The 121,896-nt window shown below is 43.7% G+C and overlaps 8 protein-coding genes across 11 annotated transcripts; 4 read left to right on the top strand and 4 right to left on the bottom strand.

The window, feature by feature from the left end:
- Nucleotides 1-499: 499 nt before the first annotated feature.
- Nucleotides 500-31,936, bottom strand: adcy9 (adenylate cyclase 9). 4 transcript variants are annotated; one of them, XM_070982565.1, is made up of 11 exons: nucleotides 27,845-31,936; nucleotides 9,616-9,794; nucleotides 9,279-9,386; nucleotides 8,836-9,110; nucleotides 7,975-8,077; nucleotides 6,908-7,125; nucleotides 5,715-5,874; nucleotides 3,942-4,090; nucleotides 3,263-3,292; nucleotides 1,843-2,128; nucleotides 500-1,564 (listed from the first exon to the last, which is right to left on the bottom strand). In XM_070982565.1, the coding sequence occupies exons 1-11, from the start codon at nucleotides 29,736-29,738 to the stop codon at nucleotides 500-502; spliced, it is 4,467 nt and encodes a 1,488-aa protein (XP_070838666.1). In that variant the 5' UTR covers nucleotides 29,739-31,936. The 4 variants fall into 4 exon arrangements, with proteins under 4 accessions (XP_070838666.1, XP_070838675.1, XP_070838684.1 ...); XM_070982574.1 differs by having other exon boundaries at nucleotides 3,948-4,090; XM_070982583.1 differs by lacking the exon at nucleotides 3,263-3,292.
- Nucleotides 31,937-36,388: 4,452 nt separating this feature from the next.
- Nucleotides 36,389-53,602, bottom strand: LOC139346310 (uncharacterized). Its single transcript, XM_070985334.1, has 8 exons — nucleotides 53,518-53,602; nucleotides 43,558-44,811; nucleotides 41,341-41,442; nucleotides 40,435-40,530; nucleotides 39,334-39,450; nucleotides 38,278-38,511; nucleotides 37,693-38,042; nucleotides 36,389-37,512 (listed from the first exon to the last, which is right to left on the bottom strand). Exons 1-8 carry the CDS (start codon nucleotides 53,600-53,602, stop codon nucleotides 37,012-37,014), a joined length of 2,739 nt encoding a protein of 912 aa, XP_070841435.1. The 3' UTR covers nucleotides 36,389-37,011.
- Nucleotides 53,603-54,092: 490 nt separating this feature from the next.
- Nucleotides 54,093-62,307, bottom strand: LOC139348051 (transcription factor AP-4-like). The gene is made up of 7 exons (XM_070988005.1): nucleotides 61,949-62,307; nucleotides 59,860-60,025; nucleotides 59,525-59,623; nucleotides 58,866-59,036; nucleotides 58,140-58,286; nucleotides 57,333-57,503; nucleotides 54,093-57,089 (listed from the first exon to the last, which is right to left on the bottom strand). Exons 1-7 carry the CDS (start codon nucleotides 62,035-62,037, stop codon nucleotides 56,934-56,936), a joined length of 999 nt encoding a protein of 332 aa, XP_070844106.1. The 5' UTR covers nucleotides 62,038-62,307; the 3' UTR covers nucleotides 54,093-56,933.
- Nucleotides 62,308-65,638: 3,331 nt separating this feature from the next.
- Nucleotides 65,639-70,831, bottom strand: mvb12a (multivesicular body subunit 12A). Its single transcript, XM_070984022.1, has 10 exons — nucleotides 70,694-70,831; nucleotides 69,231-69,320; nucleotides 67,589-67,672; nucleotides 67,363-67,462; nucleotides 67,029-67,158; nucleotides 66,732-66,872; nucleotides 66,346-66,455; nucleotides 66,206-66,252; nucleotides 66,012-66,077; nucleotides 65,639-65,915 (listed from the first exon to the last, which is right to left on the bottom strand). Exons 1-10 carry the CDS (start codon nucleotides 70,829-70,831, stop codon nucleotides 65,829-65,831), a joined length of 993 nt encoding a protein of 330 aa, XP_070840123.1. The 3' UTR covers nucleotides 65,639-65,828.
- Nucleotides 70,832-74,914: 4,083 nt separating this feature from the next.
- Nucleotides 74,915-84,436, top strand: LOC139347431 (pre-B-cell leukemia transcription factor 1-like). Its single transcript, XM_070987044.1, has 8 exons — nucleotides 74,915-76,000; nucleotides 77,432-77,505; nucleotides 80,918-81,153; nucleotides 81,240-81,430; nucleotides 81,515-81,650; nucleotides 81,767-81,914; nucleotides 82,426-82,490; nucleotides 83,621-84,436. Exons 1-7 carry the CDS (start codon nucleotides 75,816-75,818, stop codon nucleotides 82,464-82,466), a joined length of 1,011 nt encoding a protein of 336 aa, XP_070843145.1. The 5' UTR covers nucleotides 74,915-75,815; the 3' UTR covers nucleotides 82,467-82,490; nucleotides 83,621-84,436.
- A 1,852-nt stretch (nucleotides 84,437-86,288) lies between these two features.
- Nucleotides 86,289-89,109, top strand: LOC139346589 (basement membrane-specific heparan sulfate proteoglycan core protein-like). Its single transcript, XM_070985745.1, has 7 exons — nucleotides 86,289-86,735; nucleotides 86,824-86,958; nucleotides 87,590-87,762; nucleotides 87,845-88,031; nucleotides 88,125-88,304; nucleotides 88,400-88,666; nucleotides 88,766-89,109. Exons 1-7 carry the CDS (start codon nucleotides 86,513-86,515, stop codon nucleotides 88,768-88,770), a joined length of 1,170 nt encoding a protein of 389 aa, XP_070841846.1. The 5' UTR covers nucleotides 86,289-86,512; the 3' UTR covers nucleotides 88,771-89,109.
- Nucleotides 89,110-98,512: 9,403 nt separating this feature from the next.
- On the top strand, nucleotides 98,513-114,126 carry LOC139344432 (adhesion G protein-coupled receptor E5). Its single transcript, XM_070982605.1, has 17 exons — nucleotides 98,513-98,828; nucleotides 103,066-103,140; nucleotides 103,595-103,744; nucleotides 104,371-104,502; nucleotides 105,866-106,009; nucleotides 106,254-106,297; nucleotides 106,538-106,648; nucleotides 107,033-107,186; nucleotides 107,341-107,460; nucleotides 107,557-107,756; nucleotides 107,888-108,055; nucleotides 108,759-108,953; nucleotides 109,826-110,043; nucleotides 110,183-110,341; nucleotides 111,412-111,580; nucleotides 111,754-111,855; nucleotides 112,216-114,126. Exons 1-17 carry the CDS (start codon nucleotides 98,798-98,800, stop codon nucleotides 112,255-112,257), a joined length of 2,214 nt encoding a protein of 737 aa, XP_070838706.1. The 5' UTR covers nucleotides 98,513-98,797; the 3' UTR covers nucleotides 112,258-114,126.
- Nucleotides 114,127-115,093: 967 nt separating this feature from the next.
- LOC139344080 (long-chain fatty acid transport protein 1-like) lies at nucleotides 115,094-119,832 on the top strand. Its single transcript, XM_070982012.1, has 13 exons — nucleotides 115,094-115,218; nucleotides 115,348-115,486; nucleotides 115,579-115,834; nucleotides 115,945-116,112; nucleotides 116,699-116,768; nucleotides 117,152-117,243; nucleotides 117,530-117,639; nucleotides 117,764-117,973; nucleotides 118,051-118,177; nucleotides 118,345-118,482; nucleotides 119,100-119,264; nucleotides 119,356-119,502; nucleotides 119,587-119,832. Exons 1-13 carry the CDS (start codon nucleotides 115,094-115,096, stop codon nucleotides 119,742-119,744), a joined length of 1,905 nt encoding a protein of 634 aa, XP_070838113.1. The 3' UTR covers nucleotides 119,745-119,832.
- The last annotated feature ends 2,064 nt before the right edge of the window (nucleotides 119,833-121,896 follow it).

Here is a 121,896-nt window from a genome sequence, read left to right as displayed (position 1 = left end):
ATGGCACAACAATAACGATTTTAAAAAGAAATACTTGCATTGAGAATAAAAGCATGGAGTAAGAAACCACAGCATGTTCCGTAGTCTAAAATTGTTAAAACTTTGTTCAGTATTCATATTTGTTTGTTCACTGTTCTAGTCCTGAAGGCACTTGATAACAAAAACGAATAGGAAAAACATCAAGAACAACACCGACAACACTTCCTTCCCTCTGAGTCCCTTTCAGCGTTCTCCCCTACACACTGCTGTGCTCAACACAGGCCTAACCCTCCCCACCACTCAGGCAGCGTTCCCATGAAAGACGTCAGTAACTGCTTCTCTAGCCACTGAAGCCACTGTTTGTGTTGGAGTGACAAACCCCCTCTTCTTCATCTATGCCGAAGACACTTCACCGATGCCTAAAGGAAGGGACATCCTGCCCACACCTGCAATCAGTCCTGGAGTGGCAGAAGCTGAAGGCAGCAGGGGGACAGACGAAAGGGGGAAAGGAGAGGAGGGATCAGAGACGAGCATAAAACTCCTCGTTGAGTTTTGATAGCTCGTTGGCCTCCTCCTCTTCATTCTCCTCTTCTTGAAGTGCGAGAGGAGCAGGCTGCACCTGGGAGGGCAGTTGTCCAGCGCTAGGCTCTGGGCCTAGTTTAGAGTGGGGAGGGGGGTGAAGGTCTGTGGCAGGGGGCTGTCCAGGGAGGTGTGCAGCGTCCCTATATCCTTCCTCCCTCACCTCTGTGGACTTAGCTTGGACAGGCTCAGGCCCTGCTCTTGAAGGCCTTACAGCGCTTTGTGGTTGAGGAGGGAGTGTGGAAAGAGAGGAGGAGGAAGGAGGAGGAGTAAAGGAAGAGGAGGGAGGAAGAGCTGCTGCCTGGGCAACAGATCCTGTAGTCTTATTGGCTGTTGATGCCACGGACGAGGGTCCGATGCTGGCATCAAGCTCCGTTCGATCTTGATATATAGTTTCCCCACTTCTGGGATAGAGAAAGGTCCTCATTTGACCTTTGCCCTTAACATTCACTGTACCTCTGTAGTCAAACTCTAAGCCCATGGCACTGAGCACAGCGTGGCTCTCCTCGCTCACCTGCACCCGACACTCCACACCGGTGGAGTCCATGCGGCTGGCAATGTTGACCGTATCTCCCCAGATGTCATAGAGCAGCTTAGTGGTGCCGATCACCCCCGCCGTCAGCGGCCCATGGTTAAATCCAATACGGAGCTTGAAACCAAAACCCAGCATGTTCTTGTTGAAGTCATCCAGGACGCCCATCATCTCAAGGGCAAAGTTGAAAAGTGCCCTCAGGTGAGCATGAGGAGAGTCCTCATCATTCTCTGCCAGTTGCCGGACATTCAGTCCGGACGCTGCCATGTAGGTGGCGCCGATTGTCTTGATTTTTTCCACGCTTTTGAATTCGTGTTTGCGAAGGAGCTCGTCAAAGTCTCCAATTAGCTCGTTGAGGACGCGGTAGCACTCTTTGCCCCCCTCGTAGCTCTCTTCATAGAACTCGCTGAAGTTTACGATACTGGCAAAGATCACGCCCACGCTGTCGTGGTTCTTGGAGTAGCTCTGGGTCACCTGAGGAAAAAATGTGCCAAAGATGACGAAACGAACTACAATCAGCATATTAAGAGAGAAATGTGTTCAAATATTCTGAACACTGATATATATATACTCACGATGATACAATGATTAAGATTCCAATGTTTCGTCTCTTTGATTCAAGAATAAAAAATACTAAGAAGAACGTATTTTGGAATTTCCTTAAAAATTGTGCTGAATTACAAAACAAGATCTAAGCTTTGTTCTAATAGCCTTCACAATTAAGATATTTTTGTTACAACAAGTAAAAAAACCTTGAGCTGGTCAGCAACATGGATGGGGATGATGTTGCCCAGTAACCACTCAGCCTGGTCTCGCATTGTTTGGATCTTGGAGCGGTGTTTGTCTGCCTCCACGTTGCCATGGTAATGGAGGCGGTAGCTGACCTCGAACTCACGGTTGAGGAACCAGACCAGGAGAAGAAGCAGGAAGAAGGCCAGGACGACCTCTGGGACCAGAAGGTCAAGAGGCCGCGGAGGAGGGTCAGTGCCAGGAGTGACTAATGCTGAACCACCGTCACCGGATGTGGAGACGTTCAGTCTGAGCGAGAAAATGTGGAGAGTGGAAGAAGAGTGAGAGCGGCTCGAGCTGAACACGGGGAAACCGAACAAAGAGCAGCGTAACAGGAAAAACGATTGACAGGAATAAGAAGAGAGAGGGAAGGGAGGCTGAAGAATCCACAAAATAAACTCTGACACAAAAACAGCTTCTGGTTTTGTTTCATCTCCCGGTGATGCATGCTACATGTAGATAACATATCATGGTGACATGTTTCCCGTGCAGCCTCAATTATGATAATCCTGATAACAGGATTTTTTGGAGTCAGTCCTTCAAAATCAATGAACTAGAGTGTAATTCTAGACTAATCATTTTATACCAGCGTTCAAATTCACCCAAGAGGAGGCAGAAGTACTTGTTTTTCCACTGGCCTGATGAGGGATGATGATTTTATCCCTCATTCCAGATGAGGGATAAAATCATCCTATTCCACCCAGACAAAAAATCTTGGAATGCAGACTACAAATTCAGTGTTAAATCATTTAAACACACTCCACAGATAAACAGGTTCACTGGTAGTATCATGACTGGGTATGAAAGAGGCGTCCTGGAAAGGCTCAGTCATTCACAAGCAAGGGCACTTAATGTATGTCCTTAAAAAACCCATCACAGAAACCTCGTCTTCCCTGCTCGTTGAGACACTAATAAAAGCTGATAAATATTGGAAGGACCTCTGACTGAAACCCTGGCTTATAAAACAACTCCGTTAGAAGTAAATATGATTCAAGCTGATTTTGTGTCCCGTGTGTCTTGAGAAGTGGCTGCCAATCAAAATTCTAACCGATAAAGCAGGAGAGTCCTTTCCAGCCTTCTCTCCCCCTCAGTGGTGTAGTTCATTAACTCGTGGCTCTTATACAAAATTCAAGCCAGCACAGGCTGCATGAGTCATTTCCACCACGAGTGACATTTAGCAGCCATTACTGGTGGTGCATGGCGGTAGAGAGAGAGAGGGACAGAGAAAGAGAGGGATAGGAGAATAAAGAGCAGGAAAGCATGAGAATGAGTAAAAGCCAGACAGATGTAGTTATGAAAAATATAAAAGAGAGCCATCGCTCCTGTTGACCCTTCAAATGTCACTCATTCATCAAACCCCTCTGTTTCCACGGAGACACTCACCCATGAACTGGCAAGCTGTTATTACCGGAGCTGAAAGACGACGGGAGTGGTGTCAGTCAGGAGAAGAAAAGGGTCACACGCATGCATTACACAGGCACACACAATACACACACATGAGGTAACATATATAATACAAGTCAGACTAAATCCTCTGTACTGGCTGAAGAACAGGTAGACAGCGGTATGTAGTACCAAACCAACTGGATAAGTTAGAAATGTATGAGAATAACGAATGAATGAATGTATTGATGAATTAATATTTGGAGACTGAAGACAGAGGTGGATGACGACTGTACATAGTAAACTATATGTGTAAAATCTGCATGCCGAGCACAAAGCTGTAAGGTTATGTTTTCACATCGTGTTCTTGATTCCAACATGCTGCTTATAAATGAATACTCCAACCTACAGTCATTTCTTAGATACTTGAGGATTTTGGTGTACTGCAGGATGATCAGTGGTTGCATATTTTACTTGATGAATTTACTAGAGGTCACATCAGGTTACAGGTCTTTTCATCGAATGAAATATGAGCTACTGCACTCAATGCATACTGTGGATAGTATAACTGCTGTATGCACGGGTGTGTATATACACACAAGCACATGTACTCCTTCATTCTTAAGAGTGCGCCTTATTTTTGCATTTGGTATTTGTGTGCAGAATATGAAGTGCTCACCTGTACCTGTGCAAGGGGCTGTACAGCAACAGCAGCAGGGCGACCCCGGTAGCAGTGGCCAGGACTGAGCGCATCCAAAAACTGAGCTGACAAAAGTTACAGTACTGGATGATGGCTAGGATGGTGGCACAGCACAAGAACATGGTCACCTGGAGAAAAGAGGCTCGCCATCAGTGACTTATGAGAACAACTGAGGACTTTACTGTATGAGCACAACAAACGTAATGCAGTGGAGTTGTGTGTTGAGCTTTTTTACACACACAGTAACTACTATGAACTGCACCGCACAAGACTCGAGGGCAGGGTGGTACTGTGTGACCATGTCAAAACTAACGCATGTAAAAGTCAGATAATGAGAAGACTCTCATTTGAATGTCATTGTGCAATATGGTTTTAACCAATCGTTGGCTTCATGATCATCTCCATTAAGGATGATAATAATGGTTACAGGTAAGATAAAAAGCTCCATTAGCTCTCTCTCGACCAGTGGAATATCACTTTTCCACTGTCATGTAATTTAACTAGTAAAAATCAAATGCAACATAAACTACACCAGAACATACTGCATTGCAAAAATGATCTTAATAAATCAAATTCTAGGAAAGATTTTTCAAGGTGAGAAACATCTTAAACACACTGATTTGAGCTCTCAGAAACATACATTATCTATTCAACACATAAGTAGACAGCAGTAGTAATTTGGGGACATTCACAGGTTGTTACTGATTATGTTGACAGGATAACATCTTTTTCCCTCTCATCCCTACACATGTCCTCCTTCCCTCCCGGTCAAACCCCACCAGCACTGTTATTGAGTTATATATCTTCAAAGGCACTAGAGTCCAGAAAACGGCAAGTCTAATTAAGAACCCGCTTTGATCTGCAAGCCCCGAAGAGATGAAGAGAGTGGAGGGGAAAGACAGAGCAGGGCGGGAGAGAAATGGGTAGAGAAATGGGGTGTTGAAAATGCTCGAAAAACAAGATCTCAAAAACACCAGACATCTTGCAAGCAGCCGTTGGCTCCAAGCTGGAAGAGAGTTCAACTTATACGGAGCTGGATATCGCCTTGACTCAAAACAGCCCAAAAACGCAGCAAAGTATGGCTGCTCTCGATCTTCTCACATGAAGGACTTGCAGAGGAAGAAATGTCAACATTTCTGGTGCCAAGGTCCACAGGCGAAGCCTCCTGAAGCCTCCTAGCTGTTTTCCTTCTACAGTTCCTATCAGGGCTAATGCCAGCTAACGGCTCTGCTGGTCTCCAAGGATCTCTGGCTTCAGACCACCATGGGCAAGGTTTCAAACCGCCCGACTCCTCTCTGCTTGCTTTGGCTTAGAGGTATCAGTGAGGGCAAACCGTTTGAGCTTGGAACTCACATATAGTACCACTAGTACAATTAGCAGTAGCCCCTATAACAGCAGAGGCAGCGTAGTTGCACCGCGAGTAGGAGCAGTAAATCAGTTGCAGTGCTAGTGCTAATGGTGGTGGCAGACTTAGTAGTAGCGGCAGCTGTAGCTGCAACATTGTTAAATAGCATTTGTTAGTTCTCTTAACTGACTAATCTGACTAATTGTTTGACTACTCAAGACACCAAACCAGCCACCAAACAAGCTGCAGAGCAGAATTTCTAGTGTGTTGGACCCACTAGACATACATGGTCCGTCACAATGATCGTCCTGTGACTGCGCTCTAAGTGGACTCTCTTCCCTTTTACTCATTCCCCCATGCAGTCTTTTCCAGTTTTCATTCCACCACCCACCAAGAGATATGCTTACCTGGAGGGGCAAGTGGACGCTGCATGTGAGGTGCGACAAGACAGAGATGGCAGGGAGGGAGACTAACACAGCCCCAATCACGTGACGGGGGACCCACCCAGAGACCACGAGGAGCAGAGAGCGGGTACAGTTCATCACCTCCTCCAGATAGAAGGCCATACTGCAGGAGAGGAGAGGAGAGGAGAGGAGAGGAGAGGAGAGGAGAGGAGAGGAGAGGAGAGGAGGACAAAATGTTAGGAAAAGACAACAGATGATGAGTTAAAAGGAACATCAGTTCATTCTTTCACTTGTCTGAATGAGATCATAATTGCAATCAACAAAAACTGGACAGAAAGCCATAAAAGAAAAAAACAGAATCTCCACCTCCAATCCTCTCCCTGCTCAACCAGGGAAAAACTGCAGCAGACTCTCATCAGTCCTTAATTAAGACATGTTATAAAAACACAACTATGCTGTCCCAGTCCCAGCCAGGAGATGAAGATTTATTGCCCATTTTCGCGTAGCAATAAGTGAAAATTAATTGATTTTCAAGTGCTCTCCACTGAGATGCATACCACACTCATAAAACGCACCACAGAATAAATAAAACACATCTTTAGCACCTTGAATACTGGAAACTCCAAATAGGAAGATAGAAAGGTTTTTTTTTTGTTTGTTTATTTGTTTGTTTTCTGGGTTTGGAACTCTACCTAGTACCACAATGTCATTTTGCCAGTTTCTGAGCCAAGGCGTATCTGACAAGGGAAGTTGATCCATCGTGGCGTTGAAGCCAACCACCACATGAAATAATTTGTTTTGGTTTCAGTGGAGAACTATAGTGCTACGCAGTGGTCTATCAGTGGTTTTCAATCCTGTGCTACTGAGGCCCAAGAGATACAAGCTTTTATATGAACAAAGCTCTACAACAGTCAATTTGGAAATACTGGAAACACTTAAGTATTCTTGGGGCCTGATGGCACAGCGCTGAGAACGACAGCCTAAATTATATTTCAGAGGCTTTTCCATCCTGTCAGGACAAAATAAAATCTGGAGAAACAGTTTGGTTCACAAAAATGGTTAAAGAGTCAATTTCACAAATCTCAATCAGCCTGAAAAAACACGTATTGGCCGAGCCCTGTTTGATATAAAACACGCCTGCACACAAACGTACACCCACAAGAACACACAGTCCATCTAGACGTCATCTGCCTCACCGTATGGACAGCACCAGGGAGGCTAGCTCCAACAGGCCAGCGAGGGGAGCCAGGGCGAGGGCAGCAGGAGCTGGAGGGCCCACAGTGTTCGGGCTCACCAGAGGTGGAAGGAAGCAGGCCAGTGTCAGGGCCAGGAAGACGAAGCAGCTGAGGAGAACATCCAGGAAGGAGCTGAAGGTGGAGCTCGCAAATGTCTGCACCTGAACCTGGTTCTTCACCTGGAGGAGAAGAGGGATGTGAGACTGAGGAGAGGCCGTGGTTCAGTTTCCCCAAAAATCATGTCTGCACCTTGGACTGCACACACTGTTCAAGCTATCTTCATCTGAACTTCAATAATAAATAAAAAGTCAAAAATATATTAAATAGAAACAGAAATTCAAGTCACACAAAGTTAGGCTCAATATCAGGAGTTTCCACTTCACAACCAGAAAGTCACCATCAAACACTAAGACTGACAATCATTGAGTATCACTGCATGATATGAACTCAGAGGTTGAATATGTGAGGTTGAATATGTGAGGAGTTTTTTTTTTTTTTTTGCTCTGCAGTAACACTGATGTAACAGCAGGGGGCTGCAAGGCTGTGGGGGTCACTACACGCCAACTGGAACTGATCCCGGGAGTGTGAGATAGTGTGTTGCACTTAGGTGGGATAAAATTTGGGAAACACGGGACACAAGGAAAACGTTGCAACAATCCCTTCCTTCTTCACTGACAAACACGTGCACACAGACAAAGCACACGATCCGAAAGCCCTCGACGTTTGTCTGATGTCTATGTTTGTCTTAGTTTCCTGAGGATATTTTTTTATGAGTCATATCTGTTCGTGTTCGTGCTTTTTTTCCCATCCATTCACTTGACAAATATTCTCACAAGAACGGGAAAATATCAATTTAACTCGTGCTCTCTTTCACCAGAACTATTTCGAAGTCAGTGCTGAGTACAGCAGTGGTGAGGTTTATAATTACAATGACAGGTAATGGAAAAAGTCATTATAAACATCTTACAGGCAGGAGATAGGAGTGAGTGTGTGTCTATGTGTGCGTGTGTGCGTGCGTGCACGCATACCTCCTCCTTGTAGCTGCTACGATAGGCCTTTTCCAGCGGTCTCTCTAGGAAATTGAGGCTGATCTTGTTGATGGGAGGCTTGAAAAAGTAGTCCTTCATCAGACTGCGAATCACAGAGAAACAAAAAAAAAGGCAATATAGGACTTTTTTTCACTAATAAAATGCAGCAAAACAGCCAACGTCTTTCTTAGAATCTACACTGCCTTGAGTAGATGTTAACATTTTCCAGTCTGTTTCCTCTACCAGAGGACCTTTTCCTTCTTATGATCTTAGTTTTTAGGGCATTTTTAACCGGCCACTTAGTCGTACTCTGGTTTGCTTCCCCACTTTGGTGCAATTTGTTTGACCAGATCTGAACACAGCAATCCTTCTCAGGTGCTGACCTGTCTGTGGTAAACAGGTGCATTTTGCATACTGGGATGTAGCAGCCAGACGTAGAATGAATTGAAGTCTGACCTGGATTAGCAACGAAGTACGTTGCAGGGATTGTTTGGATTTTCTTCTTTGTGAAAAGAAACCGAACCAAAGGCAAAACATAAGAAGTTTAGCAGCTCGTCCACTGATTTAGACCAGAGCAAACAAGTTATACAGGAGTTTTGAAAGTGCTTTTAATTTCTAATTTCTACTGCCTCTGCATCCGCTGTGGTTGGATACACACTCTCAAAAGGTGAAAATTATGTTAAAAGGATTATATCATTCATAAAATTGATGCTCACTGGTTTAGAAAGTTACAAAAACATGGGATGTTATTAATGACCAAATGGATCCTTTCAGAACTATTCAGTCAATCACTCTAATCATACATAATCACTCGAGTGGTATTATTGGTTCATAAATTGTACGTTTGAAGCTTCTGCTCACCTGTCCTCCCTGATAACATCAACAAAGTGGACGTCGCTCTTCTCTCTGAAGTTTTTGGCACGCAGTTGGATCAGGGCGGAGTGGTCCATTCCTGTGCCCGCTGCCGCTGTGCCACCAGCCATGCCTAGACTGGTGCCAGTCCCCGTGCTTGTGCTAGTCTTCTTTTCTTTCTCTTGGAGCATGTCGCACAGGGAGCTCTGGCTAGCTCGCACCGGGTCCTCCAGCGGGGGACTCAGGAGACCGTTGGCTGCCCTGGGGTTGTGGGCTGACATGAACTGGATGGTGAGGAGAAAGTGAAGAAGACAGAAGACGGATGAGGAGAAGAAGCAGGGCTGCCTGACAAATGCACTGCTGCTGCCACTGTTCATGCATGTGTGTGTGTGTGTGTGTGTGTGTGTGTGTGTGTGTGTGTGTGTGTGTGTGTGTGTGTGTGTGTGCTGTACCTTGGCACCGGGGGTCTTGTGCTCCTCCTGGCAGCCGTTCAGCACAGCTACATCATCACCCTGTTCTGCCCCCGAAGACAAGACTACACTACGGGATGCACAGGGAGGCTAGAGAGAGGGGAAAGGCCAGTGGAAAAAGAGAGTTGACAAATCAAGACATATCACACAGAAGCAGTTTGAGGTATAACAAAATCACTACTTTGAGCGATATAGATGTGTTTTTAGCCTTATATAAAGTCAAATAATGCAATAGTCTTTACCAGAAACATGACAGAATGAACAGCAGAGGCAAACATCTCTATGTTCCACCCTCAGCTTTTAGTCTGTCCTGACTTACCCCAATCCTGTCTGGTGGTTGGTGGGGCAGCAGGGGGTCAGCAGCCTGAGCTCCCCCAGGGATGAGGTCTGGTGTGTGGGGCTGAGGACAGGAGGAGAGGCCTGAGAGTCCCACCTGAGAACAGCCACACTGCACATCATGTTCCAACTTCCTTCCTGAGATCAGGTAGGTTTTCAGCCCTGAGGAAGAGCACAAACACAAAACCAAGACTTCATACTCACGACTTTCAGAAGTTTCTTGGTTTGGCTTAAATGTGACAGGAAAAGAACTGCAGCACCACAGGAGAGACATCATTTTCACATCATTAACATCATTGTGAACACTGTTTTTTTGGATGTTGACCAGACAAAATTTGACTTTAAATCTCACAAAAAAAACCTGGAACCTTGTAACTTCTAAGTGATGGACGTTCATCATTTTTTTGACCAGCCAATCACTCAATCTTTGTTGATGCACACACACTGACAAGCAGGTGGTAATGCAACACTGGGAGTTTCACCAACTATGTTGGTACATCATCCCAGAGCGCTGGCCATGTTCACACTGTGTCGTGCCAACAAGGAAATATACAAACAGTGGATTAGAGTGGTGGCGCAGAGCCAGCCTGCTATCAGCCTGTCCAAACACACAGTAACCTGGCTTGCTGGCCTCTTTGTTCAAACAGCTAAAGGTGCTAACCTTGTTAGAATGGTGATGACTGGAGACAGCAACTGTAGGCCATGCAGGAGTCCAGGAGCCGTTATGGACCCCCTACCTCAAACTGATTGCTGTTGTAACATTTTATTAGTATGTGCACTATTTACTACTCCTTACTGTGACTTGTGTGTGTTTTCAGCAACCCCACTGCAGCCCATTCCTGCACCAGTGAGCATTAAGTACTGTATGTGAGATAAGAGCTTCCAGGACATATATAATGTATTAATGCATGCCGAGCTCAGCTATGTCCAAGATTATTATCACTGCAGATCACTTCTGCCTAAGTCTAAGTCTCAAATATAAAAGTATTTGATGTTTTCTATTTCAGCTTCACTTTAGTTGTTTTGCAAATGAAATGTTTTGAATCGCAACACAAACTCTAACGGTGTAAAATGCTGCTTTTGCTCCATTTTAATTTAGGAACTACAGTTTGCTTGCACATTGCCATATTTTCTATTTAGTTTGGAAATTATCTGTTAAGTGAATGAGCCCAGGAGCTGGGTAAAACAGAAGTATTGAATGTTCCCTAAATGAGAAAACGTCCATTCAGTGAGACTTATGACTTAACTACATGTCAGGTAAACACTACTGGTTGCTAAACTTTTGTAAAAATTCATCAGAAAAAGGGAAAATATGTGATGAGTTTGTCTGAGTGTGACCGATGAGTATCCGCCCATTGAGCGTGTGCGTCAGTCTGATGCTGAGTGGGTGTGTTCATAAGTTGGTTTATGTACTACAGTATACTTACAACATTTTTAGGATATCTAACAACCACACAATCACACACACTCACACACACACACACGCACAGCCCTTTGAACACCTGTCTCTCCTCTCACTGGATGCATCTACAGTTTTCATTTCTCATCCTCCCTCTCTGTGCAGGTCCCTCCTTTACTCTGACTCTCTACATTCACTCATTCACTGGTGAGTGTCAGTGTAATAAAGATCGAATGCAACAATAGAGTGACTACTTCGATAAAACAACAACAAATAGCCCATTTCGTACTGCCACTGGGTTTCACTTTCAGTACGTGCCTTGTCAAACTGATCACGGCGGTGGTAGAACTAAATTCCATTTCTATGATTCGCTGTATGATTGTTTGACTGATACAGGGTTAGTCAGACATAAGCGCCAAATATAGAAAGATACCACAGAGGTTGCCACTGTGGAACTAATGGGTATGACTGAATTTCACCACAGCCTTTTGTCCTGCTTCCCTAGTCTGCATAAATAAAATTAGTTATGGACTTGGAAGTAACAACAAACTTATCTTCTGGAAGCACTGTGTCTCTTGCTCTGGACCTCAGGACAGTCTAGACTTGGCAGGCGTCCTCAGCCTTTGGGCCAACAACAGCCCAAACTCTGAGTCGTTCGCCAAGCAGGCGTCAAAGGCCATTTATGAGACCTCAACCCACACAAACACATACATACACCCACACACATTCTCTGCCATCCTGTAGCTCTTAGGCAAGAGCTGCGTGCACAAACACATTGTTAAGGGATGTTAACAAGGGCCTTCTGTCCAAGAGGAGCATATAGCTGTGAATTGCCTTATAATGCATTGTGTGCCTCTTTTTTTGTTCTTGATCTGTCACACGCACACACACCTGCCATCACTTTTTGAATACAGTTCACTGCATTTGCCATCTGTGAAGAAACAGAAAGATGTACAAAGACACAAACATGCAGCAGTGTTAAATGGCGTTTTCTTCCTTTCCTGTCCCACGAAAAGCCTGAATCCAGTTATGTACCAGCCACAGTCAGAAACTGCTATCTGCTCGTTACAGTCATACAGATGATAATTTCTACCCCTCTCTAATCTTCCAGTGATTACCATTGAAGCAAAGCAGCCACCACCACACCTTAACGCTGAAGCCGATGCAGAAGTGACTTAAAATGGACCCTCTCTCAGCTTCTCTAGATGTCGGTTCCAAGAAAACTCATACCATATTGAAGCTTATTTGCTTATTTTGCTTCTTTTAAGGCTTGTCCTAGCTACTCCAGGCCTCTTTCACGACTTGTCCGAGTAGGAGAAGCACAGCTGTTAATCACAACATCAACAAGGGCTCGGTTCTGTTCAAGTGTCCCAGTAAGTTGTGACGGTGGGCCAACATGCACAATACCAGGACCCTGACACTGAAGCAGCTACATGGAATTCATCCATCTTTCATTTTATTATGTCCATCTGTGCTTTTCCTGCTGTGACCTGTGAAAAATGTTGTCTGTGAGAGAGGCTCATTGGGAGGATATTAAAAGCTTACACAAAAGAAAAACTTCTCACAGAAGCAAAGGCTCAAAACTTATCAACAGCCATCACCTTCTACTGACTATTGATTGATTGACCCTCATCCCCAAGTATAACAGACAAACCTGCATGTAAATATCATCCATACAGTGACTTCTTACTTCCAGTTTGCAGTGACAGTGACAGAGGAACCTCATATGATTGAACGTCTTAAATTTAAAAAAAAAAGTTTTTTAACGTTCATGTCACTTAAGGCGGGTAATCTTCCCTCTTACTCCAGCTCGCATCCTGCATGAGGGGCAAAACGCTGACGAGTCAGAGACACAGAGGAGACAGCGAAAGCAGAGTGGCAAACGGCGAAGAGATGGCGAGAGGGAGGAAGAGCCCGAGAGTACTTTGAAGGTCACTGAGTTTTGCATGCCTCACATAACCCACATTCCTCGTCTACTTCCATTTCAGCTTTCTAACTTTATCAACAGTCCGCTCTAAACTCTAAAACAGGCCTTGAATTGTGAGGGCGTTTAAAAGTTTGACATTACAGACACTGAAAAACTGTAGTTTTCCGACCGTCAAAGTGTGCAGTAGGGTAACGTGTGTGTGCTTGAGAGTCAACTGTTTTTTAGATATGCAATAAAGTGCCACATGTGCTAGAACTTCTGCATGTTTATCTGAGCTCTAAGGCATAACAAAGCTAATCCTTTACTACTGAGTTTGTACAGCCAAAGTCATTGAAGCACACTGTGGCGCTTTCAGTGTGTGTGCGCCGGTGAGTGTGTGTGCGCCTGTGAGTGTGTGTCTGTGTGTGTGTGTGTGTGTGTGTGTGTGTGTGTGTGTGTGTGTGTGTGTGTGTGTGTGTGTGTGTGTGTGTGTGTGTGTGTGTGTGTGTTTGTGTATTGATCTTCTCCAGGCTCTGTAAATGCAGCACTCTGGGAAAGAAACTGACACCAGCACTCTAAAGTCTGAATGCAGCTCAATGCTTTTTATTGATTTATTCAGACCAGCTGGCTGGAGAAGGGAGGGTTCAGCTGAGGACAGCTACTACCACTACAACACACACACACACACACACACACACACACACACACACACACACACACACACACACACACACACACACATCAAGACAGGAGCGTCCACACTGTGAGTACATTCACCTAGACATATAGACATAAACCAGGTCCTTTCAAGTCTTTAGAGCGTGTTGGACCTCAGGTATAGTTGTTTTCAAGCTTGCGATATCCTCACCTGCACATGAACTGAAACACAGAGACACCTGTAGGTGTACAAGCACACACAAATCCTTCCATAGTAGCCTTACCAGAATACACATTCAACCCAATCTTGACCACCTTCACATGAGACTGCTGTCCCAGGTAAAAAACGAGATCAAATGAAAAATGTCTTTTTAACCCTTTTAGATCACAAAATGGTTATGTTGTGCGCTTATCTAACAATATATTTTTAAAAAGTTTCTTTGTATTCTGATATCAAAATCCAATCATGTTTTCTTCCTGTAAAACGAAACACGGTGCATGCTTACTTGACCTCGAACCAACCAGTTTCAACCAATAATATCATGACATCCTCCCGTCAACCAGTCCTCAACTATCAGTGGCACAGAGCTAAGATTAACTAGTTAGCTAGCAACAGCACGCTACGTCTTTGGGCGTTCACCTGCTCAAACCTTGTTTCTGTTCCCCCAAAATACCGTGGCTATGGGCCCGCTGGCTGGACTTTATTCACCTTGAGGAAAGCTCCAGATTATGCACAAGGCATTTTACAGTGGATTGCTTCAGCAGCTACACACAATGACCTTCATCTCGCTCTCCCTGACTGATACTGCCACAGCATCGGAGCAGGAGTCCCTACGCATGTCTGCCTGCTCCGGTAACACGGGTAATGAAGGTGTTGAAGGAGACGAGTAGTCCTCTACGACTGAATGGAGACCAGCATCTAACGCTGAAAAGAGAATAAAGGAGTGACCACACACACACAAACCCCACAACAGAGCATAAAGGTCACAGCATCTGCCTGTCTGAGACATACAGAATGGATGATATATCTTGACAAACACACACACACACACACACACACACACACACACACACACACACACACACACACACACACACACACACACACGCACACGCACACACACACACAAACTTGGCATTTCCTGCATGTGACTCATCCAAAGTGGTGCACTGCAGTGTGATCGCCTCTCGTATCCTCATTTATCAGAAACCGCACACATCCACACCACGTGCACAGTCACTTTCACCAGACCAAATGTCAATGGTGTATACACATATGAAAGAATGAATGGATGAGTGAATGAACAGACGGGTGAGTGGAGAGGAAGCGTAGCTGAGTCGCCACATTCCACATGTAGACCCGAAGACCATACACACCATAGACACACACATCAGACAAGGACTCTCCTACGAAACACACTTCTAAACCCTCCGGCTCGGCCGTGCATACTCATACAAACATAGTAGTGCTGAAACAACTCAATTAATCAACCAACAGCAATTATCCTTAAACTCTCAATAATTAAATACCATACACATTGAAGCCATTTCTCCAGCAATCTTGATGAGAGTTTCTTGCTACTTCCTGACATGATATTGAATAATTGCTGAGTTAATTAACCGGCAAAAAAACAAACAAATTACTTGATAATGAAAATCATTGTTAGTTGCAGCCACACACACACACAAGTTCAGATGAATGATTGCACATCTTTGCATGCCTCGACACACATGCGCACACTTTCACTATTTCTCCAAAAGGCTTGTGTGAAAACGTACTCATGAATTAACACACATACCCACTCAGAAATGTGTAGGAGCGCGTATACGCATGCACACCCAGGCCCTGCTCAGCAGTCCTCTCGTGAGGGTCTGGGTGAACCTTTCAGATTAAAGCTGATATTTCAGACAATCCTCAGAGGACTGTCCCAATCCGGACTCTGCACTTCCTGACAAATGACCTTTGACCTTATGGCAGCTTCCAACCCCATGATCAAAACCACCCCCAGTGACCCAAAGGTCACTCCTCTCTGGTCCCACACACAGAAAAGCGAACATGTGTGTGAACATAAAAGACAGACGGGGACAAAGAGAGACACTGAACACACAACATTTACTCAGCCCAATTAAGAAACTGAAGTCAACCTCAAAACTGAAGCAGAAGAAGACAAATGACGGCAGGCCGTGACTTAACTTCGCCTCCTCTCTTTGAGCTCCATCTAACCTTTTCTCTCATTCTTCACTTTCATCTTGCTACTTGGAGCAGTCAGAAAATAAACAACCCCAAGCTCGAGAAACAGACTCCAACTTGTTTTCCCTTTTGACAGGCTTGGTCTTCCAACTGTCCAACTTCTGCTCAACTATCACTTTAAACTCCACCTTCATCTTTTCTTTCTTTTCTCTTGCCAACCTTTACATCTCCGGCCGCTTCTCGCTACCTATCTTTACATCTAGCCACTCTGTCTTGTCTCTACTGTCTCGTCTCATTTTTCAGTCATACTCCTTTCACTTAAACTTTCTCCCACCAGTCTTTCTTTTTTTTTCTACCCCCTCCCTTCCCTTCCCTCCAGTTTTCTCCCTGGTCAGTGGCGGGTCTTGAGAACAGGCCTCGTGCAATAGCAGATGCCTCCATATTTGGACACGCTGATGGAACCAAGGGATGAGGCTCCCACACGGTCCTCCTTCAAATACCCTCCCATCCATCCATCCCTCCTCCCTTCCCTCTTTTGTGCCATGATTTCAGTCTGTGGAGTTCCTCACTCGTTCCATCTCCTTCCCCCCTAACTTTTTCTCTCCTCCTCCTTTATCACTTTCCTAAATCCGGCCAGGACTTCTTAGCTTTGGGTCAAACACAAGACCTTCAGCACATCATCCCTAGAGTAGAGTAGGGTACTGAGAACTGGTTCTAACTGAAACCAGTTCCAAATGACTAAAGGTCTGGAACACAATGACAAGTGATGCTGCTTACAGATTTAAGGTTTTACACTCAAATAACATGACATAAACTGGAACAAGGATTGAAAAATAACAGCTTGATGAACATAATTCAAATCTAAATGATACCCCAACCCCGGTCATCCCGCTCTCCAATCCTGTTGTTTTCCACTAACGTTATATCTGTCTAATTAAGGCAAAATGGTTCAAGAGTACATCTGTCCATTTTCTTCTGTTTCTCAATGCCTCTTCCCTCTGAAGGTCCTACAAGTGCGTGTGTGACATGTAGTGCAGTGGGTTGCCGGGAACAGTGACGCACTCGAACTGTCACTGCGTCACTCTCATAAACACACACGCACGCACACACGCACATACAGAGCTGTTAAAAGACATTTTAGTGTCTCACTTCACAGAGGCTCTGGGTTTCGCTCGGGGAGGCTGTCGCTCAGTGGCAGAGGACAGTCCCTGAGCAAGAAATGACCAACCCTGGTCCCGCTGCGAAGGGGACACCAATGACAACTGACATGTCACTTCATTTCATGCATGTGCACACACTTGGCCAAATATTAACTCTAAGCACGCAGGTGGGCTCACTGTGTGCGACATTAAAATGCGGCAGGGCGACAGATGTTGATCATCCTTATAAGGTCTTCTCTGCAGATAATATATTTTTAAATGTGCAGCACAAATGCACTTGAGCTGCATGGTTCCCATTTGACTCATTTAGTCGTTCCATGTGGTGATTCATTCTGCTGTATGCCATGGATTCACAATGCCCCTCATCACACACACACACACACACACACACACACACACACACACACACACACACACACACACACACACACACACACACACACACACACACACACATCCCCCACTGCCCTAAACTAGGCTGTGGGAAATCCTTGGGAAAGGGTCATGACCAGAAAATATGCTCCTTCTTCTGCCTTCTTCTTCTCTCTCTCCCTCTCTCTCTTCTGTTCTTCCTTCTAATGTCACACAACTCTCTCTCTCTAACCACAGACCACCAGGGAACAGTGCTTTACATGCTGTTTATGACTCCACTGTTACAGGTCTTTGAAGGACCGCCACTCCAAGTTTCAGACAGACATCTCTGCATCCGTACGTATATGAGCATTTTCATGCTAATATGCCATTTTCTTGTTTAATGGTATATTTATTGTAAATAATGTTTTTAAAAACAACAAAGCACCACGCATTAAGGAATTCAGGTCTTGAAAATGGGAATTTTCTATTCTCATGACTTTACATCAAAATGTAGCACTCACTCAGGGAGAAAGAAAAGAAAAAAATGCCGATTTCTCCACTAAAAGTAGTGACAATGGAAGTTCTGTGTACAAGTCACACTTCTAAATTGGAGAAACTAACCCTCTTACCCTTAATATTCCCCTGCCGTCATTCCTCACCAACAAATACTGAACAACATCATGTCGCTACTTTGAGACCAAAGGGTATACTGGGAAACAGAGGAAATTATTGACAGAAGCAGGTAGGTTCAGGTCAAGCTGGCACACCTTGTCTAAGAGAAAGGGGGGGGGGGATTTTTAATATTCATTCATTCATTCATTCATTCATTCATTCATTCATCTTCTATACCGACTATCCCTTTCGGGGTTGCGGAGCCTATCCCAGCTGTCAACGGGCAAGAGGCGGGGCACACCCTGAACCGGTCGCCAGTCGATTGCAGGGCAACATATACAGACAGACAAACATTCACGCTCACACTCACACCTATGAACAATTCAGAGTCACCAGTGAACCTAATGAGGAACCTGTGGGAGGAAGCCGGACCCACGCATGCAGAGGAAGAACATGCAAACTTCACACAGAAAGGCCCGACCCGGGGATCGAACCGGCGACCTTCTTGCTGTGAGGCACACGCACTACCTGCTGCACCACCGTGCTACACGGATTTTTAATAATTAAACAAATATACTGTAAACTATGAAAAATTTCACTGTTGACTGTTGCAGCTGCAATTTTATACAATATCTCACCAAAACTTACACCTCAACCTGCCTTATAATGTCTTATAAAGCCAGTCAAAGATTCAAGCAAAGTAATTCATCTGAAGTTATCAGTGTCTCACTTGACTCGCTTAGGCCCTGACATATTGGGAATGTGACAACCCAAATCTCATCCTTATTTCCCCACACAGACTGTAAACTCTCTTTTCCTCTCTTATGATCACTTCAGCTCCATAGAGAAGTGCAAAGGAAGCTCATGGATTTTTTAACAGGCTTGAGGCCACGCTCTGTATCCATTATTCAGAACAGCCGTTTAACACAGCACCACTCCAGAGTACTGTAGTTGGCACACACACACACACACACACACACACACACACACACAAACACAGCAGTACAGTAGAGACGACCAGCTGCTGTTGCCACACTGGCACAAACAGCTGTGGCAAAAGTGGAATTTTTAACAGTCGTCATATTACATACAAAACACAGAGTAAGCAGCAGATGAACGGGATAAACAGTATTAATGTGCTGCAGAAACACACCATGGATGCAAACTAATATATAAGTACACAGAATGCTATAAGCCTTGACACACACATTTGATTCGTAACCTCCGACTACTCAACACTGATATATTCTGTATGAGCTGGTCAATTAGTAACAGTATTACGGGTGTGTCAGACAGGTCTTGAGTCCACACAGGACGGGAATTATCAGGACAATCCATTGACGACCAGCAGACAAGGCAGAGTTCAACGTCCCACTCTGATAGAGCATTGAATTTTCATTGTATTTGCACATGACTTGAGCTTTATCAGTATCCACTTCATGCTGAAATATTTGCTGGGTTAATACACATTTGCACACACACACACACACACACACACCCAAACATGAGCATGTGCAGTCATTGGACTCCATCTCAAACACACACGTGAACACACACACACAGGGAGGACTGGTCAGACCTGTCAAAAAATTAATAACAATACGAGCGGGTGACTCATGTGTTTGGGATTTATTTAATTACACACGTCAACTCAGACCTGTACCAAAAATAGAAAGGTTTATTACACGCACAGCTAACTGCCAAGAAAGACTAGTCAAAGATCAGGTGTATGTGTTTGCGTGCATGTGTGCACACTGAACACGCAGTCAGGCTAAGACAGGGTTGGGCACGCTTATCACCACAAAACACACACACACTCACACACACTCACACACACACACACACATACACACACACACACACACACACACACACACACACACACACACACACAAACATTTGACTCAACACATTCTTGAGCAATAGGAATGACAAACTTCTGCTGAAGTATGTGGGGTGGATGAATAAAATAAATTTGATTAGACAACCGTGTGCAAGAGAGAATGAGTGAGTGACCACCACCTACAGATCCACTGAGAGAGAGAAAGAGAGAGACAGAGAGAGAAAGAAAGAGGGACAGAGGGAGAAAGGTGATGCAGAGGATGACAGAAAGGGTCATTATATGTCTATTAGGACAGAATGTGAGAGATGTAGAAGATTAAGAGAGAGAAGACTATCTGTGGAGAGCTCCTGCTATCAGTGCTTCTGGCCTCTCCTTATACTCTGCTGCTTCATTAGCTGCTGCCTGTCACTGTTAAATTATGATTCAGTGTCAGATCCACACTGTCCTTTCCCTCTCTGGAACACACTCATTAATGATAATGGAATAAGGATGTACCTAACATAATAGTGCAGAAGTGCACGTTAGTAATTGCAGGCAGTGTGTGTGTGTGTGTGTGTGTGTGTGTGTGTGTGTGTGTGTGTGTGCGTGCGTGCGTGCGTGCGTGCGTGCGTGCGTGCACGCAATTGTTGTTGACGAGGGGCATTGTGAATCCATGGCATACAGCAGAATGAATCACCCTATGCAATGACTATATGAGTCAAAAGAAACACTGGACAGCATTTTTCTTTTCATTCTGTTATCATACACAACAACAATCAGAAGCAGACAGAGGCACACAGACACACTTACAAGACCACCTAGTCAAGTGATTACAGCTGGCCTTTGAACCTTGTAATGACAGCGCTGTTGAAAAGCACCGAGATGCGAGTAGTGGAGATGAAACAACGCTATGTTGGGTCACAGGCCTCTGGGCAAACGGCTCATCTGAACTTTATACAGAGCATAGCTCTCACACAAACACTCAGACAGATGGGGTGAGAAATGTACTGTATGCACATGAAGAAACAGAGGATGTACTGAAGGTGGTGTGTGTTATGGTGCCGGAGGAGAGTATTGCACAAGCAGTGGGAGAAAGAGAAAAAAAGACAGAAATAACAAACATTAAAAGGCCATAGATTCTAGCGCCTGTGCTCACCTGTCAGTGATAAATCTCTGTAGATTTACATGGGTGTATCTAAGGCACAAAGTCATTGATGAGCAATTTTGTTTAATGTCCTGGATGTCTTATCTTTGTTATAAAACATGCACACACTATGTTTGACCAGCCAACACAGCGCTGCAGCTCCCATTGAAACTTATAGATGTGAGGGAGAGAGGCAATTATAATGCAGCAGAGAGAACAAACATACTGCTGTCTGTCTGCCTGTCTGTCTGTGCTGTAACTCTGCACCTCTTCTTCTTCCCAGGCTCTGCAATAATATCTGAATCTGCTGAAAACAGTTGCGAAACTTTGGCTGCAGTAAGCAAACATGAAATATTCTTCTCTTTCTCTACCATCAAGGTGCTCTCGTGCAAAGGGCTGGTACTTCAACTCATCAGCTAATCTCGTGGTTCTACACACTAAAAAAAACACTGGGTTATAAGACCCAGTGTGCGGCCAATACACGACACAATACAAGGTTAATTCAGCACAGTCCCAATGGATAGAAAATCACCCAGCTAAGGTCGTTTTGATGCAGTAATCCAACAGTAATATAAAAAAAAACAACACTGGGTCAAAACCTCCCACAAAGTTAACCCAGCATGGCCTCAGTGCAATACTGACCCCACACTGGGTCAAATTTTCACCCAGTTTAAGTGGGTGGAGTGCTACTCAAGTGTCCCAGTAAGTACACAGTGAGCCAGCAAACACAACACCAGGACCCTGAAACTGAAGCAGCGAAATGGAATTCAGCCATAATCACCAGCGCTTTTCCTGCTGTGACTTGTCAAAATGACTCCTGCTTATATTGCCTTATGTTTCTTTTATATCTTGTCTTAATACCATTATGTCTTATGTAAAGCGCTTTGACTTTCCTTATTGTGCTAGCCTTCAGTGAAAAAGGCCTGCTATGAACAGCATAAAGCGGGGCTGTGCTGGTGAAAAAGCACACGGCAAACCTTCCCACAGGCTGATTAAAAATGGCAAAGATTACATGACATCGATGAGGCAGGAAAACCATCACAAAAGCTGCTGTGTGTCTTCAACTATTAGTTTGAAGGTCCCGGTCTCAGCAGAATTTCACACAAACTCATGAATGTATTTCCATGGAATTAGATTGGCCTTAGGTCAATTATCTACTGATGGTGTATTATGGCGATCTAGATGTGGAATTTCCTTGACTCCATGAGAGAAAACAAGATGAAAGAGGGGATTTTCACTGATCTCAATCTGCAGAGAAGGAACTGCCAATCAAGACAACAACTGTCCACAATAAATCATATGGTGACTTGTAACTGTAAGAAACATTTTTGCACAGCAAATATTCAATGAAGAGCAACAGATGTGTTGACAGAGGTGGTCAAACATTACCTTTTCCAGAAAACAGTGCATGAAGCCAAATATGTGAGTGTAGAATAGCAAAGCCCATGACCCACTGGGTTTGGCCTGGTTATGGCTAAGGAGCTGCCATTTGCCAGTGCATATTTAGGTGACATGTTTGATTTAGCACAGACCAACCAGCCTGAAGGCATGGACTTTGCACTGCAAAACACTGCACTGGAAGATGGGCACCTAACTGCACACACAGACAGTGCCTCAAGACTCGCACAGACTGAAACTGACAAGGTGCCAGTGCCATCCTATGATACAGTTGGAACAGTTCAAGGTCCAAACCTTGAGTGTACAGATATTAGACACGCTGCTTTCTGCACTGCAGACTAAAAATCTAGAAAGTGTAAAGCGCGAGCACGTATACGCACACAGACACACACACGCCTGAAAACTCCATGACCTAATTTCCCCTAATGCTACAACACTCAACAAGGGGAGCCTAAAAAGGCATTAACGCAGCAGATACAGGAAGGATATAAAGGCCAGCTAAACAAAAACCCAGGGCAGAAAACTGCAGTTCTCACCACTCGCAGTGAAATCCTAGTGTGTTAGAAACAGAAAGAGACATGGCAGGACCGGATAGGAAAGGACAGAGGAGACACGAGCATTCGAGCAGGGGCACTGGGAGCTACTGACTGTCCGACGGGCAAACACTAACTGTTGAAATGCATGTGAAACAGTTTTGACGTGCCTCATTGATCGCCGAAGACGATGTGCATTTGGTGACTTTTAAGAGCCCTTCAGTGACTTATTTTTCAAAGGGACAAATCTGGTGACCCAGTGGGACACATCTCTAAACCAGCATACTGACAGAATTTTTAAAAATGACTCTAGAGACAAATGCAGCAACCTGCTCACTGTGGCTGCAGCTAAGCTTCCACAGTGAGAGCAGCACATTCAGCCACACTCAAAACCTCCAGCATCCAAAGTGTGCAAACAGCACGATGCACTTATTCTCATCATTTACTGTGTCCAACCAGTGGTCTGTGAAAATAAGGCTGCATCACATTAGAAACGTTAAAAGACGCTACAACACTCAATATAATCAGTAGTAACTAGTTCTAAAAATGTGTTGTGAATGTGTGAAGGCACACACGATGACCAAACTGTGCCATGCTTGTTTGCGTACAGCCTAATGAGTTCAGTTTCATTGTTTTCCAGACATCCCACCGTATGTTTCCATTTTTGTTTTCCTTTTTTTTAACAACCTTTTAATTTCATGAAATAGACTCACACTATTAAAGCTGATAGGATATACTACAGCAGCGTACTTCACAGCTGAACCTTTAACTACCCTAAACTTCTCATCTTCCTTTGAAGTAATGTGAAGCTTTTTATTTTGCCTAGTATTTAAATCCCTCACTCCCACCCCTCAATTTGTCAAAAGAGGTAGGACTCGTCCCTGTATCTTCCAAGAAACACATAAAACAGATGCGTGATGATTGGCAGATAAATCTTGACTAAATCTACATCACATGCATTGCGTTGTGATGGGAGATTGCATGTCCATAAATCAGACAAAGTGCATTTCTTACCAACTGGCTGCATTCATAGTGAAATAAAGCTTGGTTTGCTAAGTTGTTCTTGTTTAAAGCAGAGAGAGGTAATGGGTATTTAGCAACTAACAGAGAGAGAATGGTGGAACGCACGCTATCATTTGGCCTGCTGAGGGACCTGTAGCAAAGCCTTGACTTAAGACAGACAGACAGACAGACGGTACTAAAGCAGTGTTACACAACAGAACACATGCACAGGCCTGGGTGACAGGTGAGAGACTGAAGCAATGAATGTGATAACACAACCAGGATGAGGAAAAGCAGAGGGAGAGATGTGGAAGGGAAAAGGAGACAGAGAAAGAGAAGCAGAGGACAGACAGACAGACAGACAGACAGACAGACAGACAGACAGACAGACAGACAGACAGACAGACAGACAGAAGTGCTGACAGACAGAGAGAGGTGCAGAGTTTAAGAAACACAGCAACTTATTCAGTTTATCACTCGTGATAATACTTCAGCATGAAAGAAGCTGTAAAGAATGAAAAATGTAGAAAGATACTGAAGGTGTCAGACAAGGGAAAGAGACACTGGGATTTCTAACACTTACATTTTCAAAAGTCTGTTATTAAATGAACTGGGGATTAATAACTACTTTATGACTTTATGATGAGTATTAACTGTTGTGAATTTTGAATGAAATAGTTGAAAGCAATAGAGCAAAGGGACAGCTCAATTTGCATTTGACAGTATAGGTCTATAAGTATTGTAAAAGAACATAATAGACCGTTAGAAGTGACAGTGAGTCCAGAGATGAGGATGAGTGGAGCCAACATCCTCAGAATGGCTGCAACTACACTATAAACGGAGAAAACTGGTAACTCTCAATGACGATTAACAAATTACAAAGAGAACTGATTTTGTCTTTAGAGTGAAAAATATCTTAGAAAATTAGCATTTTGCTGGTGTAACAAATCTCTGGCAAATATAAGATGAGCAAACTAAGATTGTGAACACCTACAAAAACTTATAAAGCTATAGTTACATCACTAAGCAATTCCAACTCACTGAGAAATGGCATGTTGATGTCTCTCAAAATAAAACTAGTTTATGTCCATTTCTCTCCATAAAAAAAAAAAAAAACATGTCCAACCCCTCTTTCTCTCTCCTAAAGAAGTAACCTGTTAAGGTCATCTCGTTCTCTGAGCAGGAAACTGTGAGCGAAAAGAAGATGCCGTTCTCCCCTTTTCTCTCCCTCGACAAAAGCTGCGTGTCAACATCTCACTCTGTCACTGTTCACCAGTCTGGAACAGAGAGTGATGGCACCATTTAGAGCCAAATGTGAATACACTCTGACATGAGGCCTGACAATAGAACAGACAGTCTCTGTTTGCAAGAGTCCTAAGATTAGACGGCCCAAGAGGAATTCCCTGCAGGAGAGATTAGTTCCATTGATGCTGCTTTCCACACAATATTGAGTCAGACTGTCTGTGTGTGTTGTGCACATTGTGGGGACATAAATTGGCTTACACAATCACATTATGGAGTAATGCCTTCCTTATGGGGACAAAATGGAAAATCATTCATTTTAGTTTGACGCGCTGGTGTGCAGTTAAGTTTAGGTTCAGATTAGGGTAGGGTAAGGGATAAGGGTTAGGGTATCCAAGTAGCCAAGAAATGAATGCCAATGTAATGTCCCCAAAGGTGATGGAAACAGAACTCTGTGTGAACTGTGTGTGTGTGTGTGTGTGTGTGTGTGTGTGTGTGTGTGTGTGTGTGTGTGTGTGTGTGTGTGTGTGTGTGTGTGTGTGTGTGTGTGTGTGTGTGTGTAGATTCAATATGAGCAGTTGATGTTGGACAAGCTGCAGATAGCCAAGTCAAACTTCTTTCCTCATTTTTAACCTCTGCCTGGTGTCTGTTTGGTCCCATCCTATAATGGTGGGCACAATATGAAGAACACCTGTTTAATCCAATGAAATACATCCCTACATAGCTGCCAAAAAAACCCCCAAAAAAAGCCAATCAGCCCCCCTCCTATTAACTTTATTCTTCAGATCAAACGTTCCGGCTGACCACAACAAGCCACAAACAGAGTCAGAGATATGAACCAAACCTTGTACTGATGGTTAGCTATACTGTAGGAAAAACAACGCTTAGAGGTTGGACACTTTGATCTGTACTAAACTGATTTTTGCATGGTTCAAAACTGTATTTAAACCAATTCGGTATCATGTTCTGCAACAACATGTATCTTACAGTACTGTCATTATCCTGATAAAAGTTTCAGCATGTTAAAAATAATGTGCTTTACTGTGGCATGCAGGTAGAGGGCTATTCATAGAGCAGGAGTTACATTGAATAACTATATAACTAATAACTATATCTTTGAATTTGGTGTTTGCACATTCCGCGGCTAATGTGGCTGGAAGCATCTATTGTAGACCCACACACTGGAGAGAGTATTTGAAGGCAATTAAATAACCCGAGCAGTAGCTTTAATGTGGGAAATGTGTTTTTTCACTGTGTCATCAGACACAGTCAGGCCAAACGTTATCTCGACACGTCACACTGCAACACGAGCTCAGCTGGTTTTGTTACAAGAAAGCCTCCTCTGCTACGTGCTGCATCAGTATGTGTGTGTCTGTTGCTGCCGTATGTAAATGTGCTTGATAGATATGCCCCGTGGTACACTGATTGTTACTATTTCTATAATATGCTTTGGGTTTTCTCCAAAGCAAGTACTGCTGAGGTGCCTAATTGTACATTTAGTTGCCCAATTCTGAGAATGAATTACATCACATTACATTTACTAATTAACCTACATTATGAGGCAGGTTATTCCTTCCATGTGGCTGTAGGCCTGTACCTCATTTATTTTCATTTCTGTTTGGAGCCAACAAAAACATTTGTTTTTCTTAGAAACATTTTTTCTTTCTTAGGATGTGTTGCCCGACATTGTCAATAAAGTGAAAAGAGGTAGAATAATGTGTAGAGTGGAGTATCTCTTTCATTCTTGTAATACTGGTATAAGTGATATAATGTGATATAAGATTGATATAAATTTGAAGTCATATTGCCCACCTCTACTTATGTTAGTCACAGTCACATATCTCGTCTGCTGTATATGCCAAATGTATGCTTGTCCTGTCATCCTTGTGCCGGACGTATCCGTTAATAGTGTCACTATGCCAGTTGTCAACATTTGTCTGTAGCAAGGATTTCAAATCCATTTGTTTTATTTGGAGATTAAATGTTCTAATCTCAATGACACAAGCCTCTGTCATGCAAATATGGAGCTCCAAAATAAATCTGCAGAGCGCTGCTCCAAAATAACAAATTTATCATTTATACAAATTTGTTCAATGCCATTGATAGCAGAAGGCAATCGTGGTAATCAATGACATTTTAATATAGGTCCTTGAGCAGCAAAATGAAATTAAATAAATGGAATGAATGCTCTTCAGTACACAGATTTTTAATGACATTGCTTGAGTGAAAACAATTCTACAGGTACTGACTGAAGCATTTGGTATCACTTAACTGATACTGAATTTTGAATGATACCCAGCTGATTTAAATCAAAACATGTCTCTCGTCCTGGTGCTCTAATCTCTTAATCTTGTAGCCTGATCTCCTGCTTCTGTCAGTAGACCTTTTCAACAGGACTAACTGGTCAGATAACATCTTTCAGAGCTGTCTAGGCATGTGGTGACCCCACTCAACCCCCATGACCATGTGCTAACGTGCACATGTTCAAACAATGTAGGCTTTCAACCTTTATCCTCTACATGACTGACTTCATTCAAATGCATGCCCTCCTCCTCTTGTTATCATGTTTTAGCCTTTGCTGCATTGTCCATCTTTTTATCACAAGCTCAATGGATTTGAAAATAAACATGTTTTGTTTTAGATGGTTTTTTTGTACATTTTAAATTAAGAACCATTAATCAGTAGAGCCACGACAGCCAAGATCAGTGAGTCTCTCTGACTTAATTTCTGTACACTGACCTTCAGTTAAGCTGGAGAAGTCATGAGGAAGTCAGACATGAGAAGCCACTTACCCTTCAGTTTCTCCACCACACTCTGTCCGGCTCTCTCCGCCACCCGCCCATCCTCCCTCTGGTAATGGTCATCCAGGAAACGTGCAGTAGCTTCTGACAGGTGGACCTTGCCCGCCACACCAAGCTGTTCCATCAAGTTAGCCAGATTGACGTCATTTGACCATACATCAAACTTAAAGCGTTTCATTCCCAAAATCCCACACAAGACGGTTCCGGTATGGACACCGACTCGCATGCTGACGGTCTCACATGTCTCCTGGCAGAACTGTTCAATGGCCTGGATCATGCCCAAGCCCATCTCTACACAGCAGTAGGCGTGGTCCGGCCTGGGCTCAGGGCAGCCAGCTACACAGTAATAGCAATCTCCTAGAGTGCTGATCTTCTCGCAACATGTTAGTTCACAGAGTCGGTCAAAACGCCCAAACAGATCATTGAGAAGGCCAACCAAGGCTGGTGCTGACTTATTGGCAGACATTTTGGTAAAACCCACAATGTCCGCAAAGAGGATGCTGACAGGCTCCATGCGTTTCATGTTGAAGGGGCGGAAGATTATCTGTCCACGGGGGATGGAGGTCTTCTTACGTTTGTGATTGTTGTGAGGGTAATTCTTGACATTTGTACAACTTTGGGCTTGTGAAGCTCCGCAGCTTCCTCCGCCACCCACTGAGACAGCTGATGCAGAGCAGGCACCAGAGGAATAACGCTTACCAGAGCTCTCACCACCACCCTCATCATCACCTTGCTTCATCAGCTCATCTGCAACTCGCCGCGGCATGACCGAGTGGATCATACGCTCCTTCAAGGCCTTCTCCACCTCTAAGTCTTTGCCATGCATGATAGCCTGGCCCACTTTGAGGAAGGTGCTGCGGGAACGCACCTCCGACATGATGAAAAGGTGAATGCCAATGACGTGGGCACACAAGTGAAGCAGAGCTTTGGCCGGGCCCAGCCAGCGGAGGGTGTCTCCTTCCCAATCAGAACCTGAACTCACTAACCCTGTGCCCCACCCAGTAGTGTCATAATTCCTTTGAAGCAATGGTAGCCATTCTAATGCCTCGAATAATATAGAATACAGGAGCCCCAGCATCACCGAGGCATACAGACGGACGTGGAGGACACTGTATAACAGCAACAAAACCTCCATGCACAGGGAAAAGGTGCCTACAGGGGAGATGCAAGGGGTTGGAGGTGGTGCTACTGTGTCTGGTGAGAGATATGAGGCATTCCCACTGCCAGCCCCTTCTAGATCAGTGTAGCCAGCAGTCTGTGTCTGTGGGGCTAAGGTGATGGCAAAGGTGACCGCAATCAGGAGCAAGGAAGTTTGGTTGTATAGCCATGTGTAAGGTTGGGTTAAGGTGAACAAAAAGAGGAGCACTAGGACGACTAAAAAGGAGGCTGTAGGGGCTAAGAAGGTCATGGGGTTGCAGCGGTCACTATTGACCCCAAAGTACACGCCCCAGAGTACAGCTGCCACGGCCAGGTAGAACAGGACATAACGGAAGCGCCGCTGTGTCTGTGGAAAGCACCTCTCTTGGCATGCCTCTTCCAGGATGGGAGAGTCAAATTTAGGGTCCCAACACTGAGCTGCAGAGCGTTCAAACAGTGGCGGCGCCTTCCTATGCACCCTTGAAGTTGAGGTGGCAGCTGGCCTGGAGTCTGCTGAGCTGCAGCTGGAGGAGATACTGTATTTGTGGAGGTTAGGGTTCGTCTTACTCACAGCCCCATAGCCTCCAGCTCCTCCTGCACCACTGCTGGCAGCCCTCAGCGGCTCATGTTGATGCACGTGTGGCGCGCTGTTGGTAATCCGCACGGTCACGGCGCCATCCCCGCTGGAGTCGCAGCTCACTTCCGTGCCCTGCATGACAAGCTGCCGGTGATGTTGCAGAGTGGCCATATTGACTGGTGTGACGAGGGAACGGAGGGGGCGCGGGAAAGGTGTTAAATACGGATAATATCCTCTGATGGCGCTCAGGCAATTACACGCGGTGCGTGGGCGCCGTGTGTGCACATGTGGCACGGAGAGGAGGGAGGCGGCGGCGGGCAGGCAGGAGAGAAAGAGCAAAGGTGTTTGTTGGAGTATTCACACTGCATGAATGGTGAGCACGGCACAGACGTCTCTGCTACGCACACAGCAGCCTGCACACTCACTCACACAAGACGCGCCGTTCCAGCCTCTCGAGCAGTTCATTATCCGACCCCGGGTTTGCGTCAGTACTCACATTACATGTAGACTGTCCTCCTCCAAAGAGGCTCTGGGTCTGAGCCCGTCTTTCTCTCCAGCTGCGGTAAAAACACTGTCATCACTCTTTCTGCCTCCTGAATTGAACATCCTTCTCGGAAAGGACTGGTTTAGTGATGCAACGTTTTCTTTACGCCTCCATCAAGTCAGTCCTGACGTTACATGACTGGAAATGACCTCCTCTGGATGTGCGCAATATTTCGATACTGCTGACATTACAAAGTCAGACCGCGGCAGGAAAAATGCCCAGATTTTTCTTCATTCCGAAGTAACGCTGTTTGCGTAGAAACCCCGTGCTCGGGTCGGGGGCTTCATCGTATGAGCGGATCCAGAGAGAGGCTGTCAACAGTTGGCGTTGTGCACAGCAAGTGGCTCCAAAAGTTACACTGTCCCTCTTATCTGCACAACATGCGCGACAAATGCCCCGTTTACACTTCCTTTCCTCTCTTAAAAACACCCCCCAAAATGTCGTTATGAATAGCTAGTAGTGCTGGAATAAAAACGTGTTGACATGACAAATCCCGTCATCACAAAGCACCAAAACTACGAGGAAAATTACTAAAAAAAATAAAATAATATTTGATCAGTCCTTTCTTGAAATTCACGTTTTACATAAAAAAAGTTTCCATAATATTCGGTATTTTTACGTAAAAATTGGTGCCTATCTGAAATGTGGGAAAATTCTTCACTCCTTTAATTAAAAAAAAAAAAAAAAAAGTAGGCAGAGTGTAATTAAGGTGGCTTTACCTTCCTCTACATCCCCTCTCGCGCATAGCTCAGCGTGCTAAGGATTCGCTTTTCTTATTCCCAAACATTCTCCTTCCATCTTTACTCCAGGGGGCCCTTGAAAGTATTCCAGACTGAGTTGCTTTGGAGCTCTGTCCAGTCCAGGCTCCAGATCATAAGAGGCCTGACAGGCAGGCCTATTCCCACGGATCCAGCCCCGTCCTTTCCTGAACTCCCACTCCGGATCTCCACCGTTTATTCCCCCTCTGCCTTCCAAAGAGGGGGTCGGGGAAGGGTATGCGCTATTCAAAGAAGCGTTATCCGAAAAAAGAAGGGCAGAATATACCATCCGCTGGCCCAAATTAGTGTCGGTTTGCCTCTGCTGGGAGTGTCTGCAACTTGTTGCGCGCAGTTGGCAAAATACACAGCGAGGAACAGCCTCGGTCGGGGCAGGCTGGTCTATAAATAGTGATGATCAAAACTCTTGCAGTAACAGCACCAACGGCGTGTAACATTTAGATGCTTCTCGCCCACTTATCCTGAAATAACAAGAGCGCTTAATACAAAAAAGCGTAGTACTAAAAAAAAAACACGTCGTAAAACGCGTGCAAAACGTCAGCGATAGCCCCCCCTCTCGTTCCCAAAAGCTCCCAAACTTTTTTTTCCCAGGCCGTATTTCCTGCGTTTGGAGAGAATACCCAGTTAGGAGTCTCTGGCTATTTGGAGCAGAGGCTGGATTTCCTCCCCTCGCATTCCCCCCCTGAGCAAAGAAGTAGAAAATCCACAGAGCAATAAAGGAAAACCCTCGGATATCTCTTCGGTGGGATCATCAAAACCCGGCCCCACAAACGACACTCTCTCCTTATCTCAGCCGATTCCTTCGCTCTGGATAGCGCTAGTTTTCGCTGGCATGCATGTGTCCAACAAACACAACACTGTGCGCTCTGGCTGTGGTGCGTCCTCTTCCGTCCGCCGCTGGTTGCCTCCCTTTCCCCCCGATATGGCTCTCTGCTGGAGTTGGGGGCTAAATAAAAACAGACCTACAGCGATAGTTTCGCGGCTGCTTTTCCGTCTTATCCGGGCGAACGTAATATCTCCACTCCCGTAGCTGCCACCATCTTCGCTGTGACTGGGTCGGAAATCCTCCCCCAGCTGTTGCGGCGGTGCGGGTTGGTGGGACCAGCCTGTCAAGCAAACCACAGTACACACACACACACACACACACACACACACACACACACACACACACACACACACACACACACACACACACACACACACACACACACACACACACACACAAGAAAAAAAAAAAAAAAAAAAACTCGGTTTCCGCTGTTGCCTTTCAAGAAGACCAGAAAGAAAGTTAAATGTTTACGTGTGATGAAACAAACTCGCTCACATTAGCTTGTGGTGGTCCCGAAAAAAAGCAACCGGGTACAGAAAAGCTTTGAGAAAGAGTATTTTGTTGGTTAAAGAAGCTTCATCCAAAGGTGGGCAAAAAGCATGAGCTTCGGTTTTTTAAACCCCCCAATAAAAGCGAAATAGTAAGTCAGGTGTCCACCCAGAGGATTTTTAACGTTAGCTAGCTTCTTAAAAGGCTAACGTTAGCAAGACGTCAACGTCTATGTAATTACGCAACGTTACTAACACGATACGTAGCAACAATTCTTTTACAAAATTACGTCAAACCAGACTCTAAAAGTTCACTATTTATCAAACTAGTAACAAAGTAAAACAGCAAACAATTTAGCGCCTTTAATTTGAAGGCTGATACACTTCCGGTACCTCCCTGCTTGTCTCTGTCTTGACTCGACAGTTGGTGGGTGGGTGTCGAGACTGGAGTTCTGTTACGTTCACGTCACACGTGAATATCTGCCTTGACAGTCTCTAGTTGTAAAAAGCGTCACCACGGAAAGCTTTCTGTTGATTTTCGTCGCTGCCGTGGATTCTTGTCACCTCTTTCACACCCAATTTGTGCCACTGAGTCACCCAATTGTGCTCAGAAACATTTTAAATCAACCACAGGCTAGAAATAGAGGTGTCCTGCCATGACAGTTACATTGTCTTTATCAGCATGGTTTGTTTTGTATGAAATATCAGTCCTTGGACCTGAAGCTATTTCAATCCCAAGAGCTCAATTATCAAGTAGCCTACTTCTTCATATTTGAGATTAATGGTATTTCTAAACTATTATTTCATAGATTCCAGTCCTTCCTATTAACTGTTAAACAACATTACATTATGTTGTTATTTCTTGTTTCATGTGTACAGTCATTTGACTTATTTTCTGATTTCTGTTTTTGGCTGATGTTGCTTATTTGTCTTATTGATGCTGTGATTTTTGGGTTGCTGTCTGTTGTTTTTCTGTAGAGGCTTGGAAGACTACCAACCACTATTTGGAAGCTTTTGGGGATCCAACGAAAGACGTCAACGAACTAGACTTTTAGGCAATTTGGATCCGTTACTTTGATATAACTGCCTCTTATAAACATACCTTTTGTCGGAAAGCAGTGAACTAGCTCATAATGGCATCACATTATACTATTAATAAGTAGCCTATTGAGACTCGTATGAAATAAGAATCCGAAATTTGACTTGACTTAGTCAAAAAAGCGAAATAAATATCAGGGAGAGCAGTAATCCATCACTCTACTCTCTATTTTCAATTTTATTAGTTGCCAATAAATGTATTTGCAGTGGGGTCACACCTGGTGGAAAATCGGTTACGTCTTTATCTCACAATAAAAGACAGGTGGAATAACCACTTCCAAACAGGAACAAATGTCAAGCAGCAATCATGCTTTGTGCAAAAGGCTTTCTGGGAAATGTGGTCTTTCATATTGAAAAAAAAAAAAAAACTGGAGGGAGATGAAACACGAACATCCTTGACCATCCTTTATTCTTTCATTCATTATTTTATTTTGTTGTTGTATCAGAATTTACAAAGAAATAACATTACTAGTGGAATAATTTTGGACATTTCCACTATCCAAACCAGGCACAGAATGTAGAAAATAAGGAGACGTTAATGGAATTTATCAGTTTGACAAAGGTTTAATCTGCAAGGCCAAGTGTATTGAAGAAGGAAATACCATGAGGAAGAAAGGAGGATGGTTTACTGCACAGTGACCTATTACACAATAAGAGTTATGGAGGGCTGTCATGCAGAGGAAACAGTATTGTTATTTATGTCTAAAGTATGTGGGTTAAATATCGAATATCAAGGATCGAAGGCAGTGTGTGCTTCTGTTGCACGGATGGACGTTATGCTGGTGTTTCTATGGGCCACAGTGTATTTGCAGCTCCAGCAGGTGAATAACGAGAAGATAAACAAGGCAACATGGAGTTATAATGCTGATTCAGTACACAGCGTTTGTGTGAGTGTGTGCGTGCTTATGTTTGACAGCTTACAGGAGAGGCCTGTTTGTTTGAGTTGATAAAGCTGCACTGATAAGTCTGTGGTAACATTGTGCCTAAAAACCTCTGAGCACTGCCTGCCAGCTCAACAAACACAGATTATACACAGAACGTGAGCTCAAATACATATTTACATGCGTAGCACGTGTTGCGTACGCACACGTGTGTTCATGCTGTGGCGTGTTTGTGTTGTCCTGCTGTGGCTGATGTGATATTTTAAAGTCCCACTGTGGAGAAATTAACTTCTGGCCTTTAAAGCTCAGGGTCAGCTGCAGGGCAGGAGGGAAGCTCTCTTACCCTGACAGATATCTCAACATCTACGCTACGAATTGGAACAAAACCTGGTACGGGCAGTCATGGTTCCCAGATGATGTATCCTAGTGATTTTGGTGATCCCCTGACGTTTCCTCTAGCGCCATTATGTGGTTGACATTTCTGGTTTTGAGTGACTTGTAATAACTTTGGTGATCCCCCGACTGTGATTCAAGCACCACCATCATATTTGTCCGTTACTTTGACCAGTGACCTGCAAAGCTAGAGAGAGCTTTTTAGTGCAAATTAGCAACTATTAGCTGACATGCACAGTAAAAATGACAGACTGTCCTGTTTACTATCTAATCCACAGACTGCCAGCATTCTGCGGCCTCCAGTGCCCGACCAGATGTCCCGCTCTAAACTACAAGGTAAAAAGACCATCCATTATTTAGACCCACTAAGGGAAAATGAATGTAAAGAGACAGCATGTAAATATATATGAGCTTCTTAGTTTTCACAAACTGCTGCATGCAACTATGACTTTAGGCAATATTCTTTACACTCATAAAAGTGTCATTTTGTTTTATTGAATATTGTGAAACTTCTCAGTGCAAGCTGATGCTTTATAGCTGACCTGAGTGAGTCTGTGTCACAGCTGAATTGGCTCTGCCACATTGTTGGGTATCTGATCACTGTGGGAGTGTTTATGTTAGCAATACCAAACTAACTTCAGACAGACCACTGCTGTCAAATACTCCTGGGGTTCACGCTCATACACACGTACGGTATTCCTGGACAGCAGAGGGGAATTTGCTCTGCTCTGAATTAAATAGTACAGAGATTATAACAAGGTTTAATCCTGACAAGCTATCATCAGTGAAAAGTTGAAGGGTACTCATGCTACGCAATATGCAATAAGCCATGCTTGTTGCCATGCACTCTGCTATGAAGCCAGTCTAACACATTGAATGGAGGCGCCTCCTGGTGGCTGTTTGTAGTCACTGCAGGGGATAATAAACCAATAGCTATCAAAAACACCCCAGCCCTTCTAATTTATTGTTAATATGGTTTTGTGTGGGTTTTTTTATGCTTGCTTAGGTGTTACACATTTAATTGTGTTTCTAATTGATAATTCATGCTGTTATGAGTCTGCAGTATTTCATTCTGAAGGTGCAGTTTCTCCAATCCAGAGCGAGAGACTGTGTTGTGAGGGTGAGAGCCGGCGCTTTTGACTTCTGTTTGGCCCACATTTCCATGCATTTTGCAGCTAAACAACCAAATGATATTAATTATGTATTGTTTCAGTGGGAGAGATTTCATCTGTAATGTCTTTGTAGCCTTACAAAGAAAACCAAGCCTGCAGATTTTTTTGTTTGTTTGTTTACTCAAAAGAAATCACTCAAAAGAATGACAATTACAAACAGACCTAATAGAACAAGGAAAAGATTACATTTTAAAGGAAATGCCCATGTGGTATGCAGCCGTGCTGACGTAAAACAGTTCGGAGGGCTGAAAAGGCCTCAATGGCATTAAATACAAGTTTACACAAACAGAAAGCTATGAGTAAGTGACTGAGTTCTGAGGACACCATGACTGTATTGAGTCAATTCAGTCTCAGTGCAGAACTGAGAAAACATGTTTCTATAAGGATCATAGTATAACACAATATAGAGAAAAAATGACAGTACAGTATACAGTAGTGCAGTACAGTACAGTGACTAAACATGGTTGAATCACTGCTAAATAAAACACTATGAGAGCACCCTTCTTTCTATTTGCTTGTGCCACCATTGAAAATATGACATGATGATGAGCTAAAGTTGGTTGAACCGTAAAAACACAGCACAGCAGTTTGAATATTCAGACTTTGCAAACAACACGGAAAAGAAAAGAGTGGCAGCATTTACCAAATCACTGGTCGAGAACAATCACTTCCAGCATCTTTCTCTGAACAAAAAATAATGTACAAACTTGAAAACAGTGAGAAATAAGGAGACAATCATTCTCGGACTTCATTAAATGAAGGGTTATATGGACGCCTTTGTTACGGAAGTTTGTTTCCTCTGCAGGCCTTCATCACATTTTGCAGACAGCGATGGCTTCAGATGGGACCACAAACCTGTTTTTCTGCCTTTCCTTTTCTACCGAACCATAGTCAGAAACGTTCACTTTTCATTGTTTGTTTTGACCTACTTAAATGCCAGAAGAGTTGCTCTACAGCCCCAGAAAAGAATATGAAACTTATTTGGGTTACTTTTCTGTCATCTACAGCTGATCTGAACCGTCCCAATGGAATAAAAGCCATCCATTTGGAGCTCCGTGTAGGTAAAAACAAGCATTAAGAAGTATTCTGCTTCAGGCCTGCTTCGTACATCTCTGCACATTTCCTGCTCTTGCGTTCAGTCTCCCCACAGCCAGTCCTGAAAATCACAGCCGTGGGGATTAGTTCAAGAAACCCGCTGGCTGCTGCTGCTGTCGCCATCTGCCTCCCTCCTCTGTTCCTCCTCCTTCACCCCTCTCCTCCATCTCACTGCCTCCTCCAGCGATTCTTGGGTTTCTCTTCACACTCAGGACCCTCACAGGTGCCAGGCAGCGGAGGCGGAGGTGCCGGTGCAGCCTTCGCTGATGCAGGCGTGTCTGCGGCCTTGCTGACGCTGCTGAGCAGAGCTGGGAGCTCGTGCGAGATAGCCCTCTCGATCTTCTCCAGCAGACAGCCGCCGGTCCAGCTGCAGTGATAGGAGAGCTGCTTGAAGCTGGAAACCGGGTTCACCCCGAAGAAATCCTGGTAGGCTTCCCTGTTGGGCAGGTCGAACTTGCTGATGTTGGTCTTGGCCAGAATGGATTTGAAGATGTAGTACTTGTCCGGATCGTTGACAATGTCTCGGAACACCTCATAAGGGTCGCTAAACCAGCCCAGTTTGTCGTAGTAGGTTTGGAGGTAGCGGTCCACCAGCAGGGCGTGGATGCGCACACGGATGCCATGCTGGCGGATGAAAGCAATCTTGTTCTCTATCTGATTCTCAATCACCTGCAGGGAAGAAGAGAAACAGAAAAAGATAAAGAGAAAATGAGTGTTTCCGTTGCATTGAAAATAACACTTATGAGGACTTGAGTGTCATCAAGTACTCCTCACACAAAGATGTATCACATGTATTGCAAATGGTCAAGAAATCACGAGTCATGAAAAAAATGAGTCAAGAAGTCTCACCTGGTTGAGGTCCTCCAGGAGAGAGGTCTCCTCCTTCATGAAGAGCTCTCTGCTGGTGTCCACAGCGTAGTCCTGAGGCCAGAAGGAGCTGACGTACACGCGCGGTGGTTCTGTGACGTTGATCAGGGGCGCCATGCTCCAGAACAGGGCTCCGTATACCCTCATCAGGTCCTGGGTGGTAAGACTGTCCGCCTTGTTGAGGATGAGGCGAATCTGGGACTCGCGGCCCTTCATCTGCCTGAAGAGCATCTCCAGCTCCCCACCCACGTCCAGCTTGGTGGGGTCGAACACCAGGAAGATGAGATCAGCGCGGTCAATGAACCACTGGCACACCTCACTGTAGGGGTAACCTGAGGAAGAGGAGGGAGGAGGTACAGGATAAGATAAATGCTTTAGTTATTTCAATATTTCACATATGAGAAGCTTTGAGTATTTTTTGTTCACAGAAACAGGTCAAACTCATGTTGATGGGATTTCTGGTTCAGGAAATCAAAGATCCCTCAAGCCCAAGACCATGATACAAACAACAAATAATGAGTACTGGCTATCTGAAGCTTTGATTTTGTTCTTTTCAGTAATGATCACCTCTCTCCTGCTGCTTGCGGTTTTCGATGATACCGGGTGTGTCGACTAAGGTGACCCTCTCTAGAAGCTTGTGGGGCATCTCGATGCCCACCAGCCGCTCCAGGAAGCCTTGGCCGAACTTCTCCAGGGGTGAGAAAGATCGAGAGCTGTCTGCTGCCATGACGATGCCCTCTATGGTCCGAAACTTCTCCCCGTGCGTTATGACCGTGTACTCTGAGGTGGTGGGCTCAGCACCTGATGGGCAGAGGAAGAGGGGCTGATTTTAGACAATGTCTATGTGTGGCTGATGAAGCTCACCTGGGTCCTTTGGCTTTAAAAGCTGACCCACATGGTCACTCCACACTACTTTAGTGGAGTTTGTTTTTTGTGGATGTTTGAAGGGAGCAGCATTTTTCCCCAATTTAGTCCACAAACACATTTGTTAATTTAAAGAATCAGTGTGTAGGATTAACGGGGATCAGTGGGCAGAGAGGAATATAATACTCAGAGTGATGTTTTCACAGGAGTGTAATCACCTGAAGGGATGTCTGGGATTGGATCTGGTCAGGGTGATGGTGGTAGGTGGAGGGTTATGTCACTGGTCATGTGGGAGTATGTACGATAGCCATTCCAGTGTAATGGGGATGCTTGGTTAAGTTATTCTTTACATACAAGTTTATTGTTTTAGACTTTTTTTTGATGTACTACTGTATCTACTTTGTATTTTTTTCATTGTTTAGGGGGCGTGATTCCCAACCTGACTGACCTGAACCCCCAACATCTCTACCTTTGTCATGGCCTCCTTTCTGTTGACTGTAGCTGTAACTCCAGCTCCAGGTTGGACACTTTCATCGAGCACTCGTTCATCTGGTCTTAATCAAGTAAAGTCAGGACTTTTACTTGTAACCGTATTTCTATGCTGCGGTAATGCTGCTTTTACTTGAGTAAAAGTTCTGAATTCTTTTCCACCACTGATGAAAAGTGACATAGTCAGTAACCGCTGATATAATTAGGAATCTTCATCACTACTCTGGTGATTTACATGATTATGTCAAATCAGGTTTTATCATTATGAACCTGTGTAGAGTCCCTGTGAGGTGCCGTGAAGACCCAGCAGGTAGTTGATCATGGAGGACTTGCCGACACTCCAAGGTCCCAGGAACAAAACCATGGGCTTAGAGGTGACCTCGCCATCTGCACAGTTTGTGACAAAGACAAAGAAAAAGAAGGTTTGAGAAAGAACCAACAGAGAAAATATGCTTGAGAAAAAAGTGCTGTATCATTAAGCTATTTCTCAAATTGCCATGTTGAGCTTCAATATTACCTTCTTTTGCTGTACTGTTTGAGGATGTGAGTCAAATACTGACCACAATGCTAATATTCATGATCCTCAAAAGGGGGGGGGGGGGTCCACTATTACACAGGAAATAACTAAATCAGATGGAGATAAAATGTACATTTCTGAACACTTTGGTGCTCTCCATGCACACTGACATCCTGACTGTGCACATGTCTTTCCATCCTGCACCACGAGGGGTCCCAGAGTCACATGGCACAGTCTGAAGTCTCCATCCAGCTCCTTGCACATTATATAAATAATACTCCCTGCCCTCTAGCGCGATGGAACAAAGTTGTAGGGAGTCTGGCCCACACAACGTTCCCTTTAATTTTCAGCAGACAGAGTCCTTATTGTGCTTCTCGGAGTGCCTGGTTTGAATAATGTCAAGTCCTGGCTCTATTTCTTCTTGATTATGACTCTGTTTGTACTTCGCTGTTTCTGTGCAACTCCAGTTTATTAAGCCATGTACTGGCTGCGCTGTACGGTGTGGTGAACTCATAAAGGTGCTGTGCTTGTGACGTGTTAATTGCTGGAAAATGAAAATGACACATAAAATATCAGCTTACTTATTTACTATTATGAGACTGATAAGTTGTGTCTGACTAACACTCACGGCAAAATGTCTCTAAAGGATTCGAGATAGAAGTTATCATACTGTTGTTTTGATTTCCAGTTTTATGTTATGAGGTCTGACCTGGACCACAGTTAAAGTCATGAAAAGACACAAAACCGTTGCTGATGTGGGCCTCTAAAGCCTGATATTTGCCTGTTAACTACCGTTAACGCCTCTGTACATGCAGTTGTATCCAGGTGTAATCTGCAACAGGAAGCTGATTTACCTGTGACCTCGTGCTGCCTGAGCTCGTTGTACTTGAAGGCTTGCTCCATCGGCTTGATGGCCGTGTGGTATATATTCAACAGCTTCTTCATAGCAGCTGGAGAGAGAGAGACAGAGTAATATTTGGGATGTAACAGTGAGAAGATATTTTGGGAAAGAGTATTATTAATGTTCTCGCTACCATCACTGATTACAACAATTGCTTTGGCAGTACATGATGAATCGCCCTCATAAAGTTTATTGAAACGAGCCGAGGTGATTAAGAGACTGGCTCCGCTGCAGCACTTTGGGCTCTCTGACATGAACCAATCTGGTTTAAGAGAACAGAGGTGCTTTCATGCTGAGGACAGAGTTATACTTTTGCACTGATTAATCACCTACTTCAAGGCATGTCTGCACGCTTGCACACATACACACATGCACACGTGCAAGCATACAGTACACACACTCACACATAACAGCCGCAGGACCTAGACATCAGGAAGCAATTTTCAGAATAGTTTCAGCAGAAAAGCTCCCCAAAATTGTCTGAAACTTCCTTTCATTCACATGCAAACACATCTGTTTTAATTTTCCATTGACAAAGTAGCTATAAACATTCTGCTGCAATTTCATCTCAATACAGAACTTCAGGCATTTCTGCAGCAATGGTCTGAAAGACATCTGAAACGGTGGGAGGCACAATGTTATCACTGAACATCCAATTTTTGATCAGAAGGACGTCGGTATATATATATATACGTATACTGTGTATACATATACACATATGTATATATATGTTTGTGCTGGTGGGAATGAGGCTAGTCTTTCAGATGCCTTATGACCTTTCATTGCATTTCAAAGAGAGAAATTACAAAACAAATATTGTCTTATGTCAGTAACTCTGAGGGGTCTTGCTGTTCCTCACCTGAGAACTCCGCTGAGGGTTCAGCAGAAGCCAGTCGTAGCGTGTCCTCTATGTGGGAGCGGTCCCTCAGTGCTGGGCCTGCTGACACATCTTCCTCACGATCTGATTAAAGGATCAAACTGTCAGTCAACTTTTAAGGTCAAAAGCCCTGACATGCATGTACCTGTGACGGTAAGAAAGTCGCAGCGTGTAGATTTACTCAAGCACGCACTTGAGTACTAATTGGAGGTACTTGTACTTTACTTGAGTATTTCCATTTTAAGCTTTGTAATACTTCTTCTCCACTACAGCTCAGAGGCTAATATTGCACCTTTTACTCCACTGCATTTCTCTGACAATTTTAGTTACTTGTTACTTCCCAGATTAGTGAAGTTTTCATACTCTTCCTGTCCAGTGTAAACCATGTATCTCCAAATCGGGTGATTTTGAATTTCAATATTTTGATACACTGAAGGATTAAATATGAAGGGAAAATTATCCAACTTCCAAAATGAAACTATGATAAACCTTCTCAGATTAGCTGGAAAATGGGAGCTGTTTTTCTGAGCCCATGAAAAGCTGACTCTTTAGAGATACGTGGTTCTCACAGGACAGCGATGCTCCAGGCACACAATGATCTTGCAGAATATGATGATTCGCTGCTGATTAAACTACCCAACAGTATATAAAGTGGTTAAAATGAGCTCAATCTTAAACATCTACTTCAGCAAAATGCAGCATGAATGCAGCAGTAATATTTATCTAAAAAACATCACATGATAGTAAAACACTGACAGGAACCATGTTACTGCACAATGACTACTTTTACTTCTCATACTTATGTACATTTTGGTGAAAATACTTATATACTTTTTACTAATGTAAAGCTTTGAATGAAGGACTATTTTCAGTGTGCGATATCAATATTTTCACTTACGTAAAGGATCTGAGTATTTCTTCTACTACTGGAAAACAGTAATGATCAGTCTGGCAAAGAAGGCCTGGAAAATAATTCAGCAGCGAAATCTGAAATGAACCACGTCCTCTTCTCCACTAAAGCTGTCAAAGGCAATTACTAAAAGCTCAAGTGAATGATTTCCTTGACTGTGAGTGACTAGACCATCTGAGCCGAGTACAGGCCCAACTGTTATATCATGCCGTTGTCCATCCATCTGTCTATTCCTTTCCTCCGCTATTTTGGTTTGTTTATTTCTGTACCAGAGGTTGTTGCTAATTCCCCTTTAACTACACACAGTGTCATATTCAGGGGGTTCGGCATTCCTGAGAGAGAAAGAGAAGAAGAGAGGAAGATAGAGACTCTTTGCTGTCATTTCATGACCTGACAAAATTAGAGTGAAACAGGACTCACATTTTATATGGAGCTTTATACAAAGTTAGAAAATGATGTTTGAACAATTTGTAGGTCAGCAATCAGCCATTTGTGAGAACGGCTTGTGTGTTGACGGGCTGTGAAAAATCCCTTTGGCTGGTGTTTATCCTCCTCTGAATGAGTTATTAATGAATTCATTTTGCCCCGCAGCTCATTTCCTCACGTTAAGTGGTCAAATGGCTCATTAGAGGGGTCTTCAAAGTGAATTAAAGCACAAACTTAAAAGACAAAGCGAGTTATGATAGATGAGGATAAACACCATCAACCCCAAACCTGCCCTTATTAATGGCCCTTTAAAACATTTAGGAGTGATTTGATCAAGTCATTAATTACAACTTAGAGAGAACTAATAAGAGATAAGATAAGATGAGACTTTCTTAATCTCCTGTAGGAGAAATTATAGAAATAAATAATAATAATAAAGTATTAGTGAGACAAATACAAATCCTTGAACAACAGTTATGCTGGTTTAAAGTTTTCATGTTTTGATTTTTTTCCTCTCTCTTTCTCTCATTTTTGTGCTCTGCTGTTTCTGTCCTTCCATTCTCACTTTTTAAGAGAAAATGACTGAGGATACCCTGTGGATAACCACCAAGGACTCTCAGACTGTAGTGTCATGAATGAATTGTGAAGTGGGATCAGAGGAAGAGATGGGAAACCCTTTTAAGGCTCAGCCATCATCATCAACAGGACCCCTCCTGCTCTACTTGTCTGACAGAATGAAGGCGAGACATCAGCCTCTGTGTTATCTAAAGTTATCTTCTGCCGCAGCTTTACTTCTGAGAAGACGGGAGATTAAATGAAATGCTTCATAAAAGTTAAACCCACACAGTGTTCTCTTTTTGTACCTTTGGTTTGAGACTGTGCAGGCACCTCTGCAGTCACCTCCTCCACTGTCACGTCCTCGACATCAACAGGAGCCTCTTCCACCACAGGAGCCTCTTCCTCTGTGGTTTCCACTGGTTCCTCTTCCATGGCCACGTTCGCTACAAATTCTGGGGTGACCTCCTCTGTAACAGGCTCAGGGATGACTTCTGGTTCTGGTTCAGGCTCTGGAATCACCTCCAGCTCTGATACAACTTCAGGCTCTGGTTCTGCAGTCACCTCTGGTTCTGGTTCAGGCTCTGGTTCTGCAGTCACCTCTGGTTCTGATTCAGGCTCTGGTTCTGCAGTCACCTCTGGTTCTGGTTCAGGCTCTGGTTCTGCAGTCACCTCTGGTTCTGATTCAGGCTCTGGTTCTGCAGTCACCTCTGGTTCTGGTTCTGGTTCAGGCTCTGGTTCTGTTGTCACCTCTGGTTCTGATTCAGAGTGTGTTTGAGGAAGCTCAACTGGTTCTGCTTCTGGTTCAGATTCAGCCACTCCAACGTCCTCCTCAGCAGGAATAGCTTCCTCCTCTTCGGCCTCATGGATGAAAGTGTCCATACTTTCCTCCTCAGCTGCTGCCTCCCGATCCTCCTGTGTATCTTCATCCTGTGCTCCCTCAACTGTTTCTTCAGCTTCAGCAGTCGGTTCCTCCTCTTCTTCAACTTCTTCCTGAGGTTCAATCACTTCCTCTTCCTCGTAAGATAACTCCTCCTCTGCTTCCTCCTCTGTTTCCTCAGTTTTCTCCTCCTCTTCCTCAACTTCAGCCACCTCATCCTCCTCTTCAGATGACGCAGCCTCCTCAGCTACTTCCTCGTCCTCCACACTTTGACTCTCCTCTGACTCAGCCTCCTCTACAGGCTCTGCTTCAGTCTCCTCCTCAGATGTCACTTCCTCTTCTTCTACTTCTTCCTGGGAAGCTTCCTCCTCTTGCGCTTCTTCTCCATCACTTGTTACCTCAACAGTGGAAGTGTCCTCCTCCACAGGGGCTGCTTCCTCCTCCTCTTCCTCCTCATGCTCTGAAGTGGAAGCTGGCTCTTCTTCAGCCTCTAAAGCTGATTCAGGCTTGGTGCAGGGCTGACACATGGCCCTCTCCGGGGCTGGGGTGTCATTGGAGGAGCTCTGGCTGGTGTGCTCCTCCGTGGTGTCACATCTGCAGGAGAAGAGGTCTCCCTCTGGCTGCTGGAGCTGCAGATGCACCAGAGGCTCCTCATCATGGATGGAGGACCCTGCCAGGAGCTCTAAATGGAGGAAAAATGTGATTAGACAAGATAACTTTCTGTGCTGGTGTCTCACTTCAAAAACATTTTGAAGGCAAGGGAGTCTTTGATCAGCACTGCTTTACAACAAAACCAAAATGATCTTCAAGTAAAAAATGTAGAATTCCTCCCTGATTAGAACAAGAAACATTAACTTTTTAAAGGAAGTCACTCATTCATTTATTGACAAAACACATGCACAGCAATAGAGGCCTGTTATATTCCACCTATTAACTAATGAAGTCAGGGAGAAGCTTAAGAACTGTGTGCGAACCAAAAATGCTCAATGCATTTCATTATATGTCATATATGAGAGTTTATTCCTGAACGGTAACACGACTGATCAGTGGCACCTTTGAGGGTTTTGGTGAACGTGCCAACAACTCTGAGCTCATAAGAGCCTCAAAGCTAATAAAGACAAAAACTTAAATAGTAGGTGGGTAGACTGTGGCCTGCTGGGACTGATAGAGCAAAAGTACAGCAGTGATTTGGCCAAGTATGAGACCACACTTATAGTGACTGGAAGTTTGTCTCAGCAGACATCCAGGCTGAAAAATATGAGACAAAGCAAACGCATTGAAATGCAGCTCTGACCAATCAGGCTGCACGGTGTAAACTAGCAGGACATCTGCTGACCAGTCATCTTCGTTTGTTATGTCAGTGCTTGACTAGTGCTCAGTCACAGTGTGAGAACAGAGCAGATCAGATGTTCTCCACCCTCGAAATACGACTCAGATTTCAGCTCCTTGAATGGTGACAGTAGAGCATGGACTATTTGAGGCCAACGTGCAGCAGACAGTTGTGAAGAGGATCCAAAAGAAAACAGCTGAGTGGACAGGATGACTTGGAATGGAAGGATGTATTCATTATCATTGTAAAGAGTTATCATTTTAAGGTTTTAAAAAACTTAATAGGAATTTTCCATTAAGAATATGTCAGCAAAAAAGAGTCATTTTTGCATTCTTACTGCATAAAATCAGGTCATATTACTGCTTTTTTACTGTACAAAAAACCCCAATACCCTGGTTAATGAATGCTTTCCCAAAATAGGGAAAACTGAACGTTTGTTGCTGCACCTCTTATCCATCTATTAATATCTGTGCAGTGATATTTTCCTAAATTCAAGGAAGGTGATTATATCATGTTCACAGACACGGAGTTCCCTCAAAAGCAAACCCAGAGATGATTTCAAGGCATTTACGAGCTGCTCATGCACACGGTCCAGATCAGACATCACTGTCCCTCTGGATCATATAGAGAGATTACAGTTACTATGGCTTCAAACAATCACAGCGAAAGCAGGGGACCCCCTCTCTATTAAACAGAATCAGATATCCTTTATTAATCCCCGAGGGGAAATTGTTTTAGTTGCCACATGCATATGCACAGTAGATACTCTTCACAATCGCAGTGTACGGAGAGCACGAGGCCACAACCTCTATTTAATTATAACTGTCTGTGAGATCCTAAGACTGAGGAACGCACAGTGGTACACTGTGTGACATGAGGCAGCTAAACGCATGTCTGCAGTTCATGTTACAAGATGGGATCAGCGTGTAGGATGAAGAGTAATAGCTGTAGGCAGCTGTCACGGGATTTGCACGTTCATAAGACTTCTGGCTCAACGCTCGTCGTGAGCAAGCAGGCTAATGCTAAGGAAGAAGCCAACACGCGACAACAGTTTTAGATATTCTTCAACTGTTAAACCTCAATTGTGTGGGAAACTTGGGGGGCAGCTGGAACAAGTGGTGCACAATAATGACAAATCACCACCTGTTAACTTTTTTGTGTCTTGTCTCTGGGCCACCTGACGAATGCTCTCTCTTTTAGCTCTGTTTTTGGTCTCCACCACTTCCTGCGGAAAACATCTCTCTCTCTTTAGCTGCTAAATGCTCCACTCTGTTCACCAGCTATATGCTAACTGTGTTTGTCAGCTGTCTGGTGCTGAGCAGACAGTGTACAGTGTTTTTTAAAGCTTTTTCATGGACAACAGCCACCTGCTGCAGCTGAAAACGACGCCATGAGACGGCGAGAGTGAACCAAAACAGTAAAGTTGCTAAACAAACGCAACGTCACAATGAAGGTCACAATAAAGTCGCGTAAAATCGAGGTGATAATTTCTCTGTAGATTCGTCTTAACAAGTGAATGGTTTCATATTGTCACATTATTTTCACGTTGTCATTTGAAACATATAATCATTGTGTTAATGTGACAGCGATTTCATCTTTCCTAGAATAATGGCTGACACCGCTAAGAAGAAGGCTGAACAGGAAACACAATCGATTGACTTGCATTGCTAAATAATTAATATTTACCCATTTTCAGTAAATATATTTTTATATGATTAAACTGAGAATAGTTATGAATAATCACATCTAACCAGAAGTTCAGCGTCTCAGGCTACGTTTACACATAGCAGGGTATTTTGGAAAACGGATATTTTGGCCCCTCTGTTTTCAAAAATAACATTGTGCACAAAATGTTGTCGTTTACATGAACCCGGATAAATACGCCGTCGAGCACCATCGTAACTATGCCAAACCTATGGGCACAAGTGTAAACATAGGTCAGTGACATGACGTTAAGTATTTTCAGTTGCAGGTTGTAACGTTTCAGAACCTAAAACGCCGTTTAACCCAGTTTACACAGAGTTTTTAAAAATGATCGTTTTCCGTGAAAAAAACTCTGTTTGTGTGTAAATGAGAGGCTGCATGAAAACATATGCGTTTTCCCTAAGTGTAAACGCAGCCTCATTAAGTCCACAGTCCTGAAACTCACCCAGGTGTTCTCAGTTACTTTGACTAATTAGTCTGTCAAGTCCAGTCCTGAGGTCTAGTCAGGTACCATGAGTGAAAGCACCTGTGGATGTGTGTGTTGGGGCTGTAATTAATTGGGCCAATGAAATTAAGTGAGTGAGTCAGCGAGACAAAAGAAGTAGCAGGCATTTGTCTTGCTGTAGAAAGGAAAAGCTTCTAAACTTCTAAGTTCATAAAGTAAACAGCGGCTCTTTTCCATTTAGGTGTTCCGGTTCCAGCGTCCTAGGATTGTGCATGCTGCCTCACTGGCATGGCATACTGAGCTATACATAAATAGAACAGAGCCCTCATTAGTGTCATTAGCTACACCTGTGCTTTTCCTGCTGTGACATTTCAAATGGCCTCTACAGTAACAGTAATTCTTTCTAATCACCAGACTGGTATCACAGCAGGTGTAGAAGGGAACCTTTCCTCCTAAGCTTTAAAGTCTGAAACTTTTTGCCAATAAAGGCCATCGCTTCTGTTCTGATAATATGCTTACGTTACATGATGTGTCACATCACCACTGCACCAGCAGTAGTATGGCTCCTGCTATTTTAAATGTGCATATTAAAGTCCACCAAACCAAGAGCAGCTGCTTCATGTATACTTTAGGCTATGGAAGGCTTAGTGCTCATCTAATCATCCTAAATGATGCTAGCAGGACTCCATGTCCTCTCCTCTTCCTGCACTGTCCTCCATGACGGCTTCTTTGCCTTATTTTAAGGCCCTGAATCACACATCAAACAATTTTGTTCTCGTGATGCTGCTTGTCACCTCTTGTATCTGGAAGCTGTGTTAGCTTATCGCCTCCTGAGGGGATTGTCAGCGTTAGTGAACAGAGAACGTCAAGCTGTCAGTCCCAAAGCACCCACATTGTGTGCAAACTGTGCAGATGAAGACATTTTGCTCCATATGGTTTTTCTGTATTGTGATAATAGCTTTGCTCTTGGCTTTAACCAAAAGTGACAGTTGTCTAGAATTGTTTGAGCCTAAGCAAAGGCCAAGGTAAGATCTGGTCATGGCAGCTTATTGCAATATGTGAACCCAGTCAAACCCTTCAGTGAAACCAATGAACTTCAAGTGCTTGGCCAGGCCATCGCTGATCACAATGATAATGAATTCTAACTGGCTAAACAAGTCCAATCGAATGAAGAGATAAAGAATAAAATCCAGCACACAGATAACCTCTACAGAAAATTGGGGGGTAAAGGTCTGCTGATCTTTATCAGGCCAGATTTGCTCTTTTAAGTGTTACTTTGATATAATTTATAGTATTAAGAGAATGTTAATCATGTACTCCTTCGCTGTCGCTCGGCCTGGCCGTGACTGTCTGGCATTCATGAGGAGGGAGCTCAGTAATGCTGTCGTGATTGAGCCATGAGGGAGGTTTGGATGTTGGCCAAAGGCACAGCACTATAGCATCGTCTGTGTTGTAACATGAGCAGCAGCAGCAGCCAAGATCCTCAAGAGCATCAGTGAAGATGCATGGGTTGCCAAAGTGAAGTGACTTTACATAACAAGGTCAATCCCTATTGACCATTTACTTGTTTGTTTATGTCATATTACAGAAGGTAAATGAGCTGAAGGTTGTGTGATGCAGCCGCCTGGTTTATGTAGGAAGCAGATATTTGTGCACATGATGTGATGATTTGGGATAAACCCAATGCTCCAGTAAGTGTTGAAAGAACATACGACATAAGAAAGATGAATAATGGAACCACAAGGGGCCGGCAATCATACAAGCTGAATTTAGTGTCCTGGCTTTTCTCCACACTGACTGCCTCGAGATAGTTGTGAAGATAAAGTGGAGAGATCACTTTCTGCTGGGGTAGTGGCCAGTGATGGCTAGGTCGAATTAAAGTTAATATCATTAGGAAGATGAGGAAGATGCGACAGGCGGGGTGGGGTGTGGGGTGGGGGGGCAGGGTACACCCTGGACCGGTCACCAGTCGATCGCAGGGCAACACACAAGACAAACAACCATTCACACTTACACTCACACCTAGGGGCAATTTTAGAGTCACCAATTAACCTAATGAGCATGTTTTTGGTCTGTGGGAGGAAGCCGGAGTGCCCGGAAAGAGTCCACACATGCACGGGAAGAACATGCAAACTTCACACAGAAAGGCCCTGCCCGGGGCACGCGCACTACCTGCTGTGCCACCATGCCGCCCCCTTAACTTTTCATCAGGTCAAATATTTCACTTACATACTTTGGTTTAGAACCAAATAGCTGCTAAATGAATGATATTCCCATCAGCCTTAGCTTTGTGTTAGATGCTAATTATCATGTGTTAGCATGCACAGATGCTAAACTAAGGTGGTGAACATGGTAAACCTGCTAAACATCACCACGTTAGCGTTGTCATTTTTAGCATATTTGCATGTTGATGCTTGTATCACAGAGTTGCTAGACTCTTAGTCTTGTTAGCTTACATGTAAATGTTTTGGGTTTTTTTTCCGTGATCCTGCATACTACTCAAACCATGATCCTGTTACTCATGACATCAGATGGGATGGTCACGATCTGCCTGGGAACCCTGATGGAACAGCTATATACTCATGGACGCACATTCGTTGTAGTGTCAGGCTACTGTGAGCAATACGGATAATGATTTAATGAGCATAATTGCAGAGAAATTATATGGATTTGATAAATATAGATAGATACCTGCGATTTTTTATCTACACATAACTACACTGCTGTTTGGTGCTGGACAGATAGCGTACAGTTCGCTGCCTGCTGCGACTGGAAAGCAGGGTGATGAGAGCGGTGAGAGCGAACCAAAACAATAAAGTTCCAGGCTGTGAAACCGAAACAATGAGCCAGAAAACAATAAAATGCATGGTAGGGCTGAGGAAAACTGCAGAGTTGGGTGATAATTTTCTGTGGGTTTGTCATTATGAATGTGCTCTTTCACAATATAAAAGGCCATTTAATCCACTGATGATGTAAAAATATTGCTTCGTGCAGCTTTAAAATGGGATTGTTGATGGTATTTTCTTCGCTAATTTGCAATGCCTCTAAATGCCTTTAAAGGGCCGCTGTGCAGGATTTAGTGGCATATAGTGGAGAGGTTGCAGATTCTCAGCTACTGTAGAAACATGGTGGTCTGTAAATACAAAGAGCTCATTCTAAGGTAATGAAAACACAGCAATTCTTATTTTCAGGTGATTAAACAATAATGAAAACATACTTATGAAGATGATATTCCTTTTCTGCCATATTCTTCCATAGATCCACATAAATCCTACACGCTGAACCTTTAAGATGCCTAAAGCATCAGTATGAAATGTGCTACACGTTTTCTAAATACAAAAAGTATGTTGTAGAATTATTTCTTATGATCATTACATTGTGGGGGTATCAATGTATGCCGTCCAAATGAGTGTGTCTGAAAAACAACACTGTTTATCTGGAGTTATTAGTGTAGTTTCTGCTTCTACCACCGTCAAAGTTTCGTGTAACGTGCCTCTGTGGTGGTTCCTCACCCTGCTTGTTGCTGCAGTGAAGCCTGGCCAGAGCACTGTGTCGTGGGGATAGAATGGGACAGGTGCCTGTGTGCTGGATGGTACAGACAGAAATAGTCCCACAATGAGTCAGAGGGTGCAAAGAAGGAGGGATAATTCCATTCCTATTTTCAGGAAGCGTGGCGCTCCTCTGCTCCCTGTGATTGTCATGAGGCTGGCCTGCAACTCTGCGGCACTATTGCTCACATCCCCTGCAACGGCTGTGCGTGACGCAGTGCCTCTTTAAAGAGCAGGAACAATAAATGCGTCAGCACTCGTACGTACTGATGACAGGCACCCTGCTCACTGTGTAAGTTGGCCATGATAGCCTAGATGACTGATGAGTTCTTCTTCTTTTTAGACATCAGTGCCTAAAACAAAAGTGCACAGGTACACAAACATGCAGCCAGCAGTGGGGTGCATTTCTGGCTCATTAAAAAGAAATCAGCATCCATACGAATTCATTAAGGCTATTTAGCCCGAGGTAAGTGTTGTGCTTTTTGATTTATTTATCTGCACAGCTCCACATATCGCTGCCACAGCTGCAACAACGCATTTTGCAGACATACACACACACATTCCTTTTTTATCACTTGCATGGACATTACACAGAGGACATTACTAACTCTGATCTTGACCTAAACCTAACCTTCACCCAAGTCTTCATCCTAAAATGTAAGGATTTATGTTGTGGGGTCCAGCATTTTGGTCCCCACAAAGTTGTCGGACTGTGAGTGGGCTCCTGTTTTTGGGATCCCTGCAAATAGAATTACAAGGCAACACATAAACACACACATTCTCACTTCCTAATAAACATGTAGCACTCAGCTATTTATCTCATCATTGTTTGCTATTTCTGTCAGATCTCATACTTTCTCTCACACATCTAAATGGGATGTGTGGAGGGGAGGATCTTACCACTTCAGCTCTGTCACTACTTCTACTGTTTTTTTCCACTGACCTCGAATTTTAATAGTGTTTGATTGTCTTCTTATGTAACTTCAAACAGTCCAGCTGCTTGGCTACTGAACTGTGGTCCTGTATGCCCTCCGCTGTGCTCTCTCATGCCTGTTTTAGCTGGGACATCCCCTTGACGTAGACCCTGCTGACTGAAATGACAGATTAGCGGCTCTACAGACAGAGCAGAGCTGAACTGATGAGGCTTCTTTTGACACATTTAATGCTACACTGATTTTAGCTGTAGACTTAATTGTACTCATGTATGACTTTATGGTTGTCTTGTCATTTCACGCATGTGTAAGTCTGCGTGTCTGTGTACGCTATAGAGATGTGTGTGCATTCCTGAGAGCCTTAAAGAGATTTGTATCAGTGCATGGCACTGGTGACCACAGTATCTGGTGACTTTGTCTGAATGACGCCTGACACCTGACTACGACAACTTGTAGAGGCCAAAATGAATCAGTGCAAGGACAGACAAGGATGTTCTCTGCCTCCACTTTAACAAAACATGACAACAGCCTGGAAACAAACAAACAACGACTGTGATGTACAAATCTCTACAGTTTAACTCTATTTTAGTGTGTCGGTGCTGAAATTTCTGATTTACTCAGCATAAAAATGCATTAATTCTATTGACACTGAATTAAAGGTAAGCCTGTGAATTATCAAGTGCCAAAAATCTCACTGCATGCAAATAGCTGTGAAAAGACAGTCAACCCAAAAATAGATCCAGAGGGAAAACAAATAATTTCAGCCAGCTTTTTTTTGCTTTGGCTGCAGCAGTGAATATGACTCTTTGTAGTGAGTCCAAGTTACTCTGTCAGTGCTGTCACTGCGGCGCTGTCCAGGGCAGAGAGAACAAGCAGCAGACAGGACAGTTTCCATCAGCTGGTGTCACACCTCAGCCATGACTCTGTTGTACAACCGCAAGGCTGGGCGCTGCACCCACGACAACAGACGGTACACTCTTCCTGCCCAGTCAGCTGAGTTCAGGCATGCAGTGGTGCGTGAAGATGTCAAAATTTGAAATATATTTCAAACCGACTCTGGCTACATTAGGCCAGAAAAGAGGCAATGGAGGGTGTATGAAACTCAGACTGGCAGGAAGCTAAATCAATCCATAGGTAATAAATGGAACTCATTCAGTTGCATATTTATAGTCACTGACTCAAACGACTGAGCGGAAAAGATGTTTAACCTTTCCTTCGTTAATGACCTGTTCAATCTTTGGCCACAGTCTCAGCCGGACACACAACGCTGCATATGCTGAAAGACACAGACCAAATAGATCTGCAGCTATCCGACTGCTCTGAAACAGCATTTCACTCACCGCACCTGCTCCAGTAAGTCCCTGAATTACATCCAACAGCACTGAAACCCTGAAATATTTCACCCAAACCCCATTGCCCTCCACCTTACCTGCAGCAGACAGGGCCAGCAGAGACAGCAAGCAGCACACAGACGGCAGAGACTTCATTTTGGCTGCCAGGGGCCTTCCCCTCATCTCCCTCGGCTATATATACTGCTCCGGCTGAAGGTCAGAGGGCACACCAGTTGAGGTGGCGGTCCGTGACTGTACCCATATCAGCCATTGTGTGTCAGAGCAGCTGCCTGGGCCAATCAGAAATGTTAAAGAGCAGAGAAGCAGGAAGAAACCACCTGACCATGTTGTAGTCTTGAGTTTTAATCACCAATTGTATAGACGTCCCTAATTTTAAGAGATTTTAACATACTCATGGAACTCCAGTATTGCTTTTCTGACTTTTCTGACCAATGTTCAGATGTTAAGAAGTTTTTTTTTTCAGTGTAACAAGCACATTTCAGAGAACTGTTAAAATGAGGCCTGTGTGCCACTTGTGTTCATCAGAAATGTGATATCCAGGCAGCAGAGCAACTTCTCTTCTGCTGCTGCCAAGGAGTTGCTCAATGTCGCCGCCTGGTGGACAAAAAGCGCCACACAGCCCATAAATGAAATAAACCAGGAGGCAGAGGGGTGTAATAAAAAAAGTACAAATTTTATTTCTTTTTTTTTTTCATCTTTACAAAGGCCTGTTTACCCAAGTTTTTATAAACAAAATATAACAGCTTCTCATCGACCTGGACTGATGGGGAAAAAAATTATCACAAAAATATAAAAAAAATGCTTGTCACCAAAAATGGAAAACAGGACAAGAAAGACAGATGAAAGGACAGGAGAGCAGAACGTAATGAGAGTTTACAAAAAATAAATGGCAAAAAAATATCTTCCTCATCACTGATTCAGGCAGTACAGAACAGCAAGTGCTTCATATCAAATATCTCAAATTCCACCAAAAGACAGCAGTGCTGCAACACAATGTACAGAAATGTGGGGACAAGTGTTAAGATGAGCAAGAACAAACCTCAGAAATTCAGGCTGAGATTTACCATTTGTCAGCAAAACACCGAACCCTTTAACAAAGTTTCACAAACAAAATATGAGAATCCCCCCACCCTCCCCCACAATGTATGGCATGAAAAGTACTAGTCTAACCAGATATAAAATTGATGCCAGTGAGTGAAGAGTGTCCACACGTCTCACACAAGACAGTTAATACTGAACCGCTCAGTCATGTGTTCATGAAAAGAAATAGAGGAATTCCACAAAAAAAAGAAAAATAAGACACAAAAAAGATGAAAACGAAAGCCCGCTTTAGACAAGAGAACAGCAATTAGTAACATGCATTCGATTGGCAACAGAACATATAAGAGATCAAAAGACAGATACAAATCCAAATAAAAGGAATGTTTACAGCATCAAGTCAGCATACCAAATCGAGTGTGACAGGAGGGAGGCTCGAAGAGGGAGGTTTCCAGTCAAATTCCCGAGAGAAATATAACCAATGAAACATGAGGTGGACAGACTTGGTGCGCTTTAGAGAGACGGAGATCTGGGGAGAGATCGGCAATTCAGTACAGTGCTCTCTGTTAGTTTTGCTCTTTTTGTGATACACTGAAAGCGTACGCGGATCTCTAACTACGTGCTTAGCTTCCCAATAAAGCTGCCGCTCCTCTTGCTGGAGTTTCTTTTCCAAAACGACACCTTTTGGGCTGGACTTCAGTAAGACGCGACATGCTTGTGTTTCGGAGGGGTTTTCTTTCTATTTATGTGAGCAAATATCACAAGTCAACGCGCAACGCTGCTGTCATTTGTAATCAGACGCAGCTCCTCTTTGCTCTCTCAGCAATTCCAAGATGTGGAAATGATGTGAATCATTTCACATAAAATTCAGATATGGAATAACTGTGACAAAGTGTGAAGTTACATGAAGGGCTTGGGGCCTCAGCTCACTGCTGGTCAGCAGAGCACCAGGTTGATATAGAGCACCTTACAAGTAGAGACTACATTCTTTGTTTCATACATATACTGTAGGTGTAATGCACACACCCATCAACGGTGCATAGATAACTTCACCTCGTGTGTGAGAGACGCCGACAAATGTACTGAAGATGGAATTGCATAAATACCTAAAACACTCTAGTGCATAGTCACTGAAATCAACAAACCAAGACCAGAAGATGGACTGGAAGTCTTTGGAGGAAAACCGGAAGCCTTCCTGCAAACGGAGCGCATGAATCATAGAAATGTGTTTCAGATTTTCACTCGGCCAAACTTTCCACCGATTCATACGCTGCGACTAAGTTTGATTCCGTAAATTGTCTGGGACTGAAAATGAAAATCTGTTTGTGTTCCACCAATGAATCAGCATGTGGTTACATTTTTAAAAGCCTGTTTTAACTTAACCACTGACACCGGTAGATAACGAATGAGAGGGTCTGATTTGGTTGACTGAAAGGTTCAATTGGACTTGAAAACTCAGTTCAAGGCCTCCGGTTCCCTGTGAAAACCTGACAAACCTCCACTTTTAAGTTGTTAATCTCAATATAACAAAATCTTCACCTTCAACATTCAGTAACCCTGACAGAAAAAAAAACAAAAAAAAACAAAACATTAAAACCAAACGACGATCAATACAAATTGTTCATCAGCTTATTTTTTTAAGGGCTTATTTCGATATCAAAGACACAACGTTTATTTTTCTTCAAGTAAATCAGACATAATTGTATTTAACATCTATCCTCCAATTAGCTTTGCAATTAGTTTGAATTTCCCCCAAACTTTTTAATTTAAGAAATGCCTTCTGTTGTAGTTTAAGTTGGGTTTCGTGGCCGCGCTCACTGCGGCCGACCAGGACACGTAAAGAAAAAAAACAAATTAAGACAGCGGAAGAAACAGCTGCGACTCCACGTCCCTTTTCAGACCTCAAGAGCTGCTCGCTTATTGTGTTGTTACATTCAACTCTCCGTTGGACTGACTCCATCTATTTGTGGCGCAAATAATACTGTCAGCGTGCCGGTGACGACAGCTAGCCGTGATGCTGCGACCGTATGTAGCACACATAAACATACATGAAGGACGGACTGATGCTGAGAGCTTTTCACACGAGGAGACCCTCACGTTTACAAGTAGCCACAGATCCGGCTCTGACGATGAAAGAACAGCCTCTAAAAACCCTCACAGGGCCTCCTCTGCACGCTGACCATCCTATGTTTTTAATCTTCAGAGATTTTACAGTACAAGACTGACACAGAGCTTAACCACTGGATTTAAGAGTTTGGATAGTGCCGAAGAAAGATTTCTCTGTTTTTTTTAAAAAGTAGTCAAGCTCCTGGAGGGAATCTTACAGTGAGTAGGTATTTTAAGTGTTTGTATGTGTGTTCTGTGTGTGAGTGTGAGTGTGAGAGTGTGAGTGAGTGTGTGTGTGTGTGTGTGTGTGTGTGTGTGTGTGTGTGTGTGTGTGAGCTCAGGTGGTGGATCAGTTCATTGAGCAGTCCTCTCCCTCTGTGTCGGTGTCTGTGTCCGAGCAGGCGGTGTCCATGGCCACGTGGGCGGGGCTGACGATGACCGCTCGCCTCTGCTCCTCCTCGGCGCTCGCTCTCCTCTCCTGAGTGCGTTCGATGTGCTGGATGGCCTGAGGGCAGAGGATGAAAGAAGCACTGAAGCAGCTGCAGCGAGTATTCAGTCCAATGAGACGGTTTTTATGTGAAAACTAATGTTTTCAAGGTGAAATGAATTTCGTGCGGCAAAATTCAAACACTTTCAAGGTACCCTAACCTTGAAAACACAAGTTAAAATTCAGCAGTTTCCAAACTTTGCCGAATTTGGGCAAACCCTGCAGCACGGACCCTCCATACAGAGTAAAACAAACCCCTACCTGCACAATAGTGTCCAGGTTCTGTCTGGACGTGGACACGCTGCTGGTGTGGACAGACGGGCTCATGGTCACCACCGTGACGTGATGGTGGGGGTGCTGGGTTAGTGTTGGGGCTGGGACGATGACCGTGGGGTGGTGGGTTGGGGCGGGTGGAGTCGGGGGAGCGAGGACCTGGAGGACAGAAAAAAAACCTATCTGAGACTGTGCGTGTTGACGTCTAATGCCACATTTCCACTAGCGCGGCTCGACTTGACTCTACTCTACCCGGTTGTTTTGTGTTTCCATCAGGGATAGTACCTGGTACCCGATACTATTTTTAGTACCTGCTCTGGCGAGGTTCCAAGCGAGTAGAAGCGATACTATATGTGTGACGTCAACAGCCTGTCGGCCACTGATTGGCCGGAGAGTGTCGTCACTGGTCTGCGACGTCCAACACCGGAAAAACAATCTCGCCCCCTCCACTGTAACGCCGGGCAACAGCAACCGCTGACTTTGTTCTTTTTTCTCACTCGAGGGAAATGGCTGCTCGTAAAATATCACCGTGGTCCGTCGACGAGGTCGGCTCTGTTTGCGTCGCGTACAAATTGACGTCATGGCAGTTTCGCGCAGCCGTGGTATGACGACCCCGCCTACGTTGAGGAGGTACTATGAAGTACTCAATTGGAATGGAAACTCAACCAAACCAAGTAGAGTAGAGTAGAACCGAGTTGAGTAGAGCTGGAACTGTGTAATGGAAATGCGCCATAACTGTTGCCATCGAGGCTGGTAACTTCTTTAGAAGCTGTAAAACTGCAGTGCATGTCTCACCTGTGGACTGTGTGTTTGTCTGTCAGCGGCGTGGATCTGCTGCAGCCGTAACAGCGTCTGGCTCTGGAGGATGGCCTGCTCCTCCTCCACCTGCTGGGTGATCACCTTCAGACGCTCTGGGTGCAGCTGGGTGTCCAGAGATCGCACCTGCACACAAACACCCCGAGCATGTGCGTTTATTACACCAGGAACCATTTCAGGAACTCAAAACTTGTCCAAGTCTTCTGAGTTATTGCCCAAATACAACATTTTAAACACAATTAACATCACAAGTATTAAAAGAATTATTTCTACAGGACTCACAGAAAAGAAAGTTAATGTGTACGTGTCATAATGTGTCATTGTCTTCTTTGAAAAGTCTTTCAACAAATCTTTGGATATATCTTGACCCTGCATCTCCCCTTCTGTTTACTTTCCCATTTCGCTACCGGTGAAAGTTTCTGTTTGTCTTCACCACCTGTCCAATCCCCTTTGTCTTAACCTGCTATTCAGGTAGGTCCAGGCTGAGCTGAGCAGCAGTTGGCTGTTGTATTGGTGAATCTGTCAACACCACCAGCTGCCAGCTTGTTAAGGTGACGGATATGGAAATGGCTGGTAAAGCTGAACCATTGTTCTGGGTATTTTGGTAGTTATGTCAACTGTGACGTCTTGACGGGACCATTTCACAGCCTGGAGATGTGGATGACTGTTCTGAGTCCAGAACGAGGAAGAGGTCATGAGTCTCACCTGCTCCTCCATCTGCATACGAGCCAAACGCTCCTTGTCCAGTTGTTGTCGCAGCTCTAGCATCTCCCTCCTCAGCTCCTCCACTTTCTCCTCCTCCAGCGTGTCTGGAGACCCGATCCCTTCATCCTTCTCTTCTGCTCGCCTCCTCTTCGGTGATGAGCCGCTGAACTCCTGGAATGACATGAAGGCCATGTACGGTTAACGCAAAACAGATAACGTGAACATTTACATATTTAATCTTAGTAAGTGGGTGGGGGCTGCTCGAAAACCCAACCATCCGGTTTGTACACAATCTGAGGAGCTTCCACGTTATTTAGAAACAGTGCATGCAGCTTGTGCTGGGTTAAACAGATGACCAGGTGTGGCAAAAAAATAAAACACAAGGTGAACCAACAGCACAGTAAACAGACGAGACTGGTAAACACACGTGGCTGCATACAGACTGAGAAAGGACTGTGCTGTATAAGCTGTGCAAATATGAAATTTAAGTTGGGCTGTAATGGTGCACAGGTTATAGTAAGAACTAAGACAATGGATAAACCTGTCGACCTGAAGGAACACAACAGTTTGATATAACGGATGGCAGTTGTTAATGGTAGGGAGCTATGTAAAATGGGTTAGACACAATCATGATGAAAAACAATGGGACAGGCTATTACCTGGATGAAGCGTTTGAGCTGGTTGTTCTGTGCCAGCAGCTGTGTCTTTTCCTGCTCCAAGGCGAAGATGTAGTCTGCTGTCTGCTGCAAGATGGCCGCCTGGCAGGGGCAAACCAACCAAAAGTTAGAAAAGAAGAAAAAAAGTGAGGATAGCGTGTGGACAAATAACTGCTGCTGAGGCAGGAAGGAAACTCAAATGTAGACCAAGGTGTCATAAGTTCAATTTTCTGCTGCACAATTCAATAACGGAGCCCGAGCATGTAAAGCATCGTCATGATCGATGCTGACGCAAAGGAGATCTCTTCTACGTGTCAGCGGTGGGGTGTTTTCTGCACCTTGCTGAGCTTCTCTCCGTCTGTGTGGGGCAGGAGTGTTTTTAGGGACTGGAAGCCTGCGTTGATGCTCTGCATGCGCCGGCGTTCGTTGCTGTTGGCAATCTCACGGCGGATTCGCCTCTCCTGGTCCTGGGCTGTCTCTGGACTGAGGGGGATGTTGGCCAAGCTGAGGGAGACAGGTCAAACAACAGAGACGGTCAATATCCTGTCCTTTAGGTCCAATAAGAAGGTAACGATCTGCTATTCTTAGCCACATACATAAACAAACAGCAACAATACATTGTGCATTGAGCAGATCTCTCGCTGCGTCTTTAAACCTTTAACCTGAAACACTACCAGACTAGTCCTGACCTCTCTGCATTCCTCTGTCAGGATGCCCGAGGGTCTTTTAGTTTGGTTGAACCCAGCGCCCCCTCACACACCTCCACCCCATCAGACTGAATGCTACGGTGGCAAAACCTCCACTGTCATATTTACTCAGGGAAAGAAATAGGTGAGCCATTAAAAAAAATATGAGCATGACACCAAAAAGACAACAAACCTGGAGAACCTGATCGGGGATGTTTACGAAAATGAAGAGGGGTCAGAGAGAGGACACGGCTCACATGGCTGTAAATAGTTTCTCTATAAAAGATGATTGTGTGGGTGTGTGGCTACACTCTAATGTCCAGAGCTAGATTTAAATAAACACGTTGAAAAGAACTTTAAAAACACCATCACTATCTCATGATGTATGCACACTGCCTTACAAAAGGCTAGCAGTCATCAAATTATTCAATTTAGTGCCTCAATGTTATGTTAGTTTGAAAGCAGTTCTGTAAATTATCCCTCAATATACTGCGTAAAGCCCCATTAGTGAATGTATGATCAGCATAATCAACATTAAAGGCTTAATTTGGTCATTTCGTTCCTCACATGCTCACTTACTGTGAAATTTTAAAGGAGCTTAATGGATATAATAGAGGAATTTCCTGCCTTCGTCGTCTGTTGCACAAACCATGTGACACAAATGTGGCGAGGCGATTAAAAAAATGCCCAGCATCCTCATCACTCATGTTTACAACTGCTTAAATCTATCCGATCTTCGACCAGAGACAGCAGAGGAAAACAAATCATCTATCCTACACAGCTGAGACATATCATGTTTTTTTAGGTTTAGAAATGAAATCAGCTGTTGTCAGGAGTCGTTGCCAGGAGCTGCGGACCTCCAACATGGCCGCCGGAGGGCGCGTCGGACGGTGTGGACGGTAGCAGCAGTGAAATGTGACACCGCCAGCAGCAACAGCAGCTGCAGGCCCCCTGGCTTCATGGAGAACAATGCTTTGTACCATTAGCACAAAGCTAGCGCTTACTCATTGGTATGCTATTAACAGACGCGGATCCGTGTCCGTCGTTACACTTACGAGACGACGTGTGTCGGTTAAACACGCCAGTGCGCGTGACTAAAAACGAGTCAGCACACACACAACACGGTTTAAGAACGAGTGCGCGGAGAGCTAACTAGTTAGCCAAGCTAAGCTAACTTTAGCACACGACACAGTCATGGCTGCTGCGCGGAGCATTATTTTAACTACGCATGTAGCTGAGCTGAACCCCCATTTTACGCCCCCGTAATTAACACATCTCCAAATAGATGGCACACACAAGTCTTTCGGTGAAAGCAGGGAGGGGTGTAACAAACTATGTCGTTATAAACATGTGAGTTAGGAAACAGCAGCGAGGCGGCGGGGAGCACGTTAACCACCACGTGGTTGATGTTCAACTGGACGCAAATGTATCGATTTCATGTCGCTGATTTACATATTTCTGAGCCGAATGGCCGCAAACGCGTCTTGTGGGTTATTACATGTAATTTGGCCGGCGAACGTAATAACATGTTAAATGTAGTCATCGCTAACAGCAGCAACTGGCCAGCAGGCTGTGATTTCCACGACCATGCTCCTGCTGCCAAGACATCGCAGCGAGGCTAACACCTAGCATGCTAACTGAAGTCAGACCGCACCGCACACACACAGACACACAGTAGAGCCACATGAGGGCTGATTTGCGCGTGCAGTTTCGTATCAACAAAAAAGAGCTAGCTACACACCTGCAGAGACCTCCAATAACATCCTTCTCCGTCTTTTTGAACTGCTGTAAGGACGGTATCTTCTCTGTCGGCATCATGAAATATTCCATGCTTTCAAAGCCACCTTCTGTAGTCCGTGTTTTCTGTTTTTTTTTTCTTCCTCCACCGCTGTCCTTGTTAAATTATAATGGTCTATGTTTTCAGCACAGAGCTCTTGCTGTACTCCTCAATTGCGCATATCTTAAATACAGCTTCAAAAATCGGATAATGTGAAGAACAGAATTAGAAAAATAAAAGTAAGTTCAGGTTGTGCTGCTTCCCACAGCTGATGGGGTTCCCTCCAATGTGTGTGTGTATGTGGCTTCTTGCCTCCGCCTACTACGTGTGTGTGTGTGTGTGTGTGTGTGTGTGTGTGTGTCTACTGCCTCCGCCTACTACGTGTGTGTGTGTGCGTGCGTGCGTGCGTGTGTGTGTGTGCAGCTGATTTGCGTGAGGCGGGAAACAGCTGGTTGGAATCAGAGCCCGTTTTCCGGTGAGCAGAACAAACAGACCTGCAGAGAGTCGCTGTGGAACAGCAGCGTTGCAGATGAAGCCCGCACTGACTGTGAGCTATGACTGTGTCATAGCACAACTACCAGCGAGGGGGAACAAACTACAACTACTGATTTAACGGCAAATGTATTTGTGAATAGAGTATGCATCACTAAATCATGAACAAAAACAAACAAACAAAAACACAAACTGGAATGAAAACGGCCTAAAGGCAACAGCTGCATTATTACCTAATCACTGCAGACTCCTATAAATTCAGATTATTATTATTGACCAGTTTACTATTTGAAATGACTTCTTGTCACCCTTTCTTCTTTCGAGTTCAAGTTCAAGTTTATCATTTCAACTGTAAGAAACAGTTAAAAAAAAATAACACTTTACAATAAGGGACATCACATTTTGTGCAGCTTCCAGGGAAAAAAAACAGGAATGAATGACGAGATGATTGTTTGTTAACCATTAGTTAATGAGTAGCTCCTAACAGAGTTTCTTTTTGACCAGAATATGAACCTGAAAATATGTCAGACAAGAGAAAACAAAACATTTTTCCACGCTGAAAGATTTAGTTGATTAATGACCAGAGACTATCGAACAATATGCAAAATAATTAAATAAAGATAATATTGTGAGTATTTTAAGTGATATTGCAAATGCCATATGAGTCCAAGTTTTGTGGCAATGTAATTTTTGCATTGATTTGTAGGCCGGGCCCTCTCTGTAGCGCCACAAGAAAATAAAATGAAATAAAATAAAATAAAATAAAATAAAATAAAATAAAATAAAATAAAATTATATGTTGTGACCAATTTTACTTTTATCAAAAACACGGCAGCACCTGTGATCAGGATATTGCTCTTGGCCATGTTATGATTTTGATAATATTTCCATTAATTGTTCAGTTCTACCATAAATGATAAGCTAATTAAATAATCCATTAAAGCTATTGATCTTGCAAAACTATCACTCACTTTCCTGGATACAGCATTTGTCAAATCACTGGTTTCCTGCTTTTGTCCACTATCAGTTTGCTTAATGTCAGTAGAAATTAAATTCCTGAGTGTTGGTCAAAACAAACATTTTTAAGGCATCACTTCAGAGTTTGGTAACTTGTGATATATTTATCATTAAAAGATACTAAATGGTTAAATGAAAATAGTCAGTAGAATAACGGAAAATGAAAACCATGTTCACTTAGATAGACAGCATTATGTGCAGTAGTAAACTGTCTTGCTCATCGTGTGCTTTCATCACAGTAGTAGTAAAACAGTTGACTGTGCAGGGAGACAGTGATGTAACTGGCAACATATATGTAACATATCCAGCATTAACAGTCCAGCACAGTACAGCAGGTGGCAGTAATGCACAATATGGTTGGGTTCCATCTACCATTAGAGAGAAAGCAGGATGCTGCACTTACATGGAAAATATTACTGTCAGAATAGTTAAGAGCTGGAAACATGGAGAACTGTGGGAGAGAAGCTGTCGTACAAAGATGCATAATAACCAGAGGGTGGAATGAAATGGTACATTTAGGATATGGCGAAAGAAATGAATCCACCATTTAGAATATTATTTTCAACTATTAACCCTGAATTGACAAAAAATACAGGTAATGGTTGTTCAAACATGTTTTACTTATGAATACTCAACCAGTATGACCAAATTAATTTGAATTTCGAAGCAAATTTGAGGGTTAAATCTGCAAGACACGATGCATGAGTGTGCAGGAACGGACAGCCAGTGAGAGCTGCAAACTCTCAGCTTTTGTACCGCTTGTATGCAAACTTCAAATGAGAGTAGACTAAAGTCTGTCAGATGAGACCTTGAAATGAATCCTGAGCCAAAGTCTCTCATCTTGACTTTTGGATTCACTAAAGCTTTGATTTGTTTGGTGCTCACTCAGTAGTGTTGCCATTAATACACTTCCACAGAGGCTGCGGTTTACAGCTCAGAAACTGTTGGACTCGTCATATAAAGAATGGCTTTTGAAGATCGAAGCAGGCAGAGTGAATGAAAGTGATCCTGCATGTGATGTTGTGCTTGTTCTCGGTCAACTAAAATGTGGTAATGTGCATACAGTAACTGCTGCAAGGCATTGCTCGGGAACTGTGCACATGCTCAATCAACTTCGTCTAAATAAATAGGTCAAGACATGTTTTCCTTGTCCATATGTGCTTCCATCTGAACTGCTCGGGTTAGGCCGCCGCCATGAAAATATTTCTAAAGCTACAAACACAGTCCTTGCCTTCTGCATGTCACTGTTTTGTAGACAATTTACATCCTCAAGCTGTATTTCAAACTGATTTGCTTCTCTTAGTTTCTCAAATGTGCAAAAAAAAAAAGTGCACTGTATATAAAACCAACACACCTGAAGAAGTGCTTCTTAGATTTTTATTTTTTCCATGCAATAAAAGTTTGCTATACAGACAATAAAAACAATGTAACTTTATATATTGTACAATGACAAAGATAAATATTTGGCCCTAGTGCCTGGCAGTAATAATAAAAAAAGAAAGATTCCCCTTTTCCCCACGCATCGTTTGACTAACACACAGAGTAAAATATACAACATTGCTCCATTCACCTTAAATTAAGAGCTAATGATATTTTTTGGAATATACAAACCTGACAGTAGGCAACTCTTCATACAAGAAAGACCCTATATCCGACGTTTAGATATGTTAGTGTATCAAGTGAGTTCAGTTGAACATCTGCAGCAAAACTCATCCACCAGTGTGACAACATTACAGCTCCGCTTAAGAAACGATTAGTGATGGAAACCATTAAAGGTGTGCAGCACTGAGGGACATCAGGAAACATATAACAAAGCAAGCAGCGCATCTTCATGATATAATAAAGCATTTTTTTAGCAGACAATTAGTCTACAATTTGAGAGTGGGCTTAAAGCTGCAGAGGATACCTTAGAGACTCTTGGCTTCATTACATCATTAACCCCATATTGTCTTTAAAGGCTGCGTTCCTACAAAAGCGTTAAGATAACATAATTTCAAGTATGATTCTATTCAAACAGTTTGTTTGGCAAATAAAAACTTGGAATGCTTAAAGATGTTAATGGAGTATAGACAAATAAAAAGGAACACAAGTGTGGCACGACAACCAAACAGCCAAACCATCTATACAGCTCTGATGTGTGATTGTCAGTCTCATGCTAGAAGGGTAGGGGGCCACAGATGACCTTGTAAGTGATCCTGTTAAGATAACTCGTTATAACTCCACCTGAAGACTAATAGTGAAAGCCGACAGCGTACATGCAGGTATGATCATCCTTCATCTGTACCGTGAGGTGAGACGTCACACCAAGATGCTGATATTGTTGCTTTGCTGAAGATCACTGAGCTGATGGAGCGCCTCCTGCTGGCACTGATGGTCTGGTCCTCTTGGCAGCAGATTCCTCCACAGCAAAAGGATAGTTATACTGGAAAAACGAAAACAAATAAGTATATTCGCTGTTGGGAAAATGTTATGCATTTAATGTATGAATCACAGGGCAGAAATTCAAATGTGACCCTACCTCGTTTTCAATGTCTTGGAGAGACTTTATGCGAATGTTGCTTAGCTGAGGGTTCAGCTGAGGAGTCTGAGAAAGAGAGAGAAAAAGAAATGTGAATACATGTTTATATTAGAGGCTTGGGTTGAAGAAGGACAAGACAGGAAATACACTGAGACAAAAAAACAGCTGAATTTCACAATGGACTCTGCTCTTACTGGTATATCAAACTTTGGGTGAAGGCTAAAGGGAACTCCATCCAGAGCTGCAGAGGGTGGAGAAAGGTAATAGATGAGTGGGCTGCCCACAGTCAGAATGAGTAATAAGTTTCCTGCATATGAGGATGGACATGGAGTACCTGTGATTCCCTGGAAACTGCTGTCAGCAGGTTTGTCCGAGTTGTCCTTAGTGTGGAGGCTGCAGCGTCTCTGACTCAGTTTACTATGTGGCAGTGCAGGAGGAGGGTTGCTGCAGAGACACGCAAATATTAACGCATTAACATCTCCAGGACATTATTATAAAACTGCATTGTCTCTAATTTTGACATAACTTTTATAAGGAGAAACACACGATGATGCTTTTCTCCCTCTCATTGGGTACCAACATGAGCATAGTTTTGTGTACAACAAGAGCCTTATTATTATTCTTATTACATGTCCCCACATAAATCATTACATGTGATCATTAAAATGCACTGTAGGACTCATCTATATTAGACATAAGTACAGTATGACAGGACTGTACCTGGGTCTGAGCGGCAGAGGACCAGACGGCTGCTCCAGTGAGAGTCCATGGAGGTCCAGGCTGACACTGCGGGGCTTAGCTTGAGGCACGGGACTAGAAAAGTAGCCCTTTCTGCACCACAACACATAGCCATGGATGTCTCTGAAGAACAGACAAATTCAGTGTTTCCCAATGAAAGCACCGAATGCAAGCAATAAATAACTCACTCCTTAGACAGACCACTATGTGACGGGATTTAAGAAATACCTTGATGAAAGAGGTGTGAGTCAAATGATTGAAAACGTAAACGCCACCAACCCCACATATGTGTAGTGCTGCAACATCATTTTGCTTTTGGCTGTCAGCTTAATATCCAACACAGCTGAGTCCACACTGCCCAATGGGACGACGCGCACACACACACGCTTCTTCTTTGAAACAGTGGCCTCTGGACACACAGACACAGAAAACATCAACCATCAGCCTGCTGACTAAATCTCTGCATTATGAGGACATTTTGGCAGGTCCCCACGACGGTTTGAAGGAAAAGACTTGTCTTTCAGGTTAAGGTTAGAGTTCAGTTGAGGTTTGGGTTAGGCATTTAATTAGAGTATGGTAGGTTAGAAAGACAAAAATGTGTGTGTGTACTCACTTGGTTCGAGGTGCTCTGCTATATAGCAATAACCGTGAGGAATGGATTCCTTGTCTGAAATAAGGCGAATGTCTGACAACACCATACCACCTGCCAAGTCCTGTAGAGAGAGACAGAGAGAGAGAGAGTCTGTTTATTGATGACGGGAGGGACGAGTTCAGAGAACAAAGGCCTGGTGGTAAAACACACAAGTATTCTCTGTGTTTATTGTGTCTCTGATTGTTACCTTGCTGTAACAGAGGTAATATCCAGACTTCATCGCAAAGCTGCGTGTAAAGTTCGCCGCTGCTCCGTCTTCTGTGATGCTGATCTGCAGAAGAACAAGGCAACGTGTAGATATTACACCACATCTGACACTGCAAACATGTCTGATTACAGTAAAAGCAATATGACATGTTGAGGTTGTTAGTGGTGGCTTAAAAGTTGGGCTTTTGACTCGAGCCTGACGCTTCACTTAACGATTCAGGAGAGCAGTGCCGTCGTTAGCACCCATCTTCAGTTCATCCTGGCCAACTGAACCAGACTGTGCTTGTCCTGTACAGTTCCTGACTATGTCGCTATTTATCTGAAGCAGGCAGTGCTCAAGAAAAACGATGATGACAAAAGCAAAGTGTCAGCTGGGTCAAACATTGAGTTTAAATTCAGATCCAATGAGTACAATTATGACCATAATCATCGTTAAATAGCTGGTCATGATGCTGTTCCCCAGCAAACATTGGTCAGATGGTAAAAGAAACACCAATCACTTCCTCATTGTTTCCACGTCCAATGATGGTCCACCCAACGGCCATTTTTTAAAATATGAAAAAACATTTTTGTTTTCGGCACGTATGTATATCTACGTGTAAATAATATTCCTGCGACTGTCAATTCGTTTTAAGCCTGCGGTGTTTGTAAGAGCCAAAGTCTTTATCCAAACTGTATGCGCACCGTGTATATAAACTTTAGCAAAACAGCTGAATAGGCCCATTCATGGTCACACCGTGTTTTAATGTTGCTAGGATGTCGAGGAAGGACCTCCAGCTGACGGTCACTGAACATCTCAATGTTTGCGGGGCCTTTATATCGCTGAAGTCACACACATACATAAATTCAGGGGCTACATCCTTTTTGGGTCTTGATCTTCAGAAAAGAGTGTTTACATTATTTTTAAACAACCACTCCATTTCTGAAGCTGAACTTAACATTTCCAACAACACTTGACTGACTACAAGTCCAGCTGCTCCAATCATCCCACCACCACTTTTGTAGTCCCTCTGGTTAGCAGTTTACTCTTTAAGCACAGACTGGTTATGCTTCCACAGTGCATCACACTACAGAGTGGGAAGGGTGTCTGTAAGGTTGTCATTACAATAATGACAACCTTACAGACTTGGGTCCACCCTGTAGGTCGTCACTGTGACTCGTGTTAGATGAATGTCTGAATCTTGCAGTAATAACATTCAGGTGTCACTGAATGTATCTGGGACCTCCGGGATGTCAGGATCTGATTAATTAAACTTTTATGTTCAGATACACATCTACACAGCTGTTACAGCTGTTACACACAGATTACAGGTTTATACAGAGGAATTGTATGTGATAACGCAGCCCTTATGGATGAATGCTGAGCTCCTTTTTATTTTAAGTAGCTAAAAGTCCAAGATAAGCCTACTACTCTTTACCCACTTGGTCCTCCTACATGTCTGGCAGAAGACTTCGCCCTGGTCATTCTCACACAGCCCTAACACAGATGCAAACTGTTTATCTATTTATCTATTTAACTTCCTATTTATTTGGTGGGTTTCTAAACTATTTAACATTGTTACTCCTGTGGCAACAGTGTACATATATGGGCAATTGTATCAATCTTTAATCTCTCTTCCCACCAGGTTGAAATCTTTGGGGCAGGTGCTGGTATTGGAGGTCCACGCCACTGCTGTAATTGGCCGGACGCCACCACGCTCCATCAAAGACATCTGAGGAAGAAAAAAAAGAAAAAAGTACAGTAACTAGGAGGGGACAGGATCGGAGGACAACGATGTAAATGTGTGAGTTTTAATGGTGGAGGCAAACATATCAAATCTTGTCAGTCTTCTCGTGCCTGAGGAGGTCTTCATATGAATTATACTCTGGTGTTAGCAGAGACAGCACAGAGCATGAATGTGCCTTCTCTGTGACGAAAAGTGAGGACTCACAAAAGGTAAACAGGCTCCAATTCAGTCCAAGGATTCTTGCTACCACCACTGTTACATTGTCCAGAACAGAAAAACCCTATTCAGTCTAATCATATTATCTCTATATGTTCAAGGACAGAAAGAAACTATTGAGTGCAAAAATTCACTCCTAACTGCAGCAGTGTCACTTCATCCTGTGGATTTCTGCATTTCCAGATGTTTTAAAAGTTGTTTTTACCAAACATCCTTATCCTGGCACAAAGTGGGGGTGGTTGAAATGCATTGATAAACTCCACCTCATCAAGGTACATATGATTTTATGGCACAACATCGATATGTATCATAAGACATGTTTCTGTCAAATCAATTTGAAATAAACAAGCAAGAGTGTTACATAAGTACTACACTCAATTGATGTGAAAAAGAAATCATACATTCATGAATACACAGCATTTTTGCTTAGAGGCCTTATACAACCTGAGATATGAAATTACAAGACACAAACTCAGACAATAGGCAAAATTATGTCCTCTCGCGGTCTATTATGTCAAAACTTACCCGAAGGAAAACCTGTCACAGTAGCCTGCAGCTCTTTAGTGTCTCACTCCTGTTAAATAAAGCGGCAGCTACTCTTGGCCTTTGCCAAAAACTTCATGTCTCATGATGAGCGTCGCTGTTTGGCTTGACTCCATACTGAAATGCTCACACACTGATAAGATAAAACTCAGGATAACGCCAAATTCAATAACCCTGAGTGATGTTAAGTGAACATTTGCAAATGCAAGATACCAAATTAAAGGTGAAGTTAGGATATATTTTGATTTGTTTACTCACTTGCTATACTTACATACATGATACCTATTGTTATTGTGTGAACAGACCTGAGTTTTACACTTTAGCTGCTTTACCAGAAACTTTCACATCACTTCTATCTTTCTATCAAACTCATGTGTATTGTAACAGAGTTATTCATAAGAAAACCCCAGGAAGTTACGAACAAACACTGATTTGGAGTCATTTTCCATGTAGCTAACGTAACTTATATGACAAGCCGAGCTTACAATACAAAGTTAGCAACTGTCCACTGACAAAACTTCGCTGCCTCTTGTTCATAATTAGCTTAAATCCCGTTGTTGCATGAGTCGACTGATAAAATACTTAAAAAACATACTTACTCTGTCTGTGTGTTCACTTCTGTCTCTTCGAGGCGAAACTGTTTGGCAGGCGAACAACTTTTTCGTTAACAGCCGAAGTCTCTTCGTCTTCCTTGTCAAAGCAGGAAGTACTGAATCCATTCTGACTCCAACTCCCATCAAGCCACGGGGCCACGCGTCAGAATTAAATGCTAACTCGAATCTTACCACAAGGTGGCAGCATTACAACAGTCAAAGGGACAGTCTGTTGACCAGTTTCACAGCTCCGATCAAAAAGGCCCCTTCGGTGCTGATTGTGTTCAAGAGCTGATCTTTAATATTGTTGATTTAATATTAGTTTTGTGTATATCGTGTACTCAAAGGAAGAAACAAACATTTAGCCTGTTTTACCTCGCTCACAAACATGCAATCTACTACATTGGCATGGACAGAGGGGTGCTGAGAAAAGAATCGATTCTAATTTACATGAAAATGAGGGTGAACAGGGCAGACTGAGGTGGAGGAAAGGAGAGAGTGACAGGGGGATAATGAGAAAGGGTATGATGGGGAGAAGAGGGGGAGCAAATGAAGAAAAGAGGGAGATAAGGGAGGGATGAATTATTGGGAACCAGGGTTTTAAAAGGGCAAGCAGGAGATGTGGGTAAGACTGGCAATGAGAGCAGCACACACACACACACACACACACACACACACACACACACACACAGACTTCTGCTTTAAAGGGCTTTGATATTATATATGTTTCTGACTAAAAACAAATCCCACGAAAAGACCAAAACCAAACAATGAACTGGTCTCACTAACTAGGAACGGGATCCTGATGTGGTTTATGCCTCTGTGCCATGGCCCTCCACTGTTGTTCAATTAAAAGCACATCAGTGAGCCACAAAATTGAACTGCCTGATGTTCCTTCATTACCATAAACATTAGCACTGAAGAGAATTATGCTGCCATAATTATCCACCAAAGCAAATGTGTTGAAAATAGTTCCCAACAAATGCGCTATTTTCTGATCTTTGTTGTGCTCAGCTGTTTTAGGAAATTACTTAGCATTTTAAAGAAATTAAATCAAATACTTGGCCCTTTTTTTTTATTTTACATTTTGATCTTTAGCAGGAGCCAGTGGGTGTGGAGCACAGAGAGGCAACACAGAAAGCAATGAGGACCACCACATTTTTTTCATGGCTGTTGACGATAAGATGTCGAGTGTCAGACCCCGAAGACAATTGATTGTGGCGTTTTATCTTCTTTCTCCTCGCAAGGTGAACATCCCTGGGATGTTTGGTGAGTCAGTGAGCACAAAGACTGTGAAAGCAGCCAAAACGAAGCCCCTCTTAACCTTTGTTATTTCCCCTCGTGGAGCACGGAGGCAGCTGCACACTTCTGTTCAGTATGTCATTATAAGGTCCTTTGTTAGCTACAGACAACACACACTCACCGGTTAGTGTTGCGTGTGGAAGCTGAGAAAAAGACACTTGATTGGAGCATCCAGAGGTGCTAAGGTCCCTGTTGGCATGGCAACATGCAAAGCAGACCACAAGGGGTGGTTGCAGGGACTGGTGGACTGGTCCATCTCAGTGGAAATGGAAATCAGTGCTTATTCAGAGCATTTTGCTTTACTGGCTGATTGGCCAATTAATGAGAATGAGCCATCTGCAATCTGCTGAATCAAAAGCAAAAGGGAAAAGAGGCAAATTGCCAGCGTGTGCTTCTGTGTGTGTGTGTGAATGGCTGAACATCTGTGTGTCTGCCTGTCGGGGGAGCGTGCAGCTGCCTGCGTGTGAATGGTAGTAAATATGAGATTGATAGACTGAGAGCGCAGGTTCAGACCCTGTGGTAGCTTCCACTGTACTGGGAGGGGGATTCATTCATCTTTCCCATCAAGTCAGCCTCCTGTCTGGAGTGGCAGCAGTAGACACACAAGCACTGAGCTCATGCACCAACAAACACAGCAGCATGAAGTCTCAATCACACCGGATTGAGGAGAAAAAACACTGGATTTCCACCACAAATACACACACAAAATTAAGGATATTTAGCCCCAGATAAGTGGTGTGCTTTCTAATTTCTTTATCTACACAGCTCTGTTTAGCTGCTATAATGGACTGAGTTGACATTATTGGCCCCCTAAATAGTACAAATAGCATTCTTCGGCACATTGGCCCACATAGTCCCATCTCTTTATACTTGACCCTCAGTTGAAATTTAAACACTGTGTATAAATTGGTTCAATACAGTTTTTTTCCAACAGAGAAAAAACTGCAAAAATAAGACTCTTGTTATTGGCTTTGGGGTTACAATATATCATTCATGCCTCTCCTGTAATGCCCTTTTCACTTGCCATAAAAGGGATACTATGCATGGGTTTGGGAACACATCCTAAAACCATTGTAAACACAGTTCATCTGCAAATGCTTGTTTTCTGTTTTTTTTTTTTTATGTTTAACACAGTGTCTGAACTTTTTTGGAATTAGGGTTATCCCACTCAGTTTGGAAAACTAATATATAAAACTCTGATTATCTCATAGTATCTTTAAAAAAGAAGCTGACATATCATCATTACTGCCTCCCATATTAACAGCAGAGACAGTTTGTCCTGCTGACTGGCAACTGAAACTATAATCAGGACTGTGCACAGTCAATGGTCTTGCGATGCAGTTGCTTGTCGAATTGCAGAAAGACTGCACATATAGCAACGACATTAAGAGTGAAAGCAAACTTTATAGCAGACAAGTACAGTGGATCAATGGATGTTACAATGCTAATGTAGAAATTGAGCCATTGTGAGTGATGACAAGTAGAAAAAAGGCTGGAAATCCAGAAGCAGACTGGCACTTAATGTAACTGGAAAAATGATGATACACAACAATGTTATCAGCCCCTTCAAAAGGAGGGTGCTACGAAGCAATAAAAACACGGTTTATCTCTGTATTTTCACAATATGCCCTAAAGCTGGTACTATCTTATCTTGACCCTTCTGCGCCACTGTTTGTGCTGTTTTTAATACTTGCTGGCTGGAACAAGTTCATTTTCCCAGTGTGGGATCAATAAAGTCTTATCTTATCTGTCCTCTAACTGTGTTCCAAACGGTAGTGGAAGAAGTATTCCCATCATTTACTCATTAAGTACAAGTAGTAATACCACACTGTGAAAATACCGCAAGTAGAAGTCCTGCATTGAAAACCTTATCTAAGAAAGAAAAAACTCAGATGGCATCAGCTCCAGACTGTGCAGATCAGCTGTGCAGGGTCCTCCTGCACATCCTCAACATGAGCCTCAGTCTGCACAGAGTGTCAGCTCTGTGGAAAACCTGGTCCCAGTCTCAAAGACCACACATCCCAGGGAGCCCAGTCACTTCAGGCCTTAACTTCTCACCTGATGAAGACGATGGAGAGGATCACACTGAGCCACGTCCGTGCTGAGCAGCGATCCGGCCCCCCAGAGATTGCATATCGACCAGGTATCATTGTGGAGGACACTTTCATCTCCCTGCTCCATCGATCTCTTTATAACACCTGGAGAACACTGGGAGCATGGTGAGGGTCATGTTTTTTGACTTCTCTAGTGCTTTCAACACAATCCAACCATCACCGCTCAGGAGGAGGCTGGAAGGAGCTGGAGTAGGCCAAAGTCGTCTCCACCTGCTAAGAAGACTGAGGTCCTTTGGAGTATGTAGGACACTGTTAAAAACATTTTATGACTCTGTGGTGGCATCTGCAGTTTTCTGTGCAGTGGTCTGCTGGGAGGGACAGAAAAAGACTAAACAAACTGGTCAGGAGAGCTGGCTCTGTCCTGGACTGCCCTCTGGACATTGTCGAGGATCAGAAAAACACTCCAGGTCAGTGTACAGTTATATAATAATAATAATAATAATACGGATGAATGGATGTCTATGTTGCATTTCGCTGCTGTAGAGGTATAAGGTTGTGATAACTCAGAGAAATGCAGTGGGGTAAGAAATACAAAGTTACATATAGTGGAAATACTCGGTCGAGTACAAGTACCTTGAATTTGTATTTAAAATACATTCCTTGAGTTAATACACTGTTATTTATCACCACTGTTTCCAACACATAGCATGACATGAGCATTAGTGTGACTGATTGGACCATTTGTATGTTTTGGCCTTTTGCATGCAGTCAAAACAATCTTTGGATGAATATAAACAGTGGTTAGTCCATTGAATTTGCGCCTTCATTCCCGTTGTCCGGGTTAAGGCGTTTTACTGTGAAAGGCTTGAGCGGAAGTCGCGTTCTCTCGTCCTTTGTAACTTGACAGCGTTGGCCCGTGGTGTTTTTCTCGGAGGACTGTGGGGCAGCAGACAGGCGCGAAGCCGAGCCTGGAAAGAAAACAGCAAGAACTCATGGTACACACCTGGCAGTGTGAGGCTTGGACGGAACCACATAGATGAAGTTCCTCGGGAATATCTCTCCTACACCGTGTTTTAGGTGACCCCGTCGGTTCACACTTTTAATGACCGAATGACTCGGGAATAAGGGGAAGCAGGCGGCGACACTCAGCGGGAGCCCCGGGTCTCTAGATGCAGCTGCAGCACCGTTCAGACCATTAAGTTATTAACACCGTGGCTCGTCAAAAGGCTTTTTTTGCTTTTTTCAAAAGCAGCTCTGTAAGAAGCCGTTTTTGGGAGTAGTTGGTCCATCCGCGCTGCTTGCACATATGACCACAAAGACAGGAACAGACACCTTTGTTTCGAAGCTTTTCTCCCCCTCGGAGCCTCCTGGTTTTGTCTCTACAGGGGAAGGAGGGATGTGCGCATGCGCGTTGGGCTACTCTAAAAAACAACAGTATCGTACTATGGGCTGATTTTTCTGAACCCTCTCAAACCAAAGAACAACACCAGTTTGTTTAGCCTCGTTTTAGCTGCGTTTGCTTCACGTCAGTAAACAGTAAAGCTGCTGCACTTCTCTTTTTCTTTGCTCTTCAGACCAAGACAGGCAGGCCGCTCCAGCTGAGGAAACACTGAATCCTGCACGGGTTTTTGTTTTTTTCCCCTCAAAAACTTTTCAGCGTCTCCTGTTTTAAGTGCTGACAGTTGGAGAAGGAGCTCCCCTTTTTGTAGCCCACCTCCTCCTCCTCCTCCTCCTCCCACCTCAGCCTTCTCAATAAGAGGCACGTTGGGTTCATGGAGGACCAGGCCCGCATGATGTTGGGTCTCACTGGACCACCTGGACTGTCTCACGAGGATGTGGGCGACCCTGACATCACGAGGAAGCATCACAGCCTCGGTCAGCCGCAGCAGAACACTGGTGACATCCTCCAGCAGATCATGGCCATCACAGATGAGAGTCTGGATGAGGCCCAGGCCAGGTAATAACTAACAGGGGCACATGACCTGATAAGAGAATCATCACCATCATCACCATCATCACCATCACCATCATCATCATCATCATCATCATCATCACAGCATCCCCTCATGCTTGCATGGTCTTACACACACACTGTAGTGACACCCCCCTTGTCACCCATGCTGCTGGAGTGTTTGAGCCCCGTCTCCAGCTGTGCTCGAGCACCTTTCACCTCGCAGGCCTGAGCACAGGGCTGAGCTGTCACAGGCAGGCGATCTTAATGAGCGTTTAAGAGCCGTTTGGGAGTTTCATTGAGGATTTTCCAGCGCCCCCCCCTAAAGGTGGGACTCGTGGCGATGTTCAGGTTCAGGCTCTGTGGTGTTGAACTCTAGTTAGCACACTCAGGCTTTAAAGTACACGATAAGTCACAGGGCTGCCTGATAATTTAATATTAAATCAGTATCTTATCATGTTATCTTCCCACAGGTTAGAAAGAACAAAAGTAGCTCATTAATTCGTAGACTTTGATCTCAACTAAAGTTCAGTGGTTGAATGCAGTTGACTGGTCTGATCATCACTTTCATGACTCACTGTTGCCTAACTCTTGTAACTTACACAGTGCTGTCACAGTGGTTAAGGTTGTCAAAAACATTGATCACTTCAGTACAGTTTGATCCCACTTGTTTAAAATGATACAATCTGATCTACAATCAGATTTTCAACCCAAGCCTGCGCAGATGAAACAACAGGGAAGAAAATCAACCGGCCCTCAGCTGCTACTATTAACACATTAACAAATGTGTTGATATGTGCTCCGTGACTTCGTACCAGCACTGTGTGCAGGTTGTTTTATCAAGAGATCTCAGTATGGTTTGTGTTAATGCTACCTTTCTTAACACAGGCAGTACTGTATAAAACCTAGAATGCATCACAGTATCTGTGTAAAAATGAAAGTATACCCCTAAAAAGTAAAACGCAGAGACAGATGAGCAAAGTTTACATGTATTCATCTAATATAACTTGTTATTACTGTGATGCGTTGCCTCTTTTTCTCCCTTCTTGTCATAGAAAGCTGAGATAAAGCACTAACTAAGCTGCGAGGAGTGGCAGCATTTTGTAAAAGCAACATAAACGTGGCAAAAAGTTGTACTTCCATAAAACAGTACAGAGCGTTTCTGCATGCTTGTGCATTCAGTCTCCTCTCTTTCTTCACTGAGGTGAGTGAGTTCAGGTGAATTAGACAGCTATGTGCTCGGGCCTGTTTTCAGTCAAAGGCCTCAGCAGCTCCGGTTGATCATCTGAACTCGGCCTGTTCCGCACTGACTTGTTCTGTGCCTGCGTGATCTACTGTTGATGGATTTCAGTGCTTGTACCTAATAGAGCGTAAAGTCTGCCAGAGAGTGGTTTGTAATTCACAATCTCTGTCTCTGTCTTTCATTTTCCCTCGCAGGAAACATGCTTTAAACTGCCACAGAATGAAGCCCGCCCTCTTCAGTGTCCTGTGTGACATCAAGGAAAGGACAGGTAAGTTAGCAAAAATCATTTCTCCTCGTTCGGTGCTTCCGCAGATTGAACTCGCGGTTTCATCATTTCAGGTCAAGCTGAGAATATAAGGCTAAGAGTTTTTAAGAGGAAAACAACATATATTTATTTTTTGACAGTCAGCCTGGTGATGACAGAGACAGAGACACACACTACGCTGACTGCTCCCCGTCTCTGCCATAAATCCCCCTCTTCTTATTCGTCAGGATGATTGAAGGATGCGGCTGGTGAACAAGTCCCATGAAACCTCGTGTTAGTCCATCTCTCAGTCCTCTCTCTACCTTGTCTGTGGCACCCGGCGCCCATCAGTCCCTACAGAAGACGTAGATCTTTAAACACGGGTCGCAAATTTATAGTTTCATTTTTAAAAATAGACTGCAGGTTTCTACTTTACCCAGACAGGAAGACTTTTTTTTTTTTTTTTTGGGAACCCAGGCTTGTGTGAACAGTGATGCTCCTTATTAACCCTTTAGCAGTGACCTGGTTCCTGATCCTGATTCATACAGGATTTGCAGGTGAAGACGATGTCGTTTCCACTGGTGTGTTGTTGCTCCTTCGCTCTGATTTGACTGATTTCATTATGGTTTTCTGGGCTTTCAGGCGTCTCTGGATCTACACTGTTGTGGAGGTTTAGAACATATATCACCTCTTCCTCTCTCAGCCGAGCTCAAGATGCCTTTCTGCTGTCATTCTCTGCGTCTCTGTCTCGAATTAGAACCATAAAAATAACTCCTCACTCGACGGCGACAGTCCTAAACTTCAGTTTTCTGAGGATATATTCTTCTTCATTCATCCCATATCTACCCCTCTTTTCCCTCCCTCCTGCCTCCTCTGCCATCTATTTTTTTCCAGCCCTATTTTCTGGGACTTTTCGAGTGTGTTACTGTGCACGAAACAGGACAGAGGCACGGTCAGAAAAATGGAACAAATGACACGAGAGGCGAAGGGACACATCACTGCAAGCATGCAGACGGGAAAAGAAAAGAGAGATAGAGGGAAAAAAGAAAGCCCGGGAGGGACAGATTGATGGATGAGGGGGAGGGAGAGGCAGTGTGGGTGTGTTTCATGGATTGGCAGGCGGTTGATAATCTCCAGACCCCCGAATCTTGTCAGCCCTCACTACAGTCAGCTTCTCATTGGGGGACAGTTTGCCACCCATGGCCTTGGAAACCTGGATTTACTCTGTCAGAGCGCTGTGTTGCACGAGGCGTCACGGACTGCAGCTCATTCATCTTGTGCACTCTGTGTGTGTGTGTGTGTGTGTGTGTGTGTGTGTGTGTGTGTGTGTGTGTGTGTGTGTGTGTGTGTGTGTGTGTGTGTTAGTCTTTGTACACTCCAGTCTCCAAACTCTTGGCTAATTAGAAATGAATTAACAGTCGTGGATCGTAGGGGTGGGCAAAAATATCGATATGGCAATATATCGCTAAGCTTTGTCTTCCGATTCAATATCGATATTCAAATTTTGAATATCGATATTTTTGCCCACCCCTTGGCCCCGTTCTGATTTAGATGTCTTCCCTTCGTCTCATCCGCTGTCCTCTCTGATACAATAAGTACTCCCTTCATGAAGGTTGCGATGTTCAGTTTTTGTAGAAGCCCTTTCAGCGAGGTGCGTTCAAAACACACATTAAACGTTTATTTTGCAGGCTGGAGATTGGTGCTGTTAAATTTCACTGCATTACACTGAGGAGTGTTTCCAATATGTATTCTGCCCTCTACCCTGATATTAATGAGGTGGACAAAAGGAGGTATAATAAATCATGAATGCAAGTATAGCTAATAAACTCTTTCACTGTTACAGTAAATGAAATGCCCCCTTTTGACCTTGTTGTCTCTCACATGTAACCCGCTGCTTCTTTATGCCCTTTTTTAATTTTCCCGACATTTTTACATCTGATTTTCCACACAGATGTTTTAATTAAGGAAGTGTTGGCATGAAACAAGATGACTTACCACAGAAGTGATAATTGACGAGGTAAGGAAAGAGAGGGGTTGGGACGCTGGACCTCTTTGTCCATATTTGAAGAATGTGGATTTTCCTTACAGTCTGTGATCTGTAGCCATGGAGGACACTTGTATAGGTGCACCCGCCATCTGCTTTGAGTGTGTGAGGCGTGCGTGTGTGTGTCTGTCCATACAAGTCTGTGTGACCTCGTTAGCTGCTGGATGATATTGTATCTTGTTATTCAGACACGTTAGTGTACTTCCATGTTTAATGTATGAAGCATATTACAAGTACTGGATAACCCAAATGCAGTGAACTGTATTCTTCTGTAACATGGTTTGGGAAATCGTTAGTGTGTCTGACAGATTGTCAAAGTTAGAGATGATAACAGAGCGCTTATACAGTGTGTGTGTGCGCGTGTGTGTGTCTGGATGCTGTCAGCCAGATGCGGAGGCTGTCACTGCCGTCGTTGCAGGATTATGAATGTGAGACGATCACGGGAACTACCTTGTAATTGCCAACTAATTTGCATAACTGTGCAGTTTAACGAGCTCTCAGATGAGCATTCATTTTTCACTGGGTCTTTAGTCGCTCCTTAAGAGCCGGCATTAATTAACAGCTGCGTGTGCAAGGACTGCTTGTGTATGCGTGCCTGTATTTCTTTGGGCTTGGAGATGCAAAGGAGAGCTGGTGTCTCTACCACGGCAGCGTTTTTGTCACTGTCTCTGTGTCTCGGCGTCTCTCTCTCTCAGTCCGGTTGCCTCAGTGTTCTGACAACACTTCAGACTTGATCTCCTCACTGCCGCCAACAAACGCAGCCACACAAACAGAGCTCTAACTGCGGCTTCTCATGTCCTCCAGTATGTCTCGTCTCTGAAGTCCAGCTGTGCTGTGTGTGCACGCTTTGTATTTGGTCTGATGGACTGTTGTTCTAATGGTGTTGCTGCTCGGGTGTGTTGGGGAAATCTTCATATGTTGTGCTTCGGATGGCAATGCAGCATTTTCTCAATCAAATAACTAAAAATCAGTGAGATAAAACCTGAGAATGAGCTGCTAATTCTGTAAAATATCTATTGATAAGTTTAATCTTGACAAACTGAAACGGGCTACTGATCAGAAGGATGTCTGGAGGCAGCGTGAATGTTTGCCAGCCGGTTGTGTGTCTGCTGATGCGATGGAGTCGCTCAGCGCCTGCAGTGTGCTTCCTGTTTTTCTACTTATACGTGGCTGAGCCAGGAATTCTGAATGAACACTGCGGTGTCACATAAGCAGGATACACCAAGTTATTCTTCTGCTTCCCATGAATTCCCACGAGTACAGCAGTAAGTGAGTGAGTCAGCGGGGTGTTGCAGTAAATAAAAGTCTGTTTAAACTGGACGATCTGGCTTTAAGCGTGTGTCCTGCTAACACGTCCGATGTGTCCGTGCCCGTTTCCGTCCATGCTCACAGCCCTGAGTATCCAAGGCATCCAAGAAGACGACGCCCCGAACCCTCAGATCATGCGACTGGACAACATGCTGTTAGCGGAGGGGGTCGCAGGCCTGGAGAGGGGCGGGACCTCTGCAGCAGCGGCGGCGGCAGCGGGGGGGTCGCCCGACGACTCGAGCTTACAACACGCCGAATACAGAGAGAAGCTTGCTCAGATCCGACAGATGTACCACACTGAGCTGGAGAAATACGAACAGGTGCGATAGTTTGAGCATTAAAAAAAGAGGCTGTTCAGCGATTTTACCAAAGAGATGCTGATCCTCTCGCCCCTCCTCCCACACAGGCCTGCAGTGAATTCACCGACCATGTGATGAACCTGCTGAGGGAGCAGTCCCGCACGCGGCCCGTCTCGCCCAAAGAGATCGAGCGAATGGTTGGAATCATCCACGGCAAGTTCAACACCATCCAGATGCAGTTAAAGCAGAGCACGTGTGAAGCCGTCATGATCCTACGCTCCAGGTTCCTGGATGCCAGGTGGGTTTATTTCCCTGCCTCCTCTTAACTGCTTGAAGAAAAGTATTTGCCGTTTGTTTTCTGATGGTCGATCTTCTCTGTCAGGCGGAAACGAAGAAACTTCAGCAAGCAGGCGGCAGAGATCTTAAACAACTATTTTTACACCCATCTGGCGAACCCGTACCCCAGTGAGGAGGCTAAGGAGGAGCTGGCCAAGAAGTGCTCCATCACTGTGTCTCAGGTGGGGCCGGCAAAGGCGCGCTGGGGAAAACCAGGCTTTTGAACATAAACTGAAAAAGATTCGTGGACATGCTTAGGAGTCACGAAGGCTTGTATTCACCTCTCTCACTCTCTCAGGTGGCCAACTGGTTTGGAAACAAGAGGATTCGGTACAAGAAGAACATGGCAAAGCTCCAGGAAGAAGCTAACCACTATACTCAGATGTCAGCTGTCAGTATGTCTTCACAGGCAAGCCAAGCTAATTCCCCAGCCACACCAAACTCAGGTACACACACACACACACACACACACACACACACACAGATTGGAGATGGTTGCATTTCTGTTGTTCAGATGATGCTCCAGTGTTGAGATAAAGCCCACTATTAGCTGATGTCATGTTCAAATCAGAGGTGTGTTTTTAGCCCCTCGTAGTTTGCAGCTGTGTCAGCTTTTGTAGCAGCTTTTGGTGTTTTGTACAGTGACCCGCTGTCCTTGTGCTGGACAGCAAAACATGTTCAACAAGAGGACAAACTTCTTCTGTAATTCTGCTCCAGCGGGTTGTCTCACCTTTGAAGATGATCTGTCCGTAGTTGAAGTGCTCTTAATCCATTTAGTGAGTGAATCTTCGTTAGGACTGATGATAGACTTTGATAAAAGCAGCCGACTTTTTACCGATAGAGCTTCCAGCGATTTCTTTTCACCTGACAGCTGCTTCAACTGCTCTGACTCCACATTGTCAACGCCGTCTTTATGTAATCGACGTGTGTGAACCAAAAATCCCTGTGTGCCAACAGGAGGATACCCAGCCCCGTGTTACACTCCTGACGGGAGGTAATGAGCACCTGCCAGGACTCTCCATGTGAGTAGCCATGGTTACACACTGTTGCTATAGTTACACGCTCTCTAGCCGAGTAGTCATGGTAACAGCCTTTCCCTATGTTAACAGGTGTGACACGTCTTGCAGGTTGTAGTGATGTATTTCATGTATGCGAGCGGCCGAGCCCGAACACCAGACAGAGGAAATGTTCAGTCACATTTCATTCTCCTAAAGGGGAAAATGGCGTCAGCCGTGTTGCTGGTTGGTGCGTTTTTAGTCATTGTTGTGGAGAAAAATGAGAAAATCATTGCAAAGCCTCTAAAACATGTCTCACAGGCAGCTGCCGTTTAGACTTTGTCAGCATAAAGTGTGGAGCTGCAGCCCTAAAGACCAAAGCGTTCAACAATAGACTGAAGAATTTCCAAAATGCAGACCAAACCACAGCCACAGAGACGTTCAACAGGGTGGCCATGTTTCTGTTTCTAATCAGTGTGTTCGCAGGAAATAGTTTGCCAGTGTGCTATTGTGAATACATTTTTTTTTTCCAATTTTAAGACAGATTTTTCTCAGTTACGTGACAATTCAGAATAATTTCACAAATAATCAGATTATTTAAGCAAACATGAATGCGGAAATGATTGCTGTGGCCTCCACAAACTGATAAATGAACTCCAGCAGTGAGTCTGAGGGTAATTATTTACAGGTCTTCTCAGTCGCCTTGGTGTGTTTATATGGGAGACGGGATTCACAGCAGCACCATCACTGTTTGTGCTCTAGTTTATGCTTTGCTTTATTTGAAGGTTCACAAGATGCACCTGTGAGCTGTTTTAGGGCACTGGTTGATGATTGGTTGATCTTCGCTCATTCGTCAGTGAAAGTCAAGATTCACTTGAGAGCAATTGAGGACACATTTTAGAAAATGTGCCTCACAGATTCTGAACTAATGCCCAGATGTTCTGGGGGAGGCGACTGAGCAGAGAACTGGTGTAATACATTTTGATCATGAATAATTGATAATGCAGGAGCGAGCCGGCTGTTGAAGACGCTCATTTGCATGAACGTGCCAAAGCTTTTGAGTTTTGTTCAAAAGAACCTGAAATGACTTTTCTGATGATGCGGAGGTGGAACGAGTAGAAAAGCGTCTGTCCCACTCTGAACCTGTGTTTCTGTAGGTTGATGATGGCCGGCAGGACGGCGGTGATCCCTCCTCCCACCTCCCCCCACCCAGAGCACCAGGCAGCAAGCACTACTCCAGCTGATGCTCCACCCTCCCTCCCCACCCCCCATCCTGCTCCTCAGTCTAATACAACCCAGACTGTATGCTGACCTCCTGCAAACAGACTCTTCAGTGGCTCCAGAACGCTGAAACTTTTTCCATTTGTTTTGCTCTGTGATGCCGATCCTTTCCCCACATCCCTCCTGCAAGTTTTTTCTAACCCCTCCTCTTCATGAATGTGCTGACGCCTCTATTTTTTGTTTCTTTTTACAATTACTCACCACATTTTTCCTCTGTTTCTGTTTGAAAAGGTAAATAAATGATGAAAAGAGGCTTTTTTAATATTATATTTAGCGTTTTTCGGCATCAAAAGAACACAGTCATACGTACATTAACATTTATAAGCACCTCCCCCCACCCACACCTCCACCCTCAACATCAAATATTCAGGGAAAAAGAGAAGAGAGAGAGAGAAAAAAATTATAATAGCATCGATTAATAAGAGGTATAGTACTTTTTTATAGGTGCTGTCGTTTTATTTATCAATGTGATTTATTCATATGTGTGTCCCATGTTTCCCTGAATTTATTTGATTTCCCTCTGAACACACACTTTGATTCATTTCTCCAAAGCAGAAGGTGAGAGGAACCGTTTTTCATTGTTCTGTGTCGCCTGTGAAGGTTTAGGGCCGATACATGGCCTTGAGGCAGTTGTGGATTCATCATTTTATTTCATAGAATTAAAAAAAAAAAAAGACAAAAATGGACAAAAAGAAAGCATGTAGATCTTATTATTTCTTCTCTCTTGTTTTTTAAGAAAACCATTGTCACTGAGGAAATGCATCGAAATACTATAACAGCTGCTCAATGGCAGAAATGACCAAAAATGAATAAACAAATTGTCACTTCTTAAATGTTTGTATCATGTGGTCTTGCTTCAGAGAACAGCTGGGTTTGGGTTTGTTTCTCTTTATATGATTGTAAAAATAATATTTGTTAAATTCTTTTGTAGCAAACAAACCAAAGAGGCTTTAACTCAAGAGATCAACTTCTGTGTCCACGCCAGCACTGTTTGATCAGCGCTCATAGTTCGGTTCAGCTTCAGATCTCACTGGACTGAATGGGACCATGTGGGCTTTTACTCATGTGCGCCCTCTAGTGTTGAGCAGTGCCACTGCATTCAATTGGCTTATGGATATTTTGAACCACTGTTTTTTTTCCTGCCAAAACGGTCTCACAGAGAAATGTTTCCACCACAAACTCTTGTTTTCACTTCTGTCTTTAGTTGATCCTTAATACTGAATGTCAACACATCCTGAGGCCTGATAACAGAGAACAGGCTTTATCTGTCTCTGTCAGTCAGTTATGTAATGGAGAAGCTGCTGAAGTGGATAGTTGTTGGGCAGTATCTAATAACATAGTGAGGGCCACACAGTGTATTAGCTTGTTTGTCTGATAAATTGCTCCTGAACTGGTGAATGTAAAAAAGCAATATCCTGAATTTTATTATTTAATGAGTTCAGGCACCCTTTAACAGATCATAATAACGGTTCTGTGTCAACTTGTAATGTCCCGCTCTCCAGACCAATGTTGTATTCACAGATTTTCTGATTTTCATGGCATTTTGTTATTCTGCAAACATTAAAGTCAGTTTCAAAGTACTGTTACATCCTCCATGAAAACAATGAGGACCGTTTCATAGTTCTTACAGAGAGTCATAGCTAGCATTGTTCCAAGCTAAGGGAAGTAACAGTGCTCAAGCTCTCATCAGTAACTTTGGATGCCTCTTTGGTGTTTTCATTGAGCTCTCTACATATTTTATTTTTTTGATGTTTTAAAATATTGTTTCACTCCGAGATCATTTTCTTTAGAATTGAATAATCCTCTGAAGACAATGGCAATCAAACCAGCGGCCTCGTGTACTGTAGTCCGACACACTCCTTGATAAACATTATTGAGATTATTGCAAAGTCACCACTACGCTGTTTGTCCTCCAGCTTCTGTCCGCGGATTATCAGTGATCTCAGTATTCTCAGTAAACAGCACATCCGCTGAAATTGAAGTCAAACAATACTTAGTTGAAAAAAAGAAGCTAAGTAATGATAGAGCAGTGAAAGGCTTTGCATGTGACAAGCACCGCTGGACAGTGTTTGAATAGGGGAGGGGGTAAATGGTAAGTGAGGGGTCAAAGGTTGAAAGTGATTGTATGAAAACGAGAGAGACAAACAGCGAAGGAGAGATCGTGCACAGACGAGAGTGGGACTGCTCTGCTCATCATGGCTTCCTCACCTGGGCTTCTGATCCTGTACTCTCTGTTATGTTCAGGTAATGAATCTCATTTATTCTGAACACAGCAGCATCTGATTTAACATGCATCTGCATCTTGAGTATTACTTTTGGACTTCCAAGCGTTACCTAAACTGATAATCCACAGACCCGAATGTTAGCCGACGAAGCTGCTGAAAACACGTTCAGATTATTATTATTCAGATTATTCAGCATTTCCAGTGCTGTGAGCACAACGAACAAGGTAGAAATCTCAAAATGTGGACAAATCAAAGCAGAAGAATTTTTACCTTTATGTAATTTGGGTAAACCACCGCTCTGATGTAGTAATGTAATTGTTTTTAGCAAAGTGAAATCATTTTGATTTTCCCGTCTTTCACATGTCTTTGAGAGACTTTTATTTTATTTCAGTCCTTTTTTGCTTTGTCATCAAAAAGCACTTGTGCTCAGTCTGTGTATTTGCTCTGGTTGTTTGCTTTGAGGTTGGTGTTCGTTTACACTGCATTGTACCCAGTCCTGTCTAAAGGTTCACAGAGTTGCACTGGACATGTGTCTGTCCTTGCATGTGTGTGTGTGTGTGTGTGTGTGTGTGTGTGTGTGTGTGTGTGGTCTCACCAGTCCTCTCTCTCTGTGCAGTGGCTGGTCAGGCTCCTGTCTTGTCAGTGGAGCCCCGGATTGCTACTGTGCGCCAAGGGGAGTCCGTCAGCTTTAGGTGCCAACTGGGCAGCGGCGCAGAGCCAGTCAGATCCATGGAGTGGAAGAGAGCCAATAACCAACCATTACAAGGTCAGGATGAGCAACGTGTTAGCATAAGCATCGTTCATGCAACATAACCGCGCTTGAAGTTTCACTGAAGTCTGCTTTTCTCTTGTAGAGAATGTTAAAGTTGGGCCTGGCGGCTCTGTGCTGACGGTTGCTAATGCTCGACCTGCAAACCAGGGCAGTTACCACTGCACGGCGGGCAGCTCTGCAGGCCGCGGCTCTGCCACAGCTGTGCTCAACGTCAAGTGTGAGCTGGTCTTCACAACTCAGTCAGAAACTGTGGGCCCCTGACATGACATTTTATCTTCCGTTTATCAAAGATAAAGAATTGTACCAGAATTTTTTTGCGTTGGCCTGAAATAAGTTCCACCAGCTGTGGACTTTTTACAGCCTTTAATTGGTTATAATCCATATTTTTTATCATAAAATACATCAGTGTGACAGTGTGAGAGGCCTGTAGTGATGACTCTACAGACAGTTGCAGCTCCCCGTGACTTTAGCTGCAGAGCTTTATAGTGAGTTTCAGTTCAGTGTTTGGCCTTACGGTCCGCAACTTCGCTACTTTGGTTCACTCTCAATTCCCTCGTAGCGTCATTTTCAGCTACAGCAGACAGATTTTTTCAGAGAGCGCCCAAAAAAAGCACTTGCTCAGCACCAAACAGCAGAAAGACAGAGTTAGAGACTAGCTAGTGAACACAGTGGAGCTTTTAGCAGCTAAAGAGACAGATTTCCTTCAGGCATTGGTGGAGACCAAAAACAAAGCTAAAAGAGAATAGACATTGGACCTATTCATCGGGTGGACAGAAAGATGACTACAAATGAAAGATGTTGCTCTGTGATGACTTTTGTTTAATGTGTTGGTGTGTCTTCTCTGTCAGTTGCTCCTAAAGTGCGGCTGACACCAGCAGGGCCCCTGCGGGTCAGGATGGGGGACCCCGTGTCAGTGGAGTGTCGCGCCACGGGCAGGCCACGTCCCACGCTGACCTGGAAGCGCCAAGGCTCCACCCTTCAGCTGGTTACCAAGGAGACAAATGATGCCAACACCATACAGGTGAAGCACAGGCACTAGTAACGCTGCTGTTTATTTTCCACATGCTCAGATTGGACATAATAATTGTCATCTCTTTTCTCAGTGGCCTGCAATACATCCAGAGGACTCAGGAGTTTATATCTGCCAGGCTGAAAACAATGAGGGGGTGACAGAGGTCAAAGTTGACATCGTGGTTGAGGGGGGGCTGGGGGCACCAGTGGCTTCAGTGAGCGCCTCAGAAATGACAGTGGTGGAGGGACAAACTGTCGTCTTTGAGTGTCAGGCCAGCGGTAAGCTGTCTGCATGCATGTGTGTGTGTAAGCGGGTCTCCGCTCTGCTCGCACTTCGTCAGCCTAATCCTCTCTTCCTCTTCTCCCCTCCAGGCTCCCCTACGCCCGTCATCACCTGGTCCAAGCTCCGGGCACCGTTGCCGTGGAAACACACAGTGGTCGGTGGAGTTTTGACTCTGACCAGCGTGGGGCGCCAAGACTCAGGACAATACATCTGTAACGCAACCAACATCCATGGCTACAGTGAGGGGTACACGCAGATGGAGGTGGAGAGTGAGTCGAGCAGGCAGATGATAAACGCAGATATCCGTCATCCACGTTCTTTGTCCCTGCTCGTGATAACACTGATGGTGCTCTCCTTCATGCAGGTCCTCCATATGCCACCTGCCTACCTGAGCAGGTGAGGCTCCAGCCCGGGGATGCCCTGCGTGTGCAGTGCCTTGCCCACGGCTCTCACCCCATTCAGTTTGAGTGGAGCCGGGTGGGCAGGGCGAGCCTGCCAGCCGGAGCAGAGACCACCAAGGACGGGCAGCTGCTCATAGCCCACGTTAAACTGAGCGACAGCGGGACGTACAGATGTGTGGCCACTAACCACGTCGGCTCCAGTGAGTCACTGGCCAAAGTAATCATAAAAGGTGAGCCTGTGTTTGGGTTGAGGCGACATAATAAGTCATCCGACTTTCTCCTTTTTTCTTTTACTGTCTAATCTTTCTTATCTTTTCTTATTCTTACAGCTTAGTCCTCTGTGTCCACACTGTGCCTGATTGACAAACCATTACACCTTCTGAAAGCCTGGCTTGCAGCCACCAAGACCATCAAATGGTTAATACTGAAGAATCATTATATTTAATAGATTCGTATATTTTGAAATATTAAAGGAAAGATATCAATGTTGTTCAAACTTCATCTTTTATTGTGCTCATGGGGTTAATTTGTACTTTTCTTTGCTACAGTATGTGTGTGGGAGTTTCTAATGCTGGCATGTGTCTGCGCCCTGCGCTCCTCCCATCATGTCATCTGCTAAGTCCACACTGTTGCGCTTTCAGAATTGAAAGCCTTTATTATGCCATTAAATATCAAAACAATAAAAAAACAAATTGATAAAAAAGTCCTCTCCTGTAAATAGACATAGTTTGCTTCAACCATGAGGCTACCAGCGATCCCTCTGTCAGTTCTGAGAAACACAGAATACACTTAGATCTTTATATTAGTGATTGAATGTATCTTTCCAAACTGAGTGCCATTGTTTTATGTGCAGATTGTTGACTGTTTTTCACATGAAGATATTCAGGTTTAAAGTGTGTTTTACCACACTATAGGGTCAGCCTGCCCCCACACTCATTAGTGTTTTAAATGTGTTGTTATTTTGGCCTGTGAGTGCCTTTACACGTGAAGTATTACACAACTGGTACTTTACAAAATCATTTCTTTAACCACATGGTGGCAATATGTAGCTTTAATGGCACACACGTTGCCTTCGGGCCAGAGAAGAACAGTTTGAGCCCTCACACCCTGAACAACTGCTGTGACAGATGCGGTAAACAGTCAAACTATTGTTTTCCCAGTGACTACATGTCATCTCTTAAGATTAGAAAACCTAATTCTTTTGGCTGATCGTTGCAGCTCTCTGTGTAATATGGACCAAACTCCTCTTGAACATGCAAAGTTCAGTTTGATCAGACAAACGTTGGAAAATTGCACAATCATAGTCGTGCTTTTGTGAAGAAAACTTAAAGTGGCTCTGGCTAAATGAGGTGTCAGCTTGACATTTAGGGTTTGTGGCTGTAGCAGAAGGTTGGGAAGAGAGCTACTATTTCCAAAGCTGCAGCCAGACTGGAGAATGCATCTGCTGCTTGTGATTGTGGCCTCCCTCGTAAAAACGCCCAGCCTCCATGGAGAAACAGGCTTTACCCTTTCCACTATTCCTCCCTGCATCGTTTACAATCATCTTCAAAGCTGGGGAGGAAACATCTGCCCTCTGTCACCTCGTTCCACCCCCTCACTTCACAGACAGACAGAGGGAGGGAAGATGAAGGAGACAAACTAAATGAAACCGAGGATATTAGTGGAGGGAAATCTACATACATTGTTCATTTATAATGATAAAAAGGCCGTGACAAAGAAGAAACTCTAACTCATTAAGTCACTCTAACCCCCCCCCCGCCCCCCCTTCTCTCTCTGTGTGTATGCCTTTGTATACATGTTAACTAGACACGGCCATATGGTCTCTAATGGACTCTGGTATAAACAGTGAGGTTCAGGAGTGCAGATCACATCCCAGAAAAAGGATGCGTACACACACTCACACAGACACACAATTTTTGAAACACTACATTAGTTGATGCTACAGTAGGAGTACACAACATTTACTCTGGACCACACACTGCTTACGTTAGACTCAAGAGATGAGGAAAAAAAAAAAAAACAACAGTCTCAAGGCTGTATCAGCAGAGAAGGGGAGTAAAATACAACCAAATATTAATTTTCCTCTACGCCCTATATTCCATTAAAACGTTAAATCTGTTACTGTTCTTGGATAAAGACCAGTGTGAAGTCTCTGCAGTAATAATATGGGACAACCAGATCATTCAGGAAGGAACCAATGAGGTGAGAGCTTCCACAGGAAGCGATAGGTGGAAGGGGGGCGCCTGTCAAGTCTGTTGCTATGGTTTCCACCTGGTGAACTCGGATAAGCTGCTCCAGCTTGTAGAAACAACAGTTTCTTTGAGACATAGGAAGGCACGCTGATGGGGCGATAGGGGGCCCGGTTCCTGTATTGTGTTGACGACCGGAGTGCATAATATCACACGCTGCCCGCGAGCTGATCTCACAATGTTCTATGAAATGTTCCTTTTTCTAACAGGAAGCCACAAACATTTCATTTGCCCTGGTTGCTGATCTTAACAGATCGTTTCATATAAATCAATTGAATTGAATTGTCATGCACAGAAAGAGGAAGTGTCAGTAGTGTGACTAACTGCTGTCAGGAAGGGCTATGCCCTCGGCTGAACGGGTCCCCGCAGAGGAGATATAGGCCGCACATTATTCCATTAAACAGCTACTTTCCTGCCCTGTCATTGACCTGAATAATACATGAGCCTGGATAAATGACACAGCAATCAGTGATAATGCTCATATTCTAATATTCAAAGATAGCGGTTCTCAACCCGCTCAGGGGGTCTCAAGATAAATATGAGGGGTCACGATATAATTTAAGTAATAAGAAAAATAGTATATATTTCTGTTCTAAAAAAAAATGTTATGCTTTTTTCTGGCATCTTTCTTTTTTCTTGTAAAATAACTTTGTTAACTTTCACGTCTTCATGCCTCTGAAACTCATTACATCTGCACTAATTTTCCATTAACAGCAGGAAAACATGATCATTTAGACAAATGATTATCACCTGATTGCATCTTCCCTAAACTCTGTTTGGTCTCATTGTTTTGATTTTGGATTTCTGCACAGCTGTACTCTTTTGGTTCACTCTCACCACTCCCATTAACCTTGGCTCAAGGGACATGCAGCTGTTTTCAGTAAAATAGCTCTAATAAACCGGCTGCACACAACCTCCTCGGCACCAAACTACCGACAGATAAAGTTAGCGACTAGCTGATGAACTTAGTGGAGCATTCAGCGGCTGAAGAGCTACATATTTCCCTCAGGAGTTGGTGGAGCTAAAAGGAGAGTCAGGTGGACAGAAACATGACACCAGGTGAATGCTAACGTTGCTCTGTGTCTATAAAGTCTATAAGTGTTATGAATTCTTGGTTTGATAGTTTGCATCAGACCTGTTTCATCACAGAGATGCAACCTGGTTGGAGGATGGAGAGCTACTGGCCCCCGGACTGAGTCGTGTTTTAATGGGTTTACCAGTGAAGCAAATGGCAATGAGAGCTGTTAAAGCTGTTAACTGGGGTTTGGTGGAATCTCAGGACCACAATGTGCTTCCAGGATACTCCTAACAAACTGAAGGATAAATCAATCACTCCGTAACTCAATCATCTACAAATAATCCTGGGTACAGAATACTGTGTGGCAACTTCATTCCTGAATCTTAACGTTCATTCTCACTTATTTCCAGTTACAGAGTGAAATCTCACTTTCACCATCCTGGGACAAACTGTGAAATCCTTTCAGAGTAAAGTCTTCAGAGATTCAGATAACAGAGTGAGGTCACTTCCTGCCGCCAGACCACCACAGACTGACTTCAGCAGGTGCCGCACAATAACACAGAAAACACATTTGTCCTAGTTTGTGTTGTGTTTTGTTTTGTAAATGAATTTTGATCCTCTTAAAAGCCTTTTCTTCTGATTATATTTGTGTAACATATTTAATAGTAGGGTGGTTGTAGATGGGGATAACACATAATAACAGCCGAGCAGTGGTTGACATGAAAACAGAGCCAGAACCATCTGGCTGCAAAGACGCTGCCACCGCTGCCACTGCTGCTGCTGCTGCTGCTCGTTGCTGAGCATCATAAATACAAACCAGTGACAACTCATCCTGTGATCGTGGCCTTCTCCTCTTCACTTGAAACTCAAACCACAGAGTAGGTTTTCACAACCCTGCTCTTCATTTGCGTTGTACAAGAAGTAACAAAGTTGTTACTTCTACAATACGCCTTTGAAGCCATGGCAGATTGAAGTTGTCTTTCAGAATCTCAACCACAAATATGTGTGTGTGTGTGTGTGTGTGTGTGTGTGTGTGTGTGTGTGTGTGTGTGTGTGTGTGTGTGTGTGTGTGTGTGTGTGTGTGTACCTTGCTTCATGACAGTATGTCTCTGGTGTTTGTGGCGTCAAAAGGAAACCGCTTCAGGTTCGAGGAAGGTTTGCGCAGCGCTAGTTAAAAATACAGAGTATAAAAGCAGAAGAAGAGAAGGAGACGCACAGTCCAATCGAAAGCCACAGACGCAGCACGTTTGGTTCAACGTGTACAGTATATCACATGTTTTACTTCTGTTTGTTTAACCCAGCACCAAACGTAGATAATCTATTTTATTGTTACTAAGAGCTCATCGACATGCATTTTTTTTCTGTAACTGTGTTGATGAATCAACAGCAGACCAATGCTAAAATGAACTGAATTAAATCAGCTCTTTTCTTTGCAGTCATTGTCATTGTTTTTACTGGGATATAAATCATTAAACATTCGGTTTTGTCGTGACCCACCATTCATAAAGATGACATAAAGATGATGATAGTAATAGTGACATGAAAATAGACTCATTATTTGCTCACAACAGGTTATTTACAGGAATTAAATGAGAAAAAGAAAATGGAGTGATCCATCCATCCATTTTCTAAGCCACCTAGCCCTTTCGGGGTTGCGGGGGGGCTGGAGCCTATCCCAGCTTCAACGGGCGAGAGGCGGGGTACACCCTGAACTGGTCGCCAGTTGATTGCAGGGCAACATGCAAAGACAGACAACCCTTCACACTCACACTCACACCTAGGGGCAATTTAGAGTCACCAATCAACCTAATGAGCATGTTTTTGGTCTGTGGGAGGAAGCCGGAGTACCCGGGGAGAACCCACGCATGCATGCGAAGAACATGCAAACTTCACACAGAAAGGCCCCGCCCGGGGAATCGAACCGGCGACCTTCTTGCTGTGAGGCACGCGCACTACCTGCTTGCGCCACCGTGCCGAAAACAGAGTGATGCTGAGTCAATTCTACACAACCAGCCTGTCCTCACTAAGAAAATGGCTGCACAGGTTTTGTGCGTGCAAGTCGGTTATGCTTATTGTTTGGCAGTGACCTCTAGTGGCTGTAATAATTATGACGGGAGCAAAGGAGGAAGTCTGGTGAGGTAGTATAAAGAGCAAGGAAGTCCGCATATGGAAGAATGTGGAATGGATGGACGGATGGGTCAAACAAACACAGGACTCTCACCCAGGAGAGTGCTGTTCATGTCCCGTGCGAAACAGAAAGGCGACTTATGCAATGTACTCATGTTACGTAACGTATGCAACGGTAAAGATTTAAACCCAAACCATGATCTCCTCCTAAACCTCATCAAGTAGTTTTGGTGCCTAGACCTAACCAGACTGCAACCGTTTCACAACATTAACCACATGAGTCACTGGTAATCTTTCCATGGAGCTGTATTAATATAATTTAGGAGTTGATAAGATGGACGGACACACAGTGAGAATAAGTCAAAAGAGAAGAAAAGAGGTGTAAGGGGAAGGAAAGAGGATGTGGTGACTGAGTGATATGGCACCAGAGAAAGCTAATGTCTTTAGTCATCAATCTTTACTACAATTTCAACTTTTGTCCTGGACTGCTGGAAAAGAAAATCATATGAGCTCAGAGTTGGTGAAAAACCAGTGAGAAGCTCTTTCCCAAAGCTTGTGTGTTTGTCTGTCTCTTTGCTTCACTGGGCCTCGGGATGTAAACAGCAACTGCAACTGTGTGATTATGATCCATTTACTCTCCTCTCTTTCCACTTGGAAAAATCCTGCGTGTGTGTGTGCGTGTGTGTGTGCCAGCGGCTCTGATGACATTTAGTCATCTGTCAGTATTAGAAAGTTTAATTCTACATTTCTAACATTATCCAGAAACTTTCCACCATGCAGCTCTGATACAGCAAGATGTGCTTTTAAATATGAATGACATCTGCTTTTATTGTAGACCACAGCTGGAGGAGAGAATAAAGCATCTTTATTTCAAAGAAGCACTGAATTCGAGGGCAGCTGGAGGATTGCAAGAAATATATTTTACTGAGGCATTGTGTGTCATTGACAGCATCTGATGACTATTTTGTTTATTGGTGACCCCTTGGGGATCCACTCAAACTCTCCCATGACCCATGGCTGAGTTGAGACCCAAGCCATTAAAAACGATTTAAAATACTTTTCTCTGTGACGATAAAGCATGCCTCATGAATCTTTCAATCTTCTCTTTCTCTTTTTATCATAATCTGCAGGACTTCCCCTGCTTCTGCTGTGGTTGACTTTGTTTCTGCCTGTAACTACCTGTTTTACATGCAGTCAGATCAGAAATATTGAGGAATTACACCCTCTGTATTACAGGCTGCAAACCTATCCAGGTCTGCGTATCCTGTTTGTAGCTGACCCCTTGAAGAATAAACTCAACCTTGTGTGTAAAATTGGTGGAGTGACACTTAAAAAGAAGCACTTCTAGTGCAAACTTCCGTTTTTTTCAGCATTAATGAGAAGTGGAGCCCGGCAAGTCAAACTGTATCCTCACCGCACTGCCCTGTCGATGTGGCACAGAGCTCGTGATCTAGCATTTGTAAGCATTGCAGTGTAACCATAATCTGAGTGACAAAGATGCACACAGAAACACACGGGCGCAAATTACAGTTATGTAGTTCTTAAAGCTTAATCATAAACAAAAGACTCATGGGCTTACAAACACAACAAGGACAGCTGCTTATAAAGTTTAGGCCAGCACACAAACTTGTTTGAGGAAAGAGGGGAAAAAGCCCTCAGTTACGTCATGCGTCTCAAAGGCAAACCTGCACAACATGTGTGTGGCGTTGCAGGTTAGTTGCTTTCAGATGGGCACATTTAGATTAGCACACCGACGAGCCATTTTGTGTACTTGCACACATGCAGCTCTGTGTCGGCGCAGAAAGGCAGTCAGCAAAGCGTATCAGTTCAGCTACTTTAATTACAGGAATCAATCAAGTATGTCGCACGCACACATGCACACATGCGGCTCACAACGAGAAAGTAAACTGAGGCTAAACCACATGTTTAGTTCTCTCATAGCTGTGCACCGGTCACTGCTACTTGTTACTCTTGTATAAATAACATTCTCCCTCTGACAGATTACATTTTTCCTATTCAGTTTCCCCTTTTGGATGACTGATGGTCACAATGGGCAGACGTCCATTAAATACATGTGGGATTAGGGTTCTCTGCCTGCCAACATGAGCGCATACGCACACACTGACTGGATGTTTCCATACGGAAACCCTGAAGTGTATAATAGTACAGTTATAAAGCGGCAGCTGCTTTTCACAGCCCGACACTCGCTGAGATACAGACATAAACAAACAAGCGCAGATCAATATTTACACCCCACCCACACACATACACACAAACAACACATGCACACACACTAATGCTTTATTAGCAAGACGCGTCTGCTTTCATTCAGCCTTTTGTTTACGAGAGATGCTAAGCAGATATGAAGTTGCCTTCTCTCATCCTCATCCTGCCGACATGTGCGGATGGTTTGTCTGTCTCTGTGTGTCTGCTCATTTGTCTCCATGAGTCTGGACCTCGGTCTGTGTGAATACAATGAATAATGATATCAGAGAGTCAATGATGCTTAAGAAAACCAAGACGGAGAATGAGAGACTGATGGGAGGAAAAGAGGTCACGCCGACTGGCTTTTCTCTCACAGTTAGCGAGCTGAGAGAGGCTGAGAATACACAACCAGCAGCTACAGTGTGTTGTGCAACAACTGTGCATGTTTTTCTCACAGAGCAGAGCTGTTGACCACTTGCTTGCAACATGCATAGACAACATGTAATTATCTACATGCACTGTATCATCTGTGTCACACGCTTATGTGGTTACAATATGTGGAAGTGGTTGTTTTTGTATGCTAGAAAGTAACCATGACCACCAAGATCATCTCACACATCTGCAAACAGCATGAATTACGTTGTGTGTTAAACTCTTACTCTTCGCTCACCACTGTCCTCTCACTCTCACTCTCTTGCTCGCAGTCTTTCCCCCAAAAGCCCATCTGGGTTTCTGTCCTCTCCTTCACAGCTGCTGTGTTTTGCATCTTTGTGTTTATGACATCTTACATCAGAAGTAGAGCAAAATTGAGTGAGCTGTTTGTTTAACCCCTCTGCCGAACAGCAATAGCTCAATAATAGCTGAGTAAACATATGGCAGGCATTGGAACAAGATGGAAGAAAACAGGGTTGAAGGAAAAAAAAAGTCTTCTGGGTGCACTGATGTGCTTACAGCGTAAACCACCAGCCGTTACGCCGCCTTTGTGGACAGCTGAACTGATTAAAGTAGGAGCTTATCCGCTCTGACTGAAAAATGCTGCTGAAATGCTTTATGTGGAGACATGCTGTTAAGTTAGAATTATCGGTGTCCTAAAAAAGCCATTTCTTTTGCAATGTAAAAAGTCCAAACATAGGCTTAAGTTTGAAAATACAAAGTATGTCCGCTAAGCAGCCAAACAGAGTTATGTTAGCTATTAGGACTAACTGGCTCTACACTGAGATGCACAAACAGCACTGTTCCTTTATTTAGTTTTACATATCTTCTATGTGGGCCATCAGCTGGTCAGGACACTGACTTTTTGCCTAATACATGCAGATTTATCATCAGCGTTTTGGCATGACAACCTGTCATGTGATCATCATGGAATTTCTTTTACAAGATTTGTGCTTTAAAGCGACTCAGCTGGAACCGTTAAAAATCAGCTGTGACGGCAGTTCATCGTTAGCCTGATTAGCTGATAAAACCTGCCAGCGACAGTTTTCAGCCAACAGAACTGACAGTTGCAAAATGAGAGGCCTGTATTTGTCTGATTGTTTGTTTAAAAGTGACTATGAAGTTATCACCGCTATCACTGTAAACTGGTGCTTGATAGATGAAGCAACAGTTTCTGAGGGATGGGGCATGACGGCTAAAGTTCAAGATGCTGCTATTGAGATCTGTTTTCGTCAAACCGAAATAACAACACCTTCTTTTCTAGTATTATCAGGCTACCTTGAATGGTTTGTACTTGTTGAGTCATCATGAAACCTTGTCTTGATGTAGGGATGGAGTGAATATATTTCCATATATGTGGGTCATTTTAGCCCAGAGCTTGAGTTCCTTTTAATGGTATTATATTGGCCTGTTTTCTGTTTCCCACATCATTTGGGGCTTGTAGAGGATTTCACTTTAATAGAGGTAATCCTGCATCCGTATCCAGTCTGAGTTGTTGTCGTCCATGGGGGGCTGAGAAAAGGCAAATGGTTTGTCACAGGAATTGGGTGAAGGGCTGAGCATTTGGGGGGAAAGGAAGAAAAGTAGGAGGAGATGCCGAGTAGGAGTTGGAGAGAACGGGAACAGATATAAGATTGCTTACTGGCAAAAGTCAAGTAGAGCAGCAGCTGCTTAGACTGAGTGTTAGTCATCGCCCTCTCGTCGGTACCCCCCCCCCCCCCCTTTTTTCTGTCTCTCATGAGGGTGTTGTGAATAGCTCCTGAAATAGAGCCCACTGGAGTGTAAAGGGAAACGTGAAAGACGGCACAGACAGAGGGGGGGTTGTGCAAGCAATGTGATATGGTGCCTGTTTGAGAAACGTGTTCACATGCAAAGAGACAGTGAAAGAAAAGAGCACGAAAGAGTGACGTGATGGAGCCGAGGCTGCACATTTAGTGAAAGGGAGGAAAAGAGAGAGAGAGGGGGAGAGAGGGGGAGAGAGAGAGAGAGAGAGAGAGGGGGTGGGGATTCAGGAGACAGCGAGGCGTGCTCAGACTGAGAGTCCAAATCTGAGAGAGGAAGAAAGCTGGTGGAGGTTCACTATCATTTCTCCTGCCACACACATTTATCCTCCACAGGAAGGGTTGATCTTTTTAATGGTGGCTTTCTGTTTTTTCACGCTCCTACGTTGTGGATTTTATGGATCTAGAACTACAGAGAAGTCTAAAAAATACCCAAACCGAGCTTGAACTTTGTGACAGGATCTAAACTTTTATTACAGACATCAGCCAGATTCACATAGAGCTCTGGTTAAGTCATCGGCCGTGTGGAAATACTGGTTTGCCTTTGACATGGGGTGTGGGAAGGAACTGCTTACTCTTGGTAAGTCAATCAATGAGAGCACAATGTGTGTGCGCGCGTGTGTGTGATTGGGTGTGTGGGTGTGAAGGCTGAGAGAAAACCAAAGAAGAAACAAAAAGTACAGCGATGCGTAGACCTTTTGTAACACTTAAGTTCACATACTTCTACTTTTTGAGTCAGATATACGTAAAGTTTCTTTATTAGTGTATTAGCCTCTATTCCTTCCTCACTTTTAAACAAGCCTCAATCACTCATATGACGGCTATTGCCATGGTCACAACATGTGAATGTAACAGCAGAACAGGTGATTCATTTACGTCTTGCTCACATGGGCCACACCAGTGTTAACCCTGTCAGATAATGAGCCCTGTGCAGCCCTCACGCTGTGTCTGCTGCTGTAATGTATGGACAGATGTCAGAGTGGCTGCTGGACAGTAAGAGCCTGTCACTGGACTGATGCTGTGGTGCAGACCTGTTCAGTGACAGCAGCTCTCAAGCTGTCAGAGTAAAATAAACCAGACCCAAAGCCTCACCATAGGAAGACTCTATAAGCCTTTTTTGAGCAAACCACAAACCTTGACAGGGTGGTGATATTAGTGGTTTATACATCGAGGTATACTTCTACAATAGAAAATATTTATACTGGTATAACCAGGAAAACATGGACTACAGTGTGTAACTTTGAATGCATAAAGATTTTTTTCATTGCATCTTTGTACATATGTGATTATACTAGAATGATGATGTGCTATTATTATTATAATATATACAGCACATGTCATATCCAAAACAATAGGTTATACTTAACTACTATACAAGCACTTTTATTTATCCTGTATTGTCTGCATAATGTTTCCTCAAATCTGTTATGAAAATGCTAATGTAAAATAAAATACATGATAAATGTATGCCACTACAAAAAGTAATATTCTGTCTCAAGACTAACGAGCTAAATCATGTTAACAGTGACTTGCAGAGACAAACCCATCAAGAATCACAATTTCACCAGACGCTGTGGTTTCTTGCAGGTTTACAGAGTACTGTAGCTTCTTTTGGCTTATTGTTTCGTTTTCTGACCCACAGTCTGATTTTAGTCTCACCGCTCTGATCAACTTTGTTTCCAGCAGCAGCAGGCAGCAGTTTTTTGGTGACAACGCTCTGATAAACTCACAGTATGCTTACCAAATGGCATAAAGACTAAGTTAATAACTAGCTTCTAAATGTAGTAGAACGTTTGGCTGCTAAAGAGTCAAACATTTCTCTCAGAAGATGGTGGAGACCAAAAACAGAGCTAAAAGGACAGTGAATATTGGACTTTGTGAAGTTGCAGGACTCCGAATTAACATGTTAGCCATGGCAACTTTATAAGGTGAAATGTAGATGTTGTTTCACTGTGCCTTTGGGTCAGATAATGCAGGTTTTAAGTACTGCACTCCATGTTTTTGGATTTAAACAGTTTGAAGCAACTGGAAGTGGAAGCCCAGTTTGAGATTACAGTAGATGCGACTGCTGATAATTAAAATTACATTATCAAAAGTCAAAAATAGACTGACATGAAGAATATTATCCAAGTGTCTTTGAGGGAACACAATATCAGACACTGTAGATTTTTTTCTTCAGATGAGCTATTCCACAATTTATGACCTTTCTAACAGAACAGAACAATGATTTTTATAGACTGTGGAAGAACCAGAACAGCTGCTCATGATCTGTATCTTTGTTCATATGCCATCAGGAAGTCCAAATCAAACTGGAGCTCCTCTATGGCTTGTTTTCTTCATAATTAATACAGTTATCATTATAATGTTGTAAAGTGTTTACTGAGCACCATGGTATTGAAGCTGAAACACATTTTTCAGTCCTGTCTTTTCAAAATTCAGCAGAAACAAACGTTCCCTTAATTCTTAAATAGGCCTTGAATTGTAAACATGTGACTAAAGAGCATTTAGCCACACCAGAGTAAAATAAGGCCTTTCAGTTAAAATAAATTGCAGATGTATGATATTTTTGTCTCACCTAACACAGAGAAATAGAGACAAACCCCAGTGTATGCAAAAAGGAAACAAGTCAGTGAGGCAGACGCTTTGGCTGCGTTTAGAACTTCCACTATCTGTCAGGCCGGAATGAAATGCAACAGGATGAGAGGCAGACAGACCAATATGCAAAATACAGTTTATGAAGAAATGTGATACAGAAGAGACATTCAGAGAGCATATAGTCTCTGTGACAGACTGCTATTCTCATCCACTGCTGCGCTCACTGGTGAATGAAAGTCAGCTGCAGGCTGAGCACAAAGTCACTCTGTGTGTCGTCAGGCTTTGTTTCTGTCCACAGTTATTTAGTCATAAAGTTCGACTCAGTCACACTGTTTCACACACTCACTGTCGCTGACAAACTCTGCCTGGATTTCATAAAGTGGTTACTGTGGGAGCTCCAGCTTCATCAGAGAACAACAGAGGGCTCTTTGTTACCCAAGGAGGGAAACTCATAGGAAGAGGATATTTTTTTTACTTACATTGTGTGAAGGGGGCGCTGTTTTCTGCCTCAACAGTGACTCATGAGTCAAAGAATGTGACTGACACATGTCTGTTGTGGTGTGTAGATATGTAGATACTGTGCAAGACAAGAAGCCGCACTTTCTGTAAAATATGTGCTTAATCTCAGAGGAGCAGGGGAAGACAAAGTAAGAGAGAGAGGCATTATGAGCCATGCATACATGTTAACCTGATGGACACACCACAAACACACAGGCTCACCTGAACACTGTCCAGTTAAACAGTTAAACACAACTGAATTACGAGTGAATGAAACTACTCCCCTAAAGAATGGCAGATGTAGTCGGCTTGAAACAGCAGTTGCAATGGATGCCAATAGTGCAGCCATACTTGTGGCTACGTGTGCTGTTAAAAGGCACGCTAACTAACGTGGAAGATTAGGTGTAATACTTACCATGCTCACCATCTTAGTTCAGCATTTCAGCACGCTAACATTTGCTAATTAGCACTAAAAAAAGGAGTATCGTGATTTTTGTTTGAATTATCCCTGAATCAATTCATTGATTCCTGAATTGTAAATAAGTAGCACTCATTCTATCAACGCAATGCGAGCACATAATGGGAATTAGCGTTAATGCGCAAATGGAAAGAAGCATTGCCACCGTGATAATATAGCTGCTGACTTCACATTGCTTCACAGCTACAGCAACCTCAAAGGATCAAAACTCAAACTCAAATGGGTTTAAAAACACAGCCACCGCGAGGCATTATGTGTGTTTATATGCAGTGAAGTCCAGGGTTTGGAAAAGACACTTTTCAAGTTCAAATTTATACGTGAAGGATGTTCATTTAAAGTCTCACATTTGCTTTCAGGGGGCTTCGTATTTAGTTTATTATTTTCTTATGGCACTAGCTTGATGAGCGGGGACAGCTACATGTAGCAGTGTGCTTCAAAAAGTATTTTATTTTCCACTTTGAATCGGCACAAGTATTGTGATAGTACTGAAGATATCATCCCAGACCCACTGAAAAACAGGGTACACCTGAGACTGATGGGAATGTCATTAGTTTCAGTAATGAAATTAAATTTAGACTTGATGGCCATGCTAATGGAGCTTTTACAATTCAGCCAGAGAGAAACGAGAATGTCTGCCCCAAAATTCATGGTAATCCATTCAACAGTGTTGAGACATTGCACTTAAAGTCAGGTGACCACCAAAGTGATTAGGCTTCATCCTGTCTGGACTGTGCCTGGCTGTGCAAAAGTTCATGATGATCCTCTAACGATTACAGAGCTGATTCAGTCTGGACTGCCTCAGTGATTTACTGCTGTCCCTAGGCCATGCTGTTTGCCATGCTGCTAGCTGATCCATGTGTCCAATATGGTTCAAATACGTAGCTCAAGAAGGTTTGTAACACCCTGAGCAAAATGAGCATTGATGGAGAAGTGGAATATGCAGTAGAAGCAGTTTGAGAAATTTCTGTTGATACTTTTCTTTTCTATGCTGCTCTGGATCACCATTGCTGTGATTCCAAGCAGGCTGCAGCTGCTTCCTCTTTACTGAAGGTCCTTTAGAAAAGAGGAACACTTGAAGGACCTTTGACATGTAAATCAAAAGCATTGCTTGAAACTCGGCAGGCAAACTGTAAATGATTCTCAACTCCATGTCTCAGAAATGATTGTTTGACAGTATGTTGCATTTTGAAAGATTTTGCCTTTACTGGGAGTTGAAACTAAGTGGCCTCTCTCTCTTTCCCTGCAGGTATCTTGTGTCTGCTGGGGAAATGTTTCTCTATATGTGACCAGGGCTTCAACTCAGAGGGCAATAAGTGTATCGGTAATAATCTGCCATTGCTTCTATTTCCAGCTATCCCTCTCCACTGTTTTGCTTCTGTCCACCAATACTTTATTTTGGCTTCTACTTAAGATAAGAACTCTCATAGAGAAGTGCTGTTCCCATTAGGCAATACTTCTTACTGGACTGGGAGAAATAGCCTTTTTTTGATGACATTCCACTTCATTTTGCCATTTTAGGCATTTAAACACGGCTCATATCCAGAGTGGATTACAATGAAAACAACAGTAGAAGAGATTTAAATTCTGATATCACTTACTCAAAAAACATAGGAGAGCCATGGCAGCAGTGCTGTAACCCCAGGCTGGTGATCATGGTGGTTAGAAGAAGAAAAAGAGCTAATAAGAAACACTGCTTAAAATCAAAATGACAAGTTTGCTATTCACTAGTGCATTATCACTGTGATCGTATTCTTTATGTATTTCTAAATCTACAGATGTGGATGAGTGCGAAGAAATCCCAGAACTATGTGGGAGGTACACGCAATGCTTCAACACCAATGGCAGCTATTACTGTCAGTGCCTGCTTGGTTTCACAAACATTAAAGGGACGTTTAATTTCACAGCGCTGGATGGACAGTGTAAAGGTGAGCATGTGTGTGTGTGTGTGGGGGGGGGGGGGGGGGGGGGGGACACTTTGTGTGTGACAAGTGTCTCTCTCCCATTATGACCTGTCTTCAACCATTTTTAGAATCGGAATTAGAATCAGAATCACAATACCTTTATTGCTCCCTCGGAGGGACCAATTTATGGAGCTCCCACCAATTGGGAGCTTTTCAACCGTTTCAATCATTCTGACCCATCTTGGTGGCACTGTGGAAACACTGTCGCCTCACAGCTAGAAGGTCCAGATTCCCGCTGTGGGCGCTGGTGGCGTGTCCTCCACCATGCCTTCGGTGCCTGCTGCTCGAGGAAAAAGGGCCTTTCTGTGTGGAGTTTGCATGTTCTCCCCGTGCTCACCTGGGGTATCCTCCATAAAAATACCCCCACTAAAAACATGCAAGAAGACCACCACCTGACCAATGGTGACGACAGAGGAACTGGTCCCCGGGTGCCGGTCGGCTGGCAGCTGCGGAGGAAGGACTGACCAAGGATGGGTTAAAAGCACAGAAATAATTTCACATATGCATGGCGTGTGCAGTCCCCCCCCCCCCCAACTCCGCATGTTGTGTAAAAATTGTGACTAATAAAGGATTTCTTCTTCTTCTGTCAGATGACAATGAGTGCACCGACCATGCCAACATCTGCGGTCACGGTGGGAACTGTACTAACCTGATTGGGAGCTACAAGTGCACCTGTGATTTTGGGTACATCAGCGACAACAGCAGCCATGAATACTGCATAGGTCCGTAGCGTCTACTTCGTTTGTCTTTACGGTTTTCATGTTTGAAGTTGATCTATGCTGTTTTGGGAGTTGACTGGGTCACCAATCAATATGCTCAACAGAATCATAAAGGTGAAAGATGACCCACATTCCTGAAATCTGTGGTGTGTGTGTTGGCCACATCTCGGCTAAATTGGGAATTGGTGGCGGCTGCTTTTGACAATTTTTGCAACTTTTTGAAAGCTCCAATCTGACAAGCACACCCACTGCATGCCTGATGTGTGGAGCAGTGAAAGGGAGCAGGGTCTCAACTTCCCTCTTAAGCTCTTGTTTTTCATATTTCACACAACTGCTTTCATCACTTTTTGTGTGTGGAACCATGAAGGAATAACACCATTCAAGGACACACTGTCTGAAAGTGTGCACCGTCCTCCTCAACAACAGAAACTCACAGGACACAGCAGTCTTGGCAAGCAGCTCGACAGCAGAACGATAGTCCAGTAAAACACGTACAAACATTCGGATATCATGTACGATGTGTTGCCGAAATCACGACATACATACGTTACATAGGGGGATAGAGCAGGGGGCTACATTAACAGTTACTGAATTAGCCACAGCTTCCGTTGATTATAATATGTTATTGCTGTTATACAGAAACATCTGCTTAAAGGTCTGCTAACATTAACATTAGCCTCCCACAGCTACTCAGACGAGAGCAATGAGTACAGTTGTATTATCAAAACTCGTTTTATTGGCAATAATATCAAACATTTCATTTATAACACGAGCAAAATGTGCTTCTTTTTTCCAAAGTTACTTTAAGCTGGATCAGGGTTTGAAGTCATAGTGTCATCTTTTGAGAAATCCCGGAGCTGCGACGTGAAGAAGAGAAACAACACCCCTTCACATCTTATGCGCACATTTCTCACGTTCAGATAAAACCGTATATAATTAGGAAAGAATCATCGAGCTCACAGCTCAATCTAAGGAATGTTTCCAAAATGAAAAACTGTCGTGAGCCGATCTCGAAAAAAGGTCATACATGCTTTTGTTTCATCATGATTCAAATACTGCAACTCCCTGTACTCTGACCTAAACCACAAGCCATCTCCTGCCTCCCACTACCTCAAATTGCAGCTTTTAAGTAACTTGGCAAGACAGCAACTCGCTGGTCGCCGGGAAAGTTGAGAACCGTCTCTACTGAGATCCTTTTAGCAACACGGAAAGACTCGAATGACAGTGCAGAGGGTTTCATTGCAGATGTGTTTGTTCCATTTGCAGTACCTGCTACATTCAGATTCATCTCAGACTGGTCCCATTGAAATAAATGTCCTTGGGGAGGATCAGTGACTAATTATGTCTGTTCCCTCCTCTTACACAGACATAAATGAATGCAACGAAGCTGAAAAGAAAAGAGAAGACCTCTGTGGAGGAAAAGGGACCTGTAAAAATACTAATGGGAGTTACTGGTGCAAGTGTTCCAACGGATACACTAATTATGGCAACGACAGGACTCCATGCTCAGGTGAGTGGAGCATACACGATTCCTCTCCAACACTATTACTATGGATATTCAGTTATATATATATGCATATTAATTATGCATTTCATGGCTTTCATGTCCTCATATTACTGCTTTACTTGTTCACACCCTCCTTGAATCCTTGGAGTAGCTGCAGTTGTATCACACTCCTCTGCTTGCAATGTTAGTGAAGTATCAAACTCAGCTGGTGAGATGATAATCTGATATTTGGCTCTGTTCCATCTAGAACTGGACTGCGACGGCTTCAACGCCAAAAGCGGGCCTGAACCGGTGAGCTGCATGTTTAGATACTAAATTATTAGGATAATTCTGCAAACAATCAGAAATATATACAATTTATTAAGTTCTGATTTATCTGGATTTATCTGTCCCTGGTCCAGAGTCATGCTAAAGAACATTTGAGCTCATTTCCTTTATATAAAGACACATGCAGCCCTGTCAGGTTTAGTGTATATGAGCTTCAGTATAGGACAAACTGAATAGTCTTATTATTGTCTGTGTCTGTGTCAGTCGCTTGGAGGCCTGGCAGACATCTTGGTCATGATGAGAAACAGCTGTTTGGCTCTGTCTAACCCAAGTGTCGCTGGTGAAGTGAAAGCTGATGGAGAGGCGCTACTGGAGGTGAGAGCAGCCGAGAGAAAACACAAACACACCCATTCTTACACATACAAACATATTCAAGCTTAATGGTGGGAATACACTTATTGTATTGTGTTGTTAAGGTGCAGTATTACGATCCCAAGTTCCCTTGATTGACTGACTTCCTGTTCAAAGTGTCACTGCCCTCAATGCTCAGACTGTGAAAAATAATGAATAATTAGGGATACTACATATTGAATGAAAAATAGAACAGCATAAACAGTGATTTATATTAACATTTTTAAAATTCATTAATTTTGCAAGAAACATTTGGTCAGCGAAACCGAACGGTGGGCCAACTGTGGCCTGCGGGCCCTGATATGAAGCATTCTCATTTCTTCCTCTTGTGTTCTGCAACTTGGACAGAAACTTTTCACAGCAACTGAGGCCATCCTGTCCCCTGGTCACCTGGACAGCAGCGAAGATGTGAGCAAACTGCTCGGTACGATGGAGAACGCTATTATGCTCATTGGCCCACAGCTCAAACACAACCACACCAAGCTGGAGACCAATGAGACAGGTAACAGTGTCCATAAGCTCAGCTGTGATTGCAGACACATTTGAAAAAAGACAAGCTCACAGACCTGGAGGATGATGCATGCAGAGTTTGATAAATACAAGTGGGAAAGCTCATGTGAAATGCATCATTTGAAATGAGTTATCTGTTCGAGCAGACGCAGAAATTGCAGTGCGAAGGGGAAAGACTCGACCAACTGGACCGATTTATCTGACCAATGAGTATGCTACGCTCGACACTGACTGGACAACAGCAGCTGGGACGGGGTCATACCCGGGTAAACCTCTCTTCTCGTCCCTTCTCTTATGACAAATTAGTCACAATGTTCATGTTTATCAAACACTATAATGTTTCTTATTACTGCCCTTTACAGGTTTTGCTCTGGCCGCGTTGTTGAGCTACAAGAACCTTGAGATCTCTAATAACCGGTCCTTTGAGGAGCTCACAGGACATGAAAAAGATGGTGTGGATCCTGATTTTCGGGTCTCCTCTAGAGTTGTGTCTGTTGTGGTCTCCAACCCGTCAACTCAGAACCTGAGCCGCCCTGTCAACATCACCCTCAGACATCTGCAGGTTGTCCCACATGCCCCACAGGCTTTTCAGTGTGGTTCCATCATCATTTTATTCAAAGCAGCTCAGCAATATGAAGATAGAAATGAAACTTACCGCCTTCTCTTGACATAATGGCTTTGTTTTGTGTGTAGGACAGAGAGGAGTCCCCTGAGGTGAGCTATATCTGTGCATACTGGAGTGAGAGAGGGACCTGGTCCACAGATGGTTGCTATCATCCGCACTCCAACGCCACACACACTGTGTGTACATGTGAACATCTGAGCAGCTTTGCTGTGCTCATGGCACGGTACCCAATGGAGGTAAGAAGCACACACACACACACACACACACACACACACACAGAGCGCCTGACTTGGTGAAACCTAGCCGCTAGCTGTCACTCAGCGCAGCCATGCCCGTAATTATATACTAAATTTAAGCCTTCATATAATTTAAAAATTCCACCTTGTACAGTTGTCATGAACGGGAAACCATTTCTGTAATGATTGACTCATTTTTGGAGCCAGTCTCAAGTGGCCATTCACAGAACTGCAACAGGCAGCTGTTTTAGTGAAGAACTCTGATAAATTATCTACCGTCCCTGCAACAAATTGCAGAGAAAGTTAGCGACAAGCTGGTGAACACAGTGGAGCATTTATCAGGTAAAATGACAGATGTTTCCATCAAGAAAAGAGGAGAGAAAATATTGGTCTTACAATCGTACATTCAAAATGAATGTCAATGTTGCTCCATATCTGCTCGATATTACAGGCGGTGAACTCATCATATCAACTTTATAAAGCGATGATATGTTATTGTTGTGTTTACTGATTGTTTGCACTGCCTCCAAGTGGCCAAAACACAACCTATTGCTTTACCAACAAAAGTATGATGGACAATAACTCTGCTTCTCTGTTTCCTTCCCTCCCTTCCTTATGTCAGTGTAAAGACTCACTATGCTGTAAATGACGACCTTATAACTGCAATTAAACAGCTCAAGACTTGTCGTGTCCTCTCTGCTAGCACACCTTCGGGCTCCTGGTGGTGACGAAGATTGGGCTGACCATCTCCCTGCTGTGCCTCTTGCTGTGCATCCTGACGTTCAAGTTCTGCCGCTCCATACAAGGGACCCGCACCACCATCCACCTTCACCTGTGTATCTGCCTCTTCGTGGCTGATCTCATCTTTCTGGCAGGCATCACACAAACTAAACCTGTGGTATGTTTGTGCAAGCAAACAGTGACGTCATGCACATGGACTGCAGAAATCTGACTATTGACCTTATCTTTCTTAAGAAAGTAATTTGATTAAACTGTTTGCTATGGATCAAACTGTTCCACTCATCGTGTTACAAAGCAGAGCCCAGTTAAAAAGTGAAGAGGGGTTCTTCACAGCCCGCCCTCTGGCCACGTTACAGTGAATACCCTTGTGGGTATCTTTAGAAGAAAAGAACACTACGCTTGACTTGAGAAACTACCAAATAGGAAGTTTGTAGTTGAGAGCAGCCTCTAAATGAACCAATACTGTAATACCTGTGGCTTAACTGTATTTCAGTACAGTTCTGGGAAACTTGAATTTTACTTGACTGTTTCCATTTTATGCAACTTCATATGTGTACGCCACAACATTTCAGAAAGCTCAAGTTGCATTCTTTACTCAGTTACATTCACTACAGTATTAACAGTACTACAGTACTACATATTCACGGATTAAACCATCCAGCAGCACAAGTAGTTAGATTTAGCTCCACCTCCACCTGCTACAATAACAAATTGTTAGCGAAACATTATTGAATCTTTATAATAATAATGCAATATTATTACATTCAACTGTTATTGTAAGTTTTACTGATAATTCTTTTGCACTAACATTTTGAACGCAGGACTTTTACTTGCAATACGTCTTGATCTGCATCTTCCGCTGCTGGTCTTAATCTGAGTGTAATCAGATAATCAAGTTATGATCATCAAAAATGGCTGTTTGCATTTCTTATTCAAAGTGTCATCTTAATCAGATAACTGAGACTATTCATCCCTCTGCTTCCTCCACTCTGATCTTTTCTCTCTTCATGCAATCATTTTACATGACAGGGTGGCTGCAGGTTTATTGCAGCGATGCTCCATCTCTTCTTCTTGGGGGTCTTCACCTGGATGCTGTTGGAAGGGGTGCAGCTGTACCGTATGGTGGTCCTGGTGTTCAATGCCACCATTCGGCCCCTCTACTTGTTCCTCACTGGTTATGGAACACCCCTCGTTATCGTCATTATATCGGCCATCATTAGACCAAAGGGATACGGCACTGACCAGCAGTAAGTGTTGCAGAACATGTGTGTTTGCATACTTGATGTGTGATGGCAATTACATCAGTGGATTACGCAGACTATCTGTGTCGATGACGTGAGAAAAACTCTGTCACACATGCACATGTGTTTCCTTCCTCCTGACTAGCTGCTGGCTGTCCCTGAAAGACGGCCTCATCTGGAGTTTCTTTGGTCCCGTGTGCCTCATTATCATCCTCAACGTCTTCTTCTTCATCGTCACCGTCTGGAAGCTCGCCCAGAAGTTCACCAGCCTCAACCCAGACCTCTCCAAACTACACAAAATCAAGTCAGTCTGCGTGTTTGTGTGTTTTTCTGCTTGTGGCTTTTTTGTGCATCCACTCTTGCTGTTGTAACGTGTGAAGTAATGTGACCCAAACCCTCCATTGCACAAGTAAACACTGAGTTAATACGTAAGTTGGTCAATTGGGGCAGCTTTGGGAAATGAGAGATGGATGGAAAGAATGCGAATGTTTTGTGAGGGAAAAATGTAGAGAATGTTTTCATAATATCGACTCTTCTCGCTAATGGGGTGCTACTGAGAGACTGTCCCCCCCAACCCCATCTATGTGTGCTCATTTTTTACGCCACTGCATTTGTAGACAACACTGAATAAACACATGCCGCTGCAAAACACATCCTTGATGAAACAATAAATCCATCCATGGATATGCGGGTTCATCAAGCAGCACCTTTCAGTTTAGTTCAGGGAATTGGGAGTATGAATTTATTGTGCCAAAATCAAGGGAGCAGCTTTTCAGTTTGACGCAGAAAGCATTAAATTATAATCAAAAGTATTCTCTCAGTGGAAAAAAATGCAATTCTGTCCACATTTGAGACACATTTGTCTTTGTCTGATTAATGAATTGTAGGTGAAGTTGGGGACTCTCTGATTCAGAGGGACTGGAATCAAATCCTGGTCTCCACTAGTATTTTAGATTGTTGAAGTGGTATGTGCTATTCATTTCCTCTGTATCTTGATAGTAGTTATTCATGGAAACAACAGGGATACGTCACAAGCACAACAAAGGGCCCATGCAGAGAGCATCTGTAAAATAGTGCTTCTCTGCAAGGATTGTTTCCTTTATTTAACAGTCGCCGCTGGCTTTTCTTCTTCCGCCAGCCTCTAATAGACAGTAAAGTGATGAGACAGTGTCTCTGTTCTGGAGCTGCTTTGCTTGGGACCCATCCCCTTTTTCTCTTCCTCTCCACTCTTCAGGGGTTTTCCAGATACTGCAGTGGCAACTGAGTCATCTGTGTGTTTGGGCTAACGTTAATCTTTCCTTTCATTCTCTATCTGTTGCCCTTTTCTCTGACCCAACCCCCCCCCCCCCGTTTTTTTTTTTTTTTACTCTGCAGAGCTTTCACAGTGACAGCTATTGCCCAGATGTGTATACTGGGTCTGATGTGGGTGTTTGGGGCCTTCCTGTTTGAAGAGGGCTCCAGTGTGGTCGCATATATTTTCACTATCCTCAACAGCCTGCAGGGGGCGCTGGTCTTTATCATGCACTGCCTACTGTCTAAACAGGTAGGACACAGTATAGCTGTGTGTGCTTGAGCAACAAGGTGTGTGTGAGTAACTGGGTCAGTATGCATGAGGCTAAAAGAGAGATTAACAAAACAGAAGTAATTCTAACATTCAAATGCAAAGACTTGCACTGAATTAAGAGTTTATTCCTGATGTTCTGCTGCCCCCTGCAGGTGAGAGAGGAGTACGCCCATTTCCTCTCCTGTATCTGCACACCACAGAAGAAGAGATACTCAGACTTCAGCTCTACCAATCCATCCAGTAGTCAGTCACAGGTGAGCATAAAGACTATCACTCCCAAACACATCAACTACAGAACTTAAGTACAACTTGTATTTGAGTATTTCCTGTTTTTATTACCTGAGTCTTCAACTCCACAACATCTCAGAAGTACTGCCCCACATTTAGCCAACTTTTACAGTAAGATGTTGCTTTGCAGATTCAGATTTTACATGCAAAATCAGTGATCATTTTGTCAAATATGCTGCATTGTCACAGACTAAGCTGCCTAATGGTATTGGGCATTTGAATGCTGGACTTTTACTAGTTATGGAGTATTTTTACACTACAAACACATTATCTTCAGGATGTTGTCTTACATTATTTTTGAACTTGTGCTGTTTGTGTTCTTCTAGGGGTCTCGGAGCGGGCAGCACACCGGAGAATCCCACATATGAAGCACTCTATCTTTAAAGACAGACTATCACACCAATTTGGGCTAAATTAGCCATGATTTTAAAAATTTGGATCACTTCAAATCCAAATTCACCGGGGGTTTGAATCCATGGGATTGCGTGATGTTTAACAAGAAAGAAAGAAGAGAAAACATATTTCTGCAGTTGTCACAAACTCAAAATGAATCAAAATCTTAAATGAAATGACCTAAGAAAGAAACATCATCCTGTGCTCACAGCTCATAGACATATACAACCTCATGTGGCTGTTGCAAATAGGTATCACTTGGTCATTAAGGGTTACAAACCTAATAGGATGGGAGCTGCTGCATTAAACATGCGTCTAATGAGACACAGGAGTTAAATCTCAGGCCTCTTCGACCCAAATGAATTCAATGGGACCAAATCTTTGACAAACCATGAACATGAATCCACTGATATGAGTATCATCATCTGCCAGTTAATTGCATTGTGGGTCAGAAAGTCCATTTACCTCAAAATTCTGCTTATTTTCCTCACTGATTCAGGCTCTGTTGGTGGATCAAGTTGTGTTGGTAGTGACTGCATTTTTATTTTAGTGTGAAGTAATTCTAAAAATGTGTCATGAGCAGCAGGCCAGAAGCAGCCAGCGTCTAAAAGTGTTTATTCAGGAACCCTGAAGATGTTTCAGTAGCTTCATCCAAAACATATCACAATTATAGTATAAGCTGTATAAGCAGTCATTAAAAGTGATGCTGATAAAGAGTATTTATTTCTAAGAGCAGACTATAAAGTCAGCATCATGTAGGCTACAAGCATTATGAGTGTTGCTCTTAAGGTTTAAAGCATGAAAGAAGAGTTTGCGCTGTATTTTATAGAAATGTTTTAAGCAAAAATAAGGCTCGGTGTGCTTTTTGCTCAAGGGATCCATGAAGTTCCTCTCATGTTCCTGCAAATCCCATGTGGACTCCTCTAAGGACTTTATGTCTGTGTTGTTTCCTTTAAAACAAAATAAGTGATGCTTTTAATCACTTGTGGCTATTTGAAGAATATATCTTGAACTGTAACTGAGCTGTGCCTTCTGCCACTGGTGTATTGTATTTTTCTTCTTGAAACGATGAACCAAGAAAACCAATCCAGCTCAAAATGTGAATTGCTTGAGCAATTCACCAAAACAGGCCCGCCCTTCTGATAAGCCTGCAGCTTCCTGCAATCAAACTGTGTTTATGGAATAAAGTTCCATTTTGTTGACATGTTTTCTTATTATAGCTGTTAGCCTGTGTCTCCACACAACCATTTTGATGAGGTTTAATGGGAGCAATACAGACCTGAGCTTGTTCATTTCATTGCACTTTTCCTTTGTGAGAGTTGAAAATCCATCTTAATGGGAGAATCTAGAAGACTTGAGAACCAGCCTCAGAACCTGAACCGTTTATAGGTAATAAAGCTATCAGTTATATATTTTTTCTATTTTGTCGATTACATCATGTCAAAAATAATGATCCTCAGAGAAAAAAAGAGAGAGAGACCTTTTGGATTTCAAATCAGTCTCTTTGGTTTTGTCTTATGCTGTTTGTTCATATTTAAATTGGGTCATTAAAATGACGTACAGGCTGTCTTCACCTAAACTGTTCTTCGGTTCCTGTGGCTGCACTTTTTTGTGAGCATCAATGCCTTTTAGTCATGCATTGCAAAATGTATTTTTATGTGAAAAAGCTACATGCAGTATGCAGAATTTTGTGAATGTAAGAATCTTATTGCTAGAATATGCTATAGGTGTTCTAGTTTGAAGGTATATGAACTTATTTTTCTACTTTGTTTTGTATATTGTTCGGTACTGTTTTCTTTAAAGAATATGCACCACAAATTTTATTAAAGCTTCTACTTCATCTGAAAAACAAAAGGTGTGATTTATTCGTTTTAGTCCCCTGCGGATAGATACATACACAGAGAGAAAGAACACTTTTCTCTCAGCTGATACAGGAATATGTCTGACAGCAGTGTGCATGAGTCACACTGAGTGTACCTTCAGAATAAAAGCCAAAGATTTCCCAATGAGTTGTGAAACTGGCTCCAGGGACACCCCCACTTACTATTGCATCAAGGATAGAGCTGTCAGACCTCACTGCTATGATGAAAATTACAATCCATTCAATACGTCTGTGGTGGAAATTCACCAAGTATTGTCACAGTTAAGTATTAAGATAATCATTTATTGATCCCCCAGAGGGGACAAAGTCAGAAATAAGCACAGATGAATGGAGAAACTTACAAATGAACAATGTTCAATTACAACAATGAACAAGTATAAATATATAAAAAAGATGAATTGAATGAAGTAGAAACTGTACAATAATTTAATCTGCGTTTAGATTTATGCTTGACAGACTTTTGCTGCTGACAATCATTGTTTTGAATGCGGCTCTCTTACTTTCAGGTTACTACCTCTAGATTTTATTTCGCCAGAACCGTTTATGTCAGTTTATTCGGAGTGTTTGTCATGAAATGAGTTCATTTTTCCCTTCATTAAGCAGACTTTGGCGTGTTGCGCTCGGGGGCAGTGAATCACGCGCGGCGCTGCCGTGACGCAGCAGCTCATAACTTGCTGCTCTCTCTGCGCGCCGCGCTCCTCACGTACTTCACCTCCGACAGCTCCTCCACGCTGCTCCTGCACTGAAAACTTCTGTCAGACTCCTCCGGGCTTGTGGCTTCTGAACCCACGGCTGATTTCTTTATTTGTTGGTGCACCAGGGTTGGAAATTCCTGGACAGGTAAGCCTCCTCTCACCAAACCATAACTATGTGTAAATGCGGTTGTTTTTGTGCCTGAGGTCACTGTTTGGCTCCCCGCAGATAACACTATGAATCTGATGAGTGGTGTCATAGTGTGCCTCAGTGTGTTTGTGGTTGTGAGGCTCTGCAGCTTGTTGGCACGTTCCTGGAAGTTCATACATGTCGCTCTGTGCACCATCAAAAGAGACCTCATGTAAGTCCTGTGTGTGAATGTGAATGTTCCTCATGTTGTCATATTTGACCCTCACTTATCCTCCATGCTGCCTGCTACAGTATGTCCTATTTTTGAACTTTGTTTCATTCCCCCCTCTCTATCTAAAAGGTGTCTGGCTGTTATCCTGCGAGTGAGGGTCTCTATGTACCGTAATCTGCGAAATAGAAGCACCATCCCTGCCCTGTTTGCCCAGATGGTGGCAAAGCACCCGGACAAACCTGCTCTGATCTATGAGGCTACGGGAGAGGTTAGAGAGCATTTCAAATAAATGCAGCATCAACTGCATCAGACCCTCACCTCGTATCGTTCTCCAAACCTACCGTATTGATTTTATTCCAGGTTTGGACCTTCAGGGAGCTGCAGGAGTGGTGCCATGCTGTGGCTCACTGGGCGCTGGCGCAGGGATGGGCTGAGGGAGATGTGGTGGCTTTGTACATGGAGAGCCAGCCATTAGTGGTGGCTCTATGGTTGGGTCTGGCTGTGGTCGGCGTAGAGGCTGCGCTCATCAACTACAACCTTCGACAGCAACCACTACTGCACTGTGTCAGCGTGTGTGGAGCTCGGGCAATGGTGTTCGGGACAGAGATGAGAGAAGGTGGGAGGCTATTGTAGACTAAAGACAGCTGGAGATGTTGACTAAATCAGGCTTGATGCTCTGCTAATGCAAACATGTGTGTTCTTGTCCAACACTTTTGACCATCTCAGCGGTGTCAGAGGTGAGCAGCTCTCTGCAGCCTGATATGGCTTTATTCAGCAGTGGTGAGCAGGACGATGAGGAGGAGCTCTGCGGCCTCCGGGTTCAGAGTTTGGAAGCCCTGCTGGACCGATCGCCCAAACACCCACCGCACTACACACCCAGGAAGGAATTCAATGGTGAGGCTTTGCAGAGTGTGTGTGCATGGGGGTACTGGAATGACTGCGTATGACATATCACAAAGCTTTGATTGCAACACCTCTTTTTCTCAGCAAGTCTTTGCCTGCCAGAGTAAACCTCTCGCTGTCGGATTTCACTCTCTTGTGTGTCTTCTTATGGCAGTGAATCCACACACACCACTGTGTAACAAATCATCAACTCACTTCAAAGAAATATCACATGTCACACCACATGTAAGTGCACTGTGAAAGATATTTTGGTTTTAATTTGATATAATAAAAAACAGCACTCTGAACCTCCCGTCGGGGTTATTAGTTGATGTGTTTGTCCGTTAACTTTTCCCTTATCGATTTGCTTACCTGTGTTGTTTTTACCTCAGTTGTCACGACATTCCAAAGTTGATGCTCCTCAAGTCTTTGCTTGTACCACTTCCAGACAATATGGAAGAGAGACAGAAATGTGTTAAGGAATGATGGGGGTGTCGGGGTGAAAACCACTGTACTGAAACACTGTATGGAACAAGAACTGAACTGTGCCTGTGAAATTTAAGCTCCTTACGCCTCACGTCTCTTTGTCTCCGTGCAGATAGACTTTTCTACATCTTCACTTCTGGTACAACGGGAATGCCAAAGGCAGCTGTCGTGGTGCACAGTCGGTGAGTTTGTCTGTGAGCTCATCTGAACTGATGATGATGCCTTGTTCGGTTTGTGGAGGGAAATTTGAGTTTATTTATTTTTTGTTTATTGAGGTTTTTTTTTTATTGGTGCTCACACAGTAGCAGCTTTTAAGGAAACGCTGCACAACAACTGCGCCCAATTGCGTCAACTCTGATGATTTGCCCCCACATATCTGACTATTTTTACAACCCTGTATCTCATTTTTTATTGTCAGACGTTTGCCGGGAGGCAGAATCTGTCTAGTTAGTAATGCTAACACGATGAGTTCAGAAAAATTTTGCAACATGTGAAAGCTCATTAAAAACCTTCAAAATTTTGACATCGGAGTCACCAAATTGCAGTTACATGTGTTTCTTGACAGGTATTATCGCATCGCCTCCTTTGGTTTCCACTCCTTTGGCCTTTGTCATGATGACATCATGTACAACTGCCTTCCCCTGTATCACTCTGCAGGTAGGCTTCCCTCTGTCTTTAACGAGGCATATTGTTGTATATTCAGACAGATTTACCTCACTGCACATATTACATTGTCGTGTCTTTTTCAAATGCTTCAGTTCCACTTGGATCAGTGATATTATCTGGGTCAAGGTTACATCTCTGACTACTATTCTGCAAATATCCAACCAGAATCTGTTAATATAGGGAGAAAAAACAGATTAAGTTGGAGATAAAGTTTCTTTGTGCGTGTGTATATATACTTTGAGTGCATGCAAGCATGTGAAAATATGAATGTTGACAGGTACTATCATGGGTATGGGCCAGTGTTTGCTCTTTGGTTTGACTGTTGTGATCAGGAGGAAGTTCTCAGCCAGTCGCTTCTGGGATGACTGTGTCAAACACAACTGCACTGTGAGTCCACACTGCCACCAAATTCAGTTAGCAATGACTGCAAACAGTCGTTCCACTGATTCTCTTCAACCTATACAGGCTGAAAACAGTCATATTGTTCTGTCCGTTGTGTGTGTGCGTCCAGGTAATTCTATACATAGGTGAGATTTGCCGTTACCTGTTGTCCCAGCCGGTCCGTCCATCCGAGGCACGTCACCGGGTGCGTGTTGCTTTTGGTAATGGCCTCCGTCCCTCTGTGTGGGAAGAGTTTGTCCGAAGATTCAGAATACGACGAGTCGGGGAATTTTATGGCGCCACCGAGTGCAACTGCAGCCTGATCAACATAGACGGAAAGGTGCGTGTTATTTTAAACGTAGAGTGAAGGATTTTCCAGACTGCAGCCCGTCTCACGTACATGTCTTACACGTCCAGGTGGGGGCATGTGGCTTCAACAGTCGCATCCTGCCCAGCTTTTACCCCATCAGACTGGTCAGGGTGCAGGAGGAGAACGGAGAGCTGCTCAGGGATTCACAGGGACTCTGTGTACCCTGTCTGCCTGGTGAGAACACACACACACACACACACACACACACACACACACACACACACACACACACACACACACACACACACACACACACACACACACACACACAAAGCCACAACTGGATGAAATGTTGATCTATGAAATGATCTATAGCCTCTCATCTCTCTCTGTCTCTGCAGGTGAGCCAGGTATGTTAGTGGGACGCATCAACCACACTGATCCGCTCAGGAGATTCGACGGCTATGTTGATCAGGATTCCACCAATCGGAAAATAGCCCACAATATCTTCAAGATGGGAGACTCTGCTTATGTCTCAGGTATGTTTCCATCTGTCTCTGTAGAGCACAGTCACAGTAATGTCGATGGACTGTCTGGGTTCGTACATGTTTCCTTCCACAGTCTGAAGACATACAGTATAAGACAGCTGCATTGGAGACCTTAATTTGTGACTGTTAGTGATTCACTGTCTGTGGTGATGGGCTGAGAACCTGTCCATGCTGTTTCACACCTTCCACCAAGTGCATAAATAAAACAATTCATGATGATTAATTGAGATGATACAGTTTACAGTTTACTGAACTGGCTAAGCCACAGAGATACAAGAGAGACAGAGGACAGCAATAGATACAAATACCCACAGACACTCAGAGGACATCACACAGTTTGGACATGTGACTCCACATGTTTCACTTTAGTAAAGCCCACTATCAGGATATGTCTTCATGGGGAATCTTTAATTAAATCCATAATATTAACATTTACAAAAGGCTTCATATACTGTTTTGTCAAATAAACGGCACAGTGACTCACCATCATATTGTATTGGAGTGAAAACTGGACCAGTGAATCATCATCACCGCAGACTTCGACTCTATGATCCCCTCCAGGGGTGATGATGATTGTTATTATTTCTGTCTTCTCTTCTGTCTCTCAGGTGACGTGCTGATGATGGATGAATATGGCTACATATATTTCAGGGACCGCATCGGCGACACGTTTCGTTGGCGAGGGGAGAACGTTTCCACCACAGAGGTGGAGGGTGTCCTCAGCGGCCTGCTGGGACACACCGATGTCGCTGTCTATGGAGTGCCTGTACCAGGTAGAGATGAAACAGGAGAACAGGAGAAAAAGATTGTTTGTTTTTAAATCATCTAGTCTGTTCATTACCTCACGTGTCTGTGCGTGTGCAGGTGTGGAGGGAAAGGCCGGTATGGCAGCAGTAGCTCACACAGGAGGCCAGTTTGACCTTGATGCGTTCTTGATGGCTGTACAGAAAGCGCTACCTTCCTACGCACGTCCCGTCTTCCTCCGGCTCATGCCGTCCGTTGACACTACAGGTGAGACACTGATTCAAGGACATGCAAACACACACAGGTTGGAAAAAGTCACACATAAACTTAATTTCTCACTTTTGCGCTCAGGTACCTTCAAAATCCAGAAGACGCGTCTGCAGAGGGAAGGATACAAGCCACAAGACTCGAGTGAAAAGATTTATTTCCTGGACAGTCGTGCCGGGCGTTACGAGGCTGTCACTGATGAACTATGTAATGCCATCATGGAAGGAAGAGTGTGTTTATGAGACAGGAGGAGACTGAGGAGATACAGACTGCTGAAGAGGACAGTTTGTATATTTCAAAGGGTGAAGAGAGAGGAAGAATCTACAGAGATATATTTCCAGGGATTTAGTAGCAACGACATCCCTATGAATGTTGATGTGAAAATATGATTGCATTGCTGTTTTAAATACTCATTTATTATTTTTTTACCAAATGTAATACATTTTTTTCTGACATTGCACTATACCTTACACTTTGTTAGTGTTATTCCATATCTGGTCAAATATTTTTAATAAAAGATTAAAGCCTGGAACAGTTGACGGCTTTACATCATTAGTCTTCATCTCTTTTGTTGGGATACAGCACAAATTCAGAGGATGCGTCACTGAGCCTTTTAAATACTGATGAACACACAGTAAATACAGTATATATTTTCACCACACTCCTTGGAAAGAAAGTCCAGACTAATCAATTCTTAAATGTATTAAAAAGAATACTAAGAGTACATCAATGCTAACAGCTTTACTTAGGCACAATGATGCTTTGGACTAAATGCTAATGTCAATATGCTAACATGTTGAGCAGGCATAATGTTTCCCATGTTCTCTTTCTTAGTTTAGCGTGCTTGCATGCTTTCATTTGTTAATTAGCACTAAACACAGTACAACAAGGCTGGGAACGTCATTAGTTTTGCAGTGTTAAATAAAATGTTTGTGCCAAATTTCATGGCAATCCGTCCAGTCGCTGAGGCATTTCATTCAAAAGTCAGGAGCTCACCAAAGTCACCAGGATTCATCCTCTGGGGGCCATGAATGTCATGGCAATGCATCCAATAGTTGTTGAGATATTTCAGTCTAAACGCTTGCATGAATGTTAAAGATGGCATTTTCATTGATTATGTAGCCATTTGTTATTTATCACAAGGACAATGAACCAGATGATCAACATGATTCATCTGGACTTGTTTGCGATTAGCAGGGTCATCGTTGCTGATGTTTAGCGCTCTGTTCAGTGAAACATGGTAGGTCACACTGAACCTGGGCTTCCTGCTCTGTTTTTTGGCAGCAGGTCTATTGTCTTTCGTCTTTTCCTTTCCGGTGGGTTTTGTGTTAATGAGCTGATCTTTTGTGACGTGTCTCAGAGGTTTGGTTTCCTCCTCTCTTGCTGAGTATTTGCCTTCAGTCAGGCGTCCACACTCTGCCATCTTGCTGATGCAGTTAGTTGATGCAGTGTTAATGTCTCCCTCGGTGCAAGATTCATTTTTCATCAGCGGATTCTCCTCAGTGATAGCACTGTCCTCCACAGAGACATAATCTGACCCCACACTGACGTTCACTCTCTGTGGCAACACAGCAAGACCCCCACTCAATGATATGCTCTCAAGGTATGGGTACACCTTCTCAGTAAAGCGGTGTCTAAATGTGAAAAGATGTGTTTCAGCATTTGCATTCATGAATGCCAGCGTCCCTTCATCCCAGTCCAGCCTCACATGGATCCTGCTAAGTTGGTGTGAGCTATCGTGATCCAGGCGTTGAGACGGAGTGGTCAGAGCTCGGTATTCGCCGTCTCGCAGGGTGATACACCAGAGTCCCGCCTCTGGACAGGCCTCAAATTCTGTCCTTCTGGACAATGACTGAGCAGCTATGCCGACAGTCCAATTATCGTTGTCACCAACCTGTTGAAATCAATAGAGAAAAGGATTAGACAGGCTGTAGATGGCAGAGAGAGTTCAAAAATTCTGGCTGTGACTGTGACAGAGGGTGGATATTTCATACTACTTTTACTGTCAGTAACAGCCAACATCCAAGCCAATATCAATAAATAAGTGTAGCCCATCACTGTCATACAGCTGAGGCTCAGGATATTGAGGAAATACCTCAATATCCCAACAATGCACTCCTGAGTCAAAGCCCTCTCTGGCCAGGATGCAGGGATAAGGGTGGAACCGTTCAGGGTTAGCTGGGACAGGGACAGCAACATCCAGACTCTGTTCCAGCCTTTGTGAGGGTTCAGGGGTGATATGGACACTGTTTAACCCAGGAGACACGCTCAGAGACTGGCCAGCTGTCCTGGGGTCCAGGGTCACTGGAGCTGGAAGATACAAAGGGGGTCAGAGATACTGAAGGAGGCAGCAGGGAGGGAGGAAGAGAACAGGAAGTGAAAGAGACTGACTGT

The sequence above is a fragment of the Chaetodon trifascialis genome, chromosome 2, assembly GCF_039877785.1.
Source record: "Chaetodon trifascialis isolate fChaTrf1 chromosome 2, fChaTrf1.hap1, whole genome shotgun sequence".
In the NCBI taxonomy this organism is placed as follows: domain Eukaryota; kingdom Metazoa; phylum Chordata; class Actinopteri; order Chaetodontiformes; family Chaetodontidae; genus Chaetodon; species Chaetodon trifascialis.
The sequence above is the reverse complement of the archived record's forward strand: the minus strand, read 5'-3'. Positions and strand labels throughout refer to the sequence as shown.

Coding starts and splice junctions, on each gene's coding strand:
- adcy9 (XM_070982565.1), bottom strand. CDS start 29,738: ATGGCCACTCTGCAACATCACCGGCAGCTTGTCATGCAGGGCACGGAA. Junction 3,293..3,941: donor AGCCCCTTGCACAGGTACAG/GTGAGCACTTCA, acceptor GTCGTCTTTCAG/CTCCGGTAATAACAGCTTGC. Junction 2,129..3,262: donor AACAGCTTGCCAGTTCATGG/GTGAGTGTCTCC, acceptor TTTCTCGCTCAG/ACTGAACGTCTCCACATCCG.
- LOC139346310 (XM_070985334.1), bottom strand. CDS start 53,602: ATGAGGGGAAGGCCCCTGGCAGCCAAAATGAAGTCTCTGCCGTCTGTG. Junction 40,531..41,340: donor ACCCTCAGCGGAGTTCTCAG/GTGAGGAACAGC, acceptor CTCTCTCTCCAG/CTGCTATGAAGAAGCTGTTG. Junction 38,512..39,333: donor CTCACAGGGACTCTACACAG/GTTCATAATGAT, acceptor TCTGCCCATCAG/GTGCTGAGCCCACCACCTCA.
- LOC139348051 (XM_070988005.1), bottom strand. CDS start 62,037: ATGGAATATTTCATGATGCCGACAGAGAAGATACCGTCCTTACAGCAG. Junction 60,026..61,948: donor GTTATTGGAGGTCTCTGCAG/GTGTGTAGCTAG, acceptor TGTCTCCCTCAG/CTTGGCCAACATCCCCCTCA. Junction 57,090..57,332: donor ACCTGGACACTATTGTGCAG/GTAGGGGTTTGT, acceptor CTCTGCCCTCAG/GCCATCCAGCACATCGAACG.
- mvb12a (XM_070984022.1), bottom strand. CDS start 70,831: ATGGGAGTTGGAGTCAGAATGGATTCAGTACTTCCTGCTTTGACAAGG. Junction 69,321..70,693: donor GAAGTGAACACACAGACAGA/GTAAGTATGTTT, acceptor TTTCTTCCTCAG/ATGTCTTTGATGGAGCGTGG. Junction 67,673..69,230: donor GCCCCAAAGATTTCAACCTG/GTGGGAAGAGAG, acceptor GTTCTTCTGCAG/ATCAGCATCACAGAAGACGG.
- LOC139347431 (XM_070987044.1), top strand. CDS start 75,816: ATGGAGGACCAGGCCCGCATGATGTTGGGTCTCACTGGACCACCTGGA. Junction 77,506..80,917: donor TGACATCAAGGAAAGGACAG/GTAAGTTAGCAA, acceptor CCATGCTCACAG/CCCTGAGTATCCAAGGCATC. Junction 81,651..81,766: donor GCTCCATCACTGTGTCTCAG/GTGGGGCCGGCA, acceptor TCACTCTCTCAG/GTGGCCAACTGGTTTGGAAA.
- LOC139346589 (XM_070985745.1), top strand. CDS start 86,513: ATGTGTGTGTGTGTGTGTGTGTGTGTGTGTGTGTGTGTGTGTGTGGTC. Junction 86,959..87,589: donor AGCTGTGCTCAACGTCAAGT/GTGAGCTGGTCT, acceptor CTTCTCTGTCAG/TTGCTCCTAAAGTGCGGCTG. Junction 88,032..88,124: donor CTTTGAGTGTCAGGCCAGCG/GTAAGCTGTCTG, acceptor TCTCCCCTCCAG/GCTCCCCTACGCCCGTCATC.
- LOC139344432 (XM_070982605.1), top strand. CDS start 98,798: ATGGGGTGTGGGAAGGAACTGCTTACTCTTG. Junction 103,141..103,594: donor AGAGGGCAATAAGTGTATCG/GTAATAATCTGC, acceptor CTAAATCTACAG/ATGTGGATGAGTGCGAAGAA. Junction 108,056..108,758: donor TGGCACGGTACCCAATGGAG/GTAAGAAGCACA, acceptor CCTCTCTGCTAG/CACACCTTCGGGCTCCTGGT.
- LOC139344080 (XM_070982012.1), top strand. CDS start 115,094: ATGAATCTGATGAGTGGTGTCATAGTGTGCCTCAGTGTGTTTGTGGTT. Junction 117,244..117,529: donor TCCCCTGTATCACTCTGCAG/GTAGGCTTCCCT, acceptor GAATGTTGACAG/GTACTATCATGGGTATGGGC. Junction 118,178..118,344: donor CTGTGTACCCTGTCTGCCTG/GTGAGAACACAC, acceptor CTGTCTCTGCAG/GTGAGCCAGGTATGTTAGTG.